The following is a 142,991-nucleotide window of genomic DNA, read 5'->3' on the forward strand; positions in this document are numbered from 1 at the left end:
TGATAATAACACTTGTAAGAAACATACTTTATTTGCCGCCATGGAGACGAGAGTTAGTGATTTAGAAGTAGCTAAAACACTGCCGACTGCGGATGGATGTTAGCCGCTAGCTACCTAGCCATGTCTTAAAGCACCTCTTCCTGAGGGCGTTTCCGTGTTATAACTTCACCTTTATCTTTAGTTTTTAGGCCAAAATGCATCCATTCTCCCTTTTCTGTCTACACACTGTCTGCTTGTAAGTACTCCGTGTGTGTGTGCTGCTGAACATGCTCCTCTGCTCGTATAACCAGCAATGTCACGACGTGACGCCCAGGAACCAGTACTTTTCAAACAGAGTACAGTACCGTTTTTGATTCATAAGTACCGTGATACTATACTAGTACCGGTATACCGTACAACCCTAGTTGCATGTTACTTGCACATACAAAGTCTCCAAGGCAGTATTTAGAAAGTGTCCAGTAACAAACGTGTCCCCGTCATTCAGTTTACTGCGTCGTGAGCCTAATTTCATGAATTACTGAGGTCACGAGGTGTCGGTTATTGACAAATAGGGTTTTCTTACCTAACATTGTTCTGGTTGACTCATTTCACTCGATCAAACTTCCTCTAACATTTCACGCTACAAAATAAAATGTGTGATTCCTGCTGATACAGTATCTTGTCGATTAATATCATTATGGTTCAATATCATTATGGTTCAATACTCTAGGCTCCGATGGCGGTATCGTATCAAAAGTGTAAAAGTTGAATTGGGACGCCCTTAGTAGTAGTACTTGTAAAAGTAGCTATAGCAGTAGTTTTACTCTTAGTAGTAGTACACAAGTAGTGGTACTTCCAGGAGTAATATCAGTAATAGTAGCAACAATAATAGTACTTGTAGCAATAAGTTAGTTGTACTGGTAGTACCCATACTTAAATAGTAGAAGAAGTATAGTAATAGGTCTCACAGTAATACTTACAGTTAGTAGCAGTAGTGGCATTCATAGTAGTATAGTAGTGCTTACAATAGTAATTGTATTATTAGTACTACTAAAGTAATTTCGTAATTTATTGCTTTAAAAACAGAATACAATGATTTTGCAAATCCTTTTCAACTTATATTCAATTGAATAGACTGTAAAGACAAGGTATTTAATGTTCCAAGTGAGAAACTTAATTTTTTTTTTGCAAATAATCATTAACTTGGAATTTAATGGCAGCAACACATTGCAAAAAAGTTGTCGCAAAGGCATTTTTACCACTGTGTTACATGGCCTTTCCTTTTCACAACACTCAGTAAATGTTTGGGAACTGAGGAGACACATTTTTGAAGTGGAATTATTTCCCATTCTTGCTTGATGTACAGCTTAAGTTGTTCTGTGGTATTTTAGGCTTTATATTGCGCCACACATTTTCAACAGGAGACAGGTCTGGACTACAGGCAGGCCAGTCTCGTACCCGCACTCTTTTACTATGAAGCCACGCTGTTGTAACACGTGGCTTGGCATTGTCTTGCTGAAATAAGCAGGGGCGTCCATGATAACGTCCCTTGGATGGCAACATATGTTGCTCCAAAACCTGTATGTACTTTTCAGCATTAATGGTGCCTTCACAGATGTGTAAGTTACCCATGTCTTATGCACTAATACACCCCCATACCATCACAGATGCTGGCTTTTCAACTTTGCGCCTAGAACAATCCGGATGGTTCTTTTGCTCTTTGGTCCGGAGGACACGTCTAGTTTCCAAAATTAATTTGAAATGTGGACTCGTCAGACCACAGAACACTTTTCCACTTTGCATCAGTCCATCTTAGATGAGCTCGGGCCCAGCGAAGCCGGCGGCGCTTCTGGGTGTTGTTGATAAATGGCTTTGGCTTTGCATAGTAGAGTTTTAACTTGCACTTACAGATGTAGCGACCAACTGTAGTTACTGACAGTGGTTTTCTGAAATGTTCCTGAGCCTATGTGGTGATATCCTTTACACATTGCTTTTTGATGCAGTACCGCCGGAGGAATCGAAGGTCATGGGCATTCAATGTTGGTTTTCAGCCTTGCTGCTTACGTGCAGTGATTTCTCCAGATTCTCTGAACCTTTTGATGATATAGATGGTGAAATCCCTTGCAATAGCTCCTTGAGAAATGTTGTTCTTATAAATAAATAATGATAAATGGGTTATACTTGTATAGCGCTTTTCTACCTTCAAGGTACTCAAAGCGCTTTGACAGTATTTCCACATTCACCCATTCACACACACATTCACACACTGATGGCGGGAGCTGCCATGCAAGGCGCTAACCAGCAGCCAACAGGAGCAAGGGTGAAGTGTCTTGCCCAAGGACACAACGGACGTGACTAGGAAGGTAGAAGGTTGGGATTGAACCCCAGTAACCAGCAACCCTCCGATTGCTGGCACGGCCACTCTACCAACTTCGCCACGCCGCCCCTGTTCTTAAACAATTTGCTCATGCATTTGTTGCCAAAGTGGTGACCCTCGCCCCATTCTTGTTTGTGAATGACTGAGCTATTCATGGAAGCTGCTTTTATACCCAATCATGGCACCCACCATTTCCCAATTAGCCCGTTCACCTGTGAGATGTTCCAAATAAGTGTTTGATGAGCATTAATCAACTTTCTCAGTCTTTTTTGACACTTGTGCCAGCTTTTTTGAAACATGTTGCAGGCATCAAATTCCAAATGAGCTAATATTCGCTAAAAATAACTAAGTTTTCCAGTTCGAACGTTAAGTATCTTGTCTTTGCAGTCTATTCAATTGAATATAGGTTAAAAAGGATTAGCAAATCATTGTATTGTTTTTATTAACGATTTACACAACGTGCCAACTTCACTGGTTTTGAGGTTTGTATATATATATATATATATACACTGCCGTTCAAAAGTTTGGGGTCACCCAAACAATTTTGTGGAATAGCCTTCATTTCTAAGAACAAGAATAGACCGTCGAGTTTCAGATGAAAGTTCTCTTTTTCTGGCCATTTTGAGCGTTTAATTGACCCTACAAATGTGATGCTCCAGAAACTCAATGTGCTCAAAGGAAGGTCAGTTTTGTAGCTTCTGTAACGAGCTAAACTGTTTTCAGATGTGTGAACATGATTGCACAAGGGTTTTCTAATCATCAATTAGCCTTCTGAGCCAATGAGCAAACACATTGTACCATTAGAACACTGGAGTGATAGTTGCTGGAAATGGGCCTCTATTCACCTATGTAGATATTGCAGCAAAAACCAGACATTTGCAGCTAGAATAGTCATTTACCACATTAGCAATGTATAGAGTGTATTTCTTTAAAGTTAAGACTAGTTTAAAGTTATCTTCATTGAAAAGTACAGTGCTTTTCCTTCAAAAATAAGGACATTTCAATGTGACCCCAAACTTTTGAACAGTAGTGTGTATGTATATATATATATATATATATATATATATATATATATATATATATATATATATATATATATATATATATATATATATATATATATATATAATACACACACACACACTACAACTAGGAGTACTATAGTAATAGTTATTACAATTTTACATACTAATATATATATATGTATTTGTAATAAATAATGGATGGATGAAGGGAATAAGCAGTAGAAAATAGATGGATGGATGGAATACTCTGGTACTCCTAGTGGTAGTGGTCGTTATGGTAGCATCTGGCACATGAGACGGTATCTTCCATGAGGTGGTTTTCACATGCGTTGAAATTATGTCATGTGGCTGTTGGTCACGTGACAGGAAGTGATTTCGTCGCACAAAAACGAGGGAAAAGCAGACTGAACGTGCCGACCGCCTTGTGACGTCATAAAAAGTGTAGCATTATGTCATATTATATCATCACTGCTAATTCCCAGGATGCAGTGGGGCATGTGTGAAGGCTAAAAATAGATTCCCGCCGCTGCTGAAAGGAAGCGACAAACGCGACACTTTCGTTGTTAGCCCTGCCCCTTTCCGTCCTTTTTATTATGCGCATGGCCCGGGTTCAATACAGCGGGTCAATAAAGTCACGCTGCAGATGATGCCAGGGTGCGCTTGTTTTTCACTCACGTGGGTGCCAGTGGGCATCTGGGGCGCGTTTGTTTTCCACACCCTGGCTCACGTAGAGAGATGATCTCATATAAAGACATCAACCACTGTGGGGTGGCCATCTGCCTCGAGCACTTGGCTGGCTTCAGTGCTCATCTGCAGAAACCATGTGCTTTTACTTTGAAAGGTCAGCTGATAGGAAATGCTTTCGCTTGAATATCAGTCGCCAACCTTTCTGGGAAAAGTCCTAAGGTCCTAGGAGCGGTTCTACACAGTCAAGGAGGGAACTGGAGAGTGTCTGGTGGTGTTCCTCCATGGAGGATCTGGTCATTGGTTCTAATTAAGTCCTGATGGACACAACTTCTGATGCTAATGCTAGCTGATGCTAAATGCTAATGACACTCACGTAGGGTGTCCCTAATGTTTTGGCCGGATCATCTTTAAATTGGAGGTTCATGTCGTTGCCATGGAGACCGAAGTGGAGGAGGAGAAGACACCCCCGCCCCGCTGCGTCTCTCTCTCTCTCTCTCTCTCTCTCTCTCCGGTCGGTCCGCTAAGTCAAATCAAGCGCCTCTAACCCAGTTCGCTCGCGCGGTCTCTTCTCTCACTGCGGCTCCCCGGCTCGGTTCGCTTCCGCTCCGGGCCGCGCCGCGCCGAGCCTGCCCTGCGTCCGCACCGGAGCCGGTGTGTCGTCTCGTTGTTCTCCGTGCATGTGGACCGGGCGCGCCGCGGTCTGCCCGACGCAACATCGTCGTTCATGAGCGGACTGGTGCTGTGCTGCGCGATGTACATGGACAGAAGCAGCCTGAGCACAGGTGAGCGCGCACACGCACACCCACGCGCGCGCGCCTGGTGACAGCTGCAGCGGCGCTGTCACAGCACGGATGCGCGGGGGGGGGGGGGGGGGGGGTGTAATACACGTGCACACGCGCTGACCGACATCTCGCCGCAGTCGATGGGTTCTCGCGTAGCGCGCGCGCGCGCGTACACACGCACGCACTCACGCCGCCGCCGATGTGGGCTAGTGTGGCGCGTGTGCACGTCACTGCGTCTGAGGCCAGATGTGGCGCCTGTCGTCGCGGTGCACGCGCCCGACGCTCGTCGAGTGCGAGTGACTGCAGCGTGCGCGTGCGTTCTGTCGGGGGGGTGACGATGATGAAGACGAGAGCGTCGTCTTCTGTGTGCAGACACACCCCCTCTCCTCGTGTGTGTGCGCGCGCGCGTGTCCGCGTCCTCTAGAACCAACTTCATGTCCCCGATGACCTCATTTACAACCTCCATCCATCCGTCCGTAGAACCTCATAAGCGGGTCAGTGTGAAGGTTCCACAGCATGTCGCAGTCGACCGATGACCCCTCCGTGTGTTCGATGTCATGCTCATGCTAAGTTGTAACGCAACGCGGAGGAGGATGTTGTTGCCATGGCAACATGCGGTGGCCATGTTGATGTGCACAGGTCATGTGTCGGCTAGCTAACGTTCGTGTTAGCGATCCCTTTATGTAACCCTACGGCACAGTTGTTAGCATTTTAGTGTTAGCATTCCAGGCTTTTTCTTTTTTTGCTAATTTTGCAGCTCAGTGTCAAATATTTGGATTATTGACAAGTGATACCTGTCAAAATGCTAACGTTAATATGCTAGCTTTTTTTTTTTTTGGTAGCAAATTTTGTAGGTATTTTGGTAGTAGATGCACACTAAAGTTAGCATGCTTGCATTTTAAACACAATTTTCAGTCACACACCTCTGAGTAATATATTTTACAGTTCGCATTTTAGCATGCTAATCTTAGCATGCTAGCTTTTATATATGGCTCCATTTTGTTTGGGCCTGCTCATTACCTCCCCTACAGGTTTGGGGTGGAACAGCATTGGTTCCAACTTTCACTGGTTCACATTTAAAGCTCTTCCTAAGGGAATTTATTCATTATTATAATTTATCCATTTTCTACCGCTTGTCCTTTCTTTGGGGTCGCGGGGTGGTGCTGGAGCCCATCTCAGATGCATTCGAGCGGAAGGCAGGGTACACCCTGGACAAGTCGCTACCTCATCACAGGGCCAACACAGATAGACAGACAACATTCACACTTACATTCACACACTAGGGACATATTTAATGTATTAATAATATGTTATTGTTATTTAGCAGGTATACGTCAGTGTCATATATTTTGGTATGCCACTAATTGTAACTGTAAGCATGTTAGCTTAGTACTGTTAGCATGCTAACATTTTCAGCTCATTTTGCTTACTTGACACTATGTGGCCAGCATGCTAACTGTTAGCATTTCAGTTTGGCTTTGGATCTTCAGCATTAGCGCAACATGTCTAGTTCTTTGAAGGGAATCCATATATTGTACTGATTTTAAATTGGAAAAATACCAAAATGGCCCCAGCGAGACGTTCCGTGGAAGCCATCTTTTGACCTTTCACCCCTCCACCCCTAGGTCCCTCCTCGAGCCCTAGCCTGCCGGCTAAGGGTCTCTCTCTGGAGCCTCCCTGTGGCCACCAGGGTGCGCTGGGCGCCGATGCCCCCCAGCAGGCCACCTGCTCCTCATCGGGCCCCGCCTCCCTGGAAGGCGGGGCTTCTTCGGGAGAGCTACAGGAGGTCAACGAGACGGGACCGCCGCAGCTGCCGACGTGCACCCTGACACCGGCGAGTAGGAGGCGGCCTAATGCACTGGGACCAAAGCCTCAAGGTAAGCGCCGCCACCTGTTGCCTTGCGCTGCAATCGCACGCGCTGACTCCGCCCTCTCTGCAGTCCCGCCCAAGCCCCCTCACCTCCAACAGCAGGCGGGGGCCTTGAGGTCGCGACCCCGTGCTCCGGACAAGCCCCTCCCGCCTCCCCCACCATGTAGGCCTCTCCCGACGGACCCTCGAGGTTGCCGGACCCCGCCGCCCCGCCTCGATGACCACGCATCACCCACCTGCGTGCTGTCGCTTATCGAGAAGTTTGAGCGGTGAGTTGTGATGTCGTCGTGACGTCACTTTCTCACAAAGTGATGCTGTCGAGTAAATGTGGTCATGTGACACATCACATGTTAAAGATCTCCCGAAAAAAACACTTTGTCTTCTTCCTCTGGAGGACTCATTGGACTCCTTGGTCCTCTTTTTTATTGACACTTTAGTTCAGAGTTGATCAATACCTGGAAGTTTCTATTGATAACCTAGCATGTTTATCTTTATGATATGTTAACATGTCAATTGACATGTTAGCATGTTTATTTATATGATAACATATTATGTTAACATGTTCAATAATATGTTAATATATTATTGTGTTAGCATGTTAAATAATATGTTAGTAATATTTGAATATGTTAGCAAGTTCATTAATATGTTAATAATATTGTAGTATGCTAGCATGTTCATTGGTATGTTAATGATATATTCTTATGTTAACATGTTAAATAATTTTGTTAATCATATATTAATATGTTAGCATGTTCATTAATATGTTAATATATTAATATTGTATCATGTTCATTAATATATTATTATATTAATATGTTATCATGTTCATTAATATGTTAGCATGTTTATAAATATGTCAATCTATAATTTGTTGTTAGTATGTTCATTAATATGTTAATGATATATTAATGTTACCATGTTCATTAATATGTCAACATATTAATATATTAGCATGTTTCTTACGATGTTAGCATGTTCATTGAGATGTTGGCATGGTCATTATTATGTTATTATGTTAATATGTTAGCATATTCATTGATATGTTAATAATATGTTAGCATGTTCATTACTATGTTAGCATTTTCATCGATATGTTAACATATTGATATGTTAGCATGTTCATTACTGTGTCTGCAAGTTCAACAATACGTTAAGGCAGAGGTCTCAAACTCAATTTACCTGGGGGCCACTGGATGCAGAAACTGGGTGAGGCTGGGCCGCAAGAAAAGATTTCTTAAAAAAATCTAACATGCACTTTTTAATGAATTCACCTTCTTCGAATGGCTATCCTGCCCTAGCAACATACTTGCCAACCCTCCCGATTTTTACGGGAAACTCCCGAATTTCAGTGCCCCACCCCGACAATCTCCCGGGGCAACCATTCTACAAATTTTCACCCGGACAACAATATTAAGAGCGTGCCGTGATGGCTCTGCCTTTAACGTCCTCCACAACCTGTCGTCGCGTCCGCTTTTTCACCATACAAACAGCGTGCCGGCCCAGTCACATGTTGTATGAGGCTTCTGCAGACACACGCAAGTGACTGCAAGACATAATTGATCAACAGCCATACAGGTCACACTGAGGGTGACCATATAAACAACTTTATCACTGTTACAAATATGCGCCACACTGTGAACCCACACCAAACAAGAATGACAAACACATTTCCGGAGAACATCCGCACCATAACACAACATAAACACAACAGAACAAATACCCAGAACACCTTGCAGCCCTAACTCGGGGCGGGGCAGGGTTTGGTGGTAGCGGGGGGGGGGGTGTATATTATAGCCCGGAAGAGTTAGGGCTGCATGGGATTCTGGGTATTTGTTCTGTTGTGTTTATGTTGTGTTACGGTGCGGATGTTCTCCCGAAATGTGTTTGTCATTCTTGTTTGGTGTGGGTTCACAGTGTGGCGCATATTTGTAACAGTGTTAAACTTGTTTATACGGTCACCCTCAGTGTGACCTGTGTGGCTGTTGATCAAGTATGTCTTGCAGTCGTTTACGTGTGTCTACAGAAGCCAAATACAACATGTGACTGGGCTGGCACCCTGTTTGTACAGGCTGTAGAGGACGCTAAAGTCAGTGCCGTCACGGCACGCCCTTAATATTGTTGTCCGGGTGAAAATCGGGAGAATGGTTGCCCCTGGAGATTTCTGGGAGGGGCAATGAAATTCGGGAGTCTCCCGGAAAAATCGGGAGGGTTTACAAGCATGATGCTGTCAAGCGCCATTCATATAAAACTCGCTGGCCGCACTAACATAACATTTTCATATTAAAGTGCGGGCAGCAAAATAACGTCTCGCGGGCCGCGTGTTTGAGACCCGTTAGCATGTTCATTACTATGTTAACATGTTATTATGTTAGCATATTCATTAGTATGTTAATAATATGTTATGTTAGCATGTTTTTTGAGATTTTAGCATGTTTATTACTATGTTAGCAAATTCATCAATAGGTTAGCACAGGGGTCACCAACCTTTTCGAAACCAAGAGCTACTTCTTGGTTACTGATTAATGCGAAGGGCTACCAGTTTGATACACACTTAAATAAATTGCCAGAAATAGCCAATTTGCTCAATTTACCTTAAACTCTATGTTATTATTGATAATTAATTATATTTATCTTTGTGGAAACACTGATCATCTTAATGATTTCTCACAATAAATATACTGTATATAGAAACAGATAAATATCAATATGCAACACTTTATTTTTATATTTTCTCTAAGTGCACATTTTTCAAATTGAACATTTTCAAATGATCACTTTTGAGACAGTCTTGTGGAATCACAATATCCCATTTTAACTAGCTAGCCACTAACATTTTTGAACAAATCATGAATTACTTTGCACCATGTTTGTACAAATAATAACTCATGTGAAATACAAAAGTCAACTCTCAAATTTTTAAATAAATCATGTCACACTTTGAACTGGACACCAAATCTGTTATCTGTTTCTTTATCAGTTAGTGAAGACCAAGTCTTTAAAATATTTTCTTGGATTTTTAATTTTTTTTTTAGTTTTGTCTCTCTTAGAATTAAAAATGTCGAGCAAAGCGAGACCAGCTTGCTAGTAAATAAATAACATTTAAAAAATAGAGGCAGCTCACTGGTAAGTGCTTGTCAAGTGTTTTGCTTTTTTCACTGTGCTTATCCCACACTTGAAGGGATGTACCAATGCTGAATGTGGCTTTTGGATTTCACTCAAAAGACCAGACCGTAGTTACTTTTTTCCTTTTATTTTCCTTTAGTTTGCAAGTTTTTCCAACGAAGAAACCGCTTCTTTTTTCTTCTTTAGTCTTTTTAGCAGTCTTTAGCAGTGTTAGTAGACTTTAGTTTCTTTAGCTGTCATTAGCTGTCTTTAGTAGCCTTTAGCTTCTTTAGTAGGTGAAAAACCTTTAAGGACAAAACACCACAAGATTAACATGCTGTAAAAAATCAATCAATTATCAATCCCATAATTTACAATTATTAATCAGGCTATCAAACACTTAACAATTAAACAAGTGCAAGAAAATAGATTAATGTTTTCCCTTTAAGTTAATTCAGATTTTAAATAAATTGTCTCAACATAAATGCACCAAGATACATATAAAATACATTTAACACCAGAAACACAATAGATAAATGCAGCAGAAAACCCAATATGCAAATACATAAATACCTAACCAATTAACCACCTATTTTAGATACATATTTAAAATCCATATCCAATACAAATATATTATTAATTTAGCAGTGAAACACTCAATCTTAAACGCTGTCTACTGGTAGAAAAATACCCTTTTTCTATGCCCTCACTAGCAGCCAATGATCCAACACAGTTAAATCCAACACTTTAAGTTGAGCGACTTCACCCTCCTGATGAAGCAAACTGCTCCAACATTTATCAAACTAAGCAAAGAATATCAACACTTCCTTACCAAACCACAGTTACACAAAACACCGTGTGTATTTAGCCTCCAGACTAAGCACGCTACATGCACACAACTTCCCCCCCCCCCCCCCCCCCTCTTCTCACCAGCGCAACAGGTGCGCCACACCCACAAAGAGAAATAAATCTTACCAGCTGTCCGTTCAGCTTTTGGTTTTGGTACACTTTTGGCACAACTCTGTGTTATCTGTAATGAACCAAACCTTTCTCCACTCTGCGCTGGCGTCTTTTGTACTCCTTTATTTGACACAGCTGTCTAATTACCGGGCTCGCGCACCAGCAGACGAGACGGGAGCGCGCCGCGTTATACCTGCGCGTGAACGTAAACTGATAATGCCGAATTATATACATTTCCTGGGGTTGCCTAGGTGAATAGGGATGTGGATGTGCTCTAAAATAAAATATAATTTTATTAAGTGGGGTTTGGCTGGTTGCCAAGCAGCCGCAGTTACGCGCTCGCGCATCAGCTGACGAGAGTGCTGCTATTTGAGCTATTTTTAGAACAGGCCAGCGGGCGACTCATCTGGTCCTTACGGGCGACCTGGTGCCCGCGGGCGCCGCGTTGGTGACCCCTATGTTAGCATATAATATGTTAGCATGTTAATTGGTATGTTAGCATGTTCATCAATATGTTAATATATTAATATGTTAAAATGTTTATTGATATGTCAGCATGTGTATTACTATTTTAGCATGTTCATCAATATGTTAACATATTAATGTGTTAGAATTTTCATTGATGTTGGCATGTTCATTATTATGTTAACATATTAATATGTTAGGATGTTCATTGCAATGTTAGTTAGTTCATTACTATTTTACCAAGTTCATCAACATGCTAACATATTCATAAGTTAGCATGTTCCATAAGATGTTAGCATGCTAGTTGATTTGTTAGCATGGTTAAGATATTGTATGTTTATTGACACATTAGCATGTTCATCTGTAAATTACAAACCCCGTTTCCATATGAGTTGGGAAATTGTGTTAGATGTAAAGATAAACGGAATACAATGATTTGCAAATAATTTTCAACCCATATTCAGTTGAATATGCTACAAAGACAACATATTTGATGTTCAAACTGATAACAAATATTTTTTTTGCAAATAATCATTAACTTTAGAATTTGATGCCAGCAACACGTGACAAAGAAGTTGGGAAAGGTGGCAATAAATACTGATAAAGTTGAGGAATGCTCATCAAACACTTATTTGGAACATCCCACAGGTGAACAGGCAAATTGGGAACAGGTGGGTGCCATGATTGGGTATAAAAGTAGATTCCATGAAATGCTCAGTCATTCACAAACAAGGATGGGGTGAGGGTCACCACTTTGTCAACAAATGCGTGAGCAAATTGTTGAACAGTTTAAGAAAAAACTTTCTCAACCAGCTATTGCAAGGAATTTAGGGATTTCACCATCTACGGTCCGTAATATCATCAAAGGGTTCAGAGAATCTGGAGAAATCACTGCACGTAAGCAGCTAAGCCCGTGACCTTCGATCCCGCAGGCTGTACTGCATCAACAAGCGACATCAGTGTGTAAAGGATATCACCATATGGGCTCAGGAACATTTCAGAAACCCACTGTCAGTAACTACAGTTGGTCGCTACATCTGTAAGTGCAAGTTAAAACTCTCCTATGCAAGGCGAAAACCATTTATCAACAACACCCAGAAACGCCGTCGGCTTCGCTGGGCCTGAGCTCATCTAAGATGGACTGATACAAAGTGGAAAAGTGTTCTGTGGTCTGACGAGTCCACATTTCAATTTTTTTTTGGAAACTGTGGACGTCGTGTCCTCCGGACCAAAGAGGAAAAGAACCATCCGGATTGTTATAGGCGCTAAGTTGAAAAGCCAGCATCTGTGATGGTATGGGGGTGTATTAGTGCCCAAGACATGGGTAACTTACACATCTGTGAAGGCGCCATTAATGCTGAAAGGTACATACAGGTTTTGGAGCAACATATGTTGCCATCCAAGCAACATTACCATGGACGCCCCTGCTTATTTCAGCAAGACAATGTCAAGCCACGTGTTACATCAACGTGGCTTCATAGTAAAAGAGTGCGGGTACTAGACTGGCCTGCCTGTAGTCCAGACCTGTCCCCCATTGAAAATGTGTGGCGCATTATGAAGCCTAAAATACCACAATAGAGACCCCCGGACTGTTGAACAACTTAAGCTGTACATCAAGCAAGAATGGGAAAGAATTCCATCTGAGAAGCTTAAAAAATGTGTCTCCTCAGTTCCCAAACGTTTACTGAGTGTTGTTAAAAGGAAAGGCCATGTAACACAGTGGTGAACATGCCCTTTCCCTACTACTTTGGCATGTGTTGCAGCCATGAAATTCTAAGTTAATTATTATTTGCAAAAAAAAAAAAAAGTTTATGAGTTTGAACATCAAATATCTTGTCTTTGTAGTGCATTCAATTGAATATGGGTTGAAAAGGATTTGCAAATCATTGTATTCCGTTTATATTTACATCTAACACAATTTCCCAACTCATATGGAAACGGGGTTTGTAGTAATGTTTACTAACATGTTACCATGTTAATATGTTAGCATGTTTAATGATATATTAGCATGTTCATTGACATGTTGTCATATTAGTATGTTAGCATGTTCATTGATACGTTGGCATGTTCATTAATATATCAACATATTAATGTTTTGCATGTTCATTGAGATGTAGTAGGTTATTGATATGTTAGCATAGTCACTAATGTTGACGTAATATGTTAGCATGTTCATTGAGATGTAGTATGTATATTGATATGTTAGCATGTTTGATATGTTAGCATTGTCATTGATATAGCATGTTAATCAATATGTTAGCATGTTCCTCATATGTGAGCATGTTCATTGATGTTAGGATGTTTAATGATACATTAGCACATTCATTAATATGGTAGCATGTTCATTGATAGGATAGCATTTTATTGATATGTTAGCATATTCAATGATATGTTGGCATGTTTAATGATATGTCAGTATGTTCATTGATATGTTAGCATATTCAATGATATGTTGGCATGTTTAATGATATGTCAGTATGTTCATTGATATGTTAGCATATTCAATGATATGTTAGCATGTTTAATGATATGTTGGCATGTTTAATGATATGTCAGCATGTTCATTGATATGTCAGCATGTTCATTGATATGTTAGCATATTCATTGATATGTTAGCATGTTTAATGATATGTCAGCATGTTCACTGATATGTTAGCATGTTTAATGATATGTTGGCATGTTTAATGATATGTCAGTATGTTCATTGATATGTTAGCATATTCATTGATATGTTATACATGTTCAATATGTTAGAATGTTCATTGCAATGTTAGCATATTCATTGATATGTTAGCATTTTTATTGATATGTTAGCATGATAATTGCCATGTTAGCATATTAAAAGATATGTTAGCATGCTTAATGATATGTTAGCATGTCTATTGATATGTTAGCATATTCATTGATGTTTTAGCATGAGTATTGATACGCTACCATATTCACTAATGTGTTAGCGTGTTCATGGATGTGTTAGTATGTTTAATGATATGTTAGCCTATTCATTGATATGGTAGTATGTTTATTGATATGTTAGCATGTTTAATGATACATTAGCATATTCATCGATATGTTAGCATATTTGTTGGTACGTTAGCATATTCATTGATATGTTAGCATGTTTAATGACACATTAGCATGTTCATTAATATGTTAGCATGTTCATTGATAGGTTAGCATTTTGTTTATATGTTAGCATATTCAATGATATGTTAGCATGTTTAATGATATGTTAGCATGTTTAATGATATGTTGGCATGTTTAATGATACGTTAGCATGTTCATTGATATGTTAGCATGTTCATTGATATTTAGCATGTTGTTGATATGTTAGCATGTTCAATGATATGTTAGCATGTCTATTAATGTGTTAAGGTTTTTTTTGCTTGTTTTGCATTAGCGAGCAGATCATCATGGTTCCTGACATCACCGGGGGGGGCTCTGTGTCCCCGCCCCCTCGACCCCGCCTCTTCCCGACCCTCGTCCCCACCGTCATTCGCCCCTCCCCCAACCAAGGCGGAGGAGGAAGTCGTGCTGCAGGAAGGGGACGATCCGGCCCAGGAGGCGAGGCCAGAGGTGCCCTCAGAGAAAGACCTGGAAGACGAGCTCAGCGAGCGTCCGCCTGTGGACCAATCAGAAGCCCCGCCCGGGCGTCTGTCCCTCCCATCCTCGCAGACGGACGGCAAGCTGGCCAACCGCGACAGCGGCATTGACAGCATCAGCTCGCCGTCGCACAGCGAGGAGCTCTGCTTTGTGGGTGTGGATGAGGTGGGCGGGGCTTACCCCTGCGCCCTCCCCCGCCTCTCCAGCTCGTCCTCATACGCTGGCGAGGAGGGCGGGGCCAGAAGGCGGGACTTCTCGGAGGACGCTGACAGCGACCTGGAGGAGGAAGAGGAGGCGGAGCTAACGCTGGTGCTCCCGCCTGCACGGCAAGACTTGGCGGAGGTAAGGCAGGAAATGAGAGATTTTCAAAATAAAAGCCGAAAGGTGACGCGAAGCGTGCTTGGCAGCTGTCTGTCCAGCAGAGGGTGTTCCACATCGCCAACGAGCTCCTTCACACCGAGATCTCCTACGTGTCCAAGCTGCACCTCCTGGACCAGGTCCGTCGCCATGGCAACACGCCGACGCCGGACAAGGCATTTACGCGCGTCTCTCCCTCAGGTCTTCTGTGCCAGGCTCCTGGAGGAGGCGCGCTTGCGCTCGTCCTTCCCCTGCGACGTGGTCCATGGGATCTTCTCCAACATCTGCTCCATCCATTGCTTCCACCAGCAGTTCCTCCTGCCTGCCCTGCAGAAGCGCATGGAGGAGTGGTACGTCCCGCTTTTTGTCCTCCCTCGCACCCCGCCGTTAACGCTCCCGGGTGGCACGCAGGGACTCGAACCCGCGCATCGGGGACATCCTGCAGAAGCTGGCGCCCTTCCTGAAGATGTACGGCGAGTACGTGAAGAACTTTGACCATGCCATGGAGCTGCTCAACACCTGGATGGAGAGGTCGGCTCAGTTCAAGAGCATCATCCACGGCATCCAGGTATGCGCTGCCCGTCGCCACGGTAACCACGTGTGCTGAACTTTGTGTGTGCTCGTGTGTGTGTGTGTGTGTGTGTGTGTGTGTCAGAGGGACGAGCGCTGCGCCAACCTGACGCTGCAACATCACATGTTGGAGCCGGTCCAAAGAATTCCTCGTTACGAACTCCTTCTCAAAGATTACCTTCACCGCCTGCCTGACGACGCCCCCGACTACAAGGACGCTCAGAGTACATGAACTCCCATCATGCATTGCTCTTTTCCTGTGTCTTTTAGCACAATTAAACGTTTCAGTCACACAAAGCCTATTGTTGCACTTCACTGTAGTGTAGTGTAGTGTGTCACCTAGTATGTTTAGTGTGATAGGTAGCATGTTTAGTGTGACACTTTGCATGTTTAGTGTGTCACCTGGTATGTTTAGTGTGACAGGTAGCATGTTTAGTGTGACAGGTAGCATGTTTAGTGTGACAGGTAGCATGTTTAATGTGACAGGTAGCATGTTTAGTGTGTCACCTAGTATGTTTAGTATGACAGGTAGCATGTTTAGTGTGGCAAGTAGCATGTTAAGTGTGATAGGTAGCATGTTTAGTGTGACACTTAGCATGTTTAGTGTGTCACCTAGTATGTTTAGTGTGACAGGTAGCATGTTTAGTGTGACACCTCGCATGTTTAGTGTGTCACCTAGCATGTTTAGTGTGTCACCTAGTATGTGTAGTGTGACAGGAAGAATGTTTAGTATGACAGGTATCAAATTTGGTGCGACAGGTAGCATGTTTAGTGTGACAGGTAGCATGTTCAGTGTGAGAGGTAGCATAAGTAGTGTGACAGGTAGCATGTTTAGTGTGACAGGGAGCATGTTTAGTGTGACATGTATCATGTTTAGTGTGACAGGGAGCATGTTTAGTGTGACATGTATCATGTTTGGTGTGACAGGTAGCATGTTTAGTGTGACAGGTAGCATGTTTAGTGTGACAGGGAACATGTTTAGTGTGACATGTATCATGTTTGGTGTGACAGGTAGCATGTTTAGTGTGACATGTATCATGTTTGGTGTGACAGGTAGCATGTTTAGTGTGACAGGTATCATGTTTGGTGTGACAGGTAGCATGTTTAGTGTGACAGGTAGCATGTTTAGTCATTAGTGTGACATGTATCATGTTTGGTGTGACAGGTAGCATGTTTAGTGTGACAGGTAGCATGTTTAGTGTGACAGGGAGCATGTTTAGTGTGACAGGTATCATGTTTGGTGTGACAGGTAGCATGTTTAGTGTGACAGGTATCATGTTTGGTGTGACAGGTAGCATGTTTAGTGTGACAGGTAGCATGTTTAGTGTGACATGTATCATGTTTGGTGTGACCGGTAGCATGTTTAGTATGACAGGTAGCATGTTTAGTGTGACAGGTATCATGTTTGGTGTGACAGGTAGCATGTTTAGTGTGACAGGTAGCATGTTTAGTCATTAGTGTGACATGTATCATGTTTGGTGTGACAGGTAGCATGTTTAGTGTGACAGGTAGCATGTTTAGTGTGACAGGGAGCATGTTTAGTGTGACAGGTATCATGTTTGGTGGGACAGGTAGCATGTTTAGTGTGACAGGTAGCATGTTTAGTGTGACACGTAGCATGTTTAGTGTGACATGTATCATGTTTAGTGTGTCACCTAGTATGTTTAGTGTGACAGGTATCATGTTTGGTGTGACAGGTAGCATGTTTAATGTGACAGGTAGCATGTTTAGTGTGACACTTAGCATGTTTAGTGTGACAGGTATAGTGTTTGGTGTGACAGGTAGCATGTTTAGTGTGACAGGTAGCATGTTTAGTGTGACAGGTATAATGTTTAGTGTGACAGGTAGCATGTTTAGTGTGACAGGTAGCATGTTTAGTGTGACAGGTAGCATGTTTAGTGTGACAGGTATCATGTTTAGTGTGACAGGTAGCATGTTTAGTGTGACAGGTATAATGTTTAGTGTGACACGTAGCATGTTTAGTGTGACAGGTAGCATGTTTAGTGTGACAGGTATCATGTTTAGTGTGACAGGTAGCATGTTTAGTGTGACAGGTAGCATGTTTGGTGTGGCAGGTAGCATGTTTAGTGTGACAGGCGGCATGTTTAGTGTAACACGTAGCATGTTTAGTGTGAGAGGTAGCATGTTTAGTGTAACACGTAGCATGTTTAGTGTAACAGGTTGCATGTTTAGTGTGACAGGTATCATGTTTGGTGTGACAGGTAGCATGTTTAGTGTGACAGGTATCATGTTTGGTGTGACAGGTAGCATGTTTAGTGTGACAGGTAGCATGTTTAGTGTGAAAGGTATCATGTTTGGTGTGACAGGTAGCATGTTTAGTGTGACAGGTATCATGTTTGGTGTGACAGGTAGCATGTTTAGTCTGACAGGTGGCATGTTTAGTGTGACAGGTAGCATGTTTAGTGTGACACCTAGCATGTTTAGTGTGAGAGGTAGCATGTTTAGTGTGACACATAGCATGTTTAGTGTGAGAGATATGTTTGGTGAGACAGGTAGCATGTTTAGTGTGACAGGTAGCATGTTTAGTGTGACAGGTATCATGTTTAGTGTGACAGGTAGCATGTTTAGTGTGACAGGTATAATGTTTAGTGTGACAGGTAGCATGTTTAGTGTGACAGATAGCATGTTTAGTGTGACAGGTAGCATTTTTAGTGTGACAGGTAGCATGTTTGGTGTTGCAGGTAGCATGTTTAGTGTGACAGGCGGCATGTTTAGTGTAACACGTAGCATGTTTAGTGTGAGAGGTAGCATGTTTAGTGTAACTCGTAGCATGTTTAGTGTAACAGGTTGCATGTTTAGTGTGACAGGTATCATGTTTGGTGTGACAGGTAGCATGTTTAGTGTGACAGGTATCATGTTTGGTGTGACAGGTAGCATGTTTAGTGTGACAGGTAGCATGTTTAGTGTGAAAGGTATCATGTTTGGTGTGACAGGTAGCATGTTTAGTGTGACAGGTAGCATGTTTAGTGTGACAGGTATCATGTTTGGTGTGACAGGTAGCATGTTTAGTCTGACAGGTGGCATGTTTAGTGTGACAGGTAGCATGTTTAGTGTGACACCTAGCATGTTTAGTGTGAGAGGTAGCATGTTTAGTGTGACACATAGCATGTTTAGTGTGAGAGGTAGCATGTTAAGTGTGACAGGTAGCATGTTTAGTGTATCAGGTAGCATGTTTGGTGTGACAGGTAGCATGTTTAGTGTGACAGATATCATGTTTGGTGTGACAGGTAGCATGTTTAGTGTGACAGATATCATGTTTGGTGTGACAGGTAGCATGTTTAGTGTGACAGGTAGCATGTTAAGTGTGACAGGTAGCATGTTTAGTGTATCAGGTAGCATGTTTGGTGTGACAGGTAGCATGTTTAGTGTGACAGATATCATGTTTGGTGTGACAGGTAGCATGTTTAGTGTGACAGGTAGCATGTTTAGTGTGACAGGTAGCATGTTTAGGGTTGCTACTTTATTTATTAACTTTGCATCTTTCGTTACATCCTTCTCTGCATCCTTCTTTGTTTCCTTCTTTACATCTTTATTTATATCCTTTTTTGTATCCTTCTTTGTGTCCTTCTTTGCATCCTTTCCTTGTCCCTCACATCCTTCCTACCCTCCGCAGTCTTCTTCACCTTCTCACTTTGTGTCCTTGCGTTCTTCTTCCTGTCCTGTGTGTGAATCACTGATTCACTGATTCATTCAATCACTTAATTACTGAATCACCGAATCATTGAATCTCTGAATCATTGAATTACTGAATCACTGAATCACTCACAAGCGCAGGTGTGAGCGCCAGTCGAGACGCAGCGAGCGACTCCGAGGGCGGTGCCTGCGAAACACAATGTACGCTTGAGGTCATGTGACCATCTGGTCTCTCCCGCAGAGTCCCTGGAGCTGATCGCCACGGCAGCAGAGCATTCCAACGCCGCCATCAGGAAGATGGTGAGCGCCTCGGACACGAGCGACGGACGCTTGCGTGGTCTTTCTCATGTTGATGTTGATGTTGATGTTGATGTTGATGTTTGCAGGAGCGAATGAGGAAGCTGCTGAAAGTCTACGAGCTGCTGGGCGGGGAGGAGGACATCGTTAACCCCGCTAACGAGCTCATCAAGGAGGGACACATCCTTAAACTGTCCAATAAGAACGGCACATCGCAGGACCGCTACCTCATCTTGGTACCTTCTTCTGCTCTATACATGTATGTGTGTATATATACATATATATATATATATATATATATATATATATATATATATATATATATATATATATATATATATATATATATATACATATATATATACATATATATATATATATATATATATATATATATATATATATATATATATATATATATATATATATATATATATATATATATATGTATATGTATATATATATATATGTGTATATATATATATATATATATATATATATATATATATATATATATATATATATATATATATATATATTAGGGCTGGGAATCTTTGGGTGACCCACGATTCGATTCAAAATCGATTCTTGGGGTCACGATTCGATTCAGAATCGATTTTTTTTTTTCAATTCAACACGATTCTCGATTCAAAAACGATTTTTTTTAATTTATTTTTTTTAATGAAAACAATACACAACAATACCATAATAATGCAATACAATTTCAAAACAAAACCCGACCCAGCAACATTCAGAACTGCAATAAACAGAGCAATTGAGGACACACAAACATGACATGGAACAATCTAAAAGTAGTGAGACAAAAATGAATATTATCAACGACAGCATCAATATTAGTAACAATTTCAACATAGCAGTGATTAAAAATCCCTCATTGATATTATCATTACAAACATTAATTTAAAAAAAAAAAATACAAAAAATGAACAATAGTGTCACAGTGGCTTACACTTGCATCGCATCTCATAAACTAAATGTCTAATGATAATGTCAATGAGGGATTTTTAATCACTGCTATGTTTAAATTGTAACTAATATTGATACTGTTGTTGATAATATTCATTTTTGTTTCACTACTTTTGGTTTGCTCTATGTCGTGTTTGTGTCTCCTCTCAATTGCTCTGTTTATTGCAGTTCTGAGTGTTGCTGGGTCGGGTTTGGTTTTGGAATTGGATTGCATTGTTATGGTATTGCTGTGTATTGTTTTGTTGGATTGATTAATTAAAAAAAAAAAAAAATTTATTAAAAAAAGTCGATTTTTTAAAAATGAGAATTGATTCTGAATCGCACAACGTGAGAATCGCGATTCAAAATACGAATCGATTTTTTCCCACACCCCTAATATATACAGGTATATATATATATATATATATATGTATGTATATATATATATATATATATATATATATATATATATATATATATATATATATATATATATATATATATATATATATATATATATATATATATATATATATATATATATATATATATATATATATATATATATATAAATATACTACCATTCAAAAGTTTGGGGTCACCCAAACAATTTTGTGGAATAGCCTTAATTTCTAAGAACAAGAATAGACTGTCGAGTTTCAGATGAAAGTTCTCTTTTTCTGGCCATTTTGAGCGTTTAATTGACCCCACAAATGTGATGCTCCAGAAACTCAATCTGCTCAAAGGAAGGTCAGTTTTGTAGCTTCTGTAACGAGCTAAATTGTTTTCAGATGTGTGAACATGATTGCACAAGGGTTTTCTAATCATCAATTAGCCTTCTGAGCCAATGAGCAAACACATTGTACCATTAGAACACTGGAGTAATAGTTGCTGGAAATGGGCCTCTATACACCTATGTAGATATTGCACCAAAAACCAGACATTTGCAGCTAGAATAGTCATTTACCACATTAGCAATGTATAGAGTGTATTTCTTTAAAGTTAAGACTAGTTTAAAGTTATCTTCATTGAAAAGTACAGTGCTTTTCCTTCAAAAATAAGGACATTTCAATGTGACCCCAAACTTTTGAACGGTAGTATATATATATAATGTGTGTGTGTATATATATATAATGTGTGTATATATATATATATATATATATATATATATATATATATATATATATATATATATATATATATATATATTTATATATATATATATATATATATATATATATATATATATATATATATATGTATGTATGTATGTATGTATGTATGTATGTATGTATGTATGTATGTATATGTATATGTATATTTATCTATGAATGTATATATATGTGTATGTATGTATATATGTATATATATGTATATATTTATATGTATATGTATATATACTGTATATCTATTTATATATATGTATGCATATATGTATATATATATATACCTATGTATATATATGTATGTATATATGGAAATGTGTATGTATATATATATATACCTATGTATATATATGTATGTATATATGGAAATGTGTATGTATATATGTATACATGTGTATATATATATGTATGTATATATAATGTATATATAAATATATGTATATGTATGTGTGTGTGTGTGTGTATAATATATATATATATATATATATATATATATATATATATATATATATATATATATATATATATATATGCATACAAATATATCCACCAGCGTGTGACCTCTGACCCCTGTCCTTCCCCACAGTTCAACGACCGGCTGCTCTACTGCGTTCCCAAGCTGCGTCTGATTGGCCAGAAGTACGGCGTCCGCGCTCGCATCGACGTGGACGGCATGGAGGTGAGACCCTTGTGGGCGGAGCTTAGCGCGCAGGGCGGTGACGAGGTCATGTGACTTGTGTGCAGCTGAAGGAGATGAGCAGCGCGGCGGCTCCTCTGACCTTCCTGGTGTTGGGCAAGCAGCGCTCGCTGGAGCTGCAGGCCAGGTAGGGCGCCGAGGCCACGCCCCCCTCGCCATGGCACAAAAAGATGAGCAGGCGTCTGTCTCGCCGTGTCTCCGCAGGACAGAAGAGGACAAGAAGGACTGGATCCACGCCATCCAGGCCACCATCCACAGACACGAGAACACCATGGACACCTTCCGCCAGCTGACTTCTTCCCTGCGGGATGATGAGGCCACGCCCCCTCACTCCCCGGTAACACACACACACACACCTTGTCTGTGTTAGCATGCACGTGACACTGTGTGTGTGTGTGTGTGTGTGTGTGTGTGTGTGTGTGTGTGTGTGTGTGTGTGTGTGTGTGTGTGTGTGTGTGTGTGTGTGTGCGTCTGTGTGTGTGTGCGTGTGCGACAGAGCTGCGCTGAGCTAGGCAAGCGAGCGCCAACGCCGATCCGCGAGAAGGAAGTGACGCTGTGCATGAAGTGTCAGGAGGCCTTCAACGCCATCACCAAGCGCCGCCATCACTGCAAGGCCTGCGGTCACGTGAGTGCCGCCGCCGTCGCCTTGACGACCGCGCGCTCTCACACTGACGTTCTATGCATTTTATACTAGCAATTTTGCTAATTTTATTCACTTAAAACTAAAAGTCATAGGTTTTATACTCATGTAACCATGTTATCATGCTAACTAACTTTAGCATGCTAACATTATAATGCTAGTAATTTATGCTAGCAATATTGCAAATTTTATTCACTTAAACCTAAAAATCATAGGTTTTGATACTCGTGACCATGTTATCATGCTAAGTAACATTAGCATGCTAACATTTTATGCTAGCAATATTGCTAATTTTATCCACTTAAACCTAAAAAATCGTAGGTTTTGATACTCACGTTCCCATGTTACCATGCTAAGATTAGCATGCTAACATTATGATGCTACCATTTTATCAGAAGCAGAAATACTTTATTAATCCCTGAGGGGAAATTAAGTGCTAGCAATATTGCTAATTTTATTCACTTAAACCTAAAAATCATAGGTTTTGATACTCACGTTCCCATGTTATCATGCTAAAATTAGCACGCTAATGTTTTATGCGAGCAATTTTGCTCATTTTATTCACTTGAACCCAAAAATCATAGGTTTTATACTCATTTGACCATGTTATCATGCTAACTAACTTTAGCTTGCTTACATTATCATGTTAGTAATTTATGCTATAAATATTGCTAATTGTATTCACTTAAACCTAAAAATCATAGGTTTTGATACTCACGTTCCCATGTTATCATGCTAAGTAACATTAGCATGCTAACATTTTATGCTAAAAATATTGCTAATTTTATCCACTTAAACCTAAAAATCATAGGTTTTGATACTCACGTTTCCATGTTACCATGCTAAGATTAGCATGCTAGCATTATCATGCTACCATTTTATTAGAAGCAGAAATACTTTATTAATACCAGAGGGAAAATTAAGTGCTAGCAATATTGCTAATTTTATTCACTTAAACCTAAAAATCATAGGTTTTGATACTCACGTTCCCATGTTATCATGCTAAGATTAGCACGCTAATGTTTTATGCGAGCAATTTTGCTCATTTTATTCACTTGAACCCAAAAATCATAGGTTTTATACTCATTTGACCATGTTATCATGCTAACTAACTTTAGCTTGCTTACATTATCATGCTAGTAATTTATGCTATCAATATTGCTAATTGTATTCACTTAAACATAAAAATCATAGGTTTTGATACTCACGTTCCCATGTTACCATGCTAAGATTAGCATGCTAACATTATCATGCTACCATTTTATTAGAAACAGAAATACTTTATTAATACCCGAGGGGAAATTAAGTGCAAGCAATATTGCTAATTTTATTCACTTAAACCTAAAAATCATATGTTTTGATAGTCACGTTCCCATGTTACCATGCTAAGATTAGCATGCTAACATTATCATGCTACCATTTTATTAGAAGCAGAAATACTTTATTAATACCGAGGGGAAATTAAGTGCAAGCAATATTGCTAATTTTATTCACTTAAACCTAAATATCATAGGTTTTGTACTCATGTGACCATGTTATCATGCTAACTAACTTTAGCCTGCTAACATTATCATGCTAGTAATTTATGCTAGCAATATTGCTAATTTTATTCACTTAAACCTAAAAATCATAGGTTTTGATACTCGTGACCAACGTTCCCTCTAAGGTGCGCGCCTGCGCAATTGCGCACCGCTCACGCGTCCTCAGCGCACTGCAAATTAATGCCGCGCAGGAAATCAAAAATCCCATCTGAAATTTAAACAAAATAAACATTACAATGTATTCTGTATGATTTTGCAATGCAGCTCTGTGAGTGACAGGTGACAACAAGAGTGGCCCCAATGAATTAAACAATCTTTGTCAACACAGTTCAATTATCGTCTGTCGAGACACTTTACGGACAGGAATTCCATCAATCACTTTATTGAGAAAAACTGTTTGTAACCACACCAAAAACAAGAACTGGTAATTTTCTGCCATACAAATCAGGCTTAAACCAACTTTGTCATCCGTCATATCAACAGAAGCCACTCGCTCGCTCACCTGCACCAACACACGCACTCATGGCACTTAGCCAGTGCTGCGTTTATGGCCACAAAAAAAGTCGGACAACCCCAATGCCACACAATGTGTAAATGCCAGGTTGTAACACTCAGATGGGTGCTTATTTTACTCCCATTTGTTAAGAATGTTAATCGAAGGATATTATTCATGAAATATTGTCACTAGATTTCATAAATGCTAATAAAAAGATGTATTTTACAGACAGAAAGTTACAGGAACTAAATGTAATCTCTGAAAGGGGTAACATTTCTTTTAAAGGCAGGACCCACAGCCAGACATACAATACTAGCACATAGGTCCTGAAAAACATGTTTTTTTGTTATTGTCATTGTAAGGGGGCAAAATCACTTATATCAGAAAATTATTTTAATAAAACATTTACATTGTTATGATGTCAGGTTTGGGACAGCACGTCTGATGTCGCTCACATGTGCTCCACTGAATGCTCAGGGAGTTTGTGCGTTTGCTCACACACATGAAAAATTAGAGGGAACATTGCTCGTGACCATGTTATCATGCTAAGTAACATTAGCATGCTAACATTTTATGCTAGCAATATTGCTAATTGTATCCACTTAAACCTAAAAATCATAGGTTTTGATACTCGTGACCATGTTATCATGCTAAGTAACATTAGCATGCTAACATTTTATGCTAGCAATATTGCTAATTTTATCCACTTAAACCTAAAAAAATCATAGGTTTTGATACTCACGTTCGCATGTTACCATGTTAAGATTAGCATGCTAACATTATCATGCTACCATTTTATCAGAAGCAGAAATACTTTATTAATCCCCGAGGGGAAATTAAGTGCTAGCAATATTGCTAATTTTATTCACTTAAACCTGAAAATCATAGGTTTTGATACTCACGTTCCCATGTTACCATGCTAACAGTAGCCCGCTAACGTTTTATGCGAGCAATTTTGCTCATTTTATTCACTTAACCAAAAAATCATAGGTTTTGATACTCATTTTACCATGTTATCATGCTAACATTAGCATAAATAAATAAATAAATGGGTTATACTTGTATAGCGCTTTACTACCTTCGAGGTACTCAAAGCGCTTTGACAGTATTTCCACATTCACCCATTCACACACACATTCACACACTGATGGCGGGAGCTGCCATGCAAGTCGCTAACCAGCAGCCATCAGGAGCAAGGGTGAAGTCTCTTGCCCAAGGACACAACGGACGTGACTAGGATGGTAGAAGGTGGGGATTGAACCCCAGTAACCAGCAACCTTCCGATTGCTGGCACAGCCTCTCTACCAACTTCGCCACGCTGTCCCCTATGCTAACATTATCATGCTAATGATTTATGCTAGCAATTTTGCAAATTTTATTCACCTAAACCTAAAAATCATAGGTTTTGATCCTCATGTCTCCATGTTATTATGCTAAAATTAGCATGTTAACATTATCATGCTAATGTTTTATGCTAGCTATATTGCTAATTTTATTCACTTAAACCTAAAAATCATAGGTTTTGATACTCATGTTACAATGTTATGTTATATAACATTAGCATGACAATGTTATATGCTAGCATTTTAGTGTATTTCGATCATTTCAACCTGAAATTCATGGCTTTTGAGACATGTCTCGATCTTGCAAGTATAATAACTGTTCCCATTATAACAAGCTACTGTTAGCATGCTAACAGTAACAGCTTTTGTGCTTGCTTTTTAGCTAATTTTGTTTGGTTGAACCTAAAAATCATGGATTTAAATATTTTCCTCCATCTTAGAAGTATGCTAACTTCTCCAACATTAGTAAGGTTACGTTAACATTGCTGACGTTTAATTCTGGCATTTTTCCTCATGTTTTTCATATAAACCTAAAAGTCATAACTTTTGATACTTGGCACCATCTTACGCTAACTTTTCCTGTCATTATGCTAAAGTTAGCATGCTGTTGTTTCTTTAATATAAATCATGGCTTTTGATACTCGGCGCCATCTTAGGAGTATGCTAACTTATTTTATGTTATAATGCTAACAATAGCATGCTAACATTTTATGCTAGCATTTTTCCTAATTGTTTTATTATAAACCTAAAAATCATAACTTTTGATACTTGGCACCATCTTACAAGTACGCTAACCTTTCCTATCATTATGCTAACGTTAGCATGCTAATGTTTTATGATAGCATGTTTGCCAATTTCATTCGTAAAATCCTACAAATCATGGCTTTCGATACATGGCGCCATATTAGAAGTATGCTAACTTTTCCTATGTTATCATGCTAACAATAGCATGTTACCATTTGTTTTCTCATTTTATCCGTTCAAACCAAAAAAATCACAACTTTCAATACTAGGCGCCATCTTAGAAGTAACGCTAACGTTTTCGATGTCATTATGCTAATAGTAGCATGCTAACATTTTATGCTAGCATTTTCGTTAATTTAATTCGTACGAAACCAGCAAATCAGGGCTTTCGATACATGGCGCCGTGTTAGAAGTGTGCTAACTTTTCCTATGTTATCATGCTAACAATAGCATGCTAACATTTTATGCTAGCGTTTTCGTTAATTTAATTCGTACAAAACCTACAAATCGTGGCTTTCGATACACGCCGCCATCTTATGCTATCATGCTAACATTAGCATGCTAACATTAGCATGCTTACATTTTATGCTAGCATTCAAGCTCATTTTTATCATTTAAACCTCAAATTCATGGGTTTGAGACATGTCTCCATCTTGCAAGTATGTTAACTGTCCCCATTATAACAAGTTAGGGTGGTTTTTTTTCGGCAGGGCGTGAAGGTGCCGCCCGCTCTCACGCTGCCATTCTCTGCGCACCCCTGCAGGTGGTTTGCGGCAAGTGCTCCGAGTTCCGCGCCCGCCTTTCGTACGACAACAACCGCACCAACCGCGTGTGCGTGGACTGCTACGCCATGCTGGTGGGCGTGTCCCACACCCCCTCCGTCATGGCCGGCCCCGGCCTGAGGAGGCGCTCCATCCTGGAGGTGAGTGAGACGTCGCGGCGAACGATGCCCAGCGGCCTCGTGACTGACGTCTGCTGTCGCCATAGAAACAAGCCTCGCTGGCGGCCGAGAACAGCGTCATGTGCAGCTTCCTGCACCACATGGAGAAAGGAGGGGGGCGGGGCTGGCAGAAGGCGTGGTTCGTCATTCCTGAAAACGAGCCGCTGGTGCTCTACATCTACGGCGCCCCTCAGGTGGGACCCCAACCTGCCCTCACGCCATGTTGTCATGATCACCGTAGCAACGGCAGCCTTTTCTAAGATGGCGCCAAGTACAAAAGGCCATCATTTTTAGGTTGAAACATGCAAAATGAGCTAAAGTGCTCGCGTAAAGCGTTAGCACATGACCAGAGAAAGTCAGCCCCATTCACTTTCATTGAAAACCTTGAAAAATCCTCACGGCGCTCACCTCCTTCGGATGGCGATCTTGCCAAAAGTAAACTTTGGACGGAATGTTTTTGTATCCAGGGATGAAGTAGAGAAGCGCGTGAACAAAATGAGGTATTAAGCACCGGGCTACGTGAAAGCATGGCTGAGCTACAAGAAGAGGCGCTCTCACTTCATTCTGCTAGTTCCCTGAAAAAAGCGCCTTATGAAATGGGTGTACCTAATCAATAGTCCCATTGAGGGTCATGTGACTTCACAATGACAGTTTATTTTCAACATGAATGCATTTTGCATTTTGTGTGGATTTTGATATGCTGAGTTTTCCTATCTCATCATGCTAACGTTATCATGCTGACGTTTTATGCTAGCAATTTTTTGCTCATTTAATTAACTTAAACCTGAAAATCATAGCTTTTAATACTCATGTTCCCATGTTAACATGCTAAGATTAGGATGCAAACATTATCATGCTAACGTTTTATGCTAGCAATATTGCTAATTTTAGCCACTTAAGCCTAAAAATCATAGGTTTAAGTGATAAAAATCATAGGTTTCACAGCTAATTGGTCGTATATCATGCTAACTAACTTTGGCATGCTAACATTATCATGCTTGTAATTTATGCCAGCATTTTTGCAAATGTTATTAACTTAAACCCTTGAAGTCATAGGTTTTGATACTCATGTTCCCATGTTAGCATGCTAATATTTGCACGCTAATGTTTTATGCTAGCAATTTTGCTAATTTTAGCCACTTAAGCCTAAAAATCATAGGTTTAAGTGATAAAAATCATAAGTTTCACAGCTAATTGGTCGTATATCATGCTAACTAACTTTATCATGCTAACATTATCATGCTAGTAATTTATGCCAGCATTTTTGCAAATGTTATTCACATGAACCCTTAAACTCATAGGTTTTGATACTCATGTTCCCATGTTAGCATGCTAATATTAGCAATTTTGCTCATTTTATTCTAGCAATTTTGCTCATTTTATTCACTTAAACCTAAAAAATTATAGGTTTAAGTGATACAAATCATAGTTTTCACAGCAAATTGGTCGTATATCTTGCTAACTAACTTTGGCATGCTAACATTATCATGCTAGTAATTTATTCCAGCATTTTTGTAAATGTTATTCACTTAAACCCTTAAAATCATAGGTTTTGATACTCATGTTTACATGTTAGCGTGCTAAGATTAGGATGCGAACATTATCATGCTAACGTTTTATGCTAGTAATATTGCTAATTTTATTCACTTAAACCTAAAAATCATATGTTTTGATACTCATGTGACCATGTTATCATGCTAGTAATTTATGCCAGCATTTTTGCAAATGTTATTCACTTAAACCCTTAAAATCATAGGTTTTGATACTCATGTTCCCATGTTAGCATGCGAAGATTAGGACGCAAACATTATCATGCTAACGTTTTATGCTTGCAATGTTTCTAATTTTATTCTGAAAATCATAGGTTTTGATACTTTTTAAAAATATGCTAACTTTTCCAATGTTATCATGCTAACATTAGCATGCTAACGTTTTATGCTGGCATTTCAGCTCATTTCGATCATTTCAACTTAAAAATCATGCGTCTTGAGACATAGGTTTACCTTGCTAGTATACTAACTGTTCTTATTGTTATAACAAGCTAACGTTAACATGGGAAAATTTGATGCTTGCTTTTTTAGCTATTTTTTATGTTTAAACCTAAAAATAGATTTTGAGACTTGGCCCCGTCGTAGAAGTATGCTAACTTCTTCAATATTAGAACACTAACATTAACATTGCTAACGTAATATGCTAGCATTTTTGCTAATTTTATTCATATAAACCTAAAAATCATGATTTTTGATACTTGGTGCCATCTTACAAGTACGCTAATCTTTCCTGTCATTATGTTAACGTTTGAATGCTAATGTTTTATGACAGCATTTTTGCTCATTTCATTAGTATAAACCTAAATATCATGGCTTTTGTTACTTGGTGCCATCTTAAAAGTATGGTAACTGTTCCAATGTTATCATGCTAACATTAGCATGCTAATGTTTTATGTTAGCATTTTTGCAAATTTTATTTGTATAAAACAAAAAATCATGACTTTTGATACTTGGCACCATCTTAGAAGTACGCTAACTTTTCTTGTCAATATGCTAATGTTAGCATGTTAATGTTTTATGATAGCATTTTTGCTCATTTCATTCGTATACACCTAAAAATCATGGCTTTTGATACTGGTTGCCATTTTAGCAGTATGCTAACTTTACCTATGTTATCATGCTAACGTTACCATGCTAACGTTTTATGCCAGCATTTAGGCTAATTTGTCCATTTAAATTGATGGGTTCTGAGACATGTCTCCATCTTGCAAGTATGCTAACTGTTCTCATTATAACAAGTTAGGGTGTTTTATTTTGACAGGACGTGAAGGCGCAGCGCAGCGTTCCCCTCATCGGCTTCGAAGTGTCGCTTCCGGAGTCATGTGACCGCCTGGAGCGTCGGCACACCTTCAAGATCTGCCAGAGTCACCTGACGCTCTACTTCAGCGCAGAGGGGGAGGAGCTTCAGCGCCGCTGGATGGACGTGTTGTCGAGGGCCGGCAAGGGGGAGGAGCCTCTGGCCCACCGGCTAATCGTGGAGGAGGAGGAGGGGGAAGGGGAGGGGGAAGAGCCGGCGGGGCAGGTGGAAGTTGACAACACGTGATTTGATTGGACAAGGAGTGGTGCTGGGGGCGGGGCCATTTCATGTGCATGACTGCGGGGACAAAATGGCCGCCACATGACCCGACTGAAAGCACAATCATCGTCGTCGTCATCCTGACGCCATTTTTGTTCGGATGACCCGAGCCGGAGGCTCCGCCCATCTTCTATCCTGCAAGACCGCCCTTTGGTGAAACTTTGGTGCGGGCGGCAATGCAGGTCAAAGGTCAAACCTCCTTCATATACCCCTCAAAGTGTCGTCTCACAGCAGGCCTTGCTCAGAGGTCCTCTGCTGGCAGAGTGCGGTACTGCACACGTTATTGCTGAGTCAGTAAATTATTTTTGATATATTAGGACTCCCAGACTTGCCTCCTCATCTTTTCTTCTCTAGAAGCAGAACTCAAGTTGAAGAATGGATGGGACAAAAAGTTCAAACGGCAACACCAGCGCCGGAGAGACAACCATTCTCCAAAATGGACGCCCTCCTTGGCTGCTTTGAACGAAACTGAAAGTTAACTCGGCATTTTTCTCCACTCTGGCTCCCTAAAGGAGACACGAGGTGTGTGCGTGCAGAGAGGAACACACGCTGCATGCCAGCAGGACCAAAGTCAGGGACTTCTCAAGCCTTCAAGTCTGCTCATAATATTCCTCTAAGACACATCTGTCAAACTCAATAGCCCGGGGACCAAATCTGGCCCGCCACCTCATTTAATTTGGGCCGCAACATTATTTAAAGTGGCCTGCCATATCATTTAACGAGGTCAATCCCGTCATTTATCATGGTCGATCATGTCATTTAAAGTGGTCCGCCGTGTCATTCAACGAGGTCTGCTACGTCATTTAATGTGGTCGATCACGTCATTTAATGTGGTTCACCATGTAATTTAATGTGGTCCATCACATCATTTAATGTGGTCCATCATGTCATTTAATGTGGTCCATCACGTCATTCAAAGGGGTCCACCATGTAATTTAACGTGGTCCATCACATTATTTAGTGTGGTCGATCACGTCATTTAACGTGGTCCACCATGTAATTTGACATGGTCCATCACATCATTTAGTGTGGTTGATCACGTCATTTAACGTGGTCGATCACGTCATTTAATATGGTCCACCATGTAATTGAATGTGGTCCATCACGTCATTTATTGTGGTCAATCACATCATTTAATGTGGTGCACCATGTAATTTAAAGTGGTCGATCACGTCATTTAATGTGGTCGATCACGTCATTTAACGTGGTCGATCACGTCATTTAATATGGTCCACCATGTAATTGAATGTGGTCCATCACGTCATTTAATGTGGTCCATCACGTCATTCAAAGGGGTCCACCATGTAATTTAACGTGGTCCATCACATCATTTAGTGTGGTCGATCACGTCATTTAACGTGGTCCACCATGTAATTTGACGTGGTCCATCACATCATTTAGTGTGGTCGATCACGTCATTTAACGTGGTCCACCATGTAATTTGACGTGGTCCATCACATCATTTAGTGTGGTCGATCACGTCATTTAACGTGGTCGATCACGTCAATTAGTGTGGTCGATCACGTCATTTAATATGGTCCACCATGTAATTGAATGTGGTCCATCACGTCATTTATTGTGGTCAATGACGTCATTTAATGTGGTCCACCATGTAATTTAATGTGGTCGATCATGTCATTTAGTGTGGTCGATCACGCCATTTAATATGGTCCACCATGTAATTTAATGTGGTCCATCACGTCATTTATTGTGGTCAATCACGTCATTTAATGTGGTCCACCATGTAATTTAATGTGGTCGATCATGTCATTTAGTGTGGTCGATCACGTCATTTAATATGGTCCACCATGTAATTTAATGTGGTCGATGACGTCATTTAACGTGGTCGATCACGTCATTTAATGTGGTCGATCACGTCATTTAATGTGGTCGATCACGTCATTTGATAAAGTTAAAGTACCAATGATTGTCACACACACACTAGGTGTGGCGAAATTATTCTCTGCATTTGACCCATCACCCTTGATCACCCCCTGGGAGATGAGGGGAGCAGTGAGCAGCAGCAGTGGCCGCACCCGGGAATCATTTTTGGTGATTTAACCCCCAATTCCAACCCTTGATGCTGAGTGCCAAGCAGGGAGGTAATGGGTCCCATTTTTTTAAAGTCTTTGGTATGACTCGGCTGGGGTTTAAACTCACAACCTACCGATCTAGGCCACTGAGTAGTGTGTAGATGTGTTCGATCACGTCATTCAGAGGGGTTTACCATGTAATTTAACATGGTCGATCACGTCATTTAATGTGGTTGATCACGTCATTTAATATGGTCCACCATGTAATTGAATGTGGTCCATCACGTCATTTAACGTAGTGGATCTCGTCATTTAACGTGGTCGATCACGTCATTTAATGTGGTCTACCATGTAATTTTAACGTGGTCCATCACATAATTTAATGTGGTCCGTCACATCATTTAATGTGGTCGATCACGTCATTTAATATGGTCCACCATGTAATTTAATGTGGTCGATCACGTCATTCAGTGGGATTCAATGTGATTTAATGTGGTCCATCACATCTTGTAGTGTGGTCGATCACGTCATTTAATATGGTCCACCATGTAATTTAACGTGGTCGATCATGTAATTTAACATGGTCGATCACGTCATTTGATGTGGTCGATCACGTCATTTGATGTGGTCGATCACGTCATTTGATGTGGTCGATCACATCATTTAGCGTGGTCGATCACGTCATTTAGTGTGGTCGATCACGTCATGTAATATGGTCCACCATGTAATTGAATGTGGTCCATCACGTCATTTAACGTGATGGATCACGTCATTTGATGTGGTCGATCACGTCATTTGATGTGGTCGATCACGTCATTTGATGTGGTCGATCACATCATTTAGCGTGGTCGATCACGTCATTTAGTGTGGTCGATCACGTCATGTAATATGGTCCACCATGTAATTGAATGTGGTCCATCACGTCATTTAACGTGATGGATCACGTCATTTGATGTGGTCGATCACGTCATTTGATGTGGTCGATCACATCATTTAGCGTGGTCGATCACGTCATTTAGTGTGGTCGATCACGTCATGTAATATGGTCCACCATGTAATTGAATGTGGTCCATCACGTCATTTAACGTGATGGATCACGTCATTTGATGTGGTCGATCACGTCATTTGATGTGGTCGATCACATCATTTAGTGTGGTCGATCACGTCATTTAGCGTGGTCGATCACGTCATTTGATGTGGTCGATCACATCATTTAGTGTGGTCGATCACGTCATTTAGTGTGGTCGATCACGTCATGTAATATGGTCCACCATGTAATTGAATGTGGTCCATCACGTCATTTAACGTGATGGATCACGTCATTTAATATGGTCCATCACATAATTTAACATGGTCCGTCACGTCATTTAATGTGGCCTGCCATGTCATTCAATGTGGTCTGTTACATCATTTTATGTTGTCCGCCCCATCAGTTAAAGGGGCCTTATCAATCAATTAGGTCCACCACATCATACAATGTGGTTCGCTGCCACGTCATTCAAAGTGTACCGCCATGTAATTAAATGATGTTCGTCACGTCATTTAAAATGGCCCACCCTGTCATTCAATTTGGTCGGCCACATTATGTAAGGTGGCCTGCCATATAATTTAACACGTCATTTATCATGGTCGATCACATCATTTAATGAGGCCTGCCATGTCAATCAATTAGGTCCGCCACATCATTCAATGTGGTTCGCCGACATGTAATTAAATGATGTCCGTTACGTCATTTAATTTGGCCTGCCATGTCATTTAATAGGGTGCGCCACATTTTTAATGTGGTTGATAACGTCATTTGATGTGGTTACAGTGGCCCACCATGTAATTTAATGTGGCTCACCGTGTCATTTAATAGGGTCCACCACGTCATTTAAAGTGGTCGATCACGTCATTTAAAAATGGCCCACCATGTAATTTGATTATGTCCGTCACGCCATTTATAATGGCCTGCTATGTCATTCAATGAGGCCTGCTACATGATTAAAAGTGGTTTGCTACATAATTTAACATGTTCCGCCACGTCATTTAAAGTGGCCTGCCATGTCATTCACTGAGGTCCGCCACGTCATTCAATTTGCCCGCCATGTCATTCAATAGGGTCCTCCACACCACTTAGTATGGTCGATCACTTCATTTAATGTGGTTTGTCACGTTATTTAAAGTGGCCCATCGTGTAATTTAACGTGGTCCGTCACGTCCTTCAATGTGGTTTGCCACGTCATTTAAGTTGGCCCGCCACGTAATTGAATGATGTTCCTCACGTCATTTATTGTGGCCTGTTATGTCATTCACTGTGGTCCGCTACATGATTAAATGTGGTTTACCACATCATTTAACGTGTTCCGCCACGTCATTTAACATGGTTCGCCACTTTATTCACTGTGATCCTTCACCTCATTTATTGTGGGCTGCCACATCATTAATGTGGTCCCTCACATCATTTAAATTGGCCTGCCATGTCATTCAACATGGTCCACCACGTCATTTACCGTGGTCCGTCACATCATTTAGTCTGGCCCGCCATGTCATTTAATGATGTCCGTCACGTCATTTATAATAGCCTGCTATGTCATTCAATGAGGTCCGCTACATGATTAAATGTAGTTTGCCACATCATTTAACTGGCTCCGTCAAGTCAGTTAGCGTGGACTGCCATATCATTCAAAGTGGCCTGTTATGTCATTTAATGTGGTCCGTCACATCATTTAGTGTGGCCTGTAATGTCATTTAATGTGGCCTGCCATATCATTTAATGTGGTATGCCACATCATGTAATGTGGTTCGTAACATCATTTAGTTTGGCCTGTCATGTCATTCAATGTGGTCTGCCACATAATTTAATGTGGTTCGCCACGTGATTCACTGTGGTACGCCACATAATTTAATGGGATCCTTCGGGTCATTTAAAGTGGCCCGCCATGTCATTTAATGTGGCCTGCCACATCATTTAATGTGGTCTGTCACATCATTTAGTTTGGCCTGCCATATCATTCAATGTGGTCTGCCACATGATTCACTGTAGTACGCCACATCATTGAATGGGATCCTTCACGTCATTTAATGTGGCCCGCCATATCATTTAACGTGGTCCGTCACATCATTTAACATGGTCCGTCACATCATTTAACGTGGTCCGTCACATCATTTAACGTGGTCCGTCACATCATTTAGGTTGGCCTGCCATGTCATTCAACGTGGTCTGCCACATCATTTAATGTGGTTCGCCGTGTGTTTCACTGTGGTACCCCACATCATTTAATGGGATCTTTCACGTCATTTAAAGTGGCCCGCCATGTCATCTAATGTGGCCTGCCAAATCCTTTAATGTGGTCCGTCACATCATTTAATGTGATCTGTCACGTCATTTTATGTAGTCCGCCCCATCAATTTAAAGTGGCTCTATTAGCGATGTGGCCCTCAATAAAAATGAGTTTGACAGCCCTGATCTAAGAAATGCATTCAATATCCAAACAGAATAATTCTGAGGTCACCACGCTCAGACCACCTGATGCGTGGTCTCCCATGACCTCTGACCTTGGGACAGTGTTTGCTAGTAACTCTCTTCTCGGTGTTGTCAGATGTTTGTGTCTTTGTTGTTGACCTGATGCCAAAAGAAAAGTACACATTCAACCACTTTTGTAAATATAATTTATTCACCCGCGGTCACGTGACCCGCAGCGGTGAGCGCTCAGCACTTCCTGGGGGTCAAGCGAAGCTAACGTCGTGGTGGACAAAGAACGCGTTTGTGCGAGAGTGTTTCCTGATTCCTCCAACTTGAGCCTCAGCTGCCTCCCTGGCTTTTCACGGCGCGCTCTCGCTCGCCTCAGTGACCTTACGCCGGCGACAAGGGAACGCCGACATGGTGCTGGTTTACGCGCCGGTCACCAGGTGGCGCTGCCTTACACCTCCCTGAGTCAACTTGTTGTGTCCACCGAGACAAGTGACAGTGTTATTGTTATTATCGTCGTCGTTTCTATTTTTTACACGTATTGATGGCCTGAAAATGGCTGCTGTTGCCATGGCGACCAACCAATCGTAAGATTACACTTCAACATTTAAAGGACTTCCTGTCAGCATCTGTTGGGGGGGGGGGAGACACAATCACAGGCCAAGATGATGTTTTATTGCTGTGGTGACCCACCTTGTTCTCCCACAGCGTGTGATGTCTTGTTGCCATGGTGACCTTCAAGTTCCAGTGCTGCTGAGTTGCCGTGACAACAACAAAAGAAAATGGCTGTTTATTGATGATTGATAAGAGATTATTGGTTAGTGGCCGGCCACTGCCTTCCTTCCAGCTGTATGACACGACAATAAAGCATTGAAAGCACTGCTGTCATAATTCCCTTCGTTAACGGAATTAAAAATAATAATCATTGATTTAATATCATGAGAATGATGTGTATTTTTTATTAAATTTCATTGATCTATATTATTTATTGCTGATTACATTTACACATACAAGGAATTTCTAAGCTAACAAGAAATAAGGCTAATAAAGCAATAACTTAAGTGAACTACAATAACATGTGATTGAAAATATATAAATTCGAATTTTAAAAAATGTAAAATATAAGTTTAATTACAACAAAAACACACAAATGTACAAACTGTGTAATGACGTGCAAGTTAGAATTTGTTTTTAACACATTTAAAAAAGTTTTTTTTTGTTTGTTTGTTTTATTGAACAACAAACATATATCCACAGGGCACTTTCAATTTACACATCAGGTTGAGCAAATTATATGTTTAACAAAAATGTTAAGGAAAGAAAATAAAAGCAAATACAGTATTAAAAATAATAATAAACAATATGATAAAATACAAAATTCAAAAAGACAAAAAAGGGCAAATTTAAATGACTTTAAAACATTTTAATAAATATATCAATTTAAGGGCTTTTGTACTTTGAATCATTTTCCAAGATTTAATTATATTATAGAAAATGTAGCTTTTACTTTCAGAAATCGACATTTATGTAGAACATTTTTGCTTGGAGAATAATAATGTTGACAAACATTTCTATGTTACCATCATTTATAAATATGCCAAATGTGATTTCTCCTACAGTGAATGGGGACATCTCCACACTCGTGTCTCTCAGCCAATCTCTGATCTCCTCCCAAAACACATGTACACTCTCACATTCCGCACACACATGTTTGACATCATCTGCTGTCAACCTCCATGTTAAATTTAAGTTTCCAAAAATCATTTGAAGGGTATATGCCAATAATAATTAGTTATTCTTTAATTTTGGGAATAATTGGGTATGTAATCTTGTCCTCATTTTCCTTAGCTCAACTTACAATTCAAAAAAAGTTATAGTGTTCATGTTTTTACTACAGCGACTGAGAAACAAACATCTGGCCGCGCCTCCTACGCGCTTTGCGGCTTGCTCATTGGTCACGTGAGCTGTCCGTTTAGATCAGTCGATCAATCTGACGTCATCCTGGACTTTCCCCGACAAGTCTACTTTCAGAAAGACGAAAACAAACAAGATGGAGGACTGGAAGACAGCGGCAGCTCGCTGATTGGCCGTTAGGGATAGACACTGCGATCCTATTGGCTGCTAGGTGATCAGCCTTTCCCGGTATCCCCGCCCTCCTTGAATAGAAATACAGCCTAGAATCAGCTTCTCGTTAAAAAAATAGACCATATGACGGATAAAACATGTACAACGATGTGTAATTGGCCCTGGTGATTTATTTCTGGTGTTTCCTGAGCATTTAAGTTGAAGTAAGACAGACGTGATTGATTGTGTGTTGCGTTTCTACGCTAGGAGCTTCCTGTGTATGTTTGTGGCCGCTGGGAAATCAGAAACACCCCTGAGCTTCTCACGCTAGACGTCCACAAAATTGTCTCTTGGGATCCACGGTACCGCCGGGGAAATGTCTTCTGTCGGTCCCGACCCGAACACCAGCATGCTGGAGCCCGAGACGGGAGTTTTGCAGCCGCAGACCGTCTTCGTCATCCTGGACGCGGCGGAAAGTCTTAATGTGCTGCAGTGAGTCACCGTTATCCTTTCTATTCTCCCTTTTGATCCACTTTCTTTTTCGAAGGCTGCTCAGTTACATCGATGTCTTTATCTCACTAATAATCAAAACACGGAAGGAGTTTGGTCTTAAAACGTTGAATTAAAGTGACGAAATAATGATGAAGAGGAAGGTCAGAGGTCATTCTCGGTCTATCAGTGTGATGTTTAGGACTGCATGCAGACTGTATACTCTCTGACCTTTGACCCCAGAGCCTCTTTGCATTTCACAGGAATGAGTCAGATTAACGAGCACACACACACACGTTTGTTGTTTTCCACTCAACGCACACGGGAAGTCTTTCAAAAGATACACGTGCACATTTATCTTCTGTTTCTTTTTGAACGGGGATGTTTTCGCTGTCAAAAAGGGGAAATTTCCTATTTTCCTACTGTCATTGAACAAGGCATGAGGGTGGGGGTCTCCATGGTGACGCGGAAATCAGGAAATGACTCAGCAGAAAAACACACGCGCAGAATTCTTCTCTGATTTTTGACACGTTTTGGTTGGAGTGGGCGGAGCTTAAGAAGGGACGGTAAAAGAAAAGCGACGTAAAATATTTGTCAGTGACCAGCAGGGCGGCGCTCTCTCATCAGCTGGCTCAGGGGCGTCAATCTCATCTTTATTGCGGGTCATATTGCATTAATGGCTGCCCTCAGAGGGCCACTTGTAACAGTGAATATAAATATATACATATATATGCACATATTTATATATACAGTATATTATATATATATATATATATATATATATATATATATATATATATATATATATATATATATATATATATATATATATATATATAGCATATTATTATATATATCCTTGAATTCCTTCTAAGTCTATAACAAGATCTGATAGCTCAGTACAGCTCTTTTTATTACCAAATATGTGTTATATGTGTTTTATGTTGCACGATTGCACCAAGAAAAATTCCTAGTTTGTGAACCCGTTCTCACACAATGGCAATAAAACTATTCTGATTCTGATTCTGATTATATATATATTATATTCAGCTGAGATAGGCTCCAGCACCCTCCGCGAACCCGAAAGGGACAAAAGGTAGAAAATGAATGTGTATATATATATATATATATATATATATATATATATATATATATATATATATATATATATATGAATACAAACGTATAATAGCCCTGTTACAAAAGTTGCATAGAACACAGATTTTGACTAGTATACACTACCGTTCAAAAGTTTGGGGTCACATTGAAATGTCCTTATTTTTGAAGGAAAAGCACTGTACTTTTCAATGAAGATAACTTTAAACTAGTCTTAACTTTAAAGAAATACAGTCTATACATTGCTAATGTGGTAAATGACTATTCTAGCTGCAAATGTCTGGTTTTTGGTGCAATATCTACATAGGTGTATAAAGGCCCATTTCCAGCAACTATCACTCCAGTGTTCTAATGGTACAATGTGTTTGCTCATTGGCTCAGAAGGCTAATTGATGATTAGAAAACCCTTGTGCAATCATGTTCACACATCTGAAAACAGTTTAGCTCGTTACAGAAGCTACAAAACTGACCTTCCTTTGAGCAGATTGAGTTTCTGGAGCATCACATTTGTGGGGTCAATTAAACGCTCAAAATGGTCAGAAAAAGAGAACTTTCATCTGAAACTCGACAGTCTATTCTTGTTCTTAGAAATTAAGGCTATTCCACAAAATTGTTTGGGTGACCCCAAACTTTTGAACGGTAGTGTATGTTTTTCTAACAGATTGATGGATGACTTGCTTTGAAATCCTAAATCAGTTATTTTTTATTTTTGATCATCTAAAAAAAAAATATGCTTGGAACGTTTGGTTACAGCATCAGATGACATTAAAGTGTAGAACATATATGCAGTTGCACAAAGCACTTTTTTTTTGTCAAAATTGGAAGAACTAGTTCATTTAGACTGAAAGTGTTTTATCATTTCCAGCCTATTGCAGGCCAAAATAATTATGTGATGGGCCACTTTAAATGACATAGCAGGGCACCTTTAATGATGTGGCGGGCAACTCTAAATGATTTTTTGGGCCACATTAAATGACACGTAGGGCCAAATTACAAATTATGTGGCAGTCCACATTAATGATGTGGCGGGCCACTTAAATGATGTCACGGGCCAATTTAAAAGATGTGTCGGGCCCCTTTAAATGATGTCACGGGCCACATAAATGATATCGTGGGCCACATAAAATTGTGTGGCAGGCCAATTAAATGATTTGGTGGGCCACTTTAATGACGTGATGGGCCAAATTAACTGATGTGGCAGGACACATTAATGACGTGGCGGGCCACTTAAATGATGCCATGGGCCACATAAATTATGTCGGGCCACTTTAAATGACGTGTCGGGCCACTTTAAATGATGTGGCAGGACACATTAATAACATGGCGGGCCACTTAAATGATGCCAAGGGCCCCATATATGATGTCGGGCCACTTAAATGACGTGACGGGCCAATTTAACTGATGTGGCAGGACACATTAATGATGTGGCGGGCCACTTAGATGATGTCAAGGGCCACATAAATGATGTCGGGCCACTTTAAATGATGTTTTGGGCCAAATTAAATGATGTCACGGGCCACATAAATGATATCGCGGACTACATGAAATTGTGTGGCAGGCCACTTAAATGATTTGGTGGGTCACTTTAATGACGTGACGGGCCAATTCACCTGACGTAACAGGACACGTAAATGATGTCGCTGGCCACGTAAAATGACATCGCGGGCCCCATTACATGGCGTGGCGGCCTGAAATGGCGTGGTGGACCACGATAAACGATGTGGCGGGCCAATTTAAATGATGTAGCGGGCCACTTTAAATGATGTGGCAGGACTCGTAAATGAGGTTGCGCACCACATAAAATGACATTAAATGGCGTGGGGACCCACATTAAAAAACGTAGCAGGCCATGTAAATGATCTGGTGGACTGTTTTAAACGACATGTCGGGCCACTTTAAAAGATGTGGCCGGACACAAAAATGGCGTAACGGGCCACTTTAAACGACGTGTCGATCCACTTCAAATGATATGGCGGGCCACATAACATGGTGCTGCGGGCCAATTTAAATGAAGTCAAACTCAAAAGCTAAGGACTCCTGGGGACTTGATCCATTTTTACTAAAGAAATAAAAAAAGACCAATAACTTACATAATTAACCAGTCATTAAAAGAATGTGCATTCCTGTCCTGGGGACAGCGTGGCGAAGTTGGTAGAGTGGCCGTGCCAGCAATCGGAGGGTTGCTGGTTACTGGGGTTCAATCCCCACCTTCTACCATCCTAGTCACGTCCGTTGTGTCCTTGGGCAAGACACTTCACCCTTGCTCCTGATGGCTGCTGGTTAGCACCTTGCATGGCAGCTCCCGCCATCAGTGTGTGAATGTGTGTGTGAATGGGTGAATGTGGAAATACTGTCAAAGCGCTTTGAGTACCTTGAAGGTAGGAAAGCGCTATACAAGTATAACCCATTTATCATTTATCCTCCTTCTAAACTGCAATTATAACACCCATTTTCAATTCTGGAAAGAAAAAGGACTTAAAGAACTATCGACCAATCAGTACACTTCCTGTTGTTTCTAAGATTAGTGAAAAAATGGTTGCCGAACAGCGGATTGAGCACTTTGATAATGGAAATATGTTAGATCCCATGCAGTTTGGCTTCAGATCCAAACACGCTGTTACTTCCTCCAGGTGATCAAGTCCAGCCTGGTGGTTTGCTGGCTCTACGTCAGGCGTTCGACACAGTTAATCACTCAGTGCTGCTGGCAAAATTATAGAATTTCAATCTCTCCACAAACACTATCAGGTGGGTTCAGTCTTACATCGCAGATCACTCCCAGTGCGTAAGAATAAATGACAAAACTTTGCCGCAGGAGTACCTCAAGGGTCTATTCTGGGGCCACTGCTCTTCAGTTTGTACATTAATTGCCTACCTTCCATTTGTGAGGATGTGGAAATGTTAATGTATGCTGATGACACGGTCCCCATGCCAATGTGGTTGCAGCTAAGATTTTGGAGACAATGACCAAAGCAACATGGTTTCTGGCCACCTGCCTTGACTCACATAGGAACTTGAAGTGCCATCCCATTCCTAACCCTTAGGGTTCAATATGATGTGGGTCCACCTTTTGCAGCTATTGCAACTCTTCTGGGAAGGCTGTCCACAAGGTTGCGGAGTGTGTTTATAGGAATTTTCCAGCATTCTTCCAAAAGCGCATTGGTGAGGTCACGCACTGATGTTGGTGGAGAAGGCCTGGCTCTCAGTCTACGTTCTAATTCATCCCAAAGGTGTTCTATCGGGTTCAGGTCAAGACTCTGTGCAGGCCAGTCAAGTTCATCCACACCACATTAAATTACATTGCGGGCCACATAAATGATGTGGCGGGCCACATAAATGATGTGGCTGGCCACAAAATGATGTTGTGGGCCACATAAATGGTGTTGCGGGTCAGTTTAAATGACGTAGCAAGCAACTTTAAGTGACGTGGCGGGCAACTTCAAATGACATGTTGTGCCACAATAAATGATGTTATGGGCCACATAAAACGACATTGTGGGCCACATATAATGGTGTGGTGGGTTGCAATAAAATGACGTGTTGGGCCACATTAATGACGTGGCGGGCCACATAAAATGACATCGCGGGCCACCTATAATGGTGTGTTGGGCCACCTATAATGGTGTGGTGGGCAACATCAAGTACATATGTGGTGGGCCACATTAAATGACGTAGCAAGCAACTTTAAATGATGTGGCGGGCAACTTCAAATGACATGTTGTGCCACTATAAATGATGTGGCGGGCCACATGAAATGACATCGCGGGCAACCTATAATGGTGTGGTGGGCCACAATAAAATGACGCGTCGGGGGCCACGTAAAACGACGTCGCGGGCCACATCAAGTACATACGTGGTGGGCCACATAAATGACGTAACAAGCAACTTAAGTGATGTGGCGGGCAACTTCAAATGACATGTTGTGCCACAATAAAGGATGTGGCGGGCCACATATAATGGTGTGATGGGCCACAATAAAATTATGTGTCGGGCAACGTAGAACGACATCGCAGGCAACCTATAATGGCGTGGTGGGCCACATCAAGTACGTATGTGGTGGGCCACCTTAAATGACGTAACAAGCAACTTAAATGATGTGGCGGGCAACTTCAAATGACATGTTGTGCCACAATAAAGGACAAGGCGGGCCACATATATTGGTGTGGTGGGCCACAATAAAATGATGTGGTGGGCAACGTAGAACGACATCGCGGGCAACCTATAATGGCGTGGTGGGCCACATCAAGTACGTATGTGGTGGGCCACATTAAATGACGTGTCAGGCCACATTAAATGATGTGGTGGAGCATATAAAGTAGGTATGTGCTGGGCCACAATAAAATGTGTTGGGCCACATGGCGGGCCAAATCCGGCCCTTGAGTTGGACACCTGCGTGCTAGCTCGTTAGCCAAGTTTCCTACCTTTCTGAAGGTGTGCAATAACTAATGGCGGCACGGCGTGGATTAGCGAGGCGGTCACATGCTTCTTGCGGGCGTCATCAGCAAAGCAAGGAGGCGTCTGATTGGTCACGCGTGTGCGCAGGGTGGAATCCGGCATCGTGGCCGACATCGAGGTGGACGCTCTGTTGCCGTCAGACTGCGACGCCTTCTACCAGATCAAGAGCCAGCCCATCGGCACCAGGTACCCTCCCGACCTTTGACCTCCCTCGGCCGTGATGATGTCATTGATGGAGCCTTAGCGCTCTATTCCAGCGTCAAGTAGGGAATGATGTCATGTGATATCTCCTCAGCGCCTACCCCTCCTCTTCCTCCTACTCGTCCTCCGTGCCGGCGGCCATGTCGTCCAGGTAAGCGCCGCTGCCTCCGTCCCGCTGACGGCGGCCTCACTGATGCTGATGTCCGGCAGGGTTCTGCTGCGCCAGGATCTGATGCGGCAGCAGGCGCTGCAGGAGGAGCAGAAGGAGGCGCAGCAGCTCCTGCGTGTGCCCGCCTTCTCCTCGCCCGTTTGCGTCAGCGTCACCTCCAGCGGACCGCCCGCTCAGGTACCCGTAGAGGTGCTGAAGGTACGGAACCCTTGTTTTAGCCGCCGTCTTTCCCACAATGCACCTCTGCTGACCTCACGCCACCTTCCAGGTGCAGACCCACCTGGAGAACCCCACCAGGTACCACATCCAGCAGGCTCAGAAGCAGCAGGTGCGGCAGTACCTCTCCTCCGCCAGCCGCAACCTTTCGACGCCAAGCCCCGACCCCGCCGGCCGCCATGCGCTCAGCAGCCCCAAGGTGGAGGTATTGCTTAACAGCCCCGCCCACCAAGAGACCGGTCATGTGACCTCGCTGCGCTCTCTTCTCTGATTGGTTCCTTCAGATGGAAGAGACGATCATAGATGACGTCATCAGCATGGAGTCCAGCCTCAATGACGATTTCCTGATGCTGCTCCACTCGCCGCAGCATGTCGCTACCACGGTAACGCCACACGGGGGCGCCACTGTGTCACATTGTGTGTGTTAGATATCCACTGGTATCTTTTTTTTAGGGGTACCGACTATTAGTAGTCAAGAAGGCAGATGACCAATATTTATTTGCAGTAAATCTTATTCAAACATGAATAGTACGTTTTTTTACGGACTTTAGAGCGCACCGGTATAAAGCCACACCTACTAAATCTTAGAATAAAAAATATTTTTTCATATATTAGCCGCAGATATATACGTTGTGTAATAAGTTATTTACACAAAAATATATTATAAATGTTTATTTACATACCATAATTGGCTGATCAAACAAAACCGAAGTCATGGTCATGGACCCACTAGCTGCGCAAGCTAGCTCTCCAATCAGCTAAACAGACTCAATAACTCCACGGTGACGTTTTGGTGAATTTACTGAGGGATTTGTCAAAGTGGAACAATACAAAAAGAATGCTAACACAGACACTCATAAACGTGTTAGCATATTAGCTAATGGTAACGACGCCAGTTTGATTACCTTACGATAGCACGTTCAAATATGCGTGAAAACACTTACAGACATCACACATGGGACGGTTTAGTAAGTAAGAACTGTTTTAGTTATATTGTAAAACTTACAAATGTTGCTTGGAGTGATGAATGAAACCCATACGAGTAAAAACGCTATGGATGGCTCAAAGACGGAACAGCACTTCTACGTCCGGTCGAAAGCAGTAAATGGAAGGACACTGCATTCATTTTCTTGACTACAAATGTTTGTCTTAGTTATCGCCAAGGACCTATTTATTCCCACCTGACTAGGGCAGGTCTTGTTGTGAGTTTAGTTTTTGAGATGCTCTGCAGTAACCTTGAAAAAAAGCAGTTGTAAGACAACTTCAAAGATTCCTTATCCTTTATACTTTCTATTTCAGCCGACCAAATTGACTGTAATTTTAGTCGACTAAAATGGAATTTAGCTGAGATTTAACATACTAGAGAAAACTACGTGAGAACAAACGAGACTAAATCAACTTAGATGACTAAAAATACATTTTATTCAAAAGACTGACTAAAATTAAATTAAAAACTGCTGTCAAAATGAACACCGTTGACGTTAACTGAGACAAGCATTTTTAGTCAACAAAATTAGCACCTGCAGTGAGCGAACTCGTCCAAAAGATGGCGCCATAGCACAAACAATAACACACCTTTATCAGGGTATTTGACCTTTTTTTTTTTAACTATTTGCATTATGGCCGCCAGTGACGAAAAATCTGCAAATTAGCCGTACCGTTTTATAAATCGCAGGGTTCAAAGTGTAGGAAAAAAGCTGATGTAGTTTGGAAGACAAGAGCTCGATACCGATAAAAGATATATGACTAAATGCAAAATGGCCGATAATTGGACGATCTCGTGTGTGTGTGTGTGTGCGTGTTTGTGTGTGTGTGTGTGTGTGTGTGTGTGTGTGTGTGTGTGTGTGTGTGTGTGTGTGTGTTTCTGAGGTCTCAGCTCAAAAAGAAACGATGAGTTGGCATTTTTTCCCACCCCTCTTCTGGTCTCGTGTTGCTTACTCAGATCACTCCTTCCTCTTTGTGTGTGAGTGTGTGAATGTGCACAATCTTGTGTTAGTGTGGGGGTGTGTAAACATGCACATTTGTGTGTGCGTGTGAACGTGCACGTACTTCTGTGTGCACGTGTGTGTGTGTGAATATCCATAATCTTGTGTGTGCACGTGTGAGCATGCACATTCTTGTGTTAGCGTGTGTATGTGTGTCTATGTGTTTTATTTTGTGTGTCAGTGAATGTGCACAATCTTGTGTTAGTGTGTGTGTGTGTGTGTGTGTGTGTGTGTGTGTGTGTGTGTGTGTGTGTGTGTGTGTGTGTGTGTGTGTGTGGGTGTGTGTGTGTGTGAGAACATGCACGTGGGTGTGTGCGTGTGTGTGTGGGTGAGTGAATGAGCACAATCTTGTGTTTGTGTGTGTGTGTGTGTGAGTGCGTGCGTGTCAGTGTGTGTGAGAACATGCACAACATGTGTATGAGAACATGCACGTGGTTGTGTGAGTGTGTGAGAACATGCACGTGGTTGTGTGTGTGTGTGTGAGAACATGCACGTGTGTGTGTGTTTGTGACAATCAGCATGTTCTTGTTTGTGTGTGAGTGAATGTGCACAATCGTGTGTGTGTGTGTGGGTGTGTGTGTGTGGGTGAGTGTGTGTGTGTGAGAACATGCATGTGTGTGTGTGTTTGTGTGTGTGAGTGAGTGAATGTGCACAATCTTGCGTTAGTGTGTGTGTGTGTATGCGTGTGTGTGTGAGAACATGCACGTGGATGTGTGTGAGTGAATGTGCACAATCTTGTGTTAGTGTGTGTGTGTGTGTGTGTGTGTGTGTGTGTGTGTGTGTGTGTGTGTGTGTGTGTGTGTGTGTGTGTGTGTGTGTGTGTGTGTGTGTGAGAGAGAACATGCACGTGGGTGTGTGCGTGTGTGTGTGGGTGAGTGAATGAGCACAATCTTGTGTTTGTGTGTGTGTGTGTGTGTGTGTGTGTGTGTGTGTGTGTGTGTGTGTGTGAGTGCGTGCGTGTCAGTGTGTGTGAGAACATGCACAACATGTGTATGAGAACATGCACGTGGTTGTGTGAGTGTGTGAGAACATGCACGTGGTTGTGTGTGTGTGTGTGAGAACATGCACGTGTGTGTGTGTTTGTGACAATCAGCATGTTCTTGTTTGTGTGTGAGTGAATGTGCACAATCGTGTGTGTGTGTGTGGGTGTGTGTGTGTGGGTGAGTGTGTGTGTGTGAGAACATGCACGTGTGTGTGTGTGTGTTTGTGTGTGTGAGTGAGTGAATGTGCACAATCTTGCGTTAGTGTGTGTGTGTGTGTGTGTGTGTGCGTGCGTGTGTGAGAACATGCACGTGGATGTGTGTGAGTGAATGTGCACAATCTTGTGTTAGTGTGTGTGTGTGTGTGTGTGAGAACATGCGTGTGTGTGTGTGTGTGTGTGTGATGGTGTGTGTGTGTGTGTGTGTGTGTGTGTGTGTGTGTGTGTGTGTGTGTGTGTGTGTGTGTGTGTGTGTGTGTGTGTGTGTGTGCATGACTAAAAGTCTGCTGAGGGAAGTTTTTGGTTTTTCCTCTGAGAGAGAGAAGTTTCCTCATTTTCAGAACAGCCGGGGAAGAAAGGGGAAGAGTGTGTGTGTGTGTGCTGGTGTGTGTGTGTGCTGGTGTGTGTGTGTGTGTGTGTGCGTTCAGTCACTCAGTCAGTCAGTTTGTGTCGCGGCAGCACGATGAGGATTGTGGTCTTCCTGCAGGAACATGACAAGAAGAAAATCAAAGCTCAGGTAAAGTTTCTTGTTTGGATTGAAGCTGTGACCTTTGACCTCAGAAGGACCCCCCGAGAGAATGAAACCCATGAGCGAGTCTTAGCGTTTACAATTGTTGCCGGCTGAAGACTTGTGGCCATATTTCATGACGTGGCACACAGAAAAAGGTTTTGTCGCTACTTCCTGTTGACTCGGCGCGTTAGCATTAGCATTAGCATGTTATTTACACTTTGGTGTTTTTATTTGTGCCATTCTTGTGGGCGTGTCATCTGTGACGGCGAAGGTGACGCTGTGCTCTGATTGGTCGTTGCAGCTGCCCGCGGCGGGAACGGCGCCGGACGTCTACGGGGACAGCGGCGGGATGGCCACGCCCACGCTCGCCGTGAGCAACAGCTGCCCGGCCGACCTGCTGGCCATCAAGCAAGAGGTCAACGGTGGGTGCAAATGTTTTTAAGGAGCAGAAACAAACAAGTTATATTTTTATTTATGTTCCACTGTATCCATGGAACATATCCAGTCCTGTTTACAATCTGCAAAGCACCTGAAAATGCCGTCTAAACATCACAAAATGCCACAAATTCAGTCGGCCATTTTGAATACTCCCGGCAATGTTTTGTAGCTTCTAACGTTTCTGCACTCTGACCATATTATTAGATCAGTCATACTGGAAATCGGACCATATTATTAGATCAGTCATACTGGAAATCTGATCATATTATTAGATCAGTCATACTGGAAATCTGATCATATTATTAGATCAGTCATACTGGAAATCTGACCATATTATTAGATCAGTCATACTGGAAATCGGACCATATTATTAGATCAGTCATACTGGAAATCGGACCATATTATTAGATCAGTCATACTGGAAATCGGACCATATTATTAGATCAGTCATACTGGAAATCTGATCATATTATTAGATCAGTCATACTGGAAATCGGACCATATTATTAGATCAGTCATACTGGAAATCGGACCATATTATTGGATCAGTCATACTGGAAATCGGACCATATTATTAGATCAGTCATACTGGAAATCTGATCATATTATTAGATCAGTCATACTGGAAATCTGATCATATTATTAGATCAGTCATACTGGAAATCTGATCATATTATTAGATCAGTCATACTGGAAATCTGACCATATTATTAGATCAGTCATACTGGAAATCGGACCATATTATTAGATCAGTCATACTGGAAATCGGACCATACTATTAGATCAGTCATACTGGAAATCGGACCATATTATTAGATCAGTCATACTGGAAATCGGACCATATTATTAGATCAGTCATATAGGAAATATGCAAACATTGGAGATAGCTGTGCTGTTTATCATTCACAATACTTATGTAAGACAAGATGAAAATAAGTAAATAAAAAGCTAGCAATTGAGTCAACAAATGGAGGGTCCTCTCATTATACTCTCTAAAAACATCCAGAAATCACCAACAATACTCCATTTACATGTCGTGACCGGAAAATTAACCAAATATGAGTGATATTGTTGTAGCTGTGAGCTAATGCTAGTTTACGCTGCTATTGTTGACACGCTGAGCTGACGGCTGCTTCTGCTTGGTCTCAAACTTGCTAAAAGTCAATTCTAGATTGTAATTCATGCATCGTTTAACTGCTAGTAGACTAATGGGGCCATGGACCGACAGGCTGGTCCACTTTTACATACCCGAGGTGGTGAAAAAGACGCTAGTTGTTGCTTTTTTTTCACCCTTCGTGAGGATTGTGACTGAATCTTCATCTAAACGGGATTATGTGAGCGTCCTGTTGGTAGGCAGCCCAGCGAGAGTGGAAATATTACAGAAGGTGTATGTTTTATTATGGTTTAAATGGTTAGTTTGTATGTTTAGCACCTAGCAATGCTGCTAATGCTATGGTGTCAGAATAAAGCTACATCCGTTTAGCACTCGGCTTCTAAAACTTATTACTCATCCTCTTTGTGTTCGGGCTCAGAAACATAAGGTTCTGGATCATAACTTTTCCCAAAGTAATTGTTGTTGGCTCTCGCAAAGTCTGCTTGATTAGCATTGTTGTTGATGGGGAAGGGATCTGTGGCTCCTCCTCTGTGTCTCACCGATCGCGTGGCTTCCTCGTTAACTTTCAAAATCACTCTGGAATCTCCGTGAGTTTGATACTATTTTGATCTTATCTATTTATTTGCAAACTTTGGAAGTCTTTTGGTGTCATAAATCAGATAAATATGATAATAGTTCAATACAGAGACAACTTGTTTTTCCACTCTACAGCTACTTTAAGGTTGCCGTGGTTACCATGCACTGATTGATGATGTAACACACTGCTGATTAGCCCAGCCCCTATCCTGGCTGTGCGTGAGTGCGTGTCCGTGTGCGGGTGTGTGTGTGTGTGTGTGTGTGTGCGTGTTAGAGCAAGAGAGACTTCCTCCTCTTTGCTGAGTCAGCAGAACTGCATCCTCACATGCACAAACTTGACGACATCGTCGCTTCTCAGTTCCTGTTGAATGAACTCTTTCCTTCAAACACACTCTTCACAAGTGTAAAAAGAAGTGAAGCGCTATAAAAAACAGGATGTAGGCCACGGGGGTCCAGACTTTTTCCACTGAGGACCGCACACTGAAAAATCCGAGCATGCGGGGGCCATTTTCATATTTTTCATTCTACCAATAAATAATAAATGATAAATGGGTTATACTTGTATAGCGCTTTTCTACCTTCAAGGTACTCAAAGCGCTTTGACAGTATTTCCACATTCACCCATTCACACACACATTCACACACTGATGGCGGGAGCTGCCATGCAAGGCGCTAACCAGCAGCCATCAGAGGCAAAGGGTGAAGTGTCTTGCCCAAGGACACAACGGACGTGACTAGGAAGGTAGAAGGTGGGAATTGAACCCCAGTAACCAGCAACACTCCGATTGCTGGCACAGCCACTCTACCAACTTCGCCACGCCGTCCCTATAACCAATACAATATACAGATTTGATTTAACTTTAGGGCTCCCCTCAAGTTTGGTCCCAGTCTCAGTCTTAAAAATGTTAAAGAATATGTCATACAATATTTTATTTGTATTATTATTCAACACTTGAATCTGTAAATCAACGTCAGGTCTATATGTTGATATAAAGTTTTTTTTTTTTAAATGCCCTTTTTTGTCAAAGAAAACCTTGTTTTTTATTACAAAAGCACAAAATATGCAATATATCTCCCCAAAAAATGTAATGTTAAATATTTGATATAGAGTATTTAGAGCCTTAAATATGTCAATAATTCATAACAACATTGATTTTGATGCATATTATTTTTTGAACAATGACAATTAGAGATGTCCGATAATATCGGCCTGCTGATATTATCGGCCAATAATTGCGTTAAAATGTAATATCGTAAATTATCGGTATCGTTTTTTTAATTATCAGTATCGTTTTTTTTTTGTTTTTTTGTTTTTGTTTTTTTTATTAAATCAACATAAAAAAACACAAGATACACTTACAATTAGTGCACCAACCCAAAAAACCTCCCTCCCCCATTTACACTCATTCACACAAAAGGGTTGTTTCTTTCTGTTATTAATATTCTGGTTCCTACATTATATATCAATATATATCAATAAAGTCTGCAAGGGATACAGTCCGTAAGCACACATGATTGTGCGTGCTGCTGGTCCATTAATAGTACTAACCTTTAACAGTTCATTTTACAAATTTTCATTAATTACTAGTTTCTATGTTACTGTTTTTATATTGTTTTACTTTCTTTTTTATTCAAGAAAATGTTTTTAATTTATTTATCTTATTTTATTTTATAAAAATTTTTTTTTAAGTACCTTATCTTCACCATACTTGGTTGTCCAAATTAGGCATAATAATGTGTTAATTCCACGACTGTATATATCGGTATCAGTTGATATCTGTATTGGTTGATATCGGTATCGGTAATTAAAGAGTTGGACAATATCGGAATATCGGATATCGGCAAAAAGCCATTATCGGGCATCCTTAATGACAATTTATTGAAAATAAAACATCCTGCAAGGCAGCTTTGTGTTATTAAAGTCAATATTGCAACTAATTTCTCATTACATTTAACCTGTTTGCTCTTTTATTCCACTTTTTTATGTTTTTTATTTATTATTATTCATGTTTTATGCCCTTTTTGTCAAAGAAAACACATTTTTTTTAAATGGCAAACAAACAAAAATGCAATATTTTCTCCCCCAAAAATATTTAAACTTGGAATATTTGATGTGAAGTAATTGAAGTAGAGATGTCCGATAATATCGGCTGATAAATGCTTTAAAATGTCATATCGGAAATTATCAGTATCGTTTTTTTTATTATCGGTATCGTTTTTTAAATTTTTATTAAATCAACATAAAAAACACAAGATACACTTACAATTAGTGCACCAACCCAAAAAACCTCCCTCCCCCATTTACACTCATTCAACTCATTCACACAAAAGGGTTGTTTCTTTCTGTTATTAATATTCTGGTTCCTACATTATATATCAATATATATCAATAAAGTCTGCAAGGGATACAGTCCGTAAGAACACATGATTGTGTGTGCTGCTGGTCCACTAATAGTACTAACCTTTAACAGTTAATTTGACTCATTTTCATTAATTACTAGTTTCTATGTAACTGTTTTTATATTGTTTTATTTTCTTTTTTATTCAAGAAAATGTTTTTAATTTATTCATCTTATTTTATTTTATTATTTTAAAAAAAAAGACCTTATCTTCACCATACCTGGTTGTCCAAATTAGGCATAATAATGTGTTAATTCCACGAGTGTATATATCGGTATCGGTTGATATCGGTATCGGTTGATATCGGTATCGGTAATTAAAGAGATGGACAATATCGGATATCGGCAAAAAGCCATTTTCGGACATCCCTAAATTGAAGTCTTAAATATGTCAATAATTCATAACAATATTGATTTTAATTAATTATTATCTTTTAAGTAATGACAGTTTTAAAGAAAAAAACAGCCTGCAAGGCAGCTTTGTGTTATTAAAGTCAATATCGCAACTTTTTTCTCATTACATTTAACCTGTTTGCTCTTTTATATTGTTTTGTTTAATTTGTTTTCTGCCCTTTTTGTCAAAGAAAACGTGTTATTTTTTTATGGCAAACACCCAAAATATGCAATATTTTCCCCAAAAAACATTTTAAAGTGTAATATTTGATGTGAAATAATTGGAGCCTTAAGTTGGTCAATAATTCATAACAACATTGTTTTTGATGCATTATTATTTTTTGAACAATGAATTATTGAAAATAAACCATCCTGCAAGGCAGCTTTGTGTTATTAGAGTCAACATTGCAACTATTTTCTCATTACATTTAACCTGTTTGCTCTTTTATTCCAGTTTTTTATGTTTTTTATTTATTATTATTCATGTTGTATGCTCTTTTTGTCAAAGAAAACATAGTTTTTTACATAGCAAACACACCATAATGCAATATTTTCCCCAAAAAAATATTTCAAAGTGGAATATTTTATAAAATAATTGAAGCCTTAAATATGTCAATAATTAAATAATAAATAAATAATTCATAACAACATTGATCCATTATTATTTTATGAGCAATGACAGTTTTAATGAAAGAAAAAAACATCCTGCAAGGCAGCTTTGTGTTATTAAAGTCAACTTTTTTCTCATTACATTTAACCTGTTTGCTCTTTTATATTGGTAATGCTAATTTTTCTTATTTGTTTTATGCCCTTTTTGAAGAAAACTTAGTTTTTTTATGGCAAACACCCAAAATGTGCAATATTTTGCCCAAAAGATATTTTAAAGTGGAATATTTGATTTGAAGTAATTGGAGCCTTAAATAGATCAATAATTCACAACATGTGGCAGCTTTGTGTTATTAGTCAACATTGCAACTATTTCTTGTTCAATTTGACCTGTTTGTTTTTTTATTCCACTTTTTTTAGGTTTTTATTTATTGTTATCAGCATTTTTTTTTTATTTGCTTGTTTTATGGTCTTTTTGGCAAAGAAAACATATTTTTTTATATGGCAAACATAAAAATGCAATGTTTTCCCCAAAAAAATATTTGAATGTGGAATATTTGATGTGAAGTAATTGAAGCCTTAAATATGTCAATAATTCATAACGACATTGATTTTGATTCATTACAATTTTATGAGCAATGACAGTTTTAAAGAAAAAACAGCCTGCAAGGCAGTTTTGTGTTATTAAAGTCAACATTACAACTTTTTTCTCACTACATTCAACCTTTTATACTCTTTTATATTGCTAATGTTTTTGTTGTTGTTGTTGTTTTCTATGTTTTATGCCCTTTCTTCTTAGTTTTATATATGGCAAACCCACAAAATATGCAATATTTTACCCAAAAAATATTTCAAAGTGGAATATTTGATGTGAAGTAATTCATAACAAAATTGATTTTGATTCATTATTATTTTTGAGCAATGATAGTTTAAAATAAAATAAAACGTATTATTAGTCAACATTGAGACGGTTTCTTTTCAAATTTGACCTGATTGGGTTTTTTTTTTATTCCACTTTTTTATGTTTTTAAAAATTATTTTTGGAAAAACTAATTTTGATTTTAGTAGTTTTTTTGTTTTTTAAAATGTGCCACAGGCCGTTAGAATAAAATCTTGGGGCCACAAAGTTTACACCTGAGTTGTGTTGAATATTTAGTTTCAAACAGAAAGTCGTGTTGAATATATGGTTGCAAACAGGAAGTTGTGTTGAATATTTAGTTTCAAACAGAAAGTTGTGTTAAATATTTAGTTTCAAACAGGAAGTTGTGTTGAATATTTAGTTGCAAACAGGAAGTTGACATGACGATGATGATGTTTCAGAGTTGGACACAAAGGTGCTGATGAAGGAGCGACAGAAGAAGGACAGCCACAACCTGAGTGAGTCCCCACTAACGAGCACGTTACTCAGCAGCTAACGAGGTCGTTAAGACGCCACCTTGTCTTTGCAGTCGAGAGGCGGAGACGCTACAACATCAACGACCGCATCAAAGAGCTGGGAGCGCTCGTGCCCAAGTCGCCCGACCCGTCAGTACGCATGCTAACGTGTGTTTGTGTGGCGTCCGCTAACGAGGCGAGGCCTGTGATTGGACAGGGACAGCAGGTGGAACAAAGGGAGCATCCTGAAGGCGTCGGTGGATTACATCCGCAAACTTCAGAAAGAGCAGCAGCGGGCGCGCGACGTGGAGAGTCGACACAAACGCCTGGAAAACGCCAACAGAACCTTGATGCTCAGGATACAGGTGAGCCCCGCCCACATCACGCTGAGTCCACCAATCAGAGTGCTGGCTCACGTCTCCATGTTTGTTGTTCTCAGGAGTTGGAGCTTCAAGCCCGCCTCCATGGTGTCCCCTCTTGTTCTTCCTCATCCTCGTCTCTGGATGGCGCCCTGGGTGACCCGCGGGCCTTCCTCTCTCTGGCCACCGGTGCCACTGTGCCGCCGTCCTTAGACTCGTTTAGCTTGGCCGGGCTCAGTGAGTCTCATGGGCTTGCCGACGTCTTCTCTCCGGACCTGATGAACCACGTCGGGATGGTGGCGCTCGATGACCTGGGAGACATCCTGATGGAGGACGGTGGGGGCATGATGTCGCCCGCGGGTGGCGCCGACCCCATGCTGTCCTGTGGCGTGTCACGCTGCAGCAGCAGGAGGAGCAGCTTCAGCATGGATGACGACCTCTGACCTATATCTACAACATGTCTGTCACCATGGTAACTGCATCATCAACCTGTCACCATGGTAACTGCATCACCAGCGTAGCTCCATCTTCTATGACAACTATGTCAACACACCCTATCTCCATGGTAACTGCATCACCACCGAAGCTCCATGCTCTACTGACAACTTTGTCGCCAGCCTCTGTCACCATGGTAACTTTGTCACCACCCTCAGTCATCATGGTAATCTTGTTAACCCTCCTTCACCATGGTAATTGCAACATAAAACCTCTGTCACCATGGTAACTACATCACCACCGCAGCTCAATGCTCCATGACAACTTTATCATCACCCAATATCTCCATGTTAACTGCACCATCACCCTGTGTCACCGTGGTAACTGCATCATCACCCAATGTCCCCAAAGTAACTGCATCATCACCCTCTGTCACCATGGTAACTGCATCATCACCCTTTGTCACCATGGTAACTCCATCGTCACCCTGTATCACCATGGTAACTGCATCATCACCCTGTGTCACCATGGTAACTGCATCATCACCCAATGTCACCATGGTAACTGCATCGTCACCCTGTGTCACCGTGGTAACTGCATCATCACCCAATGTCCCCATGGTAACTGCATCATCACCCTCTGTCACCATGATAACTGCATCATCACCCAATGTCACCACGATAAATGCATCATCACCCTGTGTCACCGTGGTAATTGCATCATCACCCAATGTCTCCATGGTAAATACATCATCACCCTCTGTCACCATGGTAACTGCATCATCACCCTCTGTCACCATGGTAACTCCATAATCACCCTGTATCACCATGGTAACTGCATCATCACCCTGTGTCACCGTGGTAACTGCTTCATCACCCAATGTCACCATGGTAACTGCATCATCACCCTGTGTCATTGTGGTAACTGTATCATCACCCAATGTCCCCATGGTAACTGCATCATCACCCTCTGTCACCATGGTAACTGCATCATCACCCTCTGTCACCATGGTAACTCCATCATCACCATGTATCACCATGGTAACTGTATCATCACCCTCTGTCACCATGGTAACGGCATCATCACCCTGTCTCACCATGGTAACTGCATCACCACCATCTGTCACCATGGTAACTGCATCATCACCCAATGTCACCATGGTAACTGCATCGTCACCCTGTGTCACCGTAGTAACTGCAGCATCACCCAATGTCCCCATGGTAACTGCATCATCACCCAATGTCTGGATGATAACTGCATCATCACCCTGTCACCATGATAACTGCATCATCACCCTGTGTCACCATGGTAACTGCATCATCACCCAATGTCTCGATAACTGCATCATCACCCTGCGTCACCATGGTAACTGCATCATCACTCAATGTCTCCATGACAACTGCATCATCACCCAATGTCTCCATAATAACTGCATCATCACCCTGTGTCACCATGGTAACTGCATCATCACCCAATGTCTCCATGATAACTGCATCATCACCCTGTGTCACCATGGTAACTGCATCATCACCCAATATCTCCGTGGTTACTGCATCATCACCCAATGTCTCCATGGTTACTGCATCATCACCCTGTGTCACCATGGTAACTGCATCATCACGCTGTGTCACCATGGTAACTGCTACAAATAGACTTAAGAGGAAAAAAACATGTCGTTTGTGTCCACGGGTGTGAGTGACCCCTGACCTCCGAATAAGGACTCACAGTAGCCAGCTACATTAGCATCATGCTAACCAGCGACTATGTCACAAAGGATTATTTTTCATATTTGGGAAAAAAAAACCGTTATTACTGTTATCTCTTAAACTTTGAAATGTATCAGCTTCATGCAGCCAATGGGCGCCCTCTTTAGCCAAAAGCTGCGCCCTGATTGGTCGCGGGATTCAAAGACGCCAACCGCAAGCATTTTTTGTTTTGCTTTTTAACTTGTGCATATTTTTGTGTGCTGGTTCAAAAAGTGGTGGAATCATTTCTCTTCTGGACACGCCCACATCCGTGACCTCACACTCCAGGTGTAAAAAGTGTGTATGCTGAGCTTTTGTCACTTTTAAAGTGTTCATCGCTGGCACGTCAAGGGAGACGTTGAGTTTTTATCTTCACCAGCAGAGGGCGTCAGTGACTTGGTTTTTTTCCACTGCATTGTGGACGTCAGCTAACACTGGTTAGCACTTAGCCGTGGCATTATAACGTCACCGAAGATGCTAGCTGCTGATCGTCTCGCTAACACTCAACAAAGTGTTGGTTCTTTTTTTAATCGCTGTGATGATGGGCTTGTTGCTATGGCAACAGCTCACGTTCCACAAAGGGATCCGTGTTTGTGTCCGATCACGCAACGTTGTTTATACCCACACAATACAAATATATAACTTTTATATAGAAATAAAGTGTTTACAATTGATTTAGTGTCACGTTTCTTCAATTACTCGCCAGCAGGGGGCGGCAACAACTCACTTCCTGCTTCCTGTCTGGAGGTGCCTTCCTCTGACGCGCACTTTAGAGGTCCTGCAAACATGGCCGACGTCGCGAGGATGCCTCCTTAAGATGGGAAGCAGATGGAGCAACATTCCAGACAAATCTCCAAGCAGTCGGCCGAGTTGCAGCATTCCCCCAGCATCCCGCAGTCCCACGACGCCTGACACGCCTCGTCGGTGCACGGTGCCTCCACGCAGCAGCAGCGGCAACAGTCGTTGGCAGCGGCGCAGCAGCAGGCCACACCCCCTGCGCACGGCAGACACGCCCCCACGGCCGAGCACATGGACAGAAGCTCGCAGAACAAGCACGCCAGCAGACAGTGAACGCAGCAGTCTGTAGAGACAGTGAACGCAACATATAGAAACAGTGAATGTATCGCCTTTTTAACCACCTGTTCGGTCAGTGAAGGCACCATGACTTGAAATAATTCGCAGACCCTGAATGTGTCGTCTTTACAACTGTCTGCGTGGACAGTGAACGCAACCGTGGAGGAGAGGCGATTTTTGAATCAAAGTCTACACAGATGCAGCGTTCAATGACTCAGATGATTGACAGGAAAGTGAAGGCATCATGACTTGAATAATGTGCACTGTCTGCAGGGATAGTGAACACAATACAGGACCGTAAAGGCATCATCGTCTCAAAATAATCTGCACAGATGTTGCGTTTAATGACTCAGAAGATTGACAGAAACAGTGAAGGCATCATGATTTAAATATCATGCACTGTCTATCATTGTTTCAAAAATAATCTGCACACATTAAATGCGCCGCCTTTACAGCAGTCTGCAAAAACAGTAAATGCAACACAGGACCGTAAAGGCATCATCGTTTCAAAATAATATGCACACAGTGAAAGCGTCGTCTTTACAGCTGCCTGCAGGGACAGTAAACACAACACAGGATAGAGAAAGGTAGGATAACGTCAAAATAATCTGCACACAGTGAATGTGTCGTGTTTACAACTCTGCGTGGACAGTGAACGCAACCCGGGAGGAGCCGATCGAGATTAGTAGCAAAAATTATTATCTGTCTGCACAGATGTTGCATTCATTAATGACTTAGGGACAGTGGAGGCATCACCGTCTGCAGGGATAGTAAACGCAACACAGGACGGTGAAGGCATCATCATTTCAAAATAATTTGCACATATATTGTGTTCAGTGACTCAGAAGATTGACAGGGACAGTGACGGCATCATGATTTAATTAATATGCAATCATGAACGCAACACATTGAAGGCATCATGATTTAAATATCATGCACTGTCTACAGGGATAGTGAACGCAAAGGATTGACAGGGACAGTGAAGGCATCATGCTTAAATAATATGCACTAGTGAACGCAACAGATTGACAGTAAAGGCATCATCGTTTCAAAATAATATGCTCACAGTGAAAGCGTCGTCTTTCCAGCTGTATATAGGGACAGTGAACACAACACAGGATAGAGAAAGGCATAATAACTTCAAAATAATCTACAAACAGTGAAAGTGTCATCTTTACAACTCTCTGCATGGACAGTGAACGCAACCAGGGAGGAGGTGTCACGCCAATTTTCTTCCCATTACCAAAACCAGGTACTCCCCCTTCCGCCTGATGTTTGGTCGAGAGGCACGGATGTTTACGGAGGTAGGTGGTTTGTTTTTATTTAGCTCTATGTAGGTCAAATCAAAATGAGTGCTCATTACACAGTGGTACCTCGCAATACGAGTTCATTTCATTCCTAGACGAGCTCATTATGTGAAACTCATTTTGTGAGACAAATATTCCCATAAGAAATGATATTCGTGCCATTCATACATTCCAGGACCCTAATATAACCACAGCCTTTTCAACAAAACAATACGCTCCTGTGTAGATGAAAGTGTCTTTGTAGCCATAAATTCATACTTAGAAGTCTGTGTTGTCTTTCAATGTGTTAAAGGTTACAACTGAGTGTCCTGAGGTGATGGCAGCTCCTGACCAGGCTGATTCTCTGGAGGCCTTTGTGCAGCTCCGAGTTGGCCAGGATGAGGACGTTTTTGGAAAGGTACTCATTATGTTGATGTATGACAACGTGTCCTGTTGAAGGATGATTACTTAATGGCTACTGGTTAATATTTAGTTATTTATTTTTCTTTAAATGCTCTGTAATCTAAACATCTTCAATCAATTAAGGTGATCAACAATGTGGAGAGGGCCCAAGAGAGACAGAAATTGTCATACCGGCAGAGGATGAAGAAGGGGGTCAAGCGCTTCATCATCCAACCTGGAATGGAGGTCCTCAAGAAGGATGCGAGGAAGAAAGGGAGACCTGGGCGAACCATGGACCCAAACTGGAGCCAGACCATCTACAGGTATGCTTATCTAATGTCCCATTACATTTCATACCAAAAGTATCGCTGATGGCTTTTTTTCTATTTTCAGCTCAATACATCAGTTTGATTGTTATCTGTGAAAACATTTGCAAAGAAAAAATTATTTGATTGGAAACCAAGTAAATGGTGGTCTTTGACTATTGTACTCTAGGATTGTAATTCAGTCTGAATGTACTCACATGCTTGAATGCAATATTGAATTCTAACCACAACGTTACTGGTAAAATGTTTCATGATTGTCATATTGGTGATGACCAAGCCAGAACTCATTCCCTTGATGTTACGGAGTTATGCAGGTAATAGGTTTACTCTATAAAATATACATTTCTTGTAGTAAACCCAAAGGCTGTATACATTTTCATGGTGCTAATGTGTATTACCAGGAGATCCCACGCCAGACCTCGGGGAATGACTGTGGTGTTTTCATGCTCATGGTAAGTTGAGCATTTTTAAAGAAGAAGAGTAGGTTAAACTTCCCCCACAATGATGTGAAACACAGCATCAAATTACAAAAATATTTGGTTGCAATTATTGCTTCCAGAGATATTCCTATCCATCACATTTCCAGTATTGATGTTGACGGCTCTTTTCATCAATTTAGTAGATTATTACAAAGTAGAGAAATATTTTTTTCATTACACAATTATTACATGTGCTCAGAAAAATTACTATTTTCTATTTTTAGTACTCCCTCTGGCTCTGTACGGACACTACTTTTCACTACAGTGTGGTAAGTATTTAGATATTTAAAAGATTTCAAAATAAGCGGCTCTGAGAGGTAACAATAATTAACTCATTGTTATATCTGCTCTAGCTGGACATGCAGTCAATCCGGCGTTTGTGGTGTGTCCTTCTAATGGAGCGCTTTGGCATTGAAGGGTAGGACAACTTCTTGAAATATCTGCTGTATTGTTTATCATGATTAGTAACTGCCTGCGGTGAGGTGGCGACTTGTCCAGGGTGTACCCTGCCTTCCGCCCGAATGCAGCTGAGATAGGCTACAGCGACCCCCCGTGACCCCAAAAAGGGACAAGCGGTAGAAAATGGATGGATGGATGGATTAGTAACTGTAATCTGAAGAGCTTTTCTTCAATTTCCCCAAAGGCATGGCCAGAGGTTCTGTTAATGGACAGACAAGGCGAGCGGCCTATTGCAGGGCATTCTTCAGCCAGTCTTTAGGGTATCCAGAAACTCAGTCCAGGCCATCGACTGCGTCATCAAAGAATAACTGAATACAGTACTGGTATGCCGTGACACAAAAGTGAATAAATTGTATCATACCTATGTTGCTCCATAAAAAAACATGATTGGAGAAATATGTAAGCTGGGGGAAAAAAATAACTGGTTCAAAAATAATAATCTAATAACCTTTATTGGTTTGTACCTTGATGGGGTTTAAGAGCTTTTCACTATAACATGTCTACTTCTGAGGTGACCACCACTTGTGATTATAATTGATGCTTTGTCCTTTATCTGTGTTCCCCATTCTTTAGGTGCAGCTCGTGCAATGTTTGGAACAAAACATTTGTAAACAATAAAAAATCATTTTACATTGCAGTTTTTTGCCTCATTTTAAAGTCTTGAAGAAATACCCAAGGTTTTTCTTTATTTTTATGTTCTAATTCTAAATATTGTCATTTGTCTGACCACGGGTCATCTGACTTCACTGAGGTACATATGTGCACATAAATGTCATTTTAATTTAGTTCACTTACATAGAGAACTAAAAAAAAATTAATTTAACGAATACATTTAGTTTGAATAAAGTTTGATAATGAATTAACTTATTTTTACATTGCAGTTTTTTGCCTCATCTTAAAGTCTTGAAGAAATACCCAAGGTTTTTCTTTATTTTATGTTCTTATTCTAAATATTGTCGTTTGTCTGACCACGGGTCATCTGACTTCACTGAGGTACATATGTGCACATAAATGTCATTTTAATTTAGTTCACTTACACAGAGAACTAGAAAAAACTGAATTTAACGAATACATTTAGTTTTAATAAAGTTTGATAATGTTGATTGATAATGAATTAACTTATTGTACACTGTTATTCATTTCCGCATATGTCCACGAGTCAAATGTGCAGTCAGGAATATCCTCAAGTTAATTTGTCAGATTAATACTTGTCCGATTAATACAGACGTTTTGTTAACGCTGTATTATAAAAAAAGAGTCAAACGAAGTGCTATCGATCGCTGTCAATGACGTAAGAGGAAATGACGTAAGCGGAAATGACCCCGGAAGTAAATGGGGGGGTAGGAAGGTTTTTGTAATGGGAAGAAAATTGGTGTGACAGAGCCGAGATTAGGAGCAAAGATCATCATCTGTCTGCACAGATGTTGCTTTCAAAGAATCAGACGATTGACAGGGACAGTGAAGGCATCATGATTTAAATAATATGCACCTTCTGCAGGGATAGTGAACGCAACACAGGACAGTGAAGGCATCATAATTTCAAAATAATCTGCACACGATTAAATGTGTCGCTTTTACAACTGTCTGCATGGACAATAAACACAACTGTGGAGGAGAGAAGAGGACATCATGAGGTCAAAAATCCTCTGTCTGTACAAATGTTGCGTTCAATGACTTAGAAAATTTACAGGGACAGTGAAGGCATCGGGACTTGAATAATATGCACTAGTGAACGCAACACAGGACAGTGAAGGCATTATTGTTTCAAAAAAATCTGCACACATCGGATGCTTCATCTTCACAACTGTCTGTAGGAACAGTGAACGCAGCACAGGGCAGCGGAGGCAGAATCACTTCAATATAATCTGAATGTGTCGTGGTTATAACTGCCTGCATGGACAGTGAATGCAACACAGGACCGTAAATGTATCATTTCAAAATAATCAGCGCACTTTGAAAGTGTCGTCTGTACAAGTGTCTGTCGAGACAGTGAACGCAGCACAGGGCAGTGAAGGGAGAATCACTTCAATATAATCTGCACACAGTGAATGTTTCGTGTTTACAACTGTCTGCAGGGACAGTGAACGCAACACAGGACCCTAAAGGTATAATTTCAAAATAATCAGCACACTTTCAAAGCGTCGTCTTTACAACTGTCTGTAGGGACAGTGAACGCAGCACAGGACAGCGGAGGCAGAATCCCTTCAATATAATCTGAATGTGTCGTGTTTACAACTGCCTGCATGGACAGTAAACGCATCGGCGGAGGAGAGAAGAGATCATAGTGCAGATGTTGCGTTCACTGACATTGACTCAACAGATTGACAGGGACAGTGAAGGCATCATTACTTCAATCGTCCGCAGACAGTGAATGCGCTGTCTTTGAACGCAACACAGAACACTCCTAAATATTATTTACACAGTGAATGCGTTGTGTTTACAATTCTCGGCATGGAAAGTGAACGCAACTGCGGAGAAGAGGAGATCATAGTGTCATCTGTCTGCAGAGATGTTGCGTTCACTGACCTGGGCGGATACTGCATGTAATGTTTTCTGTGTGTGTGTGTGTGTGTGTGTGTGTGTGTGTGTGTGTGTGTGTGTGTGTGTGTGTGTGTGTTACAGAGAGATAAGGTCCATGACGGTGTCCCGCTGATAAACATGCTGGGTGTGTGTGTGTTCATTTTTCTACTTCCTGTCCCAAAGTGTCAGTGAACTAAACTAGCATGTTGAAAAAAGACAAAGTGAAGTGTTAGCTACTCAACAGCAGAGAGAGCCGGGCGCCCATTGGCAGCAAAGTATTTGTTTTTAGGATAATAAATAAACATAAATCTTGTTTACTCACCGTCTCCTGCTACTTCTTTGATGTGGGCGGCGTCCACCTTGAAGGAGGTGGGGCTTGTATTGGAGGAGAGGTGGTGGTGATGAGGATGGCGAGTGCTTGTGGATGAAACAGGAAATGGATGCGTGGAGGCACACAAAGGAGTAGGGGCCACCGACAAGTCTTCGTCCTCTGTGGTAACAGAGCGAAGGGGTGGGGCCTTGTCTGCAGGTGACAATGATAATAATAATAATAATAATAATAATAAAGCATCTGCAAAAAGGAACACTATGCTAAGCTAACATTAGCATCTTAGGTCACCTGCACATTGCAGTGGGCGTGGTCTGTTGGGCACGGGCTGACTGGAGATGCACTCTGATTGGCTGGAGCTCGTCGAGGCGTCCATGCTGACCAATGAGAGGAGAGGACTTTCTAAACAATCCAACTTCTTCTACAAAAATACATTAAAAAAAACAAAAACCTTTTTTTACTTGTGATAATGTTAAAATATTAATAAGGTCATTAAAATATGTTAGTTACATTTAACAAGAACAAATGTTTCCAACCTGCTACCTCCTCACGCGTGTCAGTGTTTCCAATTCAGTGTGTGTGAGCGTGTGTGTGCGTGTGTGTTTTAAATTGGGTGGTCGCGCACTAGTGTGTGCGCATGCGTGTGTAGCGCCCCTCCCCCCACGAGGGTCCCCATTACCTTCATATTGTGTAAATGAGCAGGATGTTGAAGAATAAATGTCACACAATTAGTTGGAGGGATTTCAATACAATTTGGTTGTAAACGGCAACAATAGTCACGTGACAACAACAACAGTTGTGACGTCACAGTGCTGCCTCCCCGTGGCTGTACAGCGTAGTGCAGCTCATGTTCAAAGTGTACTTTTTCCTCGCCCACTTGCGAGTTTAGAAACAGGCATGACCACGCCCCCCGCTCCCCGGAGCTCATTTGATTGGTCGCCACTTTTGCCGCCATCTTGTTCATCATGACACCTGCTGGATAAAGGAAGCATGCTGAAGTCGTCCATCCATCCATCCATTTCCTACCGCTTGTCCCTTACGGGGACACGGGGGTGCTGGAGCCATAAATGTACACACAGCCAGGAAGCAGGAACACCCATTTTTAGGGGCGGTTAGACATGATAATAATACTGTTAAATAGTGATTGTATGCTCTAGTAGTCTATGCTAGTCTATGCTAGTCTAGTCTATGTTAGTCTAGTCTATGTTAATCTATGTTAGTCTAGAATAGTCTATGCTAGTCTAGTCTATGCTAGTCGAGGCTATGCTAGTCTAGACTAAGTTAGTCTAGACTAGTCTAGTCTATGATAGTCTAGTCTAGTCAATGCTAGTCTAGTCTATGCTAGTCTAGTATATGCTAATCTATGTTAGTGTAGTCTATGCTAGTCTAGTCTACTCTATGCTAGTCTAGTCTAGTCTATGCTGGTCTAGTATATGTTAGTCTAGTCTATGCTAGTCTAGTCTACACTAGTCTAGTGTATGTTAGTCTAGTCTATGCTAGTCTAGTCTATGTTAGTCTAGCCTAAGATAATCTAGTCTAGTCTATGCCAGTCTGGAGTATGTTAGTCTAGTCTATGTTAGTCTAGTCTATGATAGTCTAGTCTATACTAGTCTAGTCTATGTTAGTCTAGTCTATGCTAGTCTAGTCTGTTAGTCTATCCTAAGATAATCTAGTCTAGTCTATGCTAGTCTGGTCTATGTTAGTCTAGTCTAGCCTATGCTAGTCTAGTCTATGTTAGTCTAGTGTATGCTAGTCTAGTCTATGTTAGTCTAGTCTATGTTAGTCTAGTCTAGTCTATGTTAGTCTAGCCTATGCTAATCTAGTCTAGTCTATGCTAGTCTAGTCTGTTAGTCTAATTTATTTTAGTCCAGTCTAGTCTCTGCTAGTCTAGTCTATGTTAGTCTAGTGTATGCTAGTTTAGTCTATGTTAGTCTAAGATATGTTAGTCTAGTCTATGCTAGTCTAGTCTAGTCTATGCTAGTCTAGACTATGTTAGTCTAGCCTATGTTAGTCTAGCCTATGCTAGTCTAGTCTGTTAGTCTAGTCTATGCTATTCTAGACTGTTAGTCTAGTCTGTTAGTCTAGCCTATGCTAGTCTAGTCTTTGCTAGTCTAGTCTATGTTAGTCTAGTCTATGCTAGTCTAGTCAATGCTAGTCTAGTCTATGCTAGACTAGTCTATGTTAGTCTAGTCTATGCTAGACTAGTCTAGTCTAGTCTATGCTATCACTATGTAATTTCTTCACAAGCTGTAATGTTTTCCTTCACAAACTATTAGGAACTGTTGCGTCCCAGCAGATCTTCCTCCAAAAGAGAAATTAAGTTGTGCTGGCTGCTCCCAAGTTCTTTTCATGACACATAAGCTGAGTTCAATTTGACCACCAGACAGAATGGGTATTTTGTGATTTATTTTCAAAGCTTTGAAAATAAACGTGAGACCAATCCAGTACAGAAGCGTTCACTAGCGCAGCTAAGATCGATCTACTCTAATTTACCGAAGTGTTGTCCTCTATCCTATGTCTCTCCCTCCCACCCTCGTTATCAGAATACACTTGTCCATTCTTCTCCTCAGCTGGACAGAGGAACAGATAAGGAAAAGGAGTATCTGTCCTCCTTACAGTCCTAAAGTCAAGATTAGCACACACAGTACTTGCAGACAACTAGAAAGAGCACAATTGGAAGAACACTAGCTGTTTTGTAATATGACTATGAAAATAAAGAAGTAACACTTAAATATGGATATATGTAAAAATCTGCTTCCGTCACAACCCTGATGATGCTTAAACTATGTAGGTCATCTAATGTTACACATTCACTAAGATTTCTTTCTTTTTTCTTTCTTTCTTTCTTTTTTTTCTTTCTTTATTTCCTTTTATCTTTCTTTCTTTCCTTCTTTTCTTTCTTTCTTTCTTTCTTTCTTTCTTTCTTTTCTTCATTCTTTCTTTCCTTCTTTCTTTATTTCCTTCTTTCTTTCTTTCTTTCTTTCCTTCTTTCTTTCTTTCTTTCATTCCTTCTTTCTTTCTTTCTTTCTTTCGTTCCTTCTTTCTTTAGTTCCTTCTTTCTTTCGTTCATTCTTTCTTTCATTCCTTCTTTCTTTCCTTCCTTCTTCACTTCTTTCTTTCTTTATTTCCTTCCTTCTTTCTTTATTTCTTTCTTTCCTTCTTTTTTCTTTACTCCTTCACTTCATTCTTTCTTTATTTCCTTCCTTCTTTCTTTCTTTCTTTCTTTCCTTCTTTCCTTCTATCCTTCTTTTTTCTTTCATTCCTTCTTTCTTTCCTGCTTTCTTTCCTTCTTTCTTTCCTTCTTTCTTTCTTGAAGTTTCCTTCTTTCCTTCTTTTTTCTTTCATTCCTTCTTTCTTTCCTTCTTTCTTTCTTGAAGACTTGGAAACATCCGTTGCAGCGACCAATCAAATGAGCAGTCATTCATGAGGCCCTTAACATGCAGGCGCCTCAGCTCCACCGAAAAATAAAAATAAAAATTGGGGGGGGGGGGGGGGGTGGCGCAAAGAGGAAATTTTTAATTTGACTCAGTAGCGCCCCCTTAAAAAATTTGAAAAAAGGAACCCCCGCTGCCAGAGTCACATATCATCACGAAAATCATGAGAGGACGCGCGTAAAAAGTTTCAAGAACCCTTACTTGAAAGCAAACAGGAAGTCGGCCATCTTGGTTTCTTTCGGCCAGTTGTAGGCTGAAAAACAGGGGTCGTACTTCAAGCAACTCCTTCAAGGGACTTGGGCCAAAAAAGCCAAAAGATGGTAATTTGCGAAAGAAATTTGCCTACGTCACAGGATGTGGGCGTGGCATGGCACCAAATGTATGATGTGGGCGTGGCATGGTGCCAAACTTTGATCCGATGGCTCATCACAACGTCTGAAACTTTAAAAAAAAACGCTCGGCGATGTCAGATTCTGAGCCTATTTGGTACAAATGATGACGATGACACCGTGAAGTGCTGGATTGGTCAACAATTATTTCTACCTATTCATAGTGGGCGGAGCCTGGCAGCGAAAAACACATCCTTGTGCTACGTGACTTTAAACCAGTGCTACTCAATTATTTTCTGTTACGTCCCCGAGAAAGAAAAAACCATTTTGAGTATACGGTAAATATGATCAAATATGTAAAAAATAAACTTACAACAAAGAATAACTTCATTATTGTTCAGTTTCAGCAGGTTATCATGCCGCATGGGCGAAGGAAAGGTGTCATAGGTCATAGGTTATTTTTTAAAAAAAAAACCTGTTCCAATTAAGTGTACAGAGTGTGCATTATACAAACATTTTATTTACATAATTTTATGGTTTACATTTGTTTTATTTTACATTTTGCAACTTGGCGCCCCCTCCACAGGATGGCGCCTGTTTCGCCTGATTATTAGGTTATTTAAAAAAACGTTCCAATTAAGTGTACAGAATGCACATTGTACAAACATTTTTATTTACATGTTTTTGTTGACATTTAATTATTTTTTTTCACATTCTGCAATTTGGCGCCCCCAAAATGTAAAAAAAATGTAAACAATAAAAACATGTAAATAAAAATATTTGTATAATGCGCATTCTGTACACTTAATTTAAATGTTTTTGTTTTCTTTAAATAACCTAATAATCAGGCGAAACAGCTCCGGCGCGGAAGGCAAAGCTCTCAATTTACCGGTCGATCTATACGTTCCCATCCTCACCTATGGTCATGAGCTTTGGGTTATGACAGAAAGGACAAGATCACGGGTACAAGCGGCCGAAATTAGTTTCCTCCACCGGGTGGCGGGGCTCTCCCTTAGAGATAGGGTGAGAAGCTCTGCCATCCAGGGGGCGCTCAAATTAAAGCCGCTGCTCCTCCACATCGAGAGGAGCCAGATGAGGGGGTTCGGGCATCTGGTCAGGATGCCACCCGAACACCTCCGACCGGTAGGAGGCCACGGGGAAGACCCAGGACACGTTGGGAAGACTATGTCTCCCAGCTGGCCTGGGAACGCCTCGGGATCCCCCGGGAAGAGCTGGACGAAGTGGCTGGGGAGAGGAAAGTCTGGGCTTCCCTGCTTAGGCTGCTGCTCCCGCGACCCGACCTCAGATAAGCGGAAGAAAATGGATGGATGGATGGCATTCCCTACACTTAATTGGAACGTTTTTGTTTTCTTTAAATAACCTAATAATCAGGCGAAACAGTTCGGGGCGCCATCCTCTGGAGGAGGCGCCAAATTACAGAATGTGAAATAAATAAATAATTAAATGTCAACAATAAAAACATGTAAATAAAAATGTTTGTTTAATGTGCATTCTGTACACTTAAATGGAACGGGTTTTTTTTTGTTTTTGTTTTTTTAAATAACCTAATAATCAGGCGAAACAGACGGCATCCTCTGGAGGGGGCGCCTACGGAGCCCCTAAAGGGACATGGGAATTTTTTTTTTTTTAGACATGTATCTCGTGGCCACGAGAAAGTATCTCGTGGCCACGAGAAACTTTCTCGTGGCCACGAGAAACTTTTTATAAAAAAAAATAAAAATAAAAAAAAAAAATTTTTTTTTTTTTTTTTAATAAAAAGTTTCTCGTGCGCACGAGAAACTTTCTCGAGGCCACGAGAAACTTTCTCGAGGCCACGAGAAACTTTCTCGAGGCCACGAGAAACTTTCTCGAGGCCACGAGAAACTTTCTCGAGGCCACGAGAAACTTTCTCGAGGCCACGAGAAACTTTCTCGAGGCCACGAGAAACTTTGGATGCGTGCGCACGAGAGAGCATATTGGATGCATGCGCGTGGTTTGAGGTGCGTGTTAAAATGGCAGTTTAGAAGTTAATTCGGCTCTATTTCCAACAAAAACGTTCCCTCCCCCATAATCTCCCGTTGCTCAGCAGTTTTGCTCCCTTTTATTAAAAAAAGATGGCTGCAGTAGATTTATTCATGTTCCTTCAAATGCGGAATATACCTGAAAGTGTCATCAACAAACTAAAAGAAGACAAGGTGAGGATATTTTTTAACTATTATATAAAGTAAAAAATTGCCTACTTTTAATGTTGCTATTTTACTGTAGAAAATACCATTTAGCAAAAGTTTTGCTTTTTACAGATCGACACCAATGTCATAGGCATTATGACAGATAAGGAGTTAAGCAAGTATATCGAAAGATATGGGGATCGACTTGCGCTCAGAGCATTTTGCCGTCAAAGAACTGTGACAAACGAAGAGTCGGGAGGAGCAGAGACAGTGAAGTCCTCCCTCATGCAGAAATTAAGAGACAGGTTAAGAACTCCTAACACTGGCATACAAGGCACCGCTACTGGCCAAAAAAATGCAGCCAAAATCACCCGGCGGGTTGAAATGGGATGGCTCCACTTTGAGAGTGGAATGTATCACCAGGTTAGAACGAGAAAAGGAGGAGGAACACGGAATCTGTCCGTCCAGAAATCAGTGACTATGGGTGAACTGTTGGAGACAGGCAAATGCTTGTTTTTTGCAAATGGGCATTCATCAAAAGGACTGATGGAAGACTTCGAGTTTGACATTTGTGATTACAGTCACAGTCCTGTGCCCCGGGAAGTCACGGTGGGCCAGCTGTACGAACAGACTAAACTAAAAATGCTACGCATCTACACAGCCACCAAGTCTAACAAGATTATACTTCTCTCTGATGAATCATCGGACTTCGAGCCAACACAGAAAAGGCCACTGAAGGTAATTTATCCTCTGCCACATTTGTGATATCAATACATATGCTACTGTAGGTATTCCATTTATATTGATTGCATGCGTCACCAGGCTCTGCTTTTTATCCATAGACTTATCAGATTTATTTTTTTATTATCTATAGCAGGGGTGTCAAAAGTGTGGCCCGCAGGCCATTTGCGGACCACAGCTAATGTTTTAAAGGCCCACGGCACATTCTAAAAATACTATTAAAATAAACAAAAACATAACAAAAGTGGAATGAAAAAGCTTAGAGGTGAAATGTCATTTAGAAAAAGTTGCAATGTTGACTAATAAAACAAAGATGTTTCTTTCTTTAAAACTGTCATTGCTCAAAACATAATATTCAATCAAAATTAATGTTATTATGAATTATTGACCTATCCAAGGCAGCTGAGATAGGCTCCAGCACCCCCCGTGATCCAGAAAGGGACAAGCGGTAGAAAATGGATGGATGGATGGATGTTTGCCATAAAAAAACATAGTTTTCTTTGACAAAAAGGGTATAGAACAAACAAACAAAACAACATTAAAAAAACTTAGAAATGAGGGATACATCTGAAGTTAATGTAGACTAGAGATTTAAGCGTAAATAAAAAATGTATGTATGCCCTGGCACACCATCATCATCATTTCATGACCCAAGCAAAAAAGTTTTTACACTTTTATACTGAAATAAATACACCTACGACTTATTAAATAATAATACAGAAAACAATAAAGTTTGAATCCATGAAGGAAAGAAGAAAGTGAATGAATGTTTATAACTGAATACATTTACATATGCATTAAAATGTGTTTTCTTTTGTATTATTTTTTTAATGAATTAAGTAACGTTTATAACAACCTTTTTCCAAAACACAATATACAATATGTCATCTGAGAAACTGACATTGTAAAAAAAATAATTAATTTCAGTAGGCCATTAAGGGCTTGAAATTCAAATAGCTTTCAAATGACAAAACTTCAACTCACGCACAGGATAATACATACATTTGTAATTTGTTTTGAAAAGCTTACAAAAAAGTGGAACCCCAAAAATTTAGTGTGGGACCCCATTTTGAAAATTCTTAGCGCCAACACTGATTATGGTTGTGTACCACACCTGTCTCATATGCACAGGTATGATGGATATGATGTTGATACATATTTATTGTTCTCAAACATTAGCCAATTTAATAAGTTTCACCTTTGCTTTCTTACCTGTGCTGCTATTCAATGTGACCTGTACTTTCACAGATGTCATTTATTTTTTAGGATAAATCTATTGTCTTATTTCTATGTCAAGTCTATAAGCTCACAATTTGCTGCTCACCTTTTTATAGGCTAGGACAATGAAGACACGATCCTTGAGGAACAAGACCAGGAGACTCAATCAAGTGGATCATCCAGAGAGCTCCTCTGATTTAGATCTGGCTCCCAGTGGCTCAATGCAGCAAAACCATGAACAAGTAAGCACTTGTATTGCATTTTTATGGAACCAGTCTGTGCTAAACAGTACAGAACTTGTGTTGTCTGAAGATTTTATTGTACCAAAATGTTCAGTATTCTTTAAAATTCAAACATATTTTTATAGTTATAGTTTTCTGTAGTGTCATTTAAATCAAATCTGCGCTGAGCTATATTTATTATAAATCACAGGTGAAATATATGAGGACACAGAAATGGCCTTTAAGAAACCATAATTTATAGTTTTAAATCTGCAGTTAAGATGGAAATCTGCGAACGCTTTGAGTTTAATCCTACATTAAGTAAAAATGCATACACCAAATAATTTACTCAGGTGCAGAGTGTTATAGTCACATGAATATACATAGCAGCTTGGATGAGATTATTCAAACTATAGATAATATAATAATTACACAAATAATAATACATTTGTTTGTTTTCTTGGTTTTTATATTAAATTATCAATAGAGAGGAGAGACAATCAGCCATTCAAGATCAGCAACTCCTGAGATGGGTAACACAGAGCTCCTGCATCCACGACCTACTGAGGATGTTGGCAGTCATACTCAGCAGTCAACAAGAAGGCATGGATCTGAAGATGACTGTTTAACGCCTGTGCCAAATCAAGATGCAGACCTGTTGTTAAGTGATGTCTCAGATTCCGCTCTTAATCCTGCCATTCCACAATCTCTTGAGGACTCTGAAGTGAAGTTTGGACCCACTGTTGGTGATGATAGTGATACTCAAGACACCACTCTTCCCTGGAATCCAGATGACTTGAGCAGCATGCAGGTACAATGTAGCACTAACGTTTTACAGTCCTGTAAAATTATTACATTTTACATTTATAAAATGTACAAAAACTGTAACGTTACCATCCGAAAATCTTTCACCCTAAGCTTATGTTTTTAGATTAATTTTTCATCCAAACATTCCAAATCTCATTTGCCACAACATTATCACCATTTTTGCATGCTAATTGATACATTGATTGTCAAAATCTTTGATTATTTTCTGTTCACTGAAGGATTAATCAATCAATAATCACACCTAATTACCTTTTTAAAATATCTTGCAGCATTCTACAATCAATGATGGTCCTGTATCATCAAGCAGTCTTCCAGCATCACCAGATCCATTTGACCAAGAAATCCTTATTTTGAAATTAAGACGAGTAAACATAGTTGATGATGTCCTTAATGTCTTCATGGATCCAAAAGTACTGAATGCTAGTCTAAGAATGGAGTTTACAAATGAGAAAGCTATGGACAGTGATGGTGTGTCAAGAGAGGCGTACTCTGCATTCTGGGACCACTTCTTGGACCAGTGTGAGGGGGAAGATGAACGAGTACCCAGGCTACGACCAGACTATTCTGAGAAGAAATGGCAAGCTCTCGGAAGAGTGTGGTTGAAAGGATACCTGGACCACAAAATCCTACCAATCAGACTGTCACCAGCCTTTGTTCTTGCTTGTTGTAAAGGAGTTAGCTCAGTGGATGAAGAACTATTGATGATGTCATTTGCCAGATTTCTTTCAGAGAATGAGCGTGTGTCGCTTGAAAAAGCACTACAGGGTACCATTGATGAAACTGTTGAGGAGGACTTACTTGATGTCTTCTCCAGAATGGGCTCACACTGCCTTCCCCCTAAAAACAATTTACGGGCTGCTATTTTAACAATGGCACACAAAGCTCTTCTTCAAGAGCCAAAGTTCATAATTGATTGTTTCCACTCCAGTGTTCATAATGCTATGCCAATGCTCATAACCAAAGACAACATAATGGAGATATATGAATCTAAGAGGCCAACTAACAAGAAAGTGGCCCAGATGATAAAACCATCATTTGAAAGCCTAAATCCACAAGAGCAGACTGCTCTTAACCACCTGCTACGGTATGTGAGAAGCATCGACCAAAGAAAATTGGAGATCTTCTTACGCTTCTGCACAGGATCTACTGTGCTGTGCAAAGACACAATTGAAGTAATTTTTAACACATTGTGTGGTTTAAGTCGCAGGCCTGTAGCACACACGTGTGGAGCAGTTCTTGAGTTACCATGCACTTACAGCACATACCCTGAGTTTCGCAAAGAATTTGATAATGTCTTGTCTGGCGACTGCTTCACAATGGATATTGTGTAGTGAATGGAAAGCACATCTATCTTCTACACTGAGGTTATTATGGCATTTGTCTGATGCAAAACTGTTTCTACAGATTTCCATTTATTGTTCTTATTAAAACAGAGACCGTTTACATTTCTTAAATTGTTTTATTTTCTTATTTTTTCTGTAAATTGTTAGTACATTGAGATTCAATTTTTTTCCACAAGACAGTTTAAGTTTAATAATTTTGATAAGTCAGCAGGGTCTGTTCTCATAGGTGAAAGTCCCTTTTTGTACAAATATTACATTTTCTCATGTGCATCTTTTATACAATTGTGACTCTGAATGATGTTCAGAATTTTTGTCATCATTCAACAAAGAAATTCCTGTTCAATGCAAGTACAATACATTTCATATGGTTGTTAAGTTCTGTTGATTTCCTCTTTCATGTCCTGCTTTGTTTCTCTTTGTAGTCAGTGTGGATATAGTGACATATCAATCCTATTTGCACCTCAGTTTTGCTGCAAAATGTTCTTAATGTTTGTGGCATAGCACTGTTCAAGTGTAGTCAGTGTGGACATGTTGTAGCCCTGAATAATCTGAATAAAATTTAATCTCAAATTAGAGAGCAGATGTTATCTCATTCCTCAGGTGCAGGTACAGATCCAATGCTTGATAAGCATCAGCTGGAAGATGCAGCCGTGACTCTGCCATCAGAATGTTGCAGATGTTGTAGATGTCTGTGTCACATGGCACTGCTGGTCGAAATGTGCAGTTACTCTGACACAACTGTACATCAGCTCTCTCCACTGGGGAAATGCAATCACAAGTTGTGTAGAGTTCTGGGAACATGTACATGATTCGGGGGCGACCACTGGGCACCCTGTCATTCTTTGATGGTCTGATGACATGTGCATCCCACACATTGATGGTCTCGTCTAATTCATCCTGGAAAAATAGTACAGAGAGAAAGAAAAGTAAATTAATATGCAATTTGTTATTCTCATCATGTGCTCTTTAATTTAGTTATGAGATGACTTGAAAAAATCTATGTTAAATCTTGAGGTTTTTGATAAAGTTAGGAGAAAATGAGTGGAAAAGGGCAAGCATAAATACATAAATTAATAAACATAAATGAATAAAACAGTGTTTGCTGCCCACTATGCTTGTACTGGGGGGGGGGGGCAGATTAGGGCTACCAAATCCCCCCCCCCCCGACACTGATGATGAATTAATATGGTATCGTAGGACACCAATAACAGTAATTAAGAAGACACATGGACATGATGCTAATATTCACACCCACTGTCTGCTCATGGAAGGATGTTAAAAGAAAAAAACGAACATTTGTGGGCCTCAATTTAGGATGAAAATGTTGTAATTCAGTAGTTTTTCCATTAGATGGCACTGTTGTACTGTTGATTCATTCCATCTCTGCAGACTGCTTGGAAAAAATAGATAAAACAATGCATTGTCGCTTACCTGAATGAAGCTCATAAAGCAGAACTGAATTAGACCTCGGTCCAAGTATGTACCACCGAACAAACCACGGTCCTTCAGGTCAGTGAACATAGAGATGTAGAATTCCATTGATTCTCTTCTGAGGAAACCCCACCAACTCTCTATGCGCTGATTTGCTGTGCTTGCCCCTTCGATGTAGCTGTCAATACCAGAGCCGTCATGAATGTTGCGACGGAGAAAACGCTGAAAGTCTCTGACTTTAACATTTTCAGTGCCCCGATCGCCCCTGACAATCCTCGGACAACCACCCAATTTCTTCACTGCCTCCATATAGTAGCCTCCAATGACTGTTGGGTCACTGCTGGTCGTAAATGCATTCATCCAGATAATTTTCCGTGAAAATCCGTCAATACAGCCGTTTATACAGATACCAAATGGTTTCAGTTTGTCATAAGAGTCAAAGTGCCAAATATAATTGGGCCCTTTTGCGAAATAGTTTCGACGATGGAGCCGTCTCCTTCCTCTGAGTTCAACGCCCCTTGGGTCAAGTTCTTTAAGAATTAAGCGCACCTCTTCTTTCTTGACGTGTAATCCATCCTCCTTGCATTTAGTGTACATCCACCTATATCCACACAGCTGGCCACTTGTTTGTAACTGCTGGTGAATGAAATCTACCACGCGATCCAAAGAGGTGTATCCTTTGCGCCGAAACAGACTACATGCCTTCATAATTCGTTTTAAATGTCTTTCAGACACAATATAGCGATGACGACTAGCAAGCAAAGCAGCAATGTCCTTACAGTGAAGTCCGAGTTGGAAATAGAGCCGAATTAACTCCTGCACTGCCATTTTAACACGCACCTCAAACCACGCGCTCTCTCGTGCGCACGCATCCAATGTTTTCTCGTGGCCTCGAGAAAGTTTCTCGTGGCCTCGAGAAAGTTTCTCGTGGCCTCGAGAAAGTTTCTCGTGGCCTCGAGAAAGTTTCTCGTGCGCACGAGAAACTTTTTATTTAAAAAAAAAAAAAAAAAAAAATTTTTTTTTTTTTTTTTTTTTTTTTTAGAAAAAGTTTCTCGTGGCCACGAGAAAGTTTCTCGTGGCCACGAGATACTTTCTCGTGGCCACGAGATACATGTCTAAAAAAAAAAAAATTCCCATGTCCCTTTAGGGGCTCCGTATAAAATGAACAAAAAAGATTAAAAAAATAATACAAAAATTTAATCGACAGAATAAGCTGAAGTTCATCTGAGAATTTAAGTGCTGAAAGTAAAACCTAAAACTCACACTTTTATAGATGTGAGGCCCTTTTAGAACCCTGAGAATTAAAAGAATGCTGTTGTTCAAAAAATAATAATGAATCAAAATCCATGTTATGAATTTCTGACCAAAAAAAAATCCTATTTTTATGGTTAATTTACTCTAAATTTCTACTGTAATTTTTCTTTTTTTTTTTAAAATAGTTGATAAAACTGTAGAATTGAAGACATTATCTGAATCTGCCTGTTATTTTAAGTAATATGCCAGTAATGACAAACTATGTTTATTTCTATTTTTTTTACAGAAAAATACCAAATTAATTATACATAGCATTTTCTGTTTTCTTAAATTACTTTCAAATTTATGTGAAATTACAGTAATTATCTTTCATTAAATATGTAGCTTGTTATATAAAAGTCTATGTCCATACTAACAATCTAACACAGGGGTGTCAAACTCAAATACAGAGTGGGCCAAAATTTAAAACTGAACAAAGTTGGGGCCAAGATTGAACAAATTAATCTTTAACGTACTCTATGAGCTATCGTCACGTCCGCTTTTCATCCATTCTAACATCGTTCAGACCCAGTCACAAGATATGTGCGGCTTCTGTACGCACACACAAGCGAATGCAACGCATACTTGATCAACAGCGATACAGGTTACACTGAAGGTGCCAGTATAATAAACTTTAACACTGTTAGAAATATACGCCACACTGTGAATCCACACCAAACAAGAATGACATACACATTTTGGGAGGACATCCGCACCGTAACAAGACATAAACACAACAGCACAAATACCCACAATCCTTTGCAGCACTAACTCTTCCGGGACGCTACAAAATACACCCCCACTACCACCAAACCTCCCCTCCACACACACACACCTTGTAGCGTCCCGGAAGAGTTAGTGCTGCAAAGGGTTCTGGTTTGGTGTGGATTCACAGTGTGGCGTATATTTCTAACAGTGTTAAAGTTTTTTATTCGGCTACTCTCAGTGTAACCTGTATCGCTGTTGATGAAGTACGCGTTGCATTCTAATGTGTGTGCGTGCTAAAGCCGCACATGTTATGTGACTGGGCCAGCTCTGGCTGGCTGGCTGGCTGGCTGGCTGGCTGGTGTTTGGAAGATTCCAAATTTTGCCCGCAGGCCAGAGTTTGACACCCATGCTGTAGAATAAAGGTATTTTTCTGCAGAACTGTTTGCATCGTCACTTTATTAAAGGTGGTTGATCTTAACAATTCAGAAAAAATCTGTAAAATAATGGTATTTTTCTGTGGAACTGCCAGCATTGTCACTTCATTAAAGGTGTTTGATCGTAATAATTTGGAAAAACTCTGTAGAATAAAGGTATTTTTCTGCAGAACTGTTTGCATCGTCACTTTATTAAAGATGGTTGATCTTAATAATTTAGTAAAAATCTGTAAAATTACGACATTTTTCCGCAAAATGTTTCATGAAAATTTCTGTAAATATGTTTTTGATCATTATTTGGTTTACAATATTTTACTTTAATTTTATGGTTTTCGTTTGGCAGCCATAGTTGCCAGTAGATGACCGTTTTTTTACAGAATTTTTTCTTACAGTGGAGGCTAAAAGTATTTTACATCAAATATTCCACTTTGAAATATTTTTTAGGGAAATATTGCATAATTGCTGTAACAAAAAAGTTTTCATTAGGAAAAAAGGACATTAAACAAACAATTAAAGATAAAAATAATAATAAAATAAATAATTGACAGAATAAGCTGAAGTTGATATGAAGATTTAAGCGCTGAAAGTTTTTAAAAAATAAAAAATAAAACTAACACTTTTATAAATGTAAGGCCCTTTTAGAACCCTGAGAATTAAAAAGAATGATATTGTTCAAAAAATAATAATGAATAAAAATCAATGTTATGATTTATTGACCTATTAGGGTCTCCTATTTCTTCACATCAAATATTGCACTTTGAAATACTTGTTGGGGGAAATATAAAAAGATTAAAAAAATAATAATAACTTATAATCGACCGAATAAGCTGAAGTTGATCTAAAGATTCAGGCGCTAAAAGTAAAAAATAAAATAAAACTCCCACTTTTATAAATGTGAGGCCCTTTTAGAACCCCGAGAATTGAAAACAATGTTATTGCTCAAAAAATAATAATGAATCAAAACAAATTTTATGAATTTCTGACCGAGGCTAAAAGTATTTCACATCAAATATTCCACTTTGAAATATTTTTTAGGGTAATATTGCATAATTTGAGTGTGTGCCGTAACATTGTGTGGGCATAAAACAAACAAGAAAACGATCAGAAAATAATAAAATGTATAATCGACAGAATAAGCTGAAGTTGATATGAAGATTTAAGCGCTGAAAGTAAAACATAAAATAAAACTAACACTTTAAATGTGAGGCCCTTTTAGAACCCTGTGAATAAAACATTTTTATCCATCCATCTTCTTCCGCTTATACGAGGTCGGGTCGCGGGGGCAGCAGCCTAAGCAGGGAAACCCAGACTTCCCTCTCCCCAGCCACTTCGTCCAGCTCCTCCCGGGGGATCCCGAGGCGTTCCCAGGCCAGCCAGGAGACATAGTCTTCCCAACGTGTCCTGGGTCTTCCCCGTGGCCTCCTACCGGTCGGACGTGCCCTAAACACCTCCCTAAAAAAAAATGTATTGCTAGAAAAATAATAAATGAATCAAAATCAATGTTGTTATGAATTATTGACTTATATGGGTCTCCTACTACTTCACATCAAATATTACATTTTGTTCTGGGGAAAATATTGCATATTGTGTGTTTACCATAAAACAGGTTTTTCCTCTAACAAAAAAGGCATGAAACATAAACAAAACAATTATATAGAAAAGTCTAAAGTTGATCTAGAAATGTACGCATAGAAAAAAACAATATATGACTTATTTTTACCATTTTTATGACTTTTCTGGGTCTCCGGGACCAAACTGGAGGGGAGCTCTAAAGGTTAAAAAATCAATTTATTGCACTGGTTTAGAAAATAAAAATATCAAAATATTTCAGTGTACCCCTGTTTTAATCGCTTAAAACATTGGGTTTAATAAAACAACACAATCTGTTTTTATTCTTTTTAACCAGCCACCGGAAATCAATAGCTGGATGATGGAGACGATTTGTCAAGAAAGAATAAGAATAATCGCTTAAAAACCATAAATAAAAAAGAAGTCAATCCCCTCAGTTCTGTACCTCATTGTCCAAGTGACATCTTACTCTATGTCATTTCCTCAAGAGGACAGAAAAACATTTTACAACATACCATATATATATACCTACTCAGTGGCCTAGTGGTTAGAGTGTCCGCCCTGAGATCGGTAGGTTGTAGGAGTTCAAACCCTGGCCGAGTCGTACCAAAGACTATAAAAATGGGACCCATTACCTCCCTGCTTGGCACTCAGCATCAAGGGTTGGAATTGGGGGTTAAATCACCAAAAATGATTCCCGGGTGCGGCACCGCTGCTGCCCACTGCTCCCCTCACCTCCCAGGGGGTGAAGAAGGGGATGGGTCAAATGCAGAGGACACATTTCACCACACCTAGTGTGTGTGTGGCAATCATGGTACTTTATATTATTATTTGATCATGTTGGCAAAATACAAACACACACATAAAACATGCTATGGCTTTTGTTAGACAAATTAAACGCTAATAATGTTGACAGATATGATGTGGTACCTGACCATGATGCTGCCACATTACCAGAAACCTGGCTCGCATCACACAGCTGTACACCCCACCATTGTCAGTCACGACAACCATCTTTGTACGCTTAGCTTTGTCACTCGTAGCACCGGTGCTACTAAATGAAAAAAAAAAATAGCACAGAAATGTTTTTGTAGCACAGAAAAAAATGTAGTAGTAATATGAAATGTCTTAAATATTACAATTTCATTATTAACACTCAAACAAGGTACATTTTGCCCATATAAACACAATGCTACTGTAACACTCAATTCAACACATCCCTAAACTGTGCTAGCATTGTCGCTAACACCAGTGTAGGGCTGGGCCATATGGACCAAAGGTCATTCCCCAATATAGTTTGGCCCATAAATTAACCCTCAAATAGAAATATCTGTTGACGTAACTAAATATATCCACCATGCATTGATTTTACATTTTCGGGACTGATGGGGAACCCAAATACTCAAAAACGGGTCCCAACAAGTAAGAATTGTAGGTTTTGCATAATAAGATCCCAATTTAAAAGGTGTTTTGAGATAATAATAATAAAGAAAAAGCCTTGAAATTATTACAATAAAAGTCAAACATAAAAAAAGTTGGCATTATGAGATAAAAGGGTCGTAATTATGAGATTAGAAAGTCGAAATAATGAGATAAAAAAGTCGTAATTATGAGATGAAGTCAAAATTATGAGATAAGAAAATTGAAATTGAAGTCATGAGATCAAAAAGTCATAATACGAATAAAAATGTGAAATTATGAGATCAAAATTGTGATAAAAAGTCAATTATGTGGAAAAAGTTGTAATCATCAGATAAAGTCGAATTAACAACATATAGTTATAATAATGAGATAGAAAATTTGAAATTATGGGATAAAACATTGAACATTGAAAGTGAAAGTGAAGTCATAATAATGAGATAAAAAGTCATAATTTAGATAAAAATTTGAAATTATGAGATAAGAAAGTCAAAATGATGTGATTAAAAAGTCAAAATTATAGGATTAATAAATCGTAATTGAGATAAAGTCTAGATTACTAGATAAGAAAGTCATAATTGTGAGACAAAAATTCGCAATTGTGAGATAGAAAGTGTAAATTATGAGATAAAATCAAAATGATGCGATATAAAAGTTGAAATGGAAGTCATAATAATGAGAAAAAATCATAATTTAGACTTTTTATAGCATAAAAAGTCAAAACTATGTGGAAAAAAACGAAATTATGTGATAAAATGTCAATTATAGGCTAAAAAGTAGTAATTATGTGGAAAAAGTCGAAATTATGATAGTCGTAAATATGAGAAAGTTTAATATACTATATACGAAAGTCATAATTATGAGATAAAAAGTCAAAATTATGTCATTAAAAAGTCGTAATTGAGATAAAGTCTAGATTACTAGATAAGAAAGATAAAAATTTGCAATTGTGAGATACAAAGTCAAAATTATGAGATAGAAAAGTTGAAATAGAAGTCATAATAATTAGGGATGTCCGATAATATCGGCAGTCCGATATTATCGGCCGATAAATGCTTTAAAATGTTATATCGGAAATTATCGGTATCGGTTTCAAAATTATCAGTATCGGTTTCATAAAGTACAATTTATGACTTTTTAAAACGCCGCTGTGTACACGGACGTAGGAAGAAGTACAGAGCGCCAATAAACCTTAAAGGCACTGCCTTTGCGTGCCGGCCCAGTCACATAATATCTACAGCTTTTGACACACTCACAAGTGAATGCAAGCATACTTGATCAACAGCCATACAGGTCACACTGAGGGTTGCCGTATAAACAACTTAAACACTGTTACAAATATGCGCCACACTGTGAACCCACACCAAACAAGAATGACAAACACATTTCGGGAGAACATCCGCACCGTAACACAACATAAACACAACAGAACAAATACCCAGAACCCCTTGCAGCACTAACTCTTCCGGGACGCTACAATATACACCCCCAGCTACCCCCCCCCCCCACCCACCCACCTCAACCCCGCCCACCTCAACCTCCTCATGCTTTCTCAGGGAGAGCATGTCCCAAATTCCAAGCTGCCGTTTCGAGGGATGTTAAAAAAAAGTACTGCACTTTGTGACTTCAATAATAAATATGGCATTTTTTTCCATAACTTGAGTTGAAGTTGTTCTCTTATTTTGGAAAACCTTGTTACTTTGTTTAATGCATCCAGCGGGGCATCACAACAAAATTAGGCATAATAATGTGTTAATTCCACGACTGTATATATCAGTGGCGTGCGGTGAGGTTGATGTCAGGTGAGGCACTGACTTCATCACAGTCAGATTTACAAACATATGAACCCTAAAGAGTATTTTATTCACTATTTGATTGGCAGCAGTTAACGGGTTATGTTTAAAAGCTCATACGAGCATTCTTCCCTGCTTGGCACTCAGCATCAAGGGTTGGAATTGGGGGTTAAATCACCAAAAATTATTCCCAGGTACGGCGCCGCTGCTGCCCACTGCTCCCCTCACCTCCCAGGGGGTGAACAAGGGGATGGGTCAAATGCAGAGGACAAATTTCACCACACCTACACTGTAAAAAAAAGACATTTGAGAAAACGCAAATTTTCAAGGCAACATGATGCAACAAGATTTTTGCGTTTTCTCAACTTTTGACTACTGCTAACCAGACACTGTTTTGGTACACTGTAAAAAATAATTATAGTTTTTAAGTTAGTCAGACTCAGAAATAAGGTTTCACTATGTTTAACTACCAAAACAGTGTCTGGCCAGCAGTAGTCAAAAGTTGAGAAAACGCAAAAATCTTGTTGCATCATGTTGCCTTGAAAATTTGCGTTTTCTCAACTTTTTTTTTTTTTACAGTGTTGTGTGTGTGTGACAATCATTGGTACTTTAACTTTACACTTACAAACTGTAGCACACAAAAAAGCACATTTAATAAAAAAAACGTTATTATGGTCTTACCTTTACTTATAAGTGCGGGAGCAGTGGTGTTCGTGTTGGAAGAGTCGTGAATGAATGAAATATGAAATCCGCGCAGCAGTCTGCAGGTGTACCTAATGTTGTGTCCCTGTTCACGGCTCCTCCGGCGCGCCGCGCGAGCATTGTTGTTTTTGCACTTTTTGGCTTCTTGTTAAGTGACTTTTTTTGGGTGGATTCGGTCTTGCACGTGGAGGGTTTGGGTGTGGGCTTTGGTTGGTGTGGCGCTCCCGTCGGGCGGTGCATTCTGCGGCGGAGGTGCTTGGCACCAGGAGGCGGGGTTATGAGACGAGCCTCCAGTTTTATGATCGCTCAGCACAAGAAATATGTTACACACATACAGTTGTTGACAAAATACACTGGACATGATATACCTCAGCTAACTAAACTATGGAAATGTATAATATAATTCATATAGCAATACGGTCTCACTGCACAGCAGGCCAGCAGTTAGCCGAGTCATTGCGCACTGTAGCGGTAAAGTCCTATACTCTACTGCTACATGGTTGCCGAATATAAATGAAGCTAGTTCCGACGTGTGCAGCCAGCTAATAATCGATGTCCAGAATGATTTCCGTGTTTAACCAAAATATTTATTAACAGACAGTCATGTAAATTATACTCACTTTGTAACAAAAATGGAAAATAAACGTGAGCAAACAAATCATAGCCTGACACAGTCAAAAACTGTTGCGCCTCCACTCAGCAACACCTGAGCAAGCTCCCAGCCCCTCCCTAAGTAGACTGGCACTTGGCCTTGAGCCAACCCCTCTAGCGACGTCATGAGTTTGACGGACAGAAAAAGTAAATGGCTCTAACATGCACAATCCATGTTGAGGCACAAATCAGTGACGTGCCTCAACTGGCTGCTGATCACCGCACCGTCTCTTCTCAGTATTTGAACGGCAAATGTGAAAATAAAAATAAAAATAATCTAAAACTGGTGAAGTTAATTGGAAAATAACTTTAGTATAATCACTGGATACATATAACAATTTAATTATTTTTTTTCTTTTTACTTTTTTTTTTCTTTCCATGATGGCAGGTGAGGCCGTGCCTCCCCTGCCTCTAGTGACTGCACGCCACTGGTATGTATCGGTATCGGTTGATATCGGTATCGGTAATTACGAGTTGGACAATATCGGAATATCGGATATCAGCAAAAAAGCCATTATCGGACATCTCTAATAATAATGAGATAAAAATCATGTAAAAAAGTCGAAATTATGTGATAAAAAGTCAATTATAGGATAAAAAGTCATAATTATGTGGAAAAAGTCAAAATTATGACATACAAGTCGTAATTATTAGAGTCTAATATACTACATAAGAAAGTCATTATTATGAGATAAAAAGTCGAAATTATGAGAAATTGAGAGGGGGACGGCGTGGCGAAGTTGGTAGAGTGGCTGTGCCAGCAATCGGAGTGTTGCTGGTTACTGGGGTTCAATTCCCACCTTCTACCTTCCTAGTCACGTCCGTTGTGTCCTTGGGCAAGACACTTCACCCTTGCTCCTGATGGGTGCTGGTTAGCGCCTTGCATGGCAGCTCCCGCCATCAGTGTGTGAATGTTTGTGTGAATGGGTAAATGTGGAAATACTGTCAAAGCGCTTTGAGTACCTTGAAGGTAGAAAAGCGCTATACAAGTACAACCCATTTATCATTTATTATTAAGTCATGAGATTAAAAAATCTAATTTTAGATAAAAATGTGAAATTATGAGACCAAAATTATGTGACAAAAAGTCAATTACCGGTATGTAGAAAAGTTGTAATTATGAGATAAAGTCATAATTTAGATAAAAATGTAAAATTATGATAAGAAAGTCAAAATTTTGTGATTAAAAAATCATAATTGAGATAAAGTCTTACTAGATAAAAAAAAAGTCGTAATTATGAGATAATAAAATTGAAATTGAAGTCATGATGTGACGATCTGTTACTTCATTTCTGTTTGTTTCCTTGTTTTGTATTTACTTCATCAGTGATCTTATTTTGTTCCCATTTCCTGTTTGTCCCGCTGAGCACTCTGGTTCTTCCCTCACCTGCTGTTGATTGGCGGCCGGTCCACACCTGCTGCCAATCAGCATGTCTCCATTTATGCCTGTCTCGAGCACTGAGGAGTGCTTTATGTTGATTGATTTATGTTGTTAACTCTTACATGCAAGACTGCTCGATTTCTGTTTTGAGTAAATTAAACTCATCTCACCTGCTCTCCGTTCTCCTGGTTCCTGCAACTTGGGGTCACTAAAACTGCAGCCATGCGCGTTCCTCAAACATGAGATTAAAAAGTCATAATTTGGATAAAAATGTTAAATTATGAGATTAAAATTGTGATAAAAAATCAATTATGTGGAAAAAGTTGTAATTATGAGATAAAGTCGAAATAATGAGATATAAAGTCATAATTATGAGATATAAAATGTGAAATTATGGGATAAATCAAAAGTGAACATTGAAAGTGAAAATGAGGTCATAATGAGATAAAAAGTAATAATTTTGATAAAAATGTGAAATGTTGAGATAAGTCAAAATTATGTGATTAAAAAATCATAATTATAGGATTAATAAATCATAATTGAGATAAAGTCTAGATTACTAAATAAGAAATAAATAAGAAAGTCATAATTATTAGATATAAAATGTGAAATTATGGGATAAATCAAAAGTGAACATTGAAAGTGAAAATGAGGTCATAATAATGAGATAAAAAGTAATAATTTTGATAAAAATGTGAAATGTTGAGATAAGAAAGTCAAAATGATGTGATTAAAAAATCATAATTATAGGATTAATAAATCATAATTGAGATAAAGTCTAGATTACTAAATAAGAAATAAATAAGAAAGTCATAATTATGAGATAAAGTCTAATATACTAGATAAGAAAGTCATAATTATGAGATAAAGTCTAATATACTAGATAAGAACGTCATAATTATGAGATAAAAAGTCGAAATTATGAGATAATAAAGTTGACATTGAAGTCATAATGAGTTAAAAGGCATAATTTAGATAAAAAATTTGAAATTATGAGATAAGAAAGTCAAAATTATGTAATTAAAGTCCTAATTATAGGATAAAAAGTCGCAATTATGTGAAAGTCAAAATTATGAGATAAGAAGTTGAAATTATGACATAAAAAAGTTATAATTGTTAAATAAAAAGTTGTATTATGAGATAGAAAAAAGTTATAATTGTGAAATAAAAAGTTGTCACATAAACAGTGACGTGGGAGATTTCCTATTCCTGAAATCATTTCCATCCTTTACCTTCATTGGGGGCGGAGCTATGTTCGAGTGGAAACACTTCCGTGTTCTTCCTCCACTTACGCCGCTCGTTAGTGCTGCTAATGATACAAAATGTGGATTATTCTCACTCCCACTCTTTTATTGTTCTGAAAGTGACATTTGATTCACAATAAAGGTTTGATGTCACCCCCTAACAAGACTTCAAGTAGCGTTGGCTACCTTGACAAAAATAGTTACTTTATTGATTTTGTGGTAGAAAGAAATCCTCCGACTGATCCATCATCTTGTCGCCATGGCGACCGGAGATGTTTGGATGACGGAGCGGCGCCTTGTGGTGAAGTTGGGTGGATCGTATCCAGGGGTGGACCTGGCAGGACACGCTCTCTGTCTGAGGCACGTCTGCAGGAGAACCATTAAACTGATCCTGACCTTCTGCTGGTGGTCCTGGCCAGGCCGTGTCGGGGGGGTTCACAGATGAGTCCAAACATCTAGAAGACTTCTCTTCTGCTGGGCTCTGGAAGATCTGTAATGCCCTGAAGTTCTCGCAGACCCTGAAAGAGGAAAACAACAGTCTGATTTCTACCAATAGACAAATCAACAAGCGCCTCCCCTGTAATGTGTGAAGACCAAACTGACCTCCAGCACCATGCGGATGTTTGCTTTGATTTTAGCAGCGTCTTTGGTCAGCTGATCCGTGAAGCTAAAAGACACAAGCAGCATTAGTACGGCTGCGTCTCGCATGAGGAACTCGAATGCAAACATGCTAAAAGCGCTGAGAGTTGTCACTGACGCTGTGAGCTGATTCGTCTTCTTGTCGATGAAGCGCAGAGCTTCCGTGTGGTCCATCTCCACGAAAAAGCCAAAGCCCACCAACACGAAGATCTTGGATGAGTCCTCCCTGGGTTAACACACAGAAGTTCCTTACATTGTGGATGACATCTGTTGCAGGCGTTCATTTGTGCACATGTCTAAATAAAACATACACCAGCGGTGGCCAAACCTTTTCCACTGAGAGCCCCAGGCTGACCATCCAAGGATACGGTGGCCATTTTGGTAGTTTTCACACTCAAAACCAGTACAATACATCGATTATTTTTCAGGCAACTAGAAAATGCAATTTTGGTAGAAAGGCTAACAGTTAGCAAGCGTCAAGTAACAAAAATGTGAGCAAAACAAGCTAAAAAAGCTAGCATGCTGACAATACCATGCTAATATGCTAATAGTTAGCATTAGTGAAATACCAAAATATGAAACTGAGCTGTATACCTGCTTAATTAGCTAAAAAATAAAGCATGCTAGTGTTAGAATGCTAGAATGCGTCAAGTACCAAATTGTATTACTCTGAGGTGTGTACCTAAAAAATGAGTAAAATTAGATAAAAAAGGTAGCATGCTGACAGTACGATGATAATATGCTAACAGTTATCATTAGTGAAATACCAAAAAATATGACACTGATCTGTATACTTGCTAAATTAGCTAAAAAAAATAATCTAGCATGCTAGTGTTAGCATGCTAAAATGCTAACTGTAACATGCGTCAAGTACCAAAATGTATTACTCTGAGGTGTGTACGGAAAAAATTAGTAAAAATTAGCTAAAAAAAACTAGCATGCTGACAGTACTATGAAAATATGCTAACAGTTAGCATTAGTAAAATACCAAAAAATATGACACTGCGCTGTATAATTGCTAAATTAGCTATAAAAAAAAAATCTAGCATGGTAGTGTTAGCATGCTAAAATGCTAATTGTAACATGCGTCAAGTACCAAATTGTATTACTCTGAGGTGTGTACCAAAAAAATGAGTAAAAATGAGCTAAAACAAAATAGCATGCTGACAGTAATATGAAAATATGCTAACAGTTAGCATTAGTAAAATACCCAAAAATATGACACTGAGCTGTATACTTGCTAATTTAGCTAAAAAAAATTATCTAGCATGCTAGTGTTAGCATGCTAAAATGCTAACTGTAACATGCGTCAAGTACCAAAATATATTACTCTGAGGTGTGTACCTGAAAAATTAGCTAAATAGCTAAAAAAAAAACTAGCATGCTCACAGTACTGTGATAATATGCTAACAGTTATCGTTAGTGAAATACCAAAAAATATTCAGCAATTATCACATACATTTTTCATTTCGAAATCCATACTACGTTGCAGTACAGTCTCCTATCGTCAACATAATTTTTCCTACAATCACAGTATATCTACATTCAAACCATTTCACAGTTAAACCGTTTCCACCTTTCCTTATACATTCGCATTTAAACCAGCATACTTCAATATTCAAACCATTCCTACTGTACATTCAAACACAGGGCTCGAATTTAACCACGGCAACCGCGGCAATTGCCGCGACCGCCCTCTCATTTGCCGTAATGCCCTAAAAATTGACCAACATTTGCGGCAACGCCCTTGACTCTTTCCTTGCTAATGGACATGGGATATAATGGTCAACGACATAATGATAAATAGAGATTAAACTCCAGATGTTTAGTAAGACCGTCTCCTTTATAAATTACCGAAAACCCTATAATTATTAATTCATTTTAAACAACACAAAGTCAGACCCATGCGCATTTTCGTCACTTGGCTTTCTAGTCACGGTGTAGCAACACCGTTAATCTCGCTCAAGGGATCCACCCTCGGAGTATACTTACTCAACAGACCTACATGTCACACTAAGGGTAGCCGTATGAACAACGCCAACACTGTTATAAACCTGTGCCACATAGTGAGACCATACTAAACAACAATGACAAACACATTTCGGGAGAATATTTGCACTGCAACACAACATAAACACAACAGAACACATTCCCAGGATTCCTTGCAGCACCAACTCTTCCGGGACGCTACAGTCATTTTCCCTCGCTTCCTGCCATGTGTTTAAGCACTTTTGTTAGATGGAGACAGGTGTGGACAATATTGGATACACTTGTCCCCACGCTAAAAGTACACAGCGAAGGAGAAAAACTATATGGTGTTGCTTTGTATGTTGAAGAGGTTCATTCTTGCTTTGCAACTTTATTGTTGCTTTCATTCTGACAACATAGCGTCCATCAGCTGCTGTGACAGAGTTAATGAGGTGTCACTCCGGTTTGGTTTTTTTGTTGGCCAAACTGTTGTACTGAACCACAAGGAGGCGTTAGAGAAGAACACATCTTGATTATTAGACTTTATCTTCATTAGCCAAACTGGTTTGTGTTTTATTTTGATATCAAAAAGTAAACGCCATGTTTAAAAAAAAAAAAAAAAAATTATGTCACAAAGGTATTACTTTAAAAAACATTTGACACATAATTTTGTTAGTTGTATTGTGTGTAGTTAATTCCTATACGATGTATTTCTGCTCAAACTCTAAATGGATCTGTCCCAATACAGCATCTACATGCACATAACTTCAAAAATAAATAATAATAAAAAATACTTCCCTATCAAAAGGTAAACATAGAGATAAAGGCATTATGAAATGACAAAAAGCTAAAAAGTTTAAATTAATAATGAATTTAAAAAAAACTTATGTGTATGCATGCATGCTTTGGAGCCCCTGCCTGGAAAGAAAATAATGTTTGCCTTGGTGCCCTTTTTACTTGCCTTGGTGCCCTAAAATATGAGCCCTCCTTTAAGGCAACACTTGCCTTGACCTTAAAAAGTTAAAATTTGAGGCCTGCAAACATATTCTTACAATATTCTACACTCCTTCAGCATTGCATTTTCTAGTTACTATTGTTGTTATGATGACTACTATGGGAGAGAGGAAAAAAGCTTACACTTCTGCCTGAACGTAGAAGTTACATCCCAGGTCAACATCTGTCTTCAGGCGCTGAGAGCCTGTCTCCTGTCCACACACAACAACATACTGTACATGCAAGTCACTTCTTGTGTATTTTTTTTATGCTGCCCTTTTTTCTTTTGCTGCAGCTGTTACGTATACTGTAATATTGTACAAACCCCGTTTCCATATGAGTTGGGAAATTGTGTTAGATGTAAATATAAACGGAATACAATGATTTGCAAATCCTTTTCAACCCATATTCAATTGAATGCACTACAAAGACAAGATATTTGATGTTCAAACTCATAAACTTTATTTTTTTTTTGCAAATAATAATTAACTTAGAATTTCATGGCTGCAACACGTGCCAAAGTAGTTGGGAAAGGGCATGTTCACCACTGTGTTACATGGCCTTTCCTTTTAACAACACTCAGTAAATGTTTAGGAACTGAGGAGACACATTTTTTAAGCTTCTCAGGTGGAATTCTTTCCCATTCTTGCTTGATGTACAGCTTAAGTTGTTCAACAGTCCGGGGGTCTCCGTTGTGGTATTTTAGGCTTCATAATGCGCCACACATTTTCAATGAGAGACAGGTCTGGACTACAGGCAGGCCAGTCTAGTACCCGCACTCTTTTACTATGAAGCCACGTTGATGTAACACGTGGCTTGGCATTGTCTAGCTGAAATTGGCAAAAGGGCGTCCATGGTAACGTTGCTTGGATGGCAACATACAATACCGTTCAAAAGTTTGGGGTCACATTGAAATGTCCTTATTTTTGAAGGAAAAGCACTGTACTTTTCAATGAAGATAACTTTCAACTAGTCTTAACTTTAAAGAAATACACTCTATACATTGCTAATGTGGTAAATGACTATTCTAGCTGCAAATGTCTGGTTTTTGGTGCAATATCTACATAGGTGTATAGAGGCCGATTTCCAGAAACTATCACTCCAGTGTTCTAATGGTACAATGTGTTTGCTCATTGGCTCAGTTGGCTAATTGATGATAAGAAAACCCTTGTGCAATCATGTTCACACATCTGAAAACAGTTTAGCTCGTTACAGAAGCTACAAAACTGACCTTCCTTTGAGCAGATTGAGTTTCTGGAGCATCACATTTGTGGGGTCAATTAAACGCTCAAAATGGCCAGAAAAGAGAAGTTTCATCTGAAACTCGACAGTCTATTCTTGTTCTTAGAAATGAAGGCTATTCCACAAAATTGTTTGGGTGACCCCAAACTTTTGAACGGTAGTGTATGTTGCTCCAAAACCTGTATGTACCTTTCAGCATTAATGGTGCCTTCACAAATGTGTAAGTTACCCATGTCTTGGGCACTAATACACCCCCATACCATCACAGATGCTGGCTTTTACACTTTGCGCCTATAACAATCCGGATGGTTCTTTTCCTCTTTGGTCCGGAGGACACGACGTCCACAGTTTCCAAAAACAATTTGAAATGTGGACTCGTCAGACCACACAACACTTTTCCACTTTGTATCAGTCCATCTTAGATGAGCTCAGGCCCAGCGAAGCCGACGGCGTTTCTGGGTGTTGTTGATAAACAGTTTTCGCCTTGCATAGGAGAGTTTTAACTTGCACTTACAGATGTAGCGACCAACTGTAGTTACTGACAGTGGGTTTCTGAAGTGTTCCTGAGCCCATGTGGTGATATCCTTAACACACTGATGTCCCTTGTTGATGCAGTACAGCCTGAGGGATCGAAGGTCACGGGCTTAGCTGCTTACGTGCAGTGATTTCCCCAGATTCTCTGAAACCTTTGATGATATTAGGGACCGTAGATGGTGAAATCCCTAAATTCCTTGCAATAGCTGCTTGAGAAAGGTTTTTCTTAAACTGTTCAACAATTTGCTCACGCATTTGTTGACAAAGTGGTGACCCTCGCCCCATCTTTGTTTGTGAATGACTGAGCATTTCATGGAATCTACTTTTATACCCAATCATGGCACCCACCTGTTCCCAATTTGCCTGTTCCCCTGTGGGATGTTTCAAATAAGTGTTTGATGAGCATTCCTCAACTTTATCAGTATTTATTGCCACCTTTCCCAACTTCTTTGTCACGTGTTGCTGGCATCAAATTCTAAAGTTAATGATTATTTGCACAAAAAAAATGTTTATCAGTTTGAACATCAAATATGTTGTCTTTGTAGCATATTAAACTGAATATGGGTTGAAAATGATTTGCAAATCATTGTATTCCGTTTATATTTACATCTAACACAATTTCCCAACTCATATGGAAACGGGGCTTGTACGTGGTAATTGGGATTTGTTATATATTATATAAAAATATAATATAATATAACAATATAATATATCAATATATATTATATACTGTATATATAATATGTAAATATTACATATATCCATCCATCCATCCATCTTCTTCCGCTTATCCGAGGTCGGGTCGCGGGGGCAGCAGCCTAAGCAGGGAAGCCCAGACTTCCCTCTCCCCAGCCACTTCGTCCAGCTCCTCCCGGGGAATGCCGAGGCGTTCCCAGGCCAGCCGGGAGAGATAGTCTTCCCAACGTGTCCTGGGTCTTCCCCGTGGCCTCCTACCGATCGGACATGCCCGAAACACCTCCCTAGGGAGGCGTTCGGGTGGCATCCTGACCAGATGCCCGAACCACCTCATCTGGCTCCTCTCGATGTGGAGGAGCAGCGGCTTTACTTTGAGCTCCTCCCGGATGACAGAGCTTCTCACCCTATCTCTAAGGGAGAGCCCCGCCACCCGGCGGAGGAAACTAATTTCGGCCACTTGTACCTGTGATCTTGTCCTTTTGGTCATGACCCAAAGCTCATGACCATAGGTGAGGATGGGAACGTAGATCGACCGGTAAATCGAGAGCTTTGCTTTCCGGCTCAGCTCCTTCTTCACCTTTACATATATGTTACAGTATATTTTATATTGCTACTATGGTACATGTTTAGTCTACTCAATACTTAATACCTGCATTATCCTTTCCATCCTTTGAAACAGAGCTACTGTGTGGAACAATTTCCCTTGTGGATCAATAAAGTTTGTCTAAGTTTAAGTCTAAATGTAATGTGTGTGTGCATACCTGCAAACTCTGTATGGTGTTCTTGAGCTGCAGGTACTGAGCTGTTTGATCATAAACGGAGTCTCGCTGCTCCATCACCGCTCTGAAAAGCAACAAACAAGCTCTAACCATGTGGACATGTACTTTGTATGTTGACATGGACATGTACTTTATATGTGGACATGGACATGTACTTTATATGTTGACATGTTCACTGATCTTTTGCTGCAAGTTAACAGCCATCTTAGCTAACGTGCATTTATTTATCAGTGAAACCGAGCAGAGAAACCAAACCACAGGACGATCGCGGTGACACGTCTCTTACTGTAAATCCTTCTTCAAGACGTCGTCAATAAACTTCTCATACTGCAACACCTTCTGCTCCACGTTGCCATTAGTGGTCATGTTGACATTAGCAGTAGCCGTGGGCGCCATGGCCGCTCGAGCTTGTTGTGGTTTCACTTCCGCGATAACATCCGGGGACCTGCTGAGCTCATTTACATTATTTTTTTTTAAGAACAATTATTTCTTATACTTTCTTGTTGTCAAACATTATATTCAAGTATCTTGTCTTAAGTATACGATTAAAAAAAACATGCTGTTGTGACGTCAAGTGAGGGCGGGACTGTGTTGTGACGTCATCCGGATGCGACGACCCGTACAATTGGCGCTCGGTAGTGTAACTCAACATACTGTAAGTATCTTCATGTTTATTTTTATCTCTACATATGTAAATTAACATGAACGCTTTTGTTTATATGACCTGTTTACAACTGGATGCGGACACAAAGGCTTACTTCTTAGCTGATAATGTAATATTGTGATATTATTTGTATAATTGAATAGTTTGAGGTCGTAATACTGCAGTAATAACACTGTAACAACTATACAGGGTTATGTACCATAGTATTTGAATTTGGCTATCATATAATGCACCAAGCAAACATTGTCTGTCACTAATTAGATGTTCTAACTTCCAGGTAAAGAGGATCAGAAATGTCTTCTGGGACAGATCCCCCAGCAGCAGAAAATGGACTCAAGTCAGTCAGGAGGTCTCCTCGTCTGTCCCCTAAGGTTATTTTATCCACACGTTTTGTCGAAAGACTTGACAGATGAGTGACACATTAACTCGTCAGTCGTGAGCTGATGATTGCACACGTCTCATTAATAATTCAACAATAACACGCATTTCTTCGCCCCTTGTTGGTGGCAATCAGCGAGATCGGCTGATAGCGCAACGACCAATGTGTCCGTGTGCACACAGGCAGGCGAGGTTCCTGGAGACGTGCAGAGGAGAAAAGAAGGCGGCCTGCAGGAGGTGAAGAAGAAAGGGAGGGTGGCAAGGAGCCAGGAAGAGCGAGACGAGGAGCTGCAAGTCCAACTGCAGCAGCTGGTGAACAAAAAAACCTTTTTTTGGTACTAATAACTGAAGAAGAGTAGTATTTTATTTACATGTGTGTTCCTAGGACCTGTCCAGCAGGGCGTCTGCCACCGGGACAGGTCTGGTCTACTCTGAGACCTTCACTCGCCATCAGAACCTGTGGGAGCCCAGGTAAGCTCAGCTGACATACACACGTGTGCTAATGCAGTGTTTCCCATAAACTGCCAAGATACCTGTGGTGGGGGGCGTGGCTATGGGCGTGGTTACCATGACATCATCGAGTAATTTGCATAATTTACTACAATGATTTGATTTTCTCTAAAAAGGCTAAAAAAATGTATACTTACTAATTAATAATAACAGTTTTGTTTTAAACGTCCATCTATCCATCCATCCATCCATTTTACAATATAATTACAACACTTTATGTACATATTTATATACAGATTTGAACAATAAGTTATTCACTGAAATATATTTATTAATTGTGGTTCTTACATAAAATATATCTTATAAAATATAAAAGCTAAAATGTCTCAAAGCTCTGCCCCTTTAATTAGTGCATACTAAATAATTTAACTTTAGCCTACTACTACAACCATATTATTTACCAGCAACATAAAGTGAAACAGAGGCAGAGGTGTCCTGCCACAGTCAGTAACAAATAAACACAAAACAGTAGTGGTGGTAGATAGACACAGAGCTTCATCAAACATTTGATCCACTGAACAAAGAGCTCCAAAAATCTTTAACTTTAGACTGCCATCAGTTTTACTCCCTACACTTAACCATGTGTTTCCTACTGCCTGCAGACTTTGCACCCTTTGTTATATACAAAGGGGCGGCATGGCGTAGTGGGTAGAGCGCCCGTGTCAGAAACCTGAGGGTTGCAGGTTCGCTCCCCACCTCTTACCATGCCGTTGTGTCCTTGGGCAGGACACTTCACCCTTGCCCGGTGCCGCTCACACTGGTGAATGAATGTTGAACGAATGATAGGTGGTGGTCGGAGGGGCCGTAGGCGCAAATTGGCAGCCACGCTTCCGTCAGTCTACCCCAGGGCAGCTGTGGCTACGAAAGTAGCTTACCACCACCAGGTGTGAATGAATGATGGGTTTTTAACATGTAAAGCGACTTTGGGTACTTAGAAAAGCGCTATATAAATCCCAGTTATTATTATTATTATTATTATTATATACACATGTTGTGTTTCTAATATAAATACATTTAATAAAGTCAAATACAAATAAGGCAACAAGAGAAGTATCTTACACTTCTCTTTTGTAAAGTAAATCTGAACAGCCGATATGGGCATCTACATCAACTATATGATTTGCCTGAGAAGCTGGAGAGGACAAAAAAAATGTTTTTAAATTTTTTTTTAAATTTGTGGCGGACGTAATTCTTTCGTGGTGGGCCGTCACAAATAAATGAATGTGTGGGAAACCCTGTAATGAACCTGTGTCATGTGACCCATTAATGACGGCGGACATGTCTTTAGTCACCTGGAGAGTCCAGACAGAGTGACGTCCATCATGGACGAGCTGGACAGGCAGAAATTGTTGTCTCGCTGCGTTCGAGTGCAGGTGAGAGTGTTGGATTGTTGGTTGGCACTTTCTGAGGTTCTAACCGTGTGTGTGTGTGTGTGTGTGTGTGTGTGTGTGTGTGTGTGTGTGTGTGTGTGTGTGTGTGTGTGTGTGTGTGTTCCAGCCCAGAGCAGCCACGGATGAAGAGCTGCTACTCGTGCACATGTGAGTTCACCAAAACATGGAACAACAACAAACATTTAGAATCATGCATTGCCCTGTGTGTGTGTATGTGTGCATGTGTGTATGTGTGTGTGTGTGTCTTACAGGAAAGAATATATTGAGATGATCAAGTCCACTCAGACGATGTCGGAGACAGAACTGCATCATCTTTCTGACAAATATGATTCTGTCTATTTCCATCCCGTAAGGATACACACACGTATACACACATTTTCGCAAACTACAGCACTGTGTGTGTGTGTGTGTGTGTGTCTCACAGGAGACCTTCCCGGTGTCCATACTAGCAGTAGGTTCAGTGCTCCAGCTGGTGGACCAGGTGTTGATGTCCGATCTCAGAAATGGAGTCGCCATCGTCAGGTATGACCAGAAGGCGGTGGTGCGTTCAGGCGCTCTTTCATCCGCACTTAACTTATTAATTTGCTTGTTGTCAAATCTGTTGCGTGTGTGTGTGTGTGTGTGCGCGTCAGGCCTCCGGGACATCACGCTCAGGCTAACGAGTCCAACGGCTTTTGTATTTTCAACAACGTGGCCATTGCTGCCCGTTACGCTCGGATAAAACACAAAGTCAACAGGTGAGGATTATGGAGGTTAATTTGTGTCTTTATTACCAAAGCTTTTTTGGACACCGAATTTATGTTGCTGAATTGTTTTTTTACATCAAATTATGCTGGCAATTTTCTTGAATGAAAATGTGTGTGTTTAAAAATTCAATTTGTAAAAATTCTGTTTTTAAGTTGAAACTGAATTGAAATAATTGTGGAACAATTCAATGTAGCCAAATTCAGTGCAAAAAAAAATTTGGTACAGAAAAATTTGGTGCAAAAAATTCAGTGTGAAAAAAATTCAGTGTTGAAAAAATTCAGTGTGTAAAAATGTATTGTAAAATAAGTCAGTCTATAATAGTTCAGTATATGATTATTCAGTGTAAAAAAAAATCAGAATTTTAGAGAATTGTTAACTGAATTTTTTTTTTTTTTACATCATATATTTCTGACAATTTCAATGGAATAAAACATTGTGTGGTTTGTTCCAATGCAGTATTTCAAATTTCAGCGCAAAAACATTCAGTCTTTTAAAATTCAGTGTAAAAAATTTGGTGCCGGAAAATTCAGTGCAAAAAAAATTGTTTTGAAGTTCAGTGGTAAAAAAATTTGGTGCAGAAAAATTAAGTGTAAAAAAAATGTAGTGCAAAAAAATTATGTGTTTTAAAATGTGCAGGAAAATTCAGTGCAAAAAAACAGTGTTTAAAAATAGTGTTTTAAAATTTAGTGCAAAAAAATTTGGTGCATAAAAATGAAGTGTAAAAAAAATTTGTTGCAAAAAAATTCAGTGCAAAAAAAATCTAGTGTAAAAAATTCCCTGCAAAAAAGTTTGGTGCAGAACAATTAAGTGTAAAAAAAACAGTGTTTTAAAATTCAGTGTAAAAAAAATTGGTGCAGAAAAATTAACTGAAAACAAATTCTGTGTTTTCAAATCCAGTGTAAAATGAGTGCAGAAAAAATCAGTGTGAAAAATTCAGTGCAAAAAAATTGAGTGCAGAAAAATTCAGTGTAAAAAAATACTGTAAAATAAAACAGTGTATAATAATTCAATGTAAAGAAATTCAGTGCAGAAATATTAGTTCCTACAAAAGTCACCTCATTGGCTGGTTCTGAGACAGGATTATGGCGGGTTAATGTTTGTCTTTATTACCAAAGGTTTTTTTTGGACACTGAATTTATGTAACTGCATTTTAGCGTTGAACTGATTTTTTTTCTCATCACATAATGCTGACTTTCATTGAATACAAAATGGTGTGTTTAATAATTCAGTTTGTTAAAATGCAGTGTTTTAAATTGCAGGGCTAAAACATTCAGTGTTTTAAAGTTTAGTGCAAAAAAAAATCAGTGTTTAAAAATACAGTGTATTAAAATTTATTGTAAAAACAAATAGGTGCAGAAAAATACAGTGTAAAAAAAATTCAGTGTAAAAAAAATGGTGCAGAAAAATTCAATGTAAAAAAAAAATAGTGTAAAATAACACGCTGTATAATAATTCCGTATATAATAATTACATGTAATGTTGGTACAACACTCACGTCATTGATTGGTTCTGCGACAGAATTATGGGGGTTAATATTTGTCTTTATTACCAAAGATTTGTTTGGATGCTGAATTTTAGCATTGAAGCATTGAAAACTGTTTTTTTTTTTTACATCATATAATGCTGACAATTCCATTGAATACAAAAGTGTGAGCAACATTTGTGTGTTTAATAATTGAGTTTGTTAAAATTTGGTGCAGAAAAATTCAGTGTATAAATATTATATTCACTGAATTTTTTTGCACTGAAATTTTGGTTCAACCAACAGAATTGTTAAACAGAATTTTGATCACAAATGTTTATTCAATGAAATTTTCAGCATAATTTGTTGTAAAACAAAGTCAGTTTAGAAAATTCAAACGCGAAAAGTTCAGTTACATAAAAATGCTTTTGCGATAAAGACACAAATTAACCTCCATATTTGTGTAGTATGTGCTCAATACTGAAGTAGTGTGTGTGTCTGTGTGTGTGTCTGTGTGTGTCAGGGTGTTGATAGTAGACTGGGACGTTCATCATGGTCAAGGTGTCCAGTATGTTTTCCAGGACGACCCCACGTGAGTCCTCGCCAATAAACTCTTAAATACCCAAAGTTTGTACCTCTTAAACTGTGTGTGTGTTTTCTTGTTTTTCTACCCTTCTTGAGACATCAACAAGGAAAAGTAGCTTCCATATGAGGAGGTGTGAACAAGTTAGGACATAAATCATGGTCCCAATACGGAAAACCATTGCATCTAATTGAGAATGTCTCATTTGCACCCCTGGTGGTGAAATCTATCAAAATAAGGATGGTCCCAAAAAGGAGGGATTTTTCAAATTGACTGTATGTCGCTTTTAAAAGTGCTCCCCCTCTAGTCAACATATGAAATAACAAATGTGTGTGAAAATATGAAGTGCTCCCCCTCTGGCCCACATATGTAATAACAAGTGTGTGTAAATAAATAAATGATAAATGGGTTATACTTGTATAGCGCTTTTCTACCTTCAAGGTACTCAAAGCGCTTTGACAGTATTTCCACATTTACCCATTCACACACACATTCACATTCACACACTGATGGCGGGAGCTGCCAAGAAATTGAAAGGCACCCCTTTTGCCAAAATTTAAAAAAAATAAATAAATATGTGTGTAGAGACGTTCTGTAATAACTGGAAGTAAATAATGAAGATTAAAAAACAATTACAAACAAAAATTAACTAAAAGCAGTCTTTTTCTCACAGTGTCTCTGCTTTTTTCTTTTAAAATTGGGATGTTGCAATATTTTCTCGTAAAAGTATTACTTTTTTATGTAAAATTATTACTTTTTAATGCATTTGTCATATAAAATGCTGACTTTCATCACAATATTGCCAATTTTTTTGTTCTTGTAATATAGTGACATTTTTGGAGTAAATTACCTCCCTGCTTGGCACTCAGCATCAAGGGTTGGAGTTGGGGGTTAAATCACCAAAATGATTCCCGGGCGCGGCGCCGCTGCTGCCCACTGCTCCCCAAGGGGATGGGTCAAATGCAGAGGACAAATTTCACCACATCTAGTGTGTGTGTGACAATCATTGGTACTTTAATCTTTAATCTTAATCTTAAAATTATGACATTTGTCATCATTTCGCCAAGTAAAATTTCCGGTTATTATTATAATATCGCCAACATTTTAAAGTTGTCTTATAAAATTGTGACTTGTCAAGTAAAATTACGATTCTTTTCATAAAATTGGCAACAATTTAAGCTTTTCTTGTAAAGTTGCGACTGTTATTGAGTAAAATTCCAACTTTTATCATAATATTGCACCAATGTTCAGTTTTTCTTGTAAAATTTTGACTTGCGTTTAGTAAAATTACGACTTATTATAATACTGCCAAAATTCGAAGTTTTACTTGTGAAATTGTGACCTTTTTCTTGTGAAATTCCAACTCATTTTTCACAAGCTTTTTAGGGCCCGCTTGGCCCATTGTCAAAACAATCCCAACGGGAGTCCTTTTGCAATGGGACGAAAGGACCTATTGAAATTGCAAGGTTTTATTATTATTATTATTACTATTATTCCGCCGCCACATTAAACTCTAATTTGACCCACTTAACATGCTTCAAAACTCACCATATTTGACACACACACCAGGACCTGCGAAAATTGCCATCTAATAAAAAAACCAAACCCTAAAACTCAAAATTGTGTCTAGTTTATATTTGCATTTTATGTATATATTATTAATGTTGTAAATACACATCTTTATATATCTAGAAAGGGTGGTCCTAAAGAGGTAGGCATTTTTTGGAGGTCTCAAGAAGGTAACAAATACTAGAATGTGTGTGTGCGTGTGTGTGTGTGTGTGTGTGTGTGTGTGTGTGTGTGTGTGTGTGTGTGTGTGTGTGTGTGGGTGTGGGTGTGGGTGTGTGTGTGGGTGTGGGTGTGGGTGTGTCAGCGTGTTGTATGTGAGCATGCACAGGTTCGAGCAGGGTGCCTTCTGGCCTCACCTTCCCAATTCGGACGGCAGTTTTGTGGGCGGCGGCCCCGGCAAAGGGAAAAACATCAACCTGGCCTGGAACACAGTCAGTCCTGTCAATCATCCAGTAGCCCCTCCTCCAAGTTGCATGCTTACTTCCTCCTTTTCTCGACATTCACCAGCTTTACAACCAAAATAAGAGTGTGTTCAGTTTTTTTTGTGCTCGCTTTTTTTTCAGACCGGAATAAGCGACGCCGACTACGTGTGCGCCTTCCAGCGTCTGCTGCTTCCCGTCGCCTACGAGGTAACGCGCACGGCGACCTTTGACCTCACACCTTTTGGTAAAAATCTTGTTTTGCTTTCTTTTTGTTGTGTTTAGTTTCAGCCGGAGCTGGTTCTGGTCTGCGCCGGTTTTGACGCCGCACTCGGGGATCCGAAGGTATGACGCGGCAGATTTGTTCTGGCGCAACAAAGAAACACTTTTGTTTCTGATGCTGCACTCCTACTTCTCGTGACAATAAGCTCCGCCCATGTGTGTGTTTGTGGTCAGGGCCAGATGTGTGTGAGTCCGCAGCGTTTCCACACGCTGACGCACATGTTGATGTCTTTAGCGGAAGGCCGAGTCATCCTCACTCTGGAGGTAAAACATTGACGACAAGGAGACATACAACTACAGCCTTGCTACGTGATAGCCTGCTAAAATTAGCGTGCTAACTTTTTTCGTAAATTTTGCCTTTATACAACTTAGAGTCATATATTGTAACCTTGCTACGTTTTTTTGCTAGGTTTGCAACCGCCTACCCCAGAGTCATATAACTTGGTACGTGACACATGCTAAAAAATGTTTTGCCAATTTTGCCGTTATACAGCTTAGAGTCATATAACTTTTCACTTTATACATGCTATGTGTTAGCATGCTGATATTGCCGTGCTAACTTTTTAAGCCAATTTTGCCGCCAAACTTTGCAGAGTCATAGGACTTGGTTCGTGACAAATGCTAACCGTTAGCATGCTAACTTTTTTCACCATTTTCACTGTTACAAAACTTAGAGTCAAATAATGTAACCTAGCTATGATTTTTGTTAGGTTTGCAACCGCATACTCCAGAGTCATAAACCTTGGTACTTGACTTATGCTAACTGTTAGCATGCTAATATAAGCACGTTAACTTATTTCGTAAATTTTGCCTTTATGCAACTTAGAGTCATATATTGTAACCTTGCTACATTTTTTTGCTAGGTTTGCAACCGCATACCCCAGAGTCACATAACTTGGTACGTGACACATGCTAAATTTTTTCCGCCAATTTTGCCGTTATACAGCCTAGAGTCATATAACTTTGTACTTTATGCATGCTATGTGTTAGCATGCTAATATTAGCTTGCTAACTTTTTAAGCCAATTTTGCTGCCCTACATCTCAGAGTCATAGAACTTGGTACGTGACAAATGCTAACCGTTAGCATGCTAACTTTTTTCACCATTTTCGCTGTTACACAACTTAGAGTCAAATAATGTAACCTAGCTACGATTTTTGTTAAGTTTGCAACCGCAAACAGAGTCATATAACTTGTTACGTGACACATGCTTACTGATTTATGCAAACCTTTTTTTTGACAAATTTGCTGTTATACAACTTAGAGTGATATTATTTAACCTAGCTACATTTTTAGCTAGGTTTGCAACTGCAAACCTCAAAGTCATATTACTGATTTATGCTAACTGTTATCATGCTAATATTAGCTGGCTAGCTTTTTAAGCCAATTTTGCAGCTGTACACCTCAGAGTCATATCATTTGGTATGTGACACATGCTAACTCTTAGCATGCTAACTCTTTTTTGCCAATTTTGTCGTTATATAACTTAGATTCATATAATGTAACCTAGCTACGTTTTTTGCTAGGTTTGTAACTGCATAACCAAAAGTCATATTACTGATTTATGCTAACTGTTAGCATACTAATATTAGCGTGCTAATATTTTAAGCCAGTTTTGCTGTCATTCACCTCAGAGTCATATAATTTGGTACGTGACACATGCTAAGTGTTAGCATGGTAATATTAGCCTGCCAATTTTGCCGCCGTCCACCCCAGTCATATAGCTTGGCACGTGACATATGCTAACTGTTAACATGCTTACATTAGCATGCTAACCTTTTTAGCCGATTTTTGCCGTGTTACACCTTTGAGTCATGTAACTTGGTATTTGACACATGCAAAGTGTTAGCAAGCTATTGTTAGCATGAGTCATGTACCAAGTTATATGACTATGGGTTTTATTGTTTAGAATGATTATCAAGATTCTTCTGACAAATGCTAACCGTTAGCATGCTAACTTTTTTCACCATTTTCGCTGTTACACAACTTAGAGTCAAATAATGTAACCTAGCTACGATTTTTGTTAAGTTTGCAACCGCAAACAGAGTCATATAATTTGTTACGTGACACATGCTTACTGATTTATGCAAACCTTTTTTTTGACAAATTTGCTGTTATACAACTTAGAGTGATATTATTTAACTTAGCTACATTTTTAGCTAGGTTTGCAACTGCAAACCTCAAAGTCATATTACTGATTTATGCTAACTGTTATCATGCTAATATTAGCTGGCTAGCTTTTTAAGCCAATTTTGCCGCTGTACACCTCAGAGTCATATCATTTGGTATGTGACACATGCTAACTCTTAGCATGCTAACTTTTTTTTTGCCAATTTTGTCGTTATATAACTTAGATTCATATAATGTAACCTAGCTACGTTTTTTGCTAGGTTTGTAACTGCATAACCAAAAGTCATATTACTGATTTATGCTAACTGTTAGCATACTAATATTAGCGTGCTAATATTTTAAGCCAATTTTGCGGCCATACACCTCAGAGTCATATAATTTGGTACGTGACACATGCTAAGTGTTAGCATGGTAATATTAGCGTGCCAATTTTGCCGCATGTACCTTGGCACGTGACATATGCTAACTGTTAACATGCTTACATTAGCATGCTAACCTTTTTAGCCGATTTTTGCCGTGTTACACCTTTGAGTCATGTAACTTGGTATTTGACACATGCAAAGTGTTAGCAAGCTATTGTAGCTTAGAGTCATGTACCAAGTTATATGACTATGGGTTTTATTGTTTAGAATGATTATCAAGATTCTTCTTCTTTGTACTTTGTAAACACTTTTGAGTTTGAACAGTTTATTGAACTGTATCTAACTATTATTTTGTTTGACTTCTTTGCGTAATCCATTCCATAATTTATTTCCACATATTGATGTACTAAAGGTTTTAGGTGTTCGTGCATACGATTGTTTTGAATTAAATTTTTCTCTGTTTTTTGTTGAGAATAATTCATAAGTAGCAGTTTATAGTTTGCTTGGGAAAATTGGTTCAAAAAGTTAGCACGCTAACAGATAGCATATGTAACATACCAAGTTATATGACTCATAGGTGTATGGTGGAAAGATTTATGTAAAAGGTGAACACGCTAATATTAGTATGCTAGAATGCAAACAGTGAGCATGGTTCCCGCACCAAGTTATTTGACTTCGAGGTGTATACGGTAGTCAAAATTGTCTAAAAGAGTTAGCATGCTAATAATTGTTTGCTAGCATGCGAACAGTTAGAATATGTAACATGCCAAATTATATTAATCTGAGGTGTACGGTCGCCAACATTTTCTAAAAAAGTTAGCACGCTAATAATCGTATGCTGACATGGTAACGTTAGCATGCGAGCAGTTAGCATGCGAGCAGTTAGCATATGTAACATACCAAGTCACTATGACTCTGAGGTATACGGCGCCAAACTTGGCCAAAAACGTTAGCATGTGTACTAAATCATATGAATCTGAGGTGTACGGTGGCAAAATTGTCTAAAAAAAAAGAAAGATGTTAATAATGATTGTATGCTAGCATGCTAGCATGTTAACATATGTAACATACCAAGTTTATATGACTCTGAGGTATACAGCGCCACACTTGGCCAAAAACGTTAGCATGTTTCAAGTACTAAATCATATGAATCTGAGGTGTATGGCGCAAAAATTGTCTAAAAAAAAGTTAGCAGGCTAAGGCTTGTATGCTAGCACGCTAACGTTAGCATGCAAGCAGTTAGCATATGTAACATACCAAGTTGATATGACTCTGAGGTGTACGGCGGCAAACTTGGGCCAAAAAAGTTGGCATGCTAACAGCTAGCATGTGTCAAGTACTAAGTTGTATGACTCTGAGGTGTACGGTGGCAAAATTGTCTAAAAAAGTTAGCACGCTAATCATTTTATGCTAGCATGCTAACATTAACATGCAAGCAGTTAGCGTATGTAACATACCAAGTCAATATGACTCTAAGGTATATGGCGGCAAAGTTGGCATGCTAACAGTTAGCATGTGTCAAATACTAAGTTTTATGACTCTGAGGTGTATGGTGGCAAAATTGTCTAAAAAAAAGTTAGCATGCTAATGATTTTATGCTAGCATGCTAACGTTAGCATGTGAGCAGTTAGCATATGTACCATAGAATAGAAAGTACGTTATTGATCCCTGGGGGAAATTCAGAACCACAGTTCGCTCACAATAAACAATAAATACTTAGGTATTGTTTACAAGTGAATAATATAAATACAGTCTATTATACAGCATTATTCACATGTGAATAATATAAATACAGTCTATTATACAGCATGCCAAGTTAATATGACTCTGAGGTATATAGCGACAAACTTGGCCCAAAAAGTTGGCATGCTAACAGTTAGCATGCGTCAACTACTCTAAGGTGTACGGCTGCGAAGTTAGCTAAAAAAAAAGTTAGCAAGACGCGTCAATCTTTCACTGATGTCAAAGTATGTGTTCAGGGAGGTTACAACCTGCAGGCCACAGCAGAGGGCGTCACCGCCTGTGTTCAAGCTCTTGTGGGAGGAGCCTGTGCCCCAATGACGCCACTTGCCGCCCCATCCGACAGGTACCTGTACCACCAAGAGGCGAACTGGCTATGCTAATCACATGACTCGCGGCGTGAAGACGATTGTTACAAGCTAATCTAACGTTCTCTGTGTCAGCGCGCTAAAGTCCATCTCTGAGACCATCTCAGCTCTGTATCCATACTGGACCTCCCTGCAAGTACTGGGTATACACACACACACACTATCAACAACACCCGACACAGTGTGCACAATTGTTCAACTTCATTCATATTGTTTATCTGTAGAGGGGGAGGGACTTGCTGAGGGGCGTGTCAGCAGAGCAGCAGCCAATGTGGGGAAGCCATGGAGTCCCGCCCTGATTGATGTCACGTCAACGGGCCTGGTGTACGACGAGAGGATGATGGAGCATCTCAACATGTGGGACAGGTGTGTGTTTGTGCGTGTGTGTGTGTGTGTGTGTGTGTTCTTGTATTTCTACCCTTCTTGAGACACCAACAAGGAAAAGTAGCTTCCATATGAGGAGGTGTGAACAAGTTAGGACATAAATCATGGTCCCAGTACAGAAAACCATTGCATCTAATTGAGAATGTTTCATTTGCACCCCTGGTGGTGAAATCTATCAAGATGAGGGTGGTCCCAAAAAGGAGGGATTGTTCAAATTGACTGTGTGTCGCTTTTAAAAGTGCTCCCCCTCTGGCCAACATATTAAATAACAAGTGTGTGAAAATATTGGAAGTGCTCCCCCTCTGGCCAACATATGTAATAACAAGTGTGTGTAAGGAATTGAAATGAGCCCCCTTTGGCCAAAATGAATATAAAAAAATAAAATAAATATGTATATAGAGACATACTATAATAACTTGAAGTAAATAATGAATATTAAAAACCAATTACAAACAAAAAATTCCCCCCCAAAAATGAACTAAAAGCAGTCTTTTTCTCACAATGTGTCGACTTTTTTCTTATAAAATTGGGAACAATTTCTCATATTCTTTCTGTTTCTGTAACGTTGCAATATTTTCTCGTAAAATTATTATGTAAAATGGTAAATTTTTTATTCAAAATGGTGACATTTGTCATATAAAATTCTGACTTATCACATTATTGCCAGTTTTTTTTTTGTTCTTGCAGAATAGTGAAATTTTTTAAGTAAAATTATGACTTTTGTCATCATTTTGCCGAGTAATATTCCTATTTTTATTAAAATATTGACAAAATTTTAAAGTTTTCTTATAAAATTGTGACTTGTCAAGTAAAATTGCGACTCTTTTCATAAAATTGCCCAAATTTGAAGCTTTTCTTGTAAAATTGCGACTGTTACTGAGTAAAATTACAACTTTTATCATAATATTATACAAATGTTCAGTTTTTCTTGTAAAATTTTGACTGGCGTTGGGAAAAATGACGACTTTTATCATAATACTGCCAAAATTCTATGTTTTTCTTGTGAAATTCCAACTCATTTTTCACAACAAGCTTTTTTATATTTGCATAGTACAAACCCCGTTTCCATGAGTTGGGAAATTGTGTTAGATGTAAATATAAACGGAATACAATGATTTGCAAATCCTTTTCAACCCATATTCAATTGAATTCACTACAAAGACAAGATATTTGATGTTCAAACTCATAAACTTTATTTTTTTTTTGCAAATAATAATTAACTTAGAATTTCATGGCTGCAACACGTGCCAAAGTAGTTGGGAAAGGGCATGTTCACCACTGTGTTACATGGCCTTTCCTTTTAACAACACTCAGTAAACGTTTGGGAACTGAGGAGACACATTTTTTAAGCTTCTCAGGTGGAATTCTTTCCCATTCTTGCTTGATGTACAGCTTAAGTTGTTCAACAGTCCGGGGGTCTCCGTCGTGGTATTTTAGGCTTCATAATGCGCCACACATTTTCAATGGGAGACAGGTCTGGACTAAAGGCAGGCCAGTCTAGTACCCGCACTCTTTTACTATGAAGCCACGTTGATGTAACACATGGCTTGGCATTGTCTTGCTGAAATAAGCAGGGGCGTCCATGGTAACGTTGCTTGGATGGCAACATATGTTGCTCCAAAACCTGTATGTACCTTTCAGCATTAATGGCGCCTTCACAGAGCTCAGGCCCAGCGAAGCCGACGGCGTTTCTGGGTGTTGTTGATAAACGGTTTTCGCCTTGCATAGGAGAGTTTTAACTTGCACTTACAGATGTAGCGACCAACTGTAGTTACTGACAGTGGGTTTCTGAAGTGTTCCCGAGCCCATGTGGTGATATCCTTTACACACTGATGTCTTTTGTTGATGCAGTACAGCCTGAGGGATCAAAGGTCACGGGCTTAGCTGCTTACGTGCAGTGATTTCTCCAGATTCTCTGAACCCTTTGATGATATTACGGACCGTAAATGGTGAAATCCCTAAATTCCTTGCAATAGCTGGTTGAGAAAGGTTTTTCTTAAACTGTTCAACAATTTGCTCACGCATTTTTTGACAAAGTGGTGACCCTCGCCCCATCCTTGTTTGTGAATTTCATGGAATCTACTTTTATACTCAATCATGGCACCCACCTGTTCCCGATTTGCCTGTTCACCTGTGGGATGTTCCAAATAAGTGTTTGATGAGCATTCCTCAACTTTATCAGTATTTATTGCCACCTTTCCCAACTTCTTTGTCACGTGTTGCTGGCATCAAATTCTAAAGTTAATGATTATTTGCAACAAAAAAAAATGTTTATCAATTTGAACATCAAATATGTTGTCTTTGTAGCATATTCAACTGAATATGGGTTGAAAATGATTTGCAAATCATTGTATTACGTTTATATTTACATCTAACACAATTTCCCAACTCATATGGAAACGGGGTTTGTATGTTTATATTATGAATGTTGTAAATACTCACCTTTATATATCTAGAAAGGGTGGTCCGAAAGAGAAAGGCATTTTTCGGAGGTCTCAAGAAGGTAACAAATACAAGAATGTGTGTGTGTGCGTGTGTGTGCGTGTCACGTAGGGGTGTAACGGTACACAGAAATTTCGGTCCGGTACGTACCTCGGTTTAGAGGGCCCCCGTTCGGTTCATTTTCGGTACAGTAAGAAAACAACAAAATATACATTTTTTGGTTATTTATTTACCAAATTTGTAAACAATGGCTTTATCCTTTTAACATAGGGAACACTATAATAATTCTGCCCACGTTAATCCACATTAAACTGCCTCAAGTTGTTGCTCAGATTAAATAAAATGACAAAACTTTTCTCCTACATATAAAAAGTGCAACATTAAACAGTTTCAAGTCAACTCATCATGCTTAATTTATTACAGCATTTGGGAAGCCTGTAGTTGATTTTTATTATGTAAATGTTATATTTTTATCAACATGTGATAGCAGGGACCCTGCCATTCAAAACTAGGCTGCTACATTACTAATGATTAATGTAACTATAGCTGAAAAAATAGTACAATAGCAATAGGAAAGACTATCAATCCCTGAACACCATGGAGTTCATGTAGGCTTAATGATGCACTTACATTATTATTACTATCAGAGACAGAAACTCTTCATTTAACATAATGTCCTTTTTTGCTGCTTCAATACAGCTCAATCAACACAGAAAAAGGTAAAGTGAAATAACAGACAGACAGGGCTTTGCTGTCCGACACACACACAAACACACACACAACGCACAATGAGCTAACACACACACACACACCGCAAAATGAGCTAACGTTACGCTAAAAGCTAATTAGCCTTCACCACAAGTCAGGACTGCGAGCGAGCTGAGCTGCAGTTTGTTTCTAGAACATCAACGGGCTCATAGTGATGTTACTAGTAGTTGACTGGGAGATGTTTATTTTAAATTGGGGAGAGTCCGCTGCCTGATGCTCACCTGCTAAACACCTATCTGCTAACCCCACCGCAGAAGCACTGACTACATGCGCTCTGAATACGCACTGCTGATTGGCTGTTACCGCTCTGAATACGCACTGCTGATTGGCTGTTGCGCTATGGTTGTAACCAATTAGATGGTTGTGGGGGTGGGACAATGCTGGGTTCTGTGTAGGAGACAGAGGCAGAAAGCAGAGCAGCTTGTTAAGACTTGAGCTTAGGCGGCTACTGAATATGTTTGTGTAGAAACTCGTTCGGTACGCCTCCGAACCGAACCGGAACCCCCATACCGAAACGGTTCAATACAAATACACGTACCGTTACACCCCTAGTGTCACGGCCCTGATACGGTCCTGGTCCCCGTGTGCAGGCACCACCCAGAACAGCCTCAGAGAATCTCCAAGATCTTCTCCAAGCATCAGCAGCTCGGCCTGGTCGACCGCTGTCGGCGCATCGCCGTTCGCCCGGCCACCGAGGAGGAGCTCGCCATGTGTCACGCGTAAGCGGTACCGGCGTCCCATCAGGTCATTGCCAGAGGTCACCGCGGCAACAGCCCTTTCTCCTCTGCGCGCAGTGCGGACCACATCCAGCGAATGAAGTCCACGTCCACGATGAAGGCCCGAGACCTGCACATGCTGGGACAGGAATTCACCTCCATCTACATCAACAACCAGACCTTCCAGTCGGCCCTGCTGGCTGCCGGGAGCTGCTTCAACGCTCTGGACCTCATCCTGACTGGACAGGTACCTCTCAAGCTGGACCCAGGGCCACTCTAACGTTTGCTGTGGTCTGGAACAACATGGCACAGAATAGCAGACAATATTACATACACATAATGCAAATATAAATTAAAAATACACAGAGAACCACGGTTTATGAAATTAGTTAAAATATACCTCCAAACGAGGCATAATGATGCAATATGTACATACAGCTAGCCTAAATAGCATGTTAGCATGGATTAGCTTGCAGTCATGCACTGACCAAATATGCCTGATTAGCACTCCACTCAAGTCAGTAACATCAACAAAGTTCACCTTTGTGCATTCACGCACAGTATAAAAGGTTTGGTGGACAAAATGAAACAAAGAAGGAGTGGCATAAAACACATCTTTCTGTGGCAGTGTCGGAGAAAGTTGTACGTGTAAACAAACTACGGTGAGTTCAAGGACCGCCGAATATAGTAGGACAAAACGGTGCTCGCCAAATACTCTCATCGGTGAAGCATGTTTAATATAAACAGTGGCATTTTTAACAATTAGGAAGGTTTGTCCTCCTACAGAAACCATATTAAAACAAAAATATATATATATTTTTTTCATAATTATTTGTAAAAGCTCCAGGAAGCCAACAGCGTTTGCGTTGCCGACCCCCGACCTAGACCTAGGGCTGGGCAATAAAGCGATATACATCGCGATAGACACATAATCGATATTAATTAAAAAATTAGAATAGTATTTTTTTTTTTTGCGAAGTTGCTAAGCAAGGTTGGTTGCATGAACAAAGGCACTCACTCTCTGGAAGTGGGCGTGACACGCTAACAGCCAATCAGGTAACAGTATCATCTATCAGGTCTGGTTGCGCCATCTTGTTGTCTGGTGGTTGGTTCTTTGCATGGAGTCAGAAGAGAAAGTAAAAATGAAGACATTGTGGATGGAAGAGGAAAAGTCACCTTAAAGGGGAACTGCACTTTTTGGGGAGTCGTTCACAATCATTACAAAAGACATGACGACGGATGGATTTTTTTTTAATGCATTCTAACTTGTAAATAAACGTAAATAAAAGTCCGCTTACAGCTGAGCCAATGGGAAGTACTCTATTCTGCCCATAAAATCCAATAAAAAAGCATCCACAAAGCGCCAACAATACTCCATTTACACGTCGTGACTTGAATATTAACAAGTATTAGTGATATTGTTATTATAAGCGCTAACGCAGACCAACTATTTATAGCGGGGCCGTGATCACGAGCTAGCGTGCCAATGTTGACATCATCGACTGGTGAGCTGCTTCCTGTTCTCTGTGATCATGAAAGTTTATTGTAGATCATAAATCATGCCTCTCACCTGGATAGTAGAAGGATGAGGACGTACTCCGACAAGTTGGTACACTTTGACAGCCAATTTAGACCCGGGAATGTATGTGTATGTTTACATACACATACATTTATATGTATGTGTATGTACAGTATACATACATACTGTATATATGTATATATAAATATATATGTGTATATATATGTATACATATACAGTATATATGTATACATATACATATATATGTATATGTATACATATACATATGTATACAAATGTGCAGTGCACAATATTTAGAAGCGGGGTTTGAAGCATGATACTGATAAAGCTCACCCCCAGGGGGCCCGCCGACCTACTTTTTGAGAAGGATTGATTGATTGAGACTTTTATTAGTAGGTTGCACAGTGAAGTACATATTCCGTACAATTGACCACTAAATGGTAACACCCGAATAAGTTTTTCAACTTGTTTAAGTCGGGGTCCACTTAAATTGATTCATGATACAGATATATACTATCATATATACTATCATCATAATACAGTCATCACACAAGATAATCACATTGAATTATTTACATTATTTACAATCAGGGGTGTGTGAAGATTATTAGCATTTGATTATTAGCAATCCGGGGAGGGTGTTAGTTTAGGGTTGTAGCTGCCTGGAGGTGAACTTTTATTGCGGTTTTGAAGGAGGATAGAGATGCCCTTTCTTTTATATCTGTTGGGAGCGCATTCCACATTGATGTGGCATAGAAAGAGAATGAGTTAAGACCTTTGTTAGTTCGGAATCTGGGTTTAACGTGGTTATGGCGGTCATTTACGTTAAGGAAGTAGTTTGACATGTACTTCGGTATCAGGGAGGTGTAGTGGATTTTATAGACTAGGCTCAGTGCTAGTTGTTTAACCCTGTCCTCCACCTTGAGCCAGCCCACTTTGGAGAAGTGGGTAGGAGTGAGGTGGGACCTGGGGTGGAGGTCTAGAAGTAACCTGACTAGCTTGTTCTGAGATGTTTGGAGTTTAGATTTGAGGGTTTTGGATGTGCTAGGGTACCAGGAGGTGCATGTGTAATCGAAAAAGGGTTGAACGAGAGTTCCCGCCAGAATCCTCATGGTGCTTTTGTTGACCAGAGAGGAGATTCTGTAGAGAAATCTCGTTCGTTGGTTAACCTTTCTGATTACCTTGGTTGCCATTTTATCACAGGAAAGGTTGAGTGTGAGCTGGGGGCTTCAGGAGTCTAATAGCAACAATAACTAAGTTGTATCAAAGACCACAATGGGGCCACAAACACAATCTTGTTCAGGGACACACAAAGTTTAGAGTCCTGGATGGACCACATCCAACACATCACTGTCTTTGGATTTTGGGCTTCAAAGGAAAGTACAAGCTAATTGTGTGTGTGTGTGTGTGTGTGTGTGTGTGTGTGTGTGTGTGTGTGTGTGTGTGTGTGTGTGTGTGTGTGTGTGTGTGTGTGTGTGTGTGTGTGTGTGTGTGTGTGTGTGTGTGTGTGTGTGTGTGTGTGTGCAGGTGAGGAATGGCGTGGCCATCGTGCGTCCTCCAGGTCACCACGCGGAGAAAGACGCGGCGTGCGGTTTTTGTTTCTTCAACACGGCCGCGCTCGCCGCCCGCTACGCTCAGAAGACCTCCCAGCATGCACCTGTGCGCGTGCTGATCCTGGACTGGGACGTCCACCACGGCAACGGCACCCAGCACATGTTCGAGGACGACAGCAGGTGAGGAAGTGGCGCCTCAGGTTTGTGTGGTGGTCATCCTCCACTTCCTGTCCCCAGCGTCCTCTACGTCTCCCTCCATCGCTATGACAACGGCACCTACTTCCCGTCCTCGGAGGACGGCGCTCCCGGCAGGGTGGGCGTGGCCCAGGGGGCGGGCTTCAACGTCAACGTGGCCTGGAGTGGCGGGCGGATGGGCGACTCGGACTACCTCGCCGCCTTCCATCACGTCGTCATGCCCGTGGCCTCGGAGGTGAGCGCGCGCACACACACACACACACACACACACACACACACACACACACACACACACGTGCACAGTGCTGACGGAGAGCTATGTGACCGCAGTTCAACCCCGACCTGGTGCTGGTGTCTGCCGGATTTGACGCCGCGCGGGGCGACCCGCTGGGCGGATACCATGTGACCCCAGAGGGCTACGCCCACCTGACTCACATGCTAATGTCACTCGCCGGGGGTCGTGTCTTGCTCATATTAGAGGTAAGTCGGCCGTCCAGACCTTTGACCCCATGACCTGTGGGAGGAAGTTGACGTGTGTCTTTAGGGCGGCTACAACTTGGCGTCCATCTCCGACTCCATGGCCATGTGTACGAGCGTGCTGCTCGGCGACCCGCCCCCTTCGCTGGCCACGCCCCTGCGCCCGCCTCACCACGGCGCCGTGGCGACCATCAACGAGGTCATCCGGCACCACGCCCCCTACTGGAAGTCGCTAAGGATACGCAGTGAGAACAGAGCGACCACGCCCATACTTGTCATCTTTGTGTTGACGCTGACCTTTCACCTCAGTCCCAGGCTGCGTCCGAGAGGCCGCGCCCTCCCCGAAGACTCGTGGCAAACGCGGCAGTCAGGGCAAAGGCAGGAGGTCCCAACAGGGCGGGCCAGACAAACCACCGCCGCCCCCTGCTGGACTGGAGGGCACAAGCGTGAACACAAATGCGGACTTGTTTACGTTGTCCAATCAGGCGCAGTGCGGACTGGACCAGCTCACGCAGGGATTGGCCAGTTTGGACATCAGTCAGACCTCAGCCACGTCCACCCCAGTGGGCGGGGCTAGGTCCAGCGTCCACGGCAAGGAGGACACGACAGCAGAGTCAACTCTAGCGTCTCCTGGGCGGAGCCAATCGGCAGAGAGCTCGCACCCTCAAGTGAGTTCCAAAGTGACTGTTTAACATGTTTCAAAACCCACAAATTGTAGGTTTAAATGCTAAAATGCTAGCATAAAACGTAAGGAGGCTACCGTTAGCATGATGACATAATAAAAGTCAACGTGCTTCTAATATAGCTCAAGTATCAAAATATATGATTTTTAGGTGTAAATACATCCATCAAAGTTGTCTCCATGACCCTGCTCAGGTTGACGCTGCGGCACTGGCGGAGGTTGCACCGGGAGACGCCGCCACTCCAGGGGAGGGGGCGGAGCCAGAGCCGGAGGGAGCGTGTGGTTGGTCCAAACCTCCAGGAACTCTGGAGCTGACGTGTGGAGCCGAGATGGGCGGAGTCAGAACTTTGTTACCCACTTTTTTATTTTGTGCAGCAGCTGATGTGAACTTGTAACGTGTGTGTGTGTGTGTGTGTGTGTGCGTGCGTGCGTGTGTGTGTGTGCGCACGTAGGCAACCATGTACGTGGTCGACCCCCTCCCCTGGTGTCCTCACCTGGAAGCCGTCAAGCCCCTCCCACCCTCAGGCATCAACGTCTTCCTGCCCTGTCACGACTGCGGTTCAGAGGCGGAGAACTGGATCTGTCTCACCTGCTACCAGGTGAGGCCCCGCCCCCACACACACCCTCGACACCGGTAAACGTCTTTGCACCTTTCCCCCGCGTCAGGTGGCGTGCGGGCGCTACGTGAAGGAGCACATGTTGACGCACGGCGTGACGCGGCAGCATCCTGTGGTGCTGAGCTTCTGCGACCTCTCCGTGTGGTGTTACGTGTGCGAGGCCTACGTGCACAACCAGGTGACGTCATCACACACACGCACACACACACACACTCACTGTTCGAACTCATTTGTGCGTCCAGGTCGTGTTCGACGCCAAGAACGCCGCCCACTCCGCCAAGTTTGGAGAGGAGATCCCGCCCTGGAGTTAGGAGAGGGGGGCGGAGCTGAAAGTGTGTTGCTATGGTTACATGCTGTTGTTGACCAACCGGAAGCCACGCCCCCTCTGACCTCAAACCTTTCTTTTTATCATGATTGTGTTTTTTGCTAGACATTGCAGAGGCCTGTTTGTTGTGCAATAATGTTTGTGAACGATATTAAAACGTCACGATGGTTATTATTTCTTCCGGCGTCATAACAGGAAGTGACGTCATGGCGTCTTCTCTGATATAAAAACATAAAATCCACTGAATGAGTGCGCGTTGTGATTGGTCGCTCAAACAAAAACAGTTGCAGTTCCCTCCATCTCCTGCGAGCGGCACTGTGGAGCGACCTGCGTTTGCGTCCCTTTACATCTGCGTACCGCTCGGGCGCGCGCCTCCCGTCCTTCACGAGCCGGTCGCGCGCACGTCGACGACCGTCTGCAGGTTGGTTTCGTTTTCTCTTTCACCACGTTCGCTTCTCAATGATCGCATGACGCCAGTTTTTTTTCTCCCGCCCGAAGAAGTCACGTGATGGCGTCCCCGGGCCTGGCGGACCTGTCCCGCCTCTACCAGACGGAGTTCGTGCGCAGCGCGCGCGCTGTGGGCGTGCTGTGGGCGGTGTGCACGCTGTGCTTCGCCGTCATCCAGGTGGTCGTCCTCGTGCAGCCGTCCTGGGTCGGCACCGCCGACGCCCGCCACAAGGGGGCGGGGCCGGCTCCCCCCAGCGGAACCCTGGGCTTATTCGAGGTGGGTTTCTGGCAGGTCACGTGACCACGGCCGACATTTCTGACGTCACGTGACACAGGTGTGCTTGGAGTCGGACCTCCCATTTCCAGACTGCCGCGGGCGCCTGTCCAGTTTGTCCCCGCTGCCGTCCTTCCAGTCTGTGGCGGTCCTGGTGGGCGTGTCCCTGTGGGCGGTGTGGACCAGCGTGATGTGTCTCTGCCTCTTCCGCTTCTGCAGCGCCGCCACCGTCTACAAGATCTGCGCCTGGCTGCAGCTCACAGCAGGTGGGTGGCCGTCTTGTGGGCGGGGCTAACTCTGCATCCTTCTGACCGAGGGCATCTCCCTTCCCCGCCGCCAGGGTTCTGCCTGGCGCTGGCGTGCGTCCTGTTCCCCGACTCCTGGGAGAGTCCCGAGATGAGAGTCCTGTGCGGAGACTCGGTAAGTGATCCCTCCCCCCTCCTCCCCATGGCGCTGACCTCGTGGCGCTGACCTCGTGGTGCTGACCTCGTGGCGCTGACCTCGTGGCGCTGACCTCGTGGCGCCCTTGCGTGCAGGTCGGAAGCTTCTCGTCCGGGAACTGCTCGGTCCACTGGGCCTACATCCTGGCCATCCTGGGCGTGTTGGACGCCGCCATCTTGGCCACGCTGGCCTTCGTCCTCGCCAACAGACAGGACGCTCTCCTGCCGCCACTCAGCAAGGAAGGTGGGTTGGGGGCGGGACTCTGTGCAAAAAGGTGGGGCTTGGGCTCAACCCTCACTTTCTGCACCTGTATGTGTGTGTAAATATATATGTGTGTATATATATGTATATATGTACTTATATCCATCCATTTTCTACCGCCTGTCCCTTTTTATGTGTCTATATATGTATGTGTGTAGCGGTATAGCTCGGTTGGTAGAGTGGCCGTGCCAGGAACTTGAGGGTTCCAGGTTCGATCCCCGCTTCCGCCATCCTAGTCACTGCCGTTGTGTCCTTGGGCAAGACACTTTACCACCTGCTCCCAGTGCCACCCACACTGGTTTAAATGTAACTTAGATATTGGGTTTCACTATGTAAAGCCCTTTGAGTCACTAGAGAAAAAGCGCTATATAAATATAATTCACTTCACTTCATATGTATGTATGTATTTATGTATATATGTACTTATATATGTGTGTATATATGTATGTATGTATTCATGTGTATATGTACTTATATATGTGTGTATATATGTATGTGTGTATATATGTATGTATGTGTTTATGTATATATGTACTTATATATGTGTGTATATGTATGTGTGTATATATGTATGTATGTGTTTATGTATGTGTGTATATATACAGTGTTTCCCATAAACTGCCAAGATACCTGTGGCGGTGGGGGCGTGGCTATGGGCGTGGTCACCATGACATCATCGAGTAATTTGCATAATTTACTACAATGATATGATTTTCTCTAAAAAGGCTCAAAAAATGTATACTTACTAATTAATAGTAACAGTTTTGTTTTAAACATCCATCCATCCATCCATCCATTTTACAATATAATTACAACACTTTATGTACATATTTATATACAGATTTGAACAATAAGTTATTCACTGAAATATATTTATTAATTGTGGTTCTTACAAAAAATATATCTTATAAAATATAAAAGCTAAAATGTCTCTTAAAGCTCTGCCCCTTTAATTGGTGCATACTAAATAATTTAACTTTAGCCTACTACTACAACCATATTATTTACCAGCAACATAAAGTGAAACAGAGGCAGAGGTGTCCTGCCACAGTCAGTAACAAATAAACAGAAAACAGTATTGGTCAAATACAAATAAGGCAACAAGAGAAGTATCCTACACTTCTCTTTTGTAAAGTAAATCTGAACAGCCTATATGGGCATCTACATCAACTATATGATTTGCCTGAAAAGCTGGCCAGGACAAAAAAAAAATATCAAAAAAAAATATTTTTTTTAAATTTTTTTATTTTATTTGTGGCGGAAGTAATTCTTTCGTGGCGGGCCGCCACAAATAAATGAATGTGTGGGAAACACTGATATGTATTTATGTATATACTGTATGTACTTATATACGTGTGTATATATGTATGTATGTATGTATATTTATGTGTATATGTACTTATATATGTGTGTATATATGTATGTGTGTATATATGTATGTATTTATTTATTTGTATATGTACTTATATATGTGTGTATATATGTATGTATGTATTTATGTATATATGTACTTATATATGTGTGTGTATATATGTATGTGTGTATATATGTATGTATGTATTTATGTATGTGTGTATATATGTATGTATGTATTTATGTATATATGTACTTATATACAGTATGTGTGTATATATGTATGTATGTATTTATTTGTATATGTACTTATATATGTGTGTATATATGTATGTGTGTATATATGTATGTATGTATTTATGTATATATGTACTTATATATGTGTGTATATATGTATGTGTGTATATATGTATGTATGTATTTATGTATATATGTACTTATATATGTGTGTATATATGTATGTGTGTAAATATGTATATATGTACTTATATATGTGTGTATATATGTATGTGTGTAAATATGTATATATGTACTTATATATGTGTATATATATGTATGTGTGTATCAGTGGCGTGCGGTGAGGTTAATGTCTGGTGAGGCACTGCATCATCACAGTCAGATTTACAAACATATGAACCCTAAATAGTATCTTATTCACCATGTGATTGGCAGCAGTTAACGGGTTATGTTTAAAAGCTCATACCAGCATTCTTTACACAACTGTAGCACACAAAAAAGCACATTTAATAAAAAAAAACATTATTATGGTCTTACCTTTCTTGCTGGACAGCCTTGCGTGTGTACCACGCCGTTTGAAAAGAACGGGTCTTCTGTCTCGAAGTCAAAAGCAAACCTTTTAGCTCTGGCGTTTGTATACCTTTAATTATTACCTCCTGCTTCGATTGAAAGTCCAGTTTAGAAAACTGTTTTATTTTACATATGTAATCCTCCATGTTTTTAATAAAAGTCCAGGCTAGAGGAAATAAACAATCGCTTGCAAACTTTTTTTTTTTTTCTTCTGCGGCCGAGGAATGATCTCTGAGATCACTACCGCCCTCTGCAACCGGGAGGCCGGATTACTGCGAGCCTCAACCAGTACGTCTTTTGCAGCAGATTTATGAATGCTCAGCACAAGAAATACGTTACACACATACAGTTTTTGACAAAATACACTGTACATTATATACCTCAGCTAACTAAACTATGCCATAGTTTAGTTAGCTGATATAATTCATATAGCAATACAGTTTCACTGCACAGCAGGCCAGCAGTTAGCTGAGTCCGCAATCCATGTTGAGGCACAAATCAGTGACGTGCCTCAACTGGCTGCTGATCACCGCACCGTCTCTTCTCAGTATTTGAACGGCAAATGTGAAAATGAAAATAAAAATAATCTAAAACTGGTGAAGTTAAATGGAAAATAACTTTAGTATAATCACTAGATACATATAACAATTTAATTATTATTTTTTTCTTTTTACATTTTTTTTCTTTCCATGACGGCAGGTGAGGCCCCGCCTCCCCTGCCTCTAGTGACGGCACGCCACTGGTGTGTATATATGTATGTATGTATGTACTTATATATGTGTGTATATATGTATGTATGTATTTATGTTTATATGTACTTATATATGTGTGTATGTATGTATGTATTTATGTATATATGTACTTATATATGTATGTATGTGTGTACATACATGTATGTATATATGTATGTATATATATATGTATGTCTATGTTTACATATGTGTCTATATGTATGTATATTCAGTATGTATGTATGTATATATGTGTATATATATATGGATGTACGTATATGTTTGTGTGTGCGTGTGTGCATATATGTGTGTTTGAATGTGTATATATATATATATATATATATATATATATATATATATATATATATATATGTATGTGTGGGGAAAAATCACAAGACTATTTCATCTCTACAGGCCTGTTTCATGAGGGATTTCCTCAATCCTCAGGAGATTTACATACATACATTTATATATATATATATATATATATATATATATATATATATATATATATATAAATGTATGTATGTATGTATGTATATATATATATGTGTGTGTATATAATACAAATGTATTGTGTGTGTGTGTGTGTGACCACAGGACTGCTGATGTCAGCGTAGACGTCATGTGACTCTCCATTGGATCTTCATCAAGTTGTCCTCCTCGCTATCCGTTAGCATGGTTAGCATCAGTGTCACTACGCTAGGTTACAAGCTGATGACATCATCAAAAATTACCTTTGACCTTTCAATGTTGTGTACTACATTGCCAAATAAAAAGGCGTGCACGTTTTCAACTTTATTAGTCGCACACACACACATCAACACAAATGTACATCATTTCCTTTCCTCGTCTCCTATTTCCTCATGTAGCCCAGCATCACCTGGGGGGCGGAGCTCAAGGCTCGGCGGCGTATCACTCGTCGTAGCCCCGCCTCCTCTTCGTTCAGCCGCTTCACTCTGAGCAGCGGCGGCTGGTCGCTAGGTGACGGAGAGGAGGCGTCGTCCAGGGACCGCCGGCTTCTCCTGTGGGCGGAGCCGGTGCTTTCGACGTGGCGTCGGACTCGGCGGCCGGAGGGGGCGGGGTCAGGGCCTACGACGGACAGGAGGCTGGCGAGCATACGTCTAAAGAGGCGGGACATGACGGTGACGGACATGACACCTTGTCACGACATAAACGCACTCACCTCACGTCTTCGTCCTCGTCCTCGTCCTCGTCTCGTTGGAGTCGCTCGTGTCTGGCCCCCTCCACCTGCGTCTCCATCCTGCCGATCACACGCCAACGTTAACTGAAGGTCCGCCCCCTCAAAGCGATTGACAGCCTCACCTGTCCATCAGGGCCTCAAGCAGCTGCGGTGCCACCAGCGTCCACCAGGGCGCCGGGGGCCTGCCCATGCTCAGGCCCCGCCCCGTCTCCTCATAGTCGGCGGGGGGCCGACCCCGGAAGTCTCCACGTGCTCCGTCCTCCTCCAGCAGCACGTCGTCTCCCGCCACCTCGGCGAGGAGACGGAGCACGGCGCGGGCGTAGGCTGCGAACATGCCAGAGCTTGGTTGGATTGGTCAGCGCTTGATGAATATTTGTCAGCTGTCAATCAACCTGCTCGCTGTTCCTCTTGCTCCCGCCTCTGGCCTTTCGCCACCAACCGCTGGAGGGCCTGCTCCAAGCTCCGCCCACTCCAGCCCTCATCCCTCAGCCAGGCGGCATAGGGCGCGCCCTCGCCATCGTAGGCCAGTAGGTTCTGACGTCGGACTCCGCCTCCTGTGAGGTCCAAGCCACGCCCACCAAGACCTGCGGGAGCACACTAAAACAGAGCGTTACCCTCCGAGGCCACGCCCCCTCACCAACACTCGTCATACACAGGTCACCATGGCAACAAATTGACTTCAAGAGGCGGGGCTTGGCTTTAAAGAGTTTTTTTTTTTCTTCAGAGTGCCAACCAACCACAGGGATTCGTTTTCTTCGGTTGCCATGGCGATGTCACCTGGCTCTGCGTCAGGAAGCGATGACGTCATGTTTGCGGCTAGGCTAACGCGAGCACGTGAGGGGATGACGCCACTTCCTGTGCGTGCTCGTCGTGGCAAACATCATCACCCCTGCCGGGAGACTGTTGCCATGGCGACCATCTCCTGTCACCATGGCGACCGGCAGCTTAAATGCGACACGGAAAACGGCAAAGAAACCAAAACGATGTAACCCTCAAAAAGGGGGGTTCACCTTGTTGCCGTGAAGACAAGAGAGAAAAGGCGGCAATGCGGTCCTACCTGAGCGACGGCGGCGAGCAGCAGCGGCAGCGAGACGAGCGACGCCATTCTGCCGACTGAGCGTGCTCGGCCAGTGCGCAACATGGAGGTGGCGGGGGAGGGGAAGGTGGGAGGAGCGCGGATGGCGGGCCGAAGGGAGGGAGGGAGACAGAGGAAAGGGGGAAGGAGGGGCCAGCATCAGGTGAAGCCTCATGTTACATAAGAGGTCCTTCAAGGTGACTGGCGTGTTGCCGTGGCAACAGAGGATGCTCGTTTTCAATAACAACACCGCTTTGTTTTCCTCTTTATTGAAATCTTACACTGAACAAAGGGCAGGGGGAGGGGCAGGGGGCGTGTCCATAGCAACAACATCATCATGATCACCATGGTTACTGACACACACACACACAGGAAGGAGGAGCATCACAAGCGTCCAACAGAGATGGATGCTGATTGGCTGCTGAGCCGCGCCAGCTAACCTAGGCGTTAGCTCGCTAACACAAAGGAAATATTAGCATAGTTAGCATCAAGACGACGTTGGAAAAAGGAGGAGGGGCAGGAAGCATCATGAGAGGTAAGAGGCGGGGCATTTAGTACGATGACATAACCGCCTGTCAGCAGCGTTGCATTGTGGGAAGCCAGCAGGTCATGGCTTCCTGCCAAGGACACGTGATCGGGGCTCACATCTGATTGGAGAAGGAGGTGGGCGCGTCCTGCTGGCGGTACTCGCCGTCCTGCGGGCAAACAGAGGGGGCGGAGCCAATGAGCGAGCGCTTTAGTCAACATGGCGGACATGGCTCACCTGGTTGTAGTCCGGCTGGTAGCCGCCTTGGCCGCCGGCATAGGGGTCCTGCTCGTACGCATCCGGGGCGGCGGGCTTGTCCTGAGGGGGCGGGGCTCTCATGAAGGGGGCGATGATGCCCGTCTCCTTGAAGACGAACCACAGGTTCCCCGCCCACAGGACCAGGTTGATGAAGCCGAACGCCTGAAGGCAAGACCGCAGCGTTAGGCGCCGTCGGCCGGGCCCCGCCCACCCGACCTTACCACGGATGTGTTGAGTCCGGACATGACGGGGTCGTGGACCTCGCGGCATTGGTTCTCCTCGCCCTCGCAAGCGGAGATCAAGGTGATGACGTAGTCGGGGTCGGTGGCCGTCTTCACGTCGGACAGACCCTTTGCCCACGCCGCCGAGCTCACCAGCCACATGAAGGTCATCACCGCCGTCACGCCCAGGTCCTGAACACGCACACGCACACACACACACACGCACACACACGTCAGCCCAGCACCACCAGGGGCCGGGGGCGGGGCCCACTCACCAGCAGGGGGCCCTTGTTGTTCTCCTTGTACTTGTCCAGGAAGAAGACGTAGATAGCGAGCGCCGCCGTCACGTACAGGAAGGACAAGACGCCGATGGTCACAAAGAACTCGGCGGAGGAGGAATAGTCGCCCACCAGGAAGATGTGCTCCGTGCCACGCTTACATGTGGGGGCGTCGAAGTAGACTTGGTGCAGCCTGACACACGATTTATTGGAAGTGGGTCTTCAGATTTGAAGCAAACTACATTTCTGCACTGATTTTTTTTTACACCGGATTTTTAAACGTTTAATTTTTTTACAACAATTTTTTTCACTGAATTTTTCTGCATCAATTTTTTTTATACTAAAATTTGATACACTGAGGTTGTTTTTTTTTAAACAGAATTGTTGTACACTTAATTTGTTATATGCTGTTTTCTTTTCGCAAAATTTTTGTGCGCTGAATTTTTTTACACTAAAGTGTTATACACTTAATTTTTTACACTGATATTTTTTGTACTAAATTTCGAAGCAGAATTTTTCTGCACGAGTATTTTAGACAATTTTTTTTTACACTTAATTATTTCACGCTGAATTTTCATACAGTTAATTTTTTACACTGATATTTTTATACAAAATTTTCTACACGGAATATGTCTGCACTGGTTTTTTTAGACTAATTTTTTACAGTTAATTTTTTTTAAGCTGAATTCTTCTGTGCAAAATTTTCCACACAGAATCTTCATACGCTTTTTCTGTACAGATTATTTTAGACTGATTTTTTTTTTACGCTGAATTTTTCTGCATTTAATTTTTTTACACTGAATATTTGTTACGTATAATTTTTTACGCTGAATTTGTCTGCATTCAAAAAATTTTGCACTATATTTTTTATACAATTTTTTTTTACACAATTTTTTTACGCTGAATTTTTCTGCGCTGAATTTTTCTGCGCTGAATTTTTCCACACATAATTTTTTACACTAGTATTTGTTATACAAAATGTTCTATGTTTCATTTTTCTGATTTTTTTACACAAAAATTGATACACTTAATTTTTTAGGCAGAATTTTTTCACACAGAATTTTCATACACAATTTTTTTACACAATTTTTTTCTGCATGGATTAAATCAGACTGATTTTTTCAACATATGATTTTTTTGGACTCTAAATATTTCTGCATTTAACTTTTTTTACACTGCATATTTGTTACGTATATTTTCTTACGCTGAAGTTGTCAGCATTTAATTTTTTTTTACACTGAATTTTTGCGCACCAAATGTTTTAAAATTACTACACCTTATTTTATACACTTATGTTTGTTAAGCTGTATTTTATTATTTTTTTTAGACTGAATTTTTTAACGTACAATTTTTTACACTGATTTATTTTACACTGACATTTTAAACACGAGAATTTTGCTTACAATTTGTGTCTAATGAGATTGTCAACGTAATTTGATGTAGAAAAATTCAGTTCAATAGGAAAGTCACCTAAATAAATACATGTCAAAATAAAAGCGTTGGTAATAAAAACACAAATCCACACTTTCTGACCTGAAAGGGTATTCAAAGTCCACCTGGACGCTCAGGTCGCTCTCTGTGCGGTTCTTGCACTCCACGGAGACGCGGAACGTCCCGGAATAACTCCCACATGTGGAGAAGGCCAAGATGGCGAAGAGCTGGGGGCGGGGCCAAAAGGGTGATGTCATTGACTGGGTCGTTAGGTCACTTATTGGTGATGACGCAATCATTCAGCCACTCACCCACTGTAGAACCTTGATGAAGCCCAGGGGAACCTTCAGAACCCGAAACTGACCCTGAGCCACCAGCTGGGAAACACACGAGACAAGGTTGACCTTTTTGACCAGGTAAAAACTGATGACGTCATTTAGTGACGGTCATGCTAGCAGTTAGCTCCCTGCTTGGCAAGGACACGACGTCATCACGTGACAACATCAGATAATCATCATCCGCGGCTGCCGTTTCACGCAGTCACGCACGACACACACGCGCCCCATTAGGGGGATGGCGGGAAGGGACAGCCGCTAAACCCCCCCAGCCCCCCAAGCCCCCCCCACCCCCCCCCCCCCCCCATCCACCCCCAACCCCACCCCGCAAATCGTCTTCATCGTCTCACGCGCATATTCACGTTCTGCGCCATGTTCGCGAGGATGCGTGGGGGGAGGGGGGGGGGGGGATGAAGATGAGCCGACATGGCGGGTAAAAAGAGTGTCGACATGAAAGGAAAGAAGATGAACGAAATGTCTTCTTTTACCTGATTGACGACGTCCATGTTTGACTTGGATAGGACAGCACGGAGGAAGCGAGGGATGGGGGGTGATGGAGAGGGGTGGGGGGGGGGGGGGGGGGGGGGCAGGACGACGCATGCGCGAGGAGGGAGGCGCACTGTAAGGGGGTCTTGGGGGGGGGGGGGGGTCTGGAATGGCGCGTAAGTATTTTTTAGGGCTGGCAGAATAAATAAAAATATCTTCATAATTGATAAAACTGCAGTGACGTCACATAACGTGGGTGTGGCCAGCGTGTATTTTCATACAAAATAACAGGGGGTGTGGCCTAAGTGTATTTTCATATCCTATACAAAATAACAGGGTGTGGCCTGTGTGTGTTTACTCATTAACAGGGGGTGTGGCCTGTGTCTGTTTACTAAATAACAGGGGGTGTGGCCTGTGTGTGGTTACTAAATAACAGGGGGTGTGGTCTGTGTGTATTTAGTCATTAACAGGGGGTGTGGCATGTGTCTGTTTACTCAGTAGCAGGGGGTGCGGCCTGTGTGTGTTTACTCAGTAACAGGGGGTGTGGTCTGTGTGTGTTTACTAAATACCAGGGGGTGTGGCCTGTGTCTGTTTACTAAATACCAGGGGGTGCAGCCTGTGTGTGTTTACTCAGTAACAGGGGGTGTGGTCTGTGTGTGTTTACTAAATACCAGGGGGTGTGGCCTGCGTCTGTTTACTAAATACCAGGGGGTGTGTCCTGTGTCTGTTTACTCAGTAACAGGGGGTGTGGCCTGTGTGTGTTTACTAAATACCAGGGTGTGTGGCCTGTGTCTGTTTACTAAATAACAGGGGGTGTGGCCTGTGTGTGTTTACTCAGTAACAGGGGGTGTGGCCTGTGTGTGTTTACTAAATAACAGAGGGTGTGTGGCCTATGAGTGTTTACTAAATAACAGGGGGTGTGGCCTGTGTTTGTTTAGTAAATAACAGGGGATGTGGCCTGTGTGTGTTTATTAAATAAAAGGGGGTGTGGTCTGTGTCTGTTTACTAAATAACAGGGGGCGTGGCCTGTGTGTGGTTACTCAGTAACAAGGGGTGTGGTCTGTGTGTGGTTACTAAATAAAAGGGTGTGTGGCCTGTGTGTGTTTACTCAGTAACAGGGGGTGTGGCCTGTGTCTGTTTACTCAGTAGCAGGGGGTGTGGCCTGTTTGTGTTGACTAAATAACAGAGGGTGTGTGGCCTATGAGTGTTTACTAAATAAAAGGGTGTGTGGCCTGTGTGTGTTTACTCAGTAACAGGGGGTGTGGCCTGTTTGTGTTTACTAAATAACAGAGGGTGTGTGGCCTATGAGTGTTTAGTAAATAAAAGGGCGTGTGGCCTGTGTGTGTTTACTCAGTAACAGGGGGTGTGGCCTGTGTGTGTTTACTCAGTAGCAGGGGGTGTGGCCTGTGTGTGTTTACTAAATAACAGAGGGTGTGTGGCCTATGAGTGTTTACTAAATAACAGGGGGTGTGGCCTGTGTTTGTTTAGTAAATAATAGGGGTGTGGCCTGTGTGTGTTTATTAAATAAAAGGGGGTGTGGTCTGTGTGTGGTTAGTAAATAAAAGAGTGTGTGGTCTGTGTGTGGTTACTAAATAAAAGGGTGTGTGGCCTGTTTGTGTTTACTAAATAACATGGTGCGTGGCCTGTGTGTTTACTAAATAACATGGTGTGTGGCCTGTGTGTTTACTAAATAACAGGGTGTATGGCCTGTGTGTGTTCACTAAATAAAAGGGGGTGTGGTCTGTGTGTGTTTTGTTTAGTAAATAACAGGGGATGTGGTCTGTGTGGTTACTAAATAAAAGGGTGTGTGGCCTGTTTGTGTTTAGTAAATAACGGGGTGTGGCCTGTTTGTGTTTAGTAAATAACAGGGGGTGTGGCCTGTTTGTGTTGAGTAAATAACAGGGGGTGTGGTCTGTGTGTTTGATTGACATGATATCTTCTCATGAAGCTGATTTTAAAGTGTATTCATTTCGTCTGAGCAGCTGAGACACAATGACTTATTCTTCTATGGTTATCGACACATTCTGTTATCACCGTGGTGTGTCCCAGAAAATGGCAGAGAGCAGTGGTACACGGGCTCCATCTAGTGGTACGCCAAAGAATCACTTAAATACAGAGTTTTATTTTCCTTGTTAAATAAAACCTCTGCCTTGTTTTTAATGAATACTTAGGCCTACTACGCTACTGAATTTAATGTTGGTCGTCATGGTGATACCTGTTTGAGAACCACTTCCATAGACACAGTAGAGTTGGAGTCATGTGACCACGTGAGCACCGACTGCACCCAGCCAGCAGGGGGTGGCGCGAACAGGTAAACTCTCACGTGAGCACGCGGGTGAAGAGGAGGACTCAGGACATGTTTGTCGTCACGTTTTATTTGAGGTAAAAGGTCGTGCGACTGACGTTTGGAGAGATCAAAGCCCTTCAGTCAGGAAGAACATGATTGACACGCGAGGATTTAAAAAAACAGCAGGAATAAAAAAGACATTTTCACAATAAAAACTTCAGATCAAACATCAGAAAAACAGTCCATCCAAGATTCACGACCTTTGACCTTAACAACGTTCTCCTCACAGAGGCCGCACGCGTCTCGCCGCAAGACCACTTGGGCGTCGGCCATTCCCGGTGCGGCGACATGCTAACAGGAAGTGTCTCGTCCATCGCGACCGGCACAGCTAGCGATGGCGGCCACGACTTGGCAGGTAGCACTGTAGCTGTTAGCATGACAATGCTATTTTCTTAGGATGATGCAATGACACATGTTTACGTGTGTGCTAGCAGTGTTAGCAGTTAGCATCACATGGTTGTAGCATAAATCAAAAGGGGTGGAAACAAGTCAATGAAGCTAGCATGCTAACCAGCTGAAAAAAGCACCAAACTGCATGGTCGCCCCCTTCTGGAGAAGAAGGAACCTTACACATGACTTCCTGTCACCGCCCGTAACACGTTGCCATGACAACCGTTGTCGCCTTTCTCCCGTCCTGCCCTGGTCCGGGACGTCTCTCCTGTGTCCATCAGAAGGAGGTCACGCAGGTCATCTCGTCCGCCAGTTCCTCCTCGTCGCGGCCCGTCCTGATCGGCTCCTCGTCGCTGTAGAGCGCCGCGGAGTCGGCGGCGTTGTTGATCAATTCGTGGCCGGCGGACCCCAGCAGGTCGCTGGCGGCCGACTCCATCTCGTCCACGGTCATGTGACATGCGTCGGCGATCTCCCGCTTTGCGAAGGCCACAAACTTGGGGTCGCGTGCGTAAAGACCTAACCCTTCGGAAATGAGAACCTGCGGCGACAACAACAAGGATCACGCAATCCACTAGTCGGGTCTGATTATTTAGAACAACAATGATAATGCAATCTCCTTGTGGGACTGGTTATTTAAAACAATGATCATGCAAATGACTAGTTGGGTCTGGTTATTTAAAACAACAATCATGCAATCGACTGGTAGGGTCTGGTTATGTAGAACAACAATGATCATGCAATCGACTAGTTGGGTCTGGTTATTTAGAACAACAATCATCATACAATTGACTATTTGGGTCTGGTCATTTAAAACAACAACCATACAATCGACTAGTGGGGTCTGGTTGTGTAGAACAACAATGATCATGCAATCAACTAGTCAGGTCTGGTTATTTAGAACAACAATGATCATGCAATCGCCTCGTCGGATTTGGTTATTTAGAACAACAATGGTCATGTAAACTGCTGAGTCAGGTCTGGTTGTTTAGAACAACAATGTTCATGCAATCAACTAGTCGGGTCTGGTTACTTAGAACAAAAATTACCATGCAATCGACAATTCAGGTCTGGTTATTTAGAACAACAATGGTCATGTAATCGCAGAGTCGGGTCTGGTTATTTAGAACAACAATGATCATGCAATCGACTAATCAGGTCTGGTTATTTAGAACAACAATGATCATGCAATCGACTAGTAGGGTCTGATTATTTAGAACAACAATGATCATGCAATCGACTAATCGGGTCTGGTTATTTAGAACAACAATGGTCATGCAATCGACTAGTAGGGTCTGGTTATGTAGAACAACAATGATCATGCAATCGACTAGTTGAGTCTGGTTATTTAGAACAACAATCATCATACAATTGACTATTTGGGTCTGGTCATTTAAAACAACAACCATGCAATCGACTAGTCGGGTCGGGTTATTAAGAACAACAATGATCATGCAATCGCCTCGTCGGATTTGGTTATTTAGAACAACAATGGTCATGTAAATTGCCGAGTCAGGTCTGGTTATTTAGAACAACAATGATCATGCAATCAACTAGTCGGGTCTGGTTACTTAGAACGGGGGACGGCGTGGCGAAGTTGGTAGAGTGGCTGTGCCAGCAATCGGAGTGTTGCTGGTTACTGGGGTTCAATTCCCACCTTCTACCTTCCTAGTCACGTCCGTTGTGTCCTTGGGCAAGACACTTCACCCTTTGCCTCTGATGGCTGCTGGTTAGCGCCTTGCATGGCAGCTCCCGCCATCAGTGTGTGAATGTGTGTGTGAATGGGTAAATGCGGAAATACTGTCAAAGTGCTTTGAGTACCTTGAAGGTAGAAAAGCGCTATACAAGTATAACCCATTTATGTATTATTATTTATAACAACAATGACCATGCAATCAACAATTCAGGTCTGGTTATTTAGAACAACAATGGTCATGTAATCGCCGAGTCGGGTCTGGTTATTTAGAACAACAATGATCATGCAATCGACTAGTAGGGTCTGATTATTTAGAACAACAATGATCATGCAATCGACTAATCGGGTCTGGTTATTTAGAACAACAATGGTCATGCAATCGACTAGTAGGGTCTGATTATTTAGAACAACAATGATCATGCAATCGACTAATCGGGTCTGGTTATTTAGAACAACAATGGTCATGCAATCGACTAGTAGGGTCTGATTATTTAGAACAACAACGATCATGCAATCGACTAGTCGGGCCTGGTTATTCAGAACAACAATGATTATGCAATCGATGAGTCGGGTCTGGTTATTTAGAACAGCAATGGTCATGAAATTGCTTAGTCGGGTCTGGTTATTTAGAACAACAATGATCATGCAATCAACTAGTCGGTTCTGGTTATTTAGAACAACAATGGTCAGGCATTAACCTATTCGGGTCTGGTTATGAAGAACAAAAATGATCATGCAATCGCCTAGTCGGGTCTGGCTATTTAGAACAACAATGATCATGCAATCGACTGATCGGGTCTCGTTATTAAGAAGAACAGTGATCATACAATCGCCTCGTCGGGTCTGATTATTTAGAACAACAATGGTCAGGGACTCGCCGTTTCGGGTCTGGTTATTAAGAACAAAACTTATCATGCAATCGCCTAGTAGGGTCTGGTTATTTAGAACAACAATGATCACGCAATCGACTGATCGGGTCTGGTTTTTAAGAAGAACAATGATCATGCAATTGACTAGTCGGGTCTGATTATTTAGAACAGTGATCATGCAATCGCCTAGTCGGGTCTGGTTATTTCCTGCTAGTCGGGTCTGGCGGTCGCTTACCGCCTCCACCAGGCTGTCAGCTGAGCCTCTTTTCTCGCCGAAGGGAGCGTTGAGCTGAGAAGGAACTCTGAGGGTGGTGTAGGCTCTGTAAGGGGGCGGGGCTAAACCAGGCAATGACATAATCAGACAAGAGATTGGCGGTGAGGATCTAAGAGTGTCGGGCCTCACCTGCTGGGTCGCCGTACCAGGCGGGTGTGGGAGCCGCGCCGGTCACGCTGATACCTGGTGGTGGAAACACAACATTGCACGTGGTGCTGCATGACACGACATGTGTTCCTTACCTCTTCCTGCTTCCTTCTTGCAGTCCCCGCCCCCTCCTGTCCTAACCCCTCGCTGGCCCCAAGGGGGGCTGCCCTCCTCCTCCACCAGGATGAGAGGCGCGTACAGGAGGCGCCCGCGGCGAGGGCACGGATTGGCCCACGACGCGGAGGACGCCGCCGAGGAGCGACCGGACGACTGATGAGATTCGTAACTGCCATACGTCTGCTGGAGACAGGAACGTGTGTGTGTGTGTGTGTGTAAAGACCAGATGCATGTGTGTGTGTGTGTGTGCGTACCTGAGTGCGAGCGCGGCGTGGGGGGGAGGTGGGGTGGTACGTCCCCGGCAGGGGTAAGTCGTCGCTGCTGCCCTGACGTCTCAGACACTGGATGTTAAACGACGGCTTTCGACCTGGCGGGCACAAGACGCTGTCAGCCATCTAGGATGATGATGTCATCGAGGCCAATAGCTCACCTGTGGGCGTGGCCGGGAGAAGGCGCCGCCGCGTAGTCCTCCTGCCCTCGCCGTGGTGGCCGTAAGGGGCGTGGCCATCGTAGTGCAGAGGAGGCTCATCGGGGTAATACCTGCAAAACACACACATTTAAATGTACACACACACACACACACACACACACACACACACACACACACACACACACACACACACACAGACACAGACACACACACCTGTCTGGAGAGGTGAGGCTGTCGGCGTCCTCCTCTCGGCTGTAGTACGCCGTGTCTCTGGAACCGTCCATGTCTCCATTCCTCCAGTGTCTGTCCCTGGACTCCCTCCTGTCAATCACAGCCCAATCAGCAGCCCCTAGTGGACCTTACAGGAACTACAGCAGGGGTGTCCAAACTTTTTCTACTGAAAAAATCAAAGCATGCGGGGGCCAATTTGATATTTTTCATCGTCATAATCAATACAATATATACATTTTTAACCTTTAGGGCTCCCCTCAAGGGGCGCTGTCATAAAAATGTAAAAAATAAGTCATATATACTTTTCATTCAATGCTTAAATGTCTAGATCATCTTCAGGTCTATCTGTCGATATAAAGTTATTATTTGTTATTTTTATGTTTTAAGCCCTTTTGGTCAAAACTTTTTTTTAAATATCAGAATCAGAACCAGAATAGTTTTATTGCCATTGTTTGAGAACGGGTTCACAAACTAGGAATTTGTCTTGGTACAATCGTGCAAATATATGCTATATTTTACGCTACATGCTATATTTTCTCCAAATAATTTTTCAAAATGTAATGTTCTATGTGAAGTAAATGGAGTCTTGAATATGTCAATAATTAATACAAAATAAACATTGATCATTATTATTTTTTGAGTAGTGACAGTTTAAAAAAAAAATCCCACTAAACATCTTGGGGATCCAAAAGGGTCCCACTCATAAAAGCTTTTTTTTCTTCAACTCTTAAATCTTTAGATTGACTTCAGATCTATCCATCCACTATGAGCTTTTTATTTTTTTTATTTTATTTTTTTGTTTGTTTTATGTCCTAATTGTCAAAGAAAACTTAAAAAATATTTCAAAGTGGAATTTTTGATGTACAGTATTTAGAGCCCTAAACATGTCAATAATTCATAACAACATTGATTTTAATGTTTGTTTGTTTTTTAAGCAATGACAGTATAAATAAATAAAAAAACACAAAAAAATTATTGGGGATCCAAAAGGGTCCCACTCATAAAAGTGTTTAAAAATAAGCCATGCATTTTTTTTTACTTTCAACTGTTAAATCTCAAATTTCAAATATATTCATCAGTTATGAGTTTTTTATCTTTAAAAAAAAAATTGGTTTGTTTCATGCTCTTATTCCCATATATGACAAACACACTTAAATTGCAATATTTTCCCCAAAACTATTTCAAAGTGTAATATTTGATGTGAAATAATTGGAGCCTCAAATAGGTCAATAATTCATAACAACATTGATTTTTATGCATTATTATTTTTTGAGCAATGACAAAAAACAGCCTGCATGGCAGCTTTGTGTTATCTAAGTCAACATTGCAACTTTTAATGGTTACATTTCACCTGTTTGTTATTTTTGACACTTTTTTATGTTTAAAAAAATATATTTTTATAATATTTTTAGAATGTCCTATCCCCATCATTGTTTATTTCACAATCTACCTTCCATGTTTGTGATAGGACGGCCTCTTGTGGGCGTGGTCTACGAGGCCATTCCTGACCGAGGATCGGCGGCGGTGATGATTGACAGATAACCTCAGATTGTCCCGCCGCGACATGTCGTAGTCGCTGCCGCTGGACATTTTGGCGAGCGAGCCCACGCGATGGATCAGACCGCCGTTCAGCACGCCGCCGTCACCCACTACACCCCCCGGGCCTGTGGGTAAAAGGGGGCGGGGCTAAGTGAATCCACGCAGGAGGCCACCTTTGAAAAAGAGGGCATTACCTGTGGGCGTGGTCAGCATGGATCCTCGTCTGTCTCGGTGTGGCCCCCCTGTGTCCTCCTGCAGAGGCGGAAGGGCCGTGAGTGCATGTGAGTGCATGTGAGTGCATGTGAGTGCACGGTTAAAGAAGAAAGCCCACCTCTTCCTCATCCCTCATGGCGTCCTCCTCTTCCTCCTCCTCCTCCTCCTCCTCCCCCTCTTCCAGGTCTTCGTTGAGGGCCAAGCGCATCTCTGGACCAAGATCCTGCAGAGTCTTCAGACCGGCTTTGCACAGCTGCCGACACGCGCGGGTTAACACGTGCACGGCTAGAAAGTGCACGTGAGGACATGTGACTGACGCACCTGTATGGCTGACGGGTTGGTGGCTTCCGTCTCGACACTCAAACCCCCCCTCTCCTTCCTCTTGCGGAACTTGCGGAAGTAATCCTGGATCAGGAAGGTGGCGTAGAACTTCCCCACGGTCACTTCCTCCTCTGCAGGAAGCAGCACCATGGTAACAGTCACCTGTCATGTCACTTCCACACATCCTTCCTATACTGCTGATGCTTGTTTGTGACACTGAAGCAACTAGCATGCTAAGTCTAGCGCTAATGTTTGTACCTTCATGCGGTGGAATGACTTCATCCAAAAGTTTGGGTTTCATTCTCTTCCAGATCTTCTTGATGATCCCCCGCAGCTCCTCGTTCTCCTGGTCCGCGTTGCCTAGCGACAGCACAGCGCGTCAACAAGGAGGCCTGTGACCTCGGTCAGGACGCTTCTCGCCGCCGTACCTTCGGTCTTGATCTTCAGGGCCGTGCGCACCAGGGCAAACAGGGTGGCGTTGAAGGTCACCATCCCGTCTGAGTTGAGAGGCATGTTCATGGCGACCAGACGCTAACCACAACACGGAGGTTACATGTTACATCAGGACACAGAACATTACAAGTCTAAAGACAACAACTAAACCTTTACTCTGTATTGACATTTTACTAGTGAACCTTATTTCTACTCTTGTAATAAATATTGTTCGTTACATGTATGCTAGCTCTATGTTGTGACATGAATTTTACATATATGTTACATATGTAGCTTTAAGTTGTTACATGTATGTTACATATTTTTCATATGTAGCTTTGCGTTGTTACAAGAATGTTACATATGTAGTTTTAAGTTGTTACAAGAATGTTACATGTCATTTAGATATGTAGTTTAATGTTGTTACATGAATGCTACACATATGTTACACATGTAGCTTAATGTTGGAACATGAGTGTTCCATATGCAGCTTTAAGTTGTTACAGGAATGTTAAATATATGTTACATATGTGGCGTTACGTTGTTACATGAATGTTACATATAAGTTAAATACATAGTTTTAAGTTGTTACATGAATGTTACATATATGTTACACATGTACCTTCATGTTGGTATATGAATGCTACATATATGTTACATATGTAGCTTCATGTTAGTACATGAGTGTTCCATATGTTACATATGTAGCTTTAAGTTGTTACAGGAATGTTACATATATGTTACATATGTAGCTTTAAATTGTTACATAAATTGGGCTGACCATATTCTGAAATCCCAAAAAGAGGACACATATATGCGTGCCAAGGCGGGCAGCACGCCAAGGCCGGGACTAGATAAAAATTTGCCAATGATACCCGAACTTGCTTTATAAATAATATATTTATTTAAATAAAGAATTTTTTCTCCTCTGTTGACAGCAGTGTTGGCGCTAGGAATTTTCAAAATGGGATCCCAGGGACCCCATCAAGTCATAAAAATGGGGTCCCACAGTAAATTTTTGGGGTCCCACTTTTTTGTAAGCGTTTTGAAAAAAAATTATAAACGTATGCATTATCCTGTTGTATCTCACATTCTACATTGTGTTTGGGAAAAAGGTTGTCATAAACGTTACTTAATTCATTAAAAAAAAATTAAAAAAAATTAAACAATTTTGTATACATATGTAAATGTATTCAGTTATAAACATTCATTCACTTTCTTCTTTCCTTCATGGATCTAAACTTTACAGTTGCTGGTAGTTTTTTCTATGTTTTTATTTCAGAAGTTGTAGGTGTATTTATTTCAGTATAAAAGTGTAAAAAGTGTTTTGCTTCAGTCATGAAATGATGATAATGGTGTGCCAGGGCATACATACATTTTATATTTAACGCTTAAATCTCTGGAGTCTACATGAACTTCAGATCTATCCCTCATTTCAAAATGTTTTAATTTTTTTATGTTGTTTTTTTGTTTATTTGTTTTCCGCTCTTTTTTTGTCAAACAAAACTATGTTTTTAATGGCAAACACACAAAATATGCAAATTCTTCCACCCAAAATATTTTTCAAAGTGGAATATTTGATGTGAAGTAATCGGAACCTTGGATAGGTCAATAATTCATAATAACATTGATTTTGATTCAATATTATGTTTTGAGCAATGACAGTTTGAAAGAAAAAAAACAGCTTTGTTTTATTAGTCAACATTGCAACTTTTTCTAAATTACATTTCACCTTTAAGCTTTTTTATTTCACTTTTGTTATGTTTTTGTTTATTTTAATAGTATTTTTAGAATGTGCCGTGGGCCTTTAAAACATTAGCTGTGGGCCGCAAATGGCCTCCGGGGCACACTTTTGACACCCCTGCTATAGATAATAAAAAATTAAATCTGATAAATCTATCGATAAAAAGCAGATCCTGTCGACGCATGCGCGTTTATCATAACGCACAGTCACCATCTCTGCTTCAGTAAACGATGACGGTGATGACGTCACTGTCAGTGAAGCTAACTTGTCAGCTACTTTTTCAAGAGACTCCTTTTGAATACTCCTCGCACATTAACACTTCAAAAGGCAAACAATTGCCCAGTTTTTTGACCTGCAAAGTATGTTTTTGGGGTGGAGGAGTCTGCTCGGGTGCTGGTTAACTTGAAGCTAACAGCTAACCTGTCTCCATCCTGTAACGATGTGGATCCAGCGGGAGATAAAAGTGAAGTTTCCATGGACTCACAAAGACTAAAATAACTCATTTACTGGAGTTAAAAATGTTGACTTTACACTCACCTAAGTGTTTGCCATGAAGTCTTTATTTTGACAGCCCCTCGCGGTAAACTTGTCTGAGTGCAAACTGAGGCAGTATTTGTCATTGATAAAACTTTTGGCGAGTCAAAATAAAAACGCAATAAACGTGGACGGAAATTTGACCCGGCAAATATAAACAAAACAAAACACTGGCGGGAAGCGATAATTGATACAATAAAAAAAAACAAGCAAACCGGGTGTCTTGTCTGTCTCTCCAATCCCTTTACCATGAATTGATTAACGTGGACCCCGACTTAAACAAGTTGAAAAACGTATTCGGGCGTTACCATTTAGTGGTCAATTGTACGGAATATGTACTGTACTGTGCAATCTACTAGTAAAAGTTTCAATCAATCAATCAATCCCTCGCTCTCTCTGTCTCTGCCCCTACCTCACGAATGCTGCTGCGTGCGCACACCTTCACAATTTGTTTTGTTTTTAACCCCTTCTTAACCCTGAACGTACATTGAAAATACACGCAACCCTAACTCAAAATACCCGGACATTTGAGGCATTTAAGAAACTCCGCCCGGACAGCCCCACAAAAGAGGACATGTCCGGGGAAAAGAGGACGTATGATCAGTCTAATGTAGCTTAATGTTAGAATATGAGTGTTCCATATGCAGCTTTAAGTTGTTACAGGAATGTTACACATATGTTACATATGTGGCGTTACGTTCTTACATGAATGTTACATATAAGTTACACATACAGCTTTAAGTTGTTACATGAATGTTACATATATGTTACACATGTAGCTTCATGTTGGTACATGAATGCTACATATATGTTAAACATGTAGCTTTATGTTGGTACATGAGTGTTCCATATGTCACATATGTAGTTTTAAGTTGTTACAGGAATGTTACATATGTAGCTTTAAATTGTTACATAAATGTTACATATATGTTACACTTGTATGTAGCTGTATGTGTTTACATGAATGCTACACATATGTTACATATGTAGCTTTATGTTGGTACATGAGTGTTCCATATGTTACAAATGTAGCTTTAAGTTGTTACATGAATGTTACACATGTGTAGCTTTAAATGGTTACATGAATGTTACATATGTAGCTGTAGTTTGTTGCAGGAATGTTACAAATATGTTACATATTTAACTTTAAATAGTTAAATAATGTATATATGTTATATATATAATGTATATATGTTACACATGTAGCTCTATGTTGGTACATGAATGCTACATATGTCACCTATGTAGGTTTATGTTGGTACATGAATGTTCCATATGTAGCTTTAAATTGTTACATATATGTTACACATGTAGCTTTATGTTGGTACATGAATGCTACATATATGTATCACATGTAGCTTTGTTGGGACATGAATGCTACATAAATGTTACATATGTAGGTGTATGTGTTTACATGAATGCTACATACATGTTACATATGTAGCTTTAGGTTGGTACATGAGTGTTCCATATGTTACATATGTAGCTTTAAGTTGTTACATGAATTTTACATACATGTTACATATGTAGCTTTAAATTGTTACATAAATGTTACATACATGTTACACATGTAGCTTTATGTTGGTACATGAATGCTACATATATGTTACACATGTAGCTTTGTTGGTACATGAATGCTACATATATGTTACATATGTAGCTGTATGTGTTTACATGAATGCTACATATATGTTATATATGTAACTTTAAGTTGTTACAGGAATGTTACATATGTAGCTCTATGTTGTCACGTGATTGTTACATATATGATATATATATAGCTGTAAATTGTTAGATACATGTTACATGAATTTTACATATGTAGCTTTAGGCTGTTACATGAATGTTACATACATGAAGCTCTGATTACCTTACAGGCAACTCTGTGAGGGCAGAGTTTTCCAAAACCAAGAGGAGGCTGAATCCTCCGAAGTAAAGCAACGACGTCCAGATGTTTGATGCGACCTCTGAGCGGTACAACAACAACAACAACAACAACAACAACAACACACAAGCTGACCTTACCATGTTGTCATAAACAGAAGTATGCGCGCCCCCTCGTCATGGCTGACTGTGTCATACTTGGCTTCAGGGTCGTACTCCGACCAGATCCTCTTGAACTCGTCCAGGTGATGTGGACCCAGAATAGACCAATCGCGTGTCAGGTAGTCAAAGTTGTCCATGATGACGGCCACAAACAAGTTGATGATCTGGTCAACATACACACACACTGTTATGATCCCGTGTGTGTGTGTGTGTGTGTCTACGCACCAGGAAAGCACACAGCATGAAGAAGCTGATGAAGTAAATGATAGCAAAGTTGCTCCCACAGGTGAACTCCTCTCCTGGCTCAGAGTCGGACTCGGGATCGCAGCGTTTCCCTGGAAGACTGGCCAACATGATCTCCTGCCAAGCCTCACCAGTCGCACACCTGCAGTGCGCACACACACACACACACACACACACACACACACACACACACACACACACACGCACACACACACACACACACACACACGCACACACACACACACACTCTGAGTAAGAGGCTGACTTTGATGATGATGATCAAGTGATAAAGAGCACCTGACCTGAAGAGGAGGAGGACGGCCTGTGGAAAAGTCTGAAAGTTGTTGTTCCTGTTGATCTGCGTGTGATCTTGCATGGCGATCTTTCCAAACGTCTGACGAAGACAAGTCACACCACACGCGTGACCTCACTGATGACCCCTCACGCCTGCGCCAGGCGCGCGACCAGCTCACCTGCATGCCAATGACGGCGTAGATGAAGAAGATCATGGCGATGAGCAGGGCGACGTACGGCAGCGCCTGCGGGGACACGCGAGACGCAGTTAACGAGCGCGGCTAGGGAGCCGCTGCCTAAGCCCCGCCCTCAGACCTGCAGGGACTTGATGAAGGTCCAGAGGAGCGTGCGAATGCCCTCCCCTTTGCTCAGCAGCTTGACCAACCGCATCACTCGGAAGAGGCGGAAGAAGGTGATGGACACTCGAGAGCTGTCCTCGCCGCTCTGTCGCACACGCGGAAGGGACAATCAGCTCACACACACACACACACACACACACACACACACACACACACACACACACACACACACACACACACACACACACACACACACACACACACACACACACACACACACACACACACACACACACACACACACACACACACACACACACACACACACACACACACACACACACGTACGCTGAACTCTGTGACCACGATGTCCACCACGCTGCCGACCACGATGAGCGCGTCGAAGGAGTTCCACGCATCCACGAAGTAATGCTGCAAGCGAGACTGTCGTTACCACGGAAACACTTCCTGTGCAAACATGGGCGTCGCGCCTCACCCTGAGTCGCAGCGCAAGGAGCTTTAGCAGCATTTCCACAGTGAAGAGTCCGGTGAAGACCATGTTGAGGATGTCCATGATGTCGCTGAACGTCTTGGACTGCTCGTAGTGCTGCACGCGTGCAGAACATCACGCGGTGAGTGCGCATAATGAATAACTCCGCCCCCACTTCCACGCCTGGAGTTTACCTGGACGGCCAGCGTGACAGTGTTGAGCAGGATGAGCACGAACATGACGTATTCGAAGCAGGTGGAGTTGATGATGGACCAGAACTTGTACTGGACCGGGTTCTTAGGGATGTAGAGCTTCAGAGGCTGGGCTTTCAGGGCATACTCCACGCACTGGCGCTGTGGACGACACAGGGAAGAAGACTTGAGCGCAGGCGTTCCGCGTGTACGGGAGAGATTCGGGTGGAGGTGGGTCACCTGGTTCTTGTCCAGCTCGCAGTTCTTGTACTCCTGCTCACCCTGCTCCCTGAAGGTGATGATGACGAAGCCCACAAAGATGTTCATCATGAAGAAGGCGATGATGATGATATAGACGATGAAGAAAATGGAG

General features: G+C 41.0%; 10 protein-coding genes and 1 pseudogene across 14 annotated transcripts in view; 5 read left to right on the forward strand and 6 right to left on the reverse strand.

Annotated features, from left to right (window-relative positions):
- The first annotated feature begins 4,598 nt into the window (after positions 1-4,598).
- On the forward strand, positions 4,599-32,677 carry LOC133660550 (FYVE, RhoGEF and PH domain-containing protein 1-like; annotated as a pseudogene).
- Positions 32,678-39,089: 6,412 nt separating this feature from the next.
- LOC133660474 (transcription factor E3-like) lies at positions 39,090-56,983 on the forward strand. Of its 2 annotated transcripts, none has more exons than XM_062064000.1 (11): positions 39,090-39,427; positions 45,080-45,178; positions 45,288-45,344; positions 45,404-45,560; positions 45,631-45,783; positions 45,863-45,961; positions 49,574-49,694; positions 56,119-56,175; positions 56,247-56,322; positions 56,390-56,537; positions 56,612-56,983. In XM_062064000.1, the coding sequence occupies exons 1-11, from the start codon at positions 39,312-39,314 to the stop codon at positions 56,972-56,974; spliced, it is 1,446 nt and encodes a 481-aa protein (XP_061919984.1). In that variant the 5' UTR covers positions 39,090-39,311; the 3' UTR covers positions 56,975-56,983. The 2 variants fall into 2 exon arrangements, with proteins under 2 accessions (XP_061919984.1, XP_061919988.1); XM_062064004.1 differs by having other exon boundaries at positions 45,631-45,777.
- Positions 56,984-59,523: 2,540 nt separating this feature from the next.
- On the reverse strand, positions 59,524-66,181 carry LOC133650638 (myoD family inhibitor-like). Its single transcript, XM_062048167.1, has 4 exons — positions 66,122-66,181; positions 65,877-66,006; positions 65,580-65,780; positions 59,524-59,792 (listed from the first exon to the last, which is right to left on the reverse strand). The coding sequence occupies exons 2-4, from the start codon at positions 65,959-65,961 to the stop codon at positions 59,524-59,526; spliced, it is 555 nt and encodes a 184-aa protein (XP_061904151.1). The 5' UTR covers positions 65,962-66,006; positions 66,122-66,181.
- A 5,182-nt stretch (positions 66,182-71,363) lies between these two features.
- LOC133660469 (uncharacterized) lies at positions 71,364-76,442 on the forward strand. Its single transcript, XM_062063992.1, has 5 exons — positions 71,364-71,543; positions 71,649-72,254; positions 73,592-73,717; positions 74,184-74,507; positions 74,794-76,442. Exons 1-5 carry the CDS (start codon positions 71,463-71,465, stop codon positions 75,853-75,855), a joined length of 2,199 nt encoding a protein of 732 aa, XP_061919976.1. The 5' UTR covers positions 71,364-71,462; the 3' UTR covers positions 75,856-76,442.
- On the reverse strand, positions 76,012-78,122 carry LOC133660480 (uncharacterized). The gene is made up of 2 exons (XM_062064018.1): positions 77,299-78,122; positions 76,012-76,764 (listed from the first exon to the last, which is right to left on the reverse strand). The coding sequence occupies exons 1-2, from the start codon at positions 78,004-78,006 to the stop codon at positions 76,438-76,440; spliced, it is 1,035 nt and encodes a 344-aa protein (XP_061920002.1). The 5' UTR covers positions 78,007-78,122; the 3' UTR covers positions 76,012-76,437.
- A 10,376-nt stretch (positions 78,123-88,498) lies between these two features.
- Positions 88,499-95,899, reverse strand: LOC133660529 (protein UXT-like). Its single transcript, XM_062064072.1, has 6 exons — positions 95,630-95,899; positions 95,326-95,407; positions 92,237-92,304; positions 89,250-89,357; positions 89,096-89,159; positions 88,499-89,010 (listed from the first exon to the last, which is right to left on the reverse strand). The coding sequence occupies exons 1-6, from the start codon at positions 95,737-95,739 to the stop codon at positions 88,948-88,950; spliced, it is 495 nt and encodes a 164-aa protein (XP_061920056.1). The 5' UTR covers positions 95,740-95,899; the 3' UTR covers positions 88,499-88,947.
- Positions 95,900-95,940: 41 nt separating this feature from the next.
- LOC133660462 (histone deacetylase 6-like) lies at positions 95,941-117,861 on the forward strand. Its single transcript, XM_062063978.1, has 28 exons — positions 95,941-95,998; positions 96,285-96,378; positions 96,569-96,697; positions 96,771-96,856; positions 98,184-98,268; positions 98,393-98,433; positions 98,538-98,634; positions 98,711-98,808; positions 98,919-99,023; positions 101,019-101,087; positions 102,952-103,078; positions 103,211-103,276; positions 103,352-103,411; positions 103,523-103,612; positions 107,819-107,925; positions 108,023-108,090; positions 108,172-108,313; positions 112,132-112,260; positions 112,336-112,504; positions 115,325-115,530; positions 115,588-115,780; positions 115,876-116,025; positions 116,090-116,267; positions 116,332-116,690; positions 116,899-117,042; positions 117,157-117,303; positions 117,371-117,499; positions 117,564-117,861. The coding sequence occupies exons 2-28, from the start codon at positions 96,301-96,303 to the stop codon at positions 117,630-117,632; spliced, it is 3,321 nt and encodes a 1,106-aa protein (XP_061919962.1). The 5' UTR covers positions 95,941-95,998; positions 96,285-96,300; the 3' UTR covers positions 117,633-117,861.
- A 158-nt stretch (positions 117,862-118,019) lies between these two features.
- LOC133660517 (LHFPL tetraspan subfamily member 3 protein-like) lies at positions 118,020-122,770 on the forward strand. 2 transcript variants are annotated; one of them, XM_062064055.1, is made up of 6 exons: positions 118,020-118,067; positions 118,145-118,370; positions 118,429-118,633; positions 118,708-118,787; positions 118,904-119,082; positions 122,561-122,770. In XM_062064055.1, the coding sequence occupies exons 2-6, from the start codon at positions 118,155-118,157 to the stop codon at positions 122,589-122,591; spliced, it is 711 nt and encodes a 236-aa protein (XP_061920039.1). In that variant the 5' UTR covers positions 118,020-118,067; positions 118,145-118,154; the 3' UTR covers positions 122,592-122,770. The 2 variants fall into 2 exon arrangements, with proteins under 2 accessions (XP_061920039.1, XP_061920048.1); XM_062064064.1 differs by having other exon boundaries at positions 118,904-119,051; positions 122,561-122,768.
- On the reverse strand, positions 122,746-124,317 carry LOC133660490 (uncharacterized). 2 transcript variants are annotated; one of them, XM_062064037.1, is made up of 5 exons: positions 124,222-124,317; positions 123,557-123,761; positions 123,287-123,488; positions 123,147-123,224; positions 122,746-123,069 (listed from the first exon to the last, which is right to left on the reverse strand). In XM_062064037.1, exons 1-5 carry the CDS (start codon positions 124,303-124,305, stop codon positions 122,817-122,819), a joined length of 822 nt encoding a protein of 273 aa, XP_061920021.1. In that variant the 5' UTR covers positions 124,306-124,317; the 3' UTR covers positions 122,746-122,816. The 2 variants fall into 2 exon arrangements, with proteins under 2 accessions (XP_061920021.1, XP_061920013.1); XM_062064029.1 differs by having other exon boundaries at positions 122,746-123,084.
- A 116-nt stretch (positions 124,318-124,433) lies between these two features.
- LOC133660506 (synaptophysin-like) lies at positions 124,434-127,848 on the reverse strand. Its single transcript, XM_062064047.1, has 7 exons — positions 127,777-127,848; positions 127,265-127,330; positions 127,056-127,180; positions 125,520-125,715; positions 125,245-125,436; positions 125,003-125,185; positions 124,434-124,934 (listed from the first exon to the last, which is right to left on the reverse strand). Exons 1-7 carry the CDS (start codon positions 127,792-127,794, stop codon positions 124,881-124,883), a joined length of 834 nt encoding a protein of 277 aa, XP_061920031.1. The 5' UTR covers positions 127,795-127,848; the 3' UTR covers positions 124,434-124,880.
- A 2,242-nt stretch (positions 127,849-130,090) lies between these two features.
- Positions 130,091-142,991, reverse strand: part of LOC133660437 (voltage-dependent L-type calcium channel subunit alpha-1D-like) — a 58,234-nt gene continuing 45,333 nt past the window's right edge. The window contains exons 30-52 of one of the 2 annotated variants that reach the window (XM_062063939.1): positions 142,859-142,991; positions 142,622-142,780; positions 142,434-142,544; positions 142,286-142,369; positions 141,954-142,082; positions 141,818-141,883; positions 141,647-141,738; positions 141,327-141,486; positions 141,138-141,265; positions 140,926-141,022; positions 136,774-136,876; positions 136,604-136,705; positions 136,346-136,476; positions 136,143-136,277; positions 136,006-136,063; positions 135,723-135,936; positions 134,255-134,362; positions 134,042-134,151; positions 133,866-133,978; positions 133,590-133,794; positions 133,477-133,530; positions 133,309-133,409; positions 130,091-131,049 (exon numbers count right to left, since the gene is read on the reverse strand). The exon at positions 142,859-142,991 is cut by the window's right edge and continues 69 nt beyond it. In XM_062063939.1, the coding sequence (XP_061919923.1) occupies positions 130,789-131,049; positions 133,309-133,409; positions 133,477-133,530; positions 133,590-133,794; positions 133,866-133,978; positions 134,042-134,151; positions 134,255-134,362; positions 135,723-135,936; positions 136,006-136,063; positions 136,143-136,277; positions 136,346-136,476; positions 136,604-136,705; positions 136,774-136,876; positions 140,926-141,022; positions 141,138-141,265; positions 141,327-141,486; positions 141,647-141,738; positions 141,818-141,883; positions 141,954-142,082; positions 142,286-142,369; positions 142,434-142,544; positions 142,622-142,780; positions 142,859-142,991 (2,854 nt within the window). In that variant the 3' untranslated portion in view covers positions 130,091-130,788. The remainder of the gene's footprint in view (positions 131,050-133,308; positions 133,410-133,476; positions 133,531-133,589; positions 133,795-133,865; positions 133,979-134,041; positions 134,152-134,254; positions 134,363-135,722; positions 135,937-136,005; positions 136,064-136,142; positions 136,278-136,345; positions 136,477-136,603; positions 136,706-136,773; positions 136,877-140,925; positions 141,023-141,137; positions 141,266-141,326; positions 141,487-141,646; positions 141,739-141,817; positions 141,884-141,953; positions 142,083-142,285; positions 142,370-142,433; positions 142,545-142,621; positions 142,781-142,858) is intronic. The other variant, XM_062063947.1, reaches the window with a different exon arrangement.

The sequence above is a fragment of the Entelurus aequoreus genome, linkage group LG01 (assembly GCF_033978785.1).
Source record: "Entelurus aequoreus isolate RoL-2023_Sb linkage group LG01, RoL_Eaeq_v1.1, whole genome shotgun sequence".
NCBI lineage: Eukaryota > Metazoa > Chordata > Actinopteri > Syngnathiformes > Syngnathidae > Entelurus > Entelurus aequoreus.

What these genes read in the sequence shown, in the direction of transcription:
- LOC133660506 (XM_062064047.1), bottom strand. An exon ending in TCATCAAGGTTCTACAGTGG is followed by an intron (nt 127,181 to 127,264) that starts GTGAGTGGCTGA and finishes CCCCGCCCCCAG; the next exon opens with CTCTTCGCCATCTTGGCCTT. An exon ending in GACTTTGAATACCCTTTCAG is followed by an intron (nt 125,716 to 127,055) that starts GTCAGAAAGTGT and finishes ATCGTGTGTCAG; the next exon opens with GCTGCACCAAGTCTACTTCG.
- LOC133660469 (XM_062063992.1), top strand. Translation starts at nt 71,463, where the DNA reads ATGGCTGCAGTAGATTTATTCATGTTCCTTCAAATGCGGAATATACCT. An exon ending in CACAGAAAAGGCCACTGAAG is followed by an intron (nt 72,255 to 73,591) that starts GTAATTTATCCT and finishes ACCTTTTTATAG; the next exon opens with GCTAGGACAATGAAGACACG. An exon ending in TGCAGCAAAACCATGAACAA is followed by an intron (nt 73,718 to 74,183) that starts GTAAGCACTTGT and finishes AATTATCAATAG; the next exon opens with AGAGGAGAGACAATCAGCCA.
- LOC133660474 (XM_062064000.1), top strand. Translation starts at nt 39,312, where the DNA reads ATGTCTTCTGTCGGTCCCGACCCGAACACCAGCATGCTGGAGCCCGAG. An exon ending in AGCCAGCCCATCGGCACCAG is followed by an intron (nt 45,179 to 45,287) that starts GTACCCTCCCGA and finishes ATATCTCCTCAG; the next exon opens with CGCCTACCCCTCCTCTTCCT. An exon ending in CCTTGATGCTCAGGATACAG is followed by an intron (nt 56,538 to 56,611) that starts GTGAGCCCCGCC and finishes TGTTGTTCTCAG; the next exon opens with GAGTTGGAGCTTCAAGCCCG.
- LOC133660480 (XM_062064018.1), bottom strand. Translation starts at nt 78,006, where the DNA reads ATGAAGGCATGTAGTCTGTTTCGGCGCAAAGGATACACCTCTTTGGAT. An exon ending in GCTTTATGAGCTTCATTCAG is followed by an intron (nt 76,765 to 77,298) that starts GTAAGCGACAAT and finishes CTATTTTTCCAG; the next exon opens with GATGAATTAGACGAGACCAT.
- LOC133650638 (XM_062048167.1), bottom strand. Translation starts at nt 65,961, where the DNA reads ATGGACGCCTCGACGAGCTCCAGCCAATCAGAGTGCATCTCCAGTCAG. An exon ending in ACGCCCACTGCAATGTGCAG is followed by an intron (nt 65,781 to 65,876) that starts GTGACCTAAGAT and finishes TGTCACCTGCAG; the next exon opens with ACAAGGCCCCACCCCTTCGC. An exon ending in CAAAGAAGTAGCAGGAGACG is followed by an intron (nt 59,793 to 65,579) that starts GTGAGTAAACAA and finishes CTGTCTCTACAG; the next exon opens with ACTGCTGCGTTCACTGTCTG.
- LOC133660529 (XM_062064072.1), bottom strand. Translation starts at nt 95,739, where the DNA reads ATGGCGCCCACGGCTACTGCTAATGTCAACATGACCACTAATGGCAAC. An exon ending in ACACCATACAGAGTTTGCAG is followed by an intron (nt 92,305 to 95,325) that starts GTATGCACACAC and finishes GTGTGTGGACAG; the next exon opens with GAGACAGGCTCTCAGCGCCT. An exon ending in ACATCCGCATGGTGCTGGAG is followed by an intron (nt 89,011 to 89,095) that starts GTCAGTTTGGTC and finishes TTCCTCTTTCAG; the next exon opens with GGTCTGCGAGAACTTCAGGG.
- LOC133660517 (XM_062064055.1), top strand. Translation starts at nt 118,155, where the DNA reads ATGGCGTCCCCGGGCCTGGCGGACCTGTCCCGCCTCTACCAGACGGAG. An exon ending in CTGGCTGCAGCTCACAGCAG is followed by an intron (nt 118,634 to 118,707) that starts GTGGGTGGCCGT and finishes CCCCGCCGCCAG; the next exon opens with GGTTCTGCCTGGCGCTGGCG. An exon ending in GCGGGACTCTGTGCAAAAAG is followed by an intron (nt 119,083 to 122,560) that starts GTGGGGCTTGGG and finishes GTGTGACCACAG; the next exon opens with GACTGCTGATGTCAGCGTAG.
- LOC133660462 (XM_062063978.1), top strand. Translation starts at nt 96,301, where the DNA reads ATGTCTTCTGGGACAGATCCCCCAGCAGCAGAAAATGGACTCAAGTCA. An exon ending in GTGTCTTGCTCATATTAGAG is followed by an intron (nt 116,026 to 116,089) that starts GTAAGTCGGCCG and finishes GTGTGTCTTTAG; the next exon opens with GGCGGCTACAACTTGGCGTC. An exon ending in AGGCCTACGTGCACAACCAG is followed by an intron (nt 117,500 to 117,563) that starts GTGACGTCATCA and finishes TTGTGCGTCCAG; the next exon opens with GTCGTGTTCGACGCCAAGAA.
- LOC133660490 (XM_062064029.1), bottom strand. Translation starts at nt 124,305, where the DNA reads ATGTTGCGCACTGGCCGAGCACGCTCAGTCGGCAGAATGGCGTCGCTC. An exon ending in GCAAGAGGAACAGCGAGCAG is followed by an intron (nt 123,489 to 123,556) that starts GTTGATTGACAG and finishes GCATGTTCGCAG; the next exon opens with CCTACGCCCGCGCCGTGCTC. An exon ending in CTTGAGGCCCTGATGGACAG is followed by an intron (nt 123,225 to 123,286) that starts GTGAGGCTGTCA and finishes TGTGATCGGCAG; the next exon opens with GATGGAGACGCAGGTGGAGG.